The sequence below is a fragment of the Nannobrachium achirus genome (assembly GCF_963921795.1).
Source record: "Nannobrachium achirus genome assembly, chromosome: 1".
NCBI classification, from domain to species: domain Eukaryota; kingdom Metazoa; phylum Chordata; class Actinopteri; order Myctophiformes; family Myctophidae; genus Nannobrachium; species Nannobrachium achirus.
Genome location: NC_137810.1, coordinates 51,478,757 through 51,622,935, shown reverse-complemented (window position 1 = coordinate 51,622,935; position 144,179 = coordinate 51,478,757). Strand labels below are relative to the sequence as shown.

The 144,179-nt window shown below is 43.1% G+C and overlaps 6 protein-coding genes across 9 annotated transcripts in view; 4 read left to right on the top strand and 2 right to left on the bottom strand.

Moving 5' to 3' along the window:
- Window positions 1-1,334: 1,334 nt before the first annotated feature.
- sec22bb (SEC22 homolog B, vesicle trafficking protein b) lies at window positions 1,335-8,164 on the bottom strand. Its single transcript, XM_080723349.1, has 5 exons — window positions 7,989-8,164; window positions 6,280-6,389; window positions 4,939-5,099; window positions 4,570-4,716; window positions 1,335-2,613 (listed from the first exon to the last, which is right to left on the bottom strand). Exons 1-5 carry the CDS (start codon window positions 8,061-8,063, stop codon window positions 2,459-2,461), a joined length of 648 nt encoding a protein of 215 aa, XP_080579475.1. The 5' UTR covers window positions 8,064-8,164; the 3' UTR covers window positions 1,335-2,458.
- Window positions 8,165-41,145: 32,981 nt separating this feature from the next.
- On the top strand, window positions 41,146-42,939 carry LOC308288708 (eukaryotic translation initiation factor 3 subunit B-like; the record flags this gene model as incomplete). Its single annotated transcript, XM_080730178.1, has 1 exon — window positions 41,146-42,939. The coding sequence occupies one exon, from the start codon at window positions 41,146-41,148 to the stop codon at window positions 42,937-42,939; it is 1,794 nt and encodes a 597-aa protein (XP_080586304.1).
- A 1,715-nt stretch (window positions 42,940-44,654) lies between these two features.
- Window positions 44,655-52,365, bottom strand: npl (N-acetylneuraminate pyruvate lyase (dihydrodipicolinate synthase)). Its single transcript, XM_080726116.1, has 12 exons — window positions 52,295-52,365; window positions 51,666-51,735; window positions 51,341-51,414; window positions 50,557-50,644; window positions 49,499-49,556; window positions 48,562-48,637; window positions 47,752-47,844; window positions 47,242-47,387; window positions 46,854-46,900; window positions 46,649-46,733; window positions 46,498-46,537; window positions 44,655-45,965 (listed from the first exon to the last, which is right to left on the bottom strand). Exons 2-12 carry the CDS (start codon window positions 51,731-51,733, stop codon window positions 45,817-45,819), a joined length of 924 nt encoding a protein of 307 aa, XP_080582242.1. The 5' UTR covers window positions 51,734-51,735; window positions 52,295-52,365; the 3' UTR covers window positions 44,655-45,816.
- A 369-nt stretch (window positions 52,366-52,734) lies between these two features.
- On the top strand, window positions 52,735-71,344 carry edem3 (ER degradation enhancer, mannosidase alpha-like 3). Of its 2 annotated transcripts, XM_080736051.1 has the most exons (21): window positions 52,735-54,271; window positions 54,924-54,969; window positions 55,658-55,758; window positions 55,962-56,001; window positions 56,144-56,256; window positions 56,494-56,647; window positions 57,395-57,529; window positions 57,956-58,061; window positions 59,299-59,396; window positions 60,213-60,338; window positions 60,566-60,649; window positions 60,947-61,030; window positions 61,639-61,763; window positions 62,304-62,475; window positions 62,893-63,038; window positions 64,010-64,154; window positions 65,773-65,964; window positions 66,325-66,490; window positions 66,723-66,908; window positions 67,345-67,389; window positions 69,904-71,344. In XM_080736051.1, exons 1-21 carry the CDS (start codon window positions 54,183-54,185, stop codon window positions 70,245-70,247), a joined length of 2,697 nt encoding a protein of 898 aa, XP_080592177.1. In that variant the 5' UTR covers window positions 52,735-54,182; the 3' UTR covers window positions 70,248-71,344. The 2 variants fall into 2 exon arrangements, with proteins under 2 accessions (XP_080592177.1, XP_080592178.1); XM_080736052.1 differs by lacking the exon at window positions 67,345-67,389.
- Window positions 71,345-71,930: 586 nt separating this feature from the next.
- LOC308283745 (uncharacterized protein C1orf21 homolog) lies at window positions 71,931-124,151 on the top strand. Of its 3 annotated transcripts, XM_080724223.1 has the most exons (7): window positions 71,931-72,048; window positions 76,883-76,978; window positions 94,551-94,683; window positions 110,730-110,815; window positions 113,829-113,902; window positions 116,930-116,990; window positions 121,695-124,151. In XM_080724223.1, exons 3-7 carry the CDS (start codon window positions 94,593-94,595, stop codon window positions 121,737-121,739), a joined length of 357 nt encoding a protein of 118 aa, XP_080580349.1. In that variant the 5' UTR covers window positions 71,931-72,048; window positions 76,883-76,978; window positions 94,551-94,592; the 3' UTR covers window positions 121,740-124,151. The 3 variants fall into 3 exon arrangements, with proteins under 3 accessions (XP_080580349.1, XP_080580348.1, XP_080580350.1); XM_080724222.1 differs by lacking the exon at window positions 76,883-76,978 and having other exon boundaries at window positions 71,939-72,048; XM_080724224.1 differs by lacking the exons at window positions 71,931-72,048; window positions 76,883-76,978 and adding an exon at window positions 90,405-90,467.
- A 16,464-nt stretch (window positions 124,152-140,615) lies between these two features.
- The window catches only part of colgalt2b (collagen beta(1-O)galactosyltransferase 2b), a gene marked incomplete at its 3' end in the record, with an annotated part of 54,291 nt that continues 50,727 nt past the window's right edge, over window positions 140,616-144,179 (top strand). Inside the window, exon 1 of the mRNA XM_080748876.1 lies at window positions 140,616-140,667. The remainder of the gene's footprint in view (window positions 140,668-144,179) is intronic.

Below are 144,179 nucleotides of genomic sequence, written 5' to 3'. Positions count from 1 at the left end.
GGCAGCTTTCCTCATGTTATGCCATAAAAGTATTTAGCAATACAGTAGAGGAAACTATGCGCTAATAAGGTGTTGAGGTTGGATAATTATTTTCTTTTTTTCGTTCAGTTTCCACGTCTTCCTCTTAAAATAAGCCAAATGCGCTCAAGCCAGACCCTGAATTTGTGCCCAGAATAAACACTGGTATGTCTATTTGTCTAAAGTCCAACAGAAGTAGGATTATGACCATGTGTAATGTATGTGTACAGTCACTGAAACACTTAACTGTATGAAGTAAGGATCAAGAGCGTTTATCCAAAGTAGTTTACAGAACTTATACTGTGTGAGGCATACTGCAAAGTTGGCTTAAGTCAAGGGTTCCCAAACATTTCAAGCAGCGACCCCCCGAAGTAATCATATTTGAACTGGGGACCCCCCACCCTGACAAGCACTTGGAATTGTAGGCTTTACATTTTACTGCCGGTAGTTTTGAAAATTTTCCCCACATAAATATTGTGAAAATAGCTTAACTACAAGATCACAAGTGAGCTTGTAGTTGGGCTATTTTCACAATGTTTGCCTATTTCTTACGTAACATTTGACAATTTGGCCATTTAGGTATGAAATAGTCATACAAGTCATTAAATTGTAACTTTATAAATGTGCAGAGTAGACCCTCTATACACTTATACTGTATGTTGGTTTGTTTACCGTTGAGTGAGAAAACAATGTTGCACATTAAAACCCCACCCCAAAAATGACTTTTTTCCTATCGATTACTCCACCCATGGAGACTTGAATTCATGCATGTTTTTGTTGCATTCCTAAGCCAATAGTTTGAGGAGACCCTGGGGGCTCTATTTTGATTGTTTTAAGTACCAGCTCTTATGCCTTAACTTAAAGGCCTGTCCATACTCTCTCCGACCACTGAACTTTTCATCGGAAAGGTCTGGTTCAACTACAAAATGACATCACTCGCATCTTCTAAAAAGCATTACCCCGAATTAGAGTTCGGAAAACTGCACGTCGGAAAGTCGGAAGTCGGAACTCTCCAACGAAATATTCGGTGGTCGGAGACAGTATGGACAGGCCTTTAAACTAAGGCATAAGAGTTGGTACTTATGACAATCAAAATACAGCCCTTTGTCTCTCCATAGGGAACCACTGCTGGTCATCAAATTATTGTCTGAACTAATCCCTTTAAGCTAATCATCTGGAGACCCCCCAAAATAATTTGGTGACCCCCCAGTTTGGGAACAACTGGTTTAAGCCACAGCGGGAAGTGAACATTGAGCGCCGCTAGCATCCAGTTAGAATCAAGGCCAACGGACAGAAAACAAAACGTCATTGTGCAAATCAATTTATTCATAGATAGCAGAGAGTACAGATATAATTGCAGCTTGTCTTCCACAGATAACCGAGGTCAGGTTAACTATAGCAATATCTGTGAATCTCATTCTCAGCCTTAACCAGTTAACGACATCGAGTCTCCACATAAATCAACTTTTTTTTTACAAAATAAAAGTAAAGGAGCACATTCAACATCAACTGGTGTGCATACGTTAACATGTATTCTGGTCCACTCATTCAAGGAGTAGGTAATACAGGGAGTAAACAGCCATATTCTATGGTCACGACCATCCCAGAAATAATAATAATAATAAAATAATCATTTCAGGAGCTCAGGGCTAAATACCCCTCTCAAGGTTTCTACCGAGATATTTGAAAGCCATATACTAGCCATATACTTCACAAATCAGCTTGCTTATGCTGGGGTCACTACATGATTCAGTTGGATGTCACACACTTTCCTGCTTTTCTTATTCAAACATTTAAATGTTTGAATCAAACATTTAAATGTTTGAATAAACAAGCTGGCACAAGCTGGCATGACGTCATAAATGTAGTGTTAATAAACGTCAAAGCCTTTTTGATGTCCATAAGGTAAATAAAATTATGTTCTAACTTCTCTGTATTGCTATACAGTTACAGTATATGATTAAATCAGCAGAAGTAAAGCGGTTTTTTAAAAATGGTGATGCACACACACTCTTTTTCTTCACATGTGCTTCCATTCAAACAAAGCAAGCAAACCACCCACACAAACACACTCCCTCTCTCTCTCTCTCTCTCTCTCTCACACACACACACACACACACACACGTACGTACGTACGTACGTACGTACGTACGTACGCACACGTCTCCTCTCACCCCAACTCTGTGGTAAATACTACAGAACTACTGTGTGATTAATAGTTAAACTGGATTCCACCGAACACCCTTGATCATCATTAGATGACATAAACTACAGAGAGACGCAAACAAAATGGGCGGTAGAGTACTGTATGTGTCTGAACTCAAGTCTTTTTGTTAAGAGCTGCTTTTAGCCGAAGGTGAGGTGAGGAACTATTTCTTTTAAAAGGAGCCTGCGGACTTTGTGTACTTATTTTTTTCCTTGCTCTTCCCGTGTTCCTCTCTCAGAGCCACCAGAAGCGCACGTAGACAATAAGCATAATGAAGAAGACGCCGCCAGCTGCCAGCTTGGCATAGGTGGAGCGGGTGTTCAGGTACTTGGCATCGCTCCGGTACTTCTTAGACAGACTGGACAGGTTGCTGGCCTTGGAGTCCAACGCTGAAAGATAAGACAGAGAGAGTCAGGGAGGGGGGTAGGGGTGTCGCACTAAATTCTGGGCCCCGGGCGGATACAAGGATTCACTGTGGGCCCCCCATGAACTGGGAACGCATTATTACTCATTATTTTGTGCTTAAACTATTGAAAAAAGCAGATATACAAGCTCGCACTGCGAGCTTGTAGATCTGCTATTTTTGAAAAATTAGTGAACATTTGAATCTTTGAATATTTCAAATCCTTCTGTTTTTTTTTTTTTTTTTTACTATGTTTCTATGTCAGTGGTGCTGGTGTCGCCCTTTCTTCTTTGACGATGGGTTCCCAGATTGGTGGTGCTCAAACCTTTTCATGTGAAGGACCCCCAAAATGATATGTATTTGGCCACGGACCCCCAAATATTTAGGTCCAGGGACCCCTCAGGAGCAAAGTTTTAGTTACAAATGTTCGCTTAAAAAAATACATATTACATTCAAAGATTTGCACACATTTTCACGATTTTTCAAAAAATAGCAGCTCTACAAGCTTGCAGTGTGAGCTTGTACGTCTGCTATTTTTCAATAGTATAAAATAATTAAGGCCCCTCCACCTTGGGCCCTAGTAACTCAGTCCCACTCCCCCCCCCCACATTGTGACGCCCCTGGAGGGGGGTGAAAGTGAGGATGGGGGTACTAAGATTACATTACACAGTGAGTGAAACAGGGCACAGTACATCCTCCTTCTGTCTTGTCACAGAGAGAAAGATTGACAATCTGAAACAGAGATGGGCCCTCTGCCTTTCATTATTCAGTGAGAGACATGCACACAGCTCATGTGCTTGACCTCCATGTCAAGCGCTTCCAAGCAGCTTTGAGGCTGCAATCCGGAACTGTTGTTAATTAATAAAACGGTCAATCTGTATGGTAGAGAATATTAATACATGAAAAGCCAAAAAAGAAAGGCACGCAGTCTTAAAATATGTTTCGGTCACACTGACCTTCATCAGGTATCCTTTTTTGTCTTTTCATGTGCTCAGTCTACTCCTACGCATGTTAATACAAAATAAATAGTACGCAGGGTTCATCGCCAAGCCGGCTTGTGGTGGACATTTTTGTCATGGACATACAAATATTACCAGAAAGCAAGCCTTAAATGTATACTAATAGTGCTGTGGTGTGGTCCTCAAAGTGGGTTGAGGGACCGTCGGGGTTGCTTGAAGGTGGTCCGAATGTACCATTACAGGTCCGTAACACACATTCAGTAATTGAGTCTTATATCAAAATAAGAACATAGCCACGGACACCATTTGTCCGTGTACGGACATATTGATGACCCCTACTAGTACATCTGCAGTGGTTGCAGGTGGTCTCCCTACTCTTCCACGAGAACTTTAGACCAAGGGTCTTCAACAGGGGTCCTCAGAGTTACTACTGGGGGTCCTCCAAATCTTTGTGTGATAGAAACCTTTTTATCCTTTTTTAACCTCTTGAACCCTAGCGTCCATTCTCAGAGAACTTTAGCCAAAAATAGCTGATCTACAAGCTCACAACGCCTCGCGCTGCGAGGCGTTGTGAGCTTGTAGATTAGCTATTTTCGGCTGATCTGAGGTTTGGTATTGAGGGGAAATAGAGCAGACAGGAATCCAAAATACACTGATGATTGTGCTGTCAAACTATCTACGGTGTGGGTCCCTGCTTCATCTCTCTCTCAACTAAGGGGTCCTTGGCCTGAAAACGTTGAAGACCCCTGCTTTAGACCCTGCCATTGGGTAGGACGCCTGCTGGTGGACAAGTAGCCCTGCCTGGAACTCACACGTCCAATATCTCCCCTGTCCAAGGGTGCTAATGTTTGTTTGGTCTCCCGTGTGGGAGGACCGGGTTGGGATCCCAGGTGTAACAGTTTCACATAACTCTCTCCCGTCAGGGGATGACATAAAACGTATCGATTGCAGCTTTAACAAGAAACCTGATGAGATCATCTTACCAGATAAGGCCTCGCCTCTCTGCAGCACCTCCTCGATGTTGGCCACCATGATCCTCTGCACATCCTGGAGTTCTGTGTTGATGCTGCCCAGATTCCTTCGTGCTCGACTGTCAATGTACGACTTCTTGGTCTTCTGGATGTACGTGTCTGATATAAGGGAGAGACATGAACAGTAGGCAATGAAAGATAACCGATGGTGGTGTGGAAATATGTGTATGTATACGTATGTGTGACCAATGACAAGTGGCACTTGTTTGCCAGTGTTGATTTAACTCTGATTAAGTGTACAACATGGGGTAAAGCAACTACATTTTACTTTGCACTCTCCTTAACCATGACCCAAACCAACAAGATCAGATCCTCTCTTACCAAATTCAATGAAGGAATAGGGCCGGGACACTGTGGGGACTTTCTTTCCATGCTGCTCATGAAACTCTGCTTGTAGGTCTTCAAGGTAAGCAAAGGCCAGTTTTTTGGGAAAGCCTGCTTCACACAGGACAAGGTAGACCACTCCTTTCTCTATAACGTAGCTGGAAAGAGTGAGAATGTGTGATTAAGATGGCATAAACAGGGTTACAAAGTCTGTGTCATCATGGGTTCATTCATGTAGCAGGAAAGGTAACGCACACACCAAGGGTTGTGGTGAGGTGCTGACCACTGGAATAAAACTCAAAAAGAGTAAAACCGTTTCTGCCTGCTGGCCTTCCTTGAAAACAATATTTTGAGCCATTAGGCTGAAATGCCAATTAATGAAACTTCCTATGGAGCCAGAGTGTGCAACACTTAGTTTATTCCTCTCTTTAATCATGGGCCGACTCAAACTCTTCAAACTGAAAAGAGACAATTGTAGAAGAATTATACATTACATACTATATTGTTATTATGGTTGTTTAAAAGTAAACTTTATATTTTACCATAACATGGTATTTGGTAGCGTGTAAGAGCCAAGATGTCTCCGCTAGGCCTGGCTGATAGCTATTGTTTTTGTTACAGCCTATCGGTTAAGGTTCATCTTGTCCTTGTAGCAGGCTAGCATCTAGTATAAACTATGGTCTGAGCCCTGTGCTCGTTTTGCACAACCTTACCTTACCAGCAATCTGTGTCAGACTGTGACTACTTCTCCCCATGAGATCATGTACATTAAAGCATAACCATCACCACCTATAATATTGTCTTGATTCATATTGCCTCATCAATTACTGACTGATTATAAGGACCACAATGGAAATAAGTCTTACAACTTCGTTGTGTTTATATCCTTGATGTTTCTATGATAAACATGTGTTTTTCTTGTATGACGTTTAATTAAATCAAATCAATCCAGAATTCCACTACACGTCAGACAATTGATCTGTAATGAAGTGCCCAGATATTTTGTTTTATTGCAAAACCAGCACTCACCCTGGCAGATAAAAAACCTGGAAAGTTGAGATCCTAAACTCGGAACTCCTTTTGTTCGACATAATGACAACAGTCTTAGTTAGCATTGTATGGCAAACCCTGTTTGACCCCATAATTAGAGCATAATGCAACGATTGGCTTAATACCAGAACTGCCAAGAGAAAGAATAGCCAGATCATCTGACTGCATGCATAAGATGGTTTTGAAGGGTGTTGCCAATCATACTAGTTTAGCAGCCTCTTGTTGGTCAGATGTATCATCCATGAACATGTTAACTTGTTCACTTTTGGCATGGTAATATGTACTCACTGAAAGGCCATGGCGCCGGCTTCTAAAGTGCAGCGTGTGGGACTCTGCTCGTTGAGTTTCCTGAATAGTTGTTTGGCTTGACTCTGGTACTGCTGGAGGTCCCGCCCTAACTAAACACAAACACCAAAACAGGTTAGAAAGTTTACTTAAACCTCAGACAAGAAAACTCACAGCAGTGTTAGTTAGGGGATGAAAAGCTAACTGTTGGGCATCATCAGCCTGGGGTTTTGTCCCGTTTCCAATTAATCCTAAACATCATGATTACTGACCTACATAAATCATGGTCAGTTACAGTATATGAAATATACAGTATTGAACAGTACTTGTCTTGGTAGGTGGATGGTGCCAATTTCTTGCCCTGCACGATGCGTAGGCAATAAAGGTTAACTTTGACAGTGATTATGAAAAAATGAAGACAGATTCAGCCATGTGTTGACAAGCTTTTGCTTGAAATGTTACTACTGGTGCTATAAAGTTATTCCGGGAGCTATTGGTTTGTGGCTCTTTTTCTTTGCTTATTAGGATATATTTTGTTACAGCACCCTTCTTCACAATTTATCCATTTTGCAGACGCTCTTATTATCCCGAATAAGCATGTAAGAAAACAAGTTCAACTAAAAAGTAAAGATTTTTTCAATCACTAACCAGAAGTAGACTACCGTACTCCCAAAATATCATCAGCAGTTTAAGACATGCAAATAGCGTCTTTCTTAATAACATGCGATACATGGATCTGTGAACAAATATTATAATGTGGGTGTTTTGTTGAAATCCATAAGATTTAAGGCGACTTTCAATATAGAAAGAAACTAAAAGACTAGTAGATATTTCTTCCTAGTAATATAGTGTCCTGCCAATCATCACAGTTGTAATAGCATTCCAAGGATTCTTTACGACTACTTCCTATTTGGGTGGGTGTGTTCTGACTTGTACCCACCCAACCTTTGAGTTAAGCGGGCTGCACACTAAACTTTATACAGACACATGACTGAGTCTAGCGTGAAAAGCATCACTGTATCATCACCGGTACATCACAGAGGCACATGTATGATGTTGAAGCACGCACACGCACGCACACACACACACACACACACACACACACACACACACACACACACACACACACACACACACACACACAGAGCAGAGACAGAACAAACCTTTTCGCTTCCCTTTGCGACAGCAAACAAGAGAGCAAGGGAAACATGTTAGTCCTGTCAGCAAGTCAGCCTCATACATGATGATACCGCAGCACAGACTAAACTCCCAAATCCCACATATTATTAAGCAACACATAACTTAAAAGAGAGAGCTGTACTTAAATTTAAAGCCACCCTTGTTAGTCTCTATGCATGTAACTTGTCACCCAATTCACGTTTTCTATAATGAATGACAGACCAACTCAAGTGTCATTAATGGATTGTCTCTTTAATAGAAAACAAACACACCTAAAGGAGAGAACTCATTTAGGGGAAATTGAGTTGAATCAATTATTTAGCCAGCAATAACTAGAAAGTATGAAATCTCCAAGAGAGGATGTTGCAGAACAACAGAAAGGTATATAGACATCTATTATGTTAACAATCAGATAACAAACACATAATGCCACGTAGTCACTGGTCAGTTTAGAGATTCAGGTCAACATCCAAACTACAACACACGACAGCAAGGGTACAAAAGCCACAAAGAAAGACTGGAAATCAAATAACCTGCTCGTCTTCTTGCATGGAGGCGGCCAGTGGGAGGCCGTCGGCCAACCTGGCGATCATGGTCAGCAACACCATTTTAAAACGATGTTGATGGTGTGTGTCTTCAACAGCAGAAGCAGCAGCTACACGCAGCAGTGTGTAATGTAATGTAATGTTTGACAGGCTGTGTGCAGGATGACAACACACCACAGTCCTGAGTGACGAGGAGCTGAGCTGGCCGGAAACACTAGCGCTCCGTGTGTCACTTCTAAATCGCTTGTGGAAACTCGTGGTCACAACTAAGGTTCCGCGTAATATATTATTATGCAATTTGTTCAGTGTGGGTCAGTGGCGTCAGTTCAGCAAAAGCTAAGGTGTGGCAACATGACAGTCATGTTGCCGTACCTTAGCAACAGGCACAATGAAAAGCACATTTTATTATTTCCCCCTGTAAGGTATGGCAGCTGCCATAGCTTGCCATACCCAACTGACGCCTCTGGTGTGGGTTGCAGGCGTCAGATCTCTAGTACAGTGGTTCTCAAACTTTTGTCAAGTGACTCACCCGCGGAGGGTTCCAATCTTAGATTGATTGATTGATTGATTGATTGATTGATTGGTTGATTGATTGATTGATTGATTGATTGATTGATTGAAGACTTTATTAGAAGTTTGCATATGAAAAGCTACAGTTTCATGACAGTACAGTTCACTGGTACAGGGTCAACTAAAAGGATTGACACCTCAAAAAAGCTTTGGGCTTGTTTAAATTGAGGACATTTATAAATCATATAACATTCAATGACTATGCAGAAAAAAATAAGAAAAACCATCACCAAAATCACTTCAGTTTTTTTTGTGTTTCCCTTCCGTACAGTAGGCTATATAGAACTATTTAGATGCACTTTTTGAGTGGACTAATGGTAGCGCACAAGCTGGCAGCAGGGGGCAGCATTATCCTGGATGAGTGTAAGGTTTGAGAAAGGGACAAGCAATCACTGTGCAAGTGCAAGTATTAAATAGGGCCAAATAAAATAAAATTAATAAAAATTAATCTTAACTTCTTGGATAAAAACATCAAGTTATGATTAAATGTACTACCACAAGTGAGGAGTGCATGTAATGATATGAAGGTTTTAGCGTAATAATCTACAAATTATGCCTGTTATATTTCAGGCAATCTCTGATCTCTGATAACCTCTGAAAACCAATTTCCAGTTTTTGCTCCATTACTCCCCACTGTAATCATGGAGATGCGTATGTATGCATATACAACAAAGAAGACAAGCAGTCAGGCAAAACACTGGACAAGCAGGCAGGTCAGTTCCACTAAGTTATTGGTGTTCAACAGCATGAAGCATGCACGGAAAGTGGATTCACAAAAAACTAGAAGCAGTGCTCTTCCGAGCACAGGTCTCCACCAGGCTGTGCGTCCTGGTGGTGCTACTGTATAATAGGCCAATGTAAAAAGGGTGGCATATGTTCGTCACCTTAGATCTTTCATGGCAATCAGACGCTGCATGCATGATTTGAAGCATTGTGTTCCAGAAATGTGTTTTGCTAAAGTCTACCTGCTGGTGGCGCAACAGCCCAATGTGAAAAAGGTAGCATTTGTTCCTTGACCTAGTGGGAATATGTGTGGCAAATTTCACGGTAATCGCAAGCTGCGTTGATGATTTGAGGCATTTTGTTCAAAAACGGAGCAATCCTGCAAACTTTGGAAGCTAATATTAGCCAATCAGGATGGAATATGAAATATCAGACAGATCGGATTTGATCACATGACTATAGAGATACTGTGTACCGATTTGCGTGATTTTTGGATAAAATCTCAAGGAGAAATATCCAAAAATGAGTTTAACATAAGTCAGCCCAAAGGTGGCGCTATAAAAGGCTGATGTGAAAAATGCAGGGCAAAGGTTTATCCTTAGCCTCTAGGGAGTGCGCTTACAAAGTTTGAAACTGATCGGTGGAGTTATAGGTAAAACCACAAATGGGCCTGTTATAGCGCCACCATGAGGCTGATTTAAAAGAAATTGAGTGGCATTTCTTCCTCGACCTAGTGGGAACGTGTGTGCGCGATTTCATGATAATTGCACTTTGCGTTTGGGATTTGAGGCATTTTGATCAAAACGGCTCAATCCTACAAACTTTGGAAGCCAATCTTAGCCAATCAGGATGGAATATGAAAAATCGGACAGATCCGTGTCGATCACATGACTGTCGAGATACTGCCTACCGATTTGTAGGATTTTTGGACAAAATCTGTAAGAGTAGTGCACAGAAATGTGTTTTGCGAACATCGGCCACTAGGTGGCGCTAGAAAAGGCCCATTTGAAAAATTTAGGGCAGAGGTTCTAGATTGGCATCCAGGGAATGTGTGTGCTCACTTTGGCAGCGACCGGGCAAACGGCGACTGAGATTAGGTCCACACAAACTGCGAGGACACACGCACGGACGGACGCACGGATGCACGGACGGACGGACGGACGGACGGACGGACACACGGACACACGGACGGACGAAAGGGAAAACATACTCTCCCCCATGCCTTCGGCTGGTGGAGACAATAAAAAAAATAAAAAATCGGTTTGTGTGTCTCCATGACCCCTAGAGCTATGTCGGTGGGAGCTTGTAGGCTACTCATGACTGTGGGACATATGAACCGCCTAGATTAATGGGGATAATTGTATTGTATGGTATAACCATAACAAGTGTCTATTCTGATTGAGAAACTAAAAGCCATCTTGACAGCGCAGCAGTGAGCTGGATGCAGTCTTACCTGGTGGGGAGGGAACAGGTGGTGGAGGTTAACCACCCTGCCCCCCCTCCCAGTAAGCTGTGGTGTTCCTCAAGGTAGCATACTGGGGCCTCTGTTGTTCCTAATATACGCGAACGACATGGCATCTGCTTGCGACTGCAACCTGTTCCTGTTCGCGGATGACTCTGCTCTCCTAGTCTCGGGCAAGGACCACTTGCAGGTTGAAAAGACACTTAACTCTGAACTAAGTAAGATCTGCACATGGCTTAACGACAACAAATTATCAATTCACCTGGGAAAAACTGAGTCCATCCTCTTTGGATCAAATCATAACCTCAAAAAAGTTGATAAGTTCACAATCAAAGTGGGTGACAAGGTCATAACACGAAAAAACTAAATCTCCTACTTAGGATGTATCCTTGAAGCTAATCTTTCCAGCGAAAAGATGACTTCTAAAGTAATAAATAAAATCAACCAACGAACTCGTTTCCTACAGAGGATCGCCCCAATGGTCAATTTCAACACACTGAAGACCATAGCTGGTGCAATAATCCAGCCCCTCTTTGACTACGGAGTGCACGTATGGTATCGTGACGCCCCACAAGCCCTAAAAACTAAACTCCAAACTGCCCAAAATAAACTAATTAGGGTCCTGCTTAACCTTCCCTATCAGACTCACCTCACCGCTACTCACCAGTTAAGAGTTGGGTGGCTCAGAGTAGATGACAGAGTACAGCAACTTGCAATGGGCCTGGTGTACAAGATGCACTACACCACTATGATACCCAAGTACCTGTCAAAATACTTTATAAACGTTAAGGATGTCCATAATTACAACACCAGAGGCAGTGCCACAGATCACTTTCAACCCAGAGTCAAAACCAACAAAGGGTCAAACTCGTTCTTCGGCTATACCACCAAAATGTGGAAAGCCTTACCGAAGGCCATAAAGGAGTGTGGATCCCTAGCATCCTTTAAAATTGCCCTGAAAAACCACTTAAAGGCAGCAGCCGTTCACAACTGGTAAAAAAAAAAACAGCTCAGCCCTACCCTCCCCTGCCCCTTCTTTGTATATACTTACTGTTGGTTTAGACTTACTGTTTTCTTTTTTTTGTTCTTTCATTTTATTTTATTTACATATCTACTGCATAGTACTGTGTTCTATTCGTCTGTCATTCAATGTTATATGAGATACTTAAATGGTTTCCTGTGGAAATAAGCTTAGTCTTTTCTAGGATCTCCTTTTAGTAGACCTTGTACCAGTGAACTGTACCGTCATGAAACTGTACCTTTTCCTATGCAAACTTCTAATAAAGTCTTCAATCAATCAATCAATGTCCAAATGGAAAGCAAAGTTTCATGTATTCACTTAATTTCAACAGAAATTTCAATCTGCACTCTAACTCCAGTAGTTAATTTCACAGTTTAAACACATTTTTTTTATTATTTAGCTGTAGACCCTGCCTGAATCCAGCTATGCTTTTTTTCTGAATTTCAATGTAATTTGACCTTGACCTAAATGCATTTTCTTGAATTCTGATGATCTCAATAGTATCAGTATCACCAAATGAACGGGCATCCCTAACTTATTTGGAAAGGACACCTTAAGTGTTTTTCTACTCTGTTTGGTTCCAAAATTAAGTGTTTTTGAGCATTAGACACGCTGGTGGCCATCTTTAATTTGACCTCTCCCGGGCCTCAGGGGTCAAATCTGACTTGCCTCCACATCTGAAAATAAACCTTATGGTATGTACTATGGTAGAAATGTCATGCTTTTCTCAAAAAGTACACAATTGTTGTGCTATGCTGCTCCACTAAAGGAATGCATTTAATTTACGTAATCTCTGGTCGAATCCCCAGACCAATACTTTATTGTCAAATATTAGAGGCAGAAATTGTGAAAATAGCCGATCTACAGGCTCACATTGCAAGGTGTTGTGAGCATGTAGATCGGCTTAAACCATGTTATACAAAATGTAATGCCTCAACTCTTAGTGCTTGTCTAGGGTGGGGGGTCCCCAGTTAAAATATGCACTGCACCTGCATACGCCATAACTGTGAGATGAGAGCCATGCAAATGCTTCACATTCTTCCGTATGAAAAGCATATTATTCCCATAGGCCTATTGTAGGCAACGTATCAATTAATTAATTACTTGGATGCACCTGATTACAATAACTATCTGTATTGATGTGATTACTATGGAGTGCATAGTAACACCACTGTCACAGTCACTATAATCTGTATGTCTACAGCAGAATTGAGCGTAGACATACAGATTAGAGCTTTGGAATCAGGTGCGTCCAAATAATTAATTAATTGACCCACTCACGCACACACTACAAAATCGGGTATTATTTTTGTAACTTTTCTACTGTTTTTTATTCCCATATACAACGGTGTTAGTTTGCAACAATGAGCCTACAGACAGTTTCTAGTTCTCGAATAAATACTTTGGTGTGCCGTCAAAGCAGGATTTATTTTAAAATACATTTTTAATTCGACTTCCCTTCTGACCAGAGGTAGCAAGGTGACCATGTGAAAATCAACATATTTCAACATATTTTATTCCTCAAAGTCAAATACATTATTGTTTTAAAATAGCTCTGTGTGTGTTACGGTATTAGGCCTATAAAAAAAAAGAAAAAAGAAAAGAAAATGTAACTCCTTCCCACCACCAGGGGAGCTGCAGCTCCCTCAGCACCCCACTTCCAGCGCCCCTGCCCGATATACATCATAGCATTTGATTTGGAAGACTATCATAGGCCTACTACTGCTATGCTTTATGGAGAAGAAGGTTTGTAAAATATATAGGATATGCAGCAAAATTGTTCTGGTGGGAGGCGCGCAGATCGCAAATTCTGTCTGTCTGTCTGTCTGTCTGTCTGTCTGTCTGCCCACAGCGTGGCAGCCCGGCCAGTGCGCTGCATCGCGTGTCGTTGCCTAGTTAAAGACACCCGGCTTAACATTTTAAGCCAGGCAAAATGGATAAAAAAGACGGACCCTTGAATATTTAGGCGAAATATGGCTCTTTAAGGGCCGTGAAAAGCCTCTCCTCCACGGCGAAAGTGCCAGGCGAAAGGAGCAAATGTGTTGAGGTGTTTTGTATCGTTCCAATTCTCCATTGCACAAAAAAAAGCATTTTCGCGATGTTTCGCGATTTTTTAACGTGAATCCAATAGATCATCCAAAGAGACCTTCACTTTGTGATCATCTGGAAGTAAAATGAAGTCAAACGGACACACGGTTACGGAGATGCTGATGAATTGAATAGAATCTTGTTTGGCGATTTTTGTGACGTTTCCGCGATAGTTCGCGACGTTTGAGTGGTCAGTTATAGCTGAGTTCTCTCTGTTCACGTCGGTGGTTACATTTTGAAAAAAGACAATACCAAAGTTACAAGCTAATATGTCTGTCTTGTTTATGAAAAATTATACATCCCAGCGAACAAAGGTTCACTCAGTTAGCTAGCTGAGGTCTCTCTGATCACGTGGGTAGTTGATTTTTTTTTTAAAAGACGCAGCAATACCAAAGATACAAGCTAATACGTCTCCCTAACAGCACAGCGATGCATTTGCCACTTCTGTAACAATGTAGGCGCTATGTCCTGTGGGGAGCGTTTGCTCATTGGGAAGATGCATTTGCGATGTCGCTTGCCAATTTAGCTCCTCGCTCGTGCAGCGACGTCGCAAATGCATCTTCCCAATGAGCAAACGTTCCCGACTCTACGTAGCGCCTTCATTGTTACAGAGGGAGAGTAGGCATCGGCGTTATGTCGCTGTGCTGTCTGGGATGTCTTGTTTGTAAACACTGCATGGAGCCTAGCTAGCCAACAAAAAAAAGAAAAAAAAAATGCGGCATCCGAGCGAACAAACATTCACTAAGTTAAGTATGGGAGGTCTCTTTGATCAAGTGGGAGGTTGAAATTTGGAAAAAGAAGCAACGCTCCCAGAGATAAATATGTAGCGATTTCTTAACGTGAATCCAATAGATCACCCAAAGAGACCTTCACTTTGTGATCATCTGGGAAAAAAATTAAGTCAAGCGGACACACGGTTACGGAGATGCAGATGAATTGAACAGAATCTTTTTGACGATTTTTGTGATGTTTCCACATTATTTTGCGGCGTTTGAGTGGTCATTCATCTATGATCTAGCTGAGTTCTCTCTGATCACGTTGGTGGTTAAATTTTGAAAAAAGACGCAGCGATACCAAAGATACAAGCTAATACAGTATGTCTGTCTTGTTTACAAAACATTATACAACTAGGCAGGAAAAAACATCACGGCATCCCAGAGAACAAAGGTTCACTCAGTTAGCTAGCTGAGGTCTCTCTGAAGATACAAGCTAATACGTCTCCCTAACAGCACAGCGATGCATTTGCGACAATCTGTAACAATGTAGGCGCTATGTTGCTTGGGGAGCATTTGTTCATTGGGAAGATGCATTTGCGAAGTCGCTTGCCAGCGACGTCGCAAATGCATCTTCCCAATGAGCAAACGCTCCCGACGCTACGTAGCGCCTTCATTGTTACAGAGGGAGAATAGGCATCGGCGTTATGTCGCTGTGCTGTCTGGGATGTCTTGTTTGTAAACACTGCATGGAGCCTAGCTAGCTGGAAAAAAAAACGCGGCATCCGAGCAAACAAACGTTCACTAAGTTAGGTATGGGAGGCCTCTTTGATCAAGTGGACGTTGAAATTTGAATAAAGAAGCAACACTCCCAGAGATAAATGCGAATATGTAGTGTTTTGTATCGTTCCAATTCTCCATTGCAAAAAAAAAAACGCATTTTCGCGGTGTTTCGCTTTTTTTTTTACGTGAATCCAATATATCACCCAAAGAGACCTTCACTTTGTGATCATCTGGAAAAAAATTAAGTCAAGCGGACACACGGTTACGGAGATGCAGATGAATTGAACAGAATCTTGTTTGGCGATTTTTGTGATGTTTCCGCGATATTTCGCGACGTTTGAGTGGTCATTTATCTAGCTGAGTTCTCTCTGATCATTTTGAAAAAAGACGCGGCGATACCAAAGATACAAGCTAATATGTCTGTCTTGTTTACGAAAAATTATACAACTATGCAGGAAAAAACATCACGGCATCCCAGCGAACAAAGGTTCACTCAGGTTCACTCAGGTTCACTCAGTTAGCTAGCTGAGGTCTCTGATCACGTGGGTAGTTGATTTTTTTTAAAGACGCAGCAATACCAAAGATACAAGCTAATACGTTTCCCTAACAGCACAGCGATGCATTTGCGACCTCTGTAACAATGTAGGCACTATGTCGCGTGGGGAGCGTTTGCTCATTGGGAAGATGCATTTGCGACGTCCCTTGCCAATTTAGCGCCTTGCTCGTGCAGCGACGTTGCAAATGCATCTTCCCAATGAGCAAACGCTCCCGACACTACGTAGCGCCTTCATTGTTACAGAGGGAGAGTAGGCATCGGCGTTATGTCGCTGTGCTGTCTTGTTTGTAAACACTGGAGCGAAAAATTATACAACTACGCAGGAAAAAACATCGCGGCATCCCAGCGAACAAAGGTTCACTCAGTTAGCTAGCTGAGATCTCTCTGATCGTGGGTAGTTGATTTTCTTTCAAAAGACGCAACAATACCAAAGATACAAGCTAAAACGTCTGTCTTGTTGTAAACACTGTAGCCTTGCTACCCCCCCCCCCCCCGCAAAAAAAAGAATTGCGATGTTTCGCGATCTCTTAGCACAAATCCAATAGATCACGCAAATAGACAATGTCTTTGTTATCATCTGGAAAAAAGAATCAACCCAAACGGACACACGGTTACGGAAATACAGATTAATTTAACAATTTATTCTTTGGCGAATTTTGGCGAACGCTTCTGTGATAGCCTAGGTCAGTGTGGTCAAGTGAAAAAAGAAACTGAGTAAAACGGACAAACGGTTCAGAAGTTACAGCCAAAAATCATATTTTTGTTGCAAAGCATTGTGGGAAAAGCTTAAAAACAAACTTAAATGCGTTTTTTCACCCATTTCTAAGCATCTTACGGCAAAACACCAAATACAAAAGTTGTGGGCCATTTCAAGCTCTATCAGCTCGGACCAAAACCTTTTTTTTTTGTAAAAAAAAAAAAGTGAAACCGTAACAGACACTGTTATTTGAATAGTATATAAACTAGCCTCGTAAACCAGGCTTTTATTTTGGCGATCGGAAAAAAATATATAACCCAACACCAAAAAATAGGAATTATATCAGCCTGTGGATGCTATGTCCAAATTTTACAGGAGACACACAAGACAGGTTTAACCCTGTTCAACTTTTTTTTTTTTTTTACAGTTTTTAGGGACCCAAAATACGCTCCTAGTAGCGGGAGCCCTGTCCGTTTTGGGGGGGGTTGTTTAAAAACCTTTTTTTTTTCTTTACATTTTTTAGGGACCCAAAATACGCTTCTAGCAGTAAAAACCTTTTTTTTCTCTTTACATTATTTTTAGGGGCCCAAATACGCTCCTAGCAGCGGGAGCTCTGTCCGTTTTGGGGGGGGGGGGGTTAAAAACTTTTCTTTTTTTTTTTTTCTTTTTTTTAGGGGCCCAAAATACGCTCCTATCAGCGGGAGCCCTGTCCGTTTTTTAATTTGTTTGTCTAAAAACTTGGAAAAAATGAAACTGTTCATAAGTTAAGGGTAAAAAACATTTTTGTTGCAAAGGATTGTGGGAAAAGCTTAAAAACAAGCTTAAGTGCGTTTCTTAACGCATTTTTTTTATTTTTATTTTTTTGAATTCAAACATTTAATATTTTTTTTTTATAATAAACAAACAAGACGGGGCGGGCGGGGTGCAGTAACAGGGTGGGGGTCCAGGCAAACATCTGGTCGGTAAGGGGTGGGACTGGGGTCATACCAAGAGGGATTTAGGGGGACGGTAACGTCCATCTTTTTTGGCCACAATGGGCAGGCGTCCCACTTGCAGCCGTGGTCCGGGTGGGGGTGGGAATGGGACAGCTGGTGCCGCCAGAAACACCAAGTTGTATGTCGGCCGGACGTTCCCATTTGCGCCGATTGGCACGTTTCGCCCGCTCCTCTGCAGGCACAGGGACCCTGTGTCGGTAATTTTTTGAATTAATTCCTATATTTTGGTGTTGGGTTATATACTATTCAAATAGCAGTGTCCGTTACGGTTTCACTTTTCTTTTTTTAAACAAAAAAAAGGGTTTTGGTCCGAGCTGATAGAGCTTGAAATGGCCCACAACTTTTGTATTCTGTGTTATGCCTTAAGATGCTTAGAAATGCGTGAAGAAGATTTTCCCCTTTTCTTTACATTTTTTAGGGACCCAAAATACGCTCCAAGCAGCGGGAGCCTTGTCCGTTTTTTTTTTTTTTGGGGGGGGGGGGGGGGTTGTTTAAAAACCTTTTTTTTTTCTTTACATTTTTTAGGGGCCCAAAATACGCTCCTAGCAGCGGGAGCCCTGTCTGTTTTTTTATTTGTTTGTCTAAAAAGTGAAAAAAGAAACGGTTTATAAGTTAAGGCCAAAAAACATATTTTTGTTGCAAAGGATTGTGGGAAAAGCTTAAAAACAAGCTTAAGTGCGTTTCTTCACACATTTTTTTTTCTTTTTAATTCAAACACATTTAATAAAAAAATTAAATAATAAACAAACAAGACAGGGGCGGGGCGGGGTCCAGTAACAGGGTGGGGGTCCAGGCAAACATCTGGTCGGTGATAATATACACCACAGCTCTGTTAATGTGAGACATTCTTTAATTCAATTTAAGATCATACACAGATTGCATTTTTCCCCTTCTAGAATACATAACATTTTCCCAAATTCTTCTCCAAATTACGGAAAGTGCTTTATCGAGCAAGGGACCCTGTCCCATCAATTTGTACAATGCTCTAAGTTACAGAACTTTTGGGCCCAACTATTTGATTTCTTCGCAAAAGCCTTTGAGAGAGAATTTCCCCCTGCCCCACTGACTGCTCTATTTGGGGTCGTGTCACCTGGATGGGCTCAAAGCAAATATGAACTTCAGGCCATCTCACTCTCCACCCTGCTAGCCAGGAAATTAATATTACAGGCCTGGAAATCCGAAAAACCCCCAACAATTGAGATGTGGTTAAGGGAGCTGGGAGATGTGTTGCATCTTGAGAAAATACGGTTTACTCTGTCAAATAAGGAACCCCTCTTTCTGAAAATCTGGTCGCCCATTTTAAATTTGCTTAACAAGCTACAACGAAGAGCCTAACTTAATGTTGTGCAGCCCCTTGGTAGCTTATGCTTGCTAGAACTACTATTTATCTTTCAGTGTTGGCTTGTGATGATGCTCTACGGCCCCTCTAGTGTACTGCCATCAATGTTTATTTTTGTTTGTCTTTGTCCTTTTTTCTTTTTTTTTATATCATTTTTTCTGTAGTTTGTCTGGTTTGTTGTTTGTTTTGTTGCTTTTATTATCTATCTATAAATGCGAGAAGTCTCTGCGTGCGTGTGTGTGTTTGTAATCCGCGTATCTCGAGAACCGTTCGTCCCACCGGCTTCAGATTCGGCACGCGCGTTCCCCGCCGCGGCACGGAGTGCAGTGCCGGGTCTCGACCCGACCCGACGCGCGGTTTTCCCGAACCGGTGCGAAACGTTCGGAATCTCCTTATGCGGGGTTGATTGTTGACATCAGGCTGTTTCTGAGGAAATCGGCGAAAGCTCTGACTCATTGTGACATCACTTCATAAAAGGCTCTGACATCACGTACGCCACATGAGTCAACAAAAAATATCTGTGAGTGTGTATGTATGTAGGTAATCCGCGTATCTCGAGAACCGTTCGTCCCACGGGCACGCGCGTTCTCCATAGACAGATATCTCCATATATGGGCATAAAATGGACCCAGAACTATAACTGCAGTGATATATGGGCATAAAATGGACCCAGAACTATAACTGCAGTGATCTCCATATATCCATATATGGGCATAAAATGGACGCAGATAGCCAGATATCTCCATATATGGACATAAATGGACAGAGGCAAACAGATGGTCAAAGATCTCCATATATGGGCATAAAATGGACGCAGACAGACAGATACAGATATCTCCATATATGGGCATAAATGGACACAGGCAAACAGATGTTCAAAACGGGTCCTATGACAACAGGTATAATGAGGTTTGCATTAAAGGGGGAACCGGCACTGTGTCTGCAACACAGTTGGAGGCACAGACAGATACTCCATATATGGGCATAAAATGGACGCAGATAGACAGATATCTCCATATATGGGCATAAAATGGACCCAGAACTATAACTGCAGTGATCTCCATATATGGACATAAAATGGACGCCGACAGACAGACAGACAGATACAGATATCTCCATATATGGGCATAAATGGACACAGGCAAACAGATGTTCAAAACGGGTCCTATGACAACAGGTATAATGAGGTTTGCATTAAAGGGGGAACCGGCACTGTGTCTGCAACACAGTTGGAGGCACAGACAGATACTCCATATATGGGCATAAAATGGACGCAGATAGACAGATATCTCCATATATGGGCATAAAATGGACCCAGAACTATAACTGCAGTGATCTCCATATATGGACATAAAATGGACGCCGACAGACAGACAGACAGACAGACAGACAGACAGATTGGAGGCACAGACAGATACTCCATATATGGGCATAAAATGGACGCAGATAGACAGATATCTCCATATATGGGCATAAAATGGACCCAGAACTATAACTGCAGTGATCTCCATATATGGACATAAAATGGACGCCGACAGACAGACAGACAGACAGATACAGATATCTCCATATATGGGCATAAATGGACACAGGCAAACAGATGTTCAAAACGGGTCCTATGACAACAGGTATAATGAGGTTTGCATTAAAGGGGGAACCGGCACTGTGTCTGCAACACAGTTGGAGGCACAGACAGATACTCCATATATGGGCATAAAATGGACGCAGATAGATCCATATATGGACATAAATGGACAGAGGCAAACAGATGGTCAAAGATCTCCATATATGGGCATAAAATGGACGCAGACAGACAGATACAGATATCTCCATATATGGGCATAAATGGACACAGGCAAACAGATGTTCAAAACGGGTCCTATGACAACAGGTATAATGAGGTTTGCATTAAAGGGGGAACCGGCACTGTGTCTGCAACACAGTTGGAGGCACAGACAGATACTCCATATATGGGCATAAAATGGACGCAGATAGACAGATATCTCCATATATGGGCATAAAATGGACCCAGAACTATAACTGCAGTGATCTCCATATATGGACATAAAATGGACGCCGACAGACAGATACAGATATCTCCATATATGGGCATAAATGGACACAGGCAAACAGATGTTCAAAACGGGTCCTATGACAACAGGTATAATGAGGTTTGCATTAAAGGGGGAACCGGCACTGTGTCTGCAACACAGTTGGAGGCACAGACAGATACTCCATATATGGGCATAAAATGGACGCAGATAGACAGATATCTCCATATATGGGCATAAAATGGACCCAGAACTATAACTGCAGTGATCTCCATATATGGACATAAAATGGACGCCGACAGACAGACAGACAGACAGACAGACAGATTGGAGGCACAGACAGATACTCCATATATGGGCATAAAATGGACGCAGATAGACAGATATCTCCATATATGGGCATAAAATGGACCCAGAACTATAACTGCAGTGATCTCCATATATGGACATAAAATGGACGCCGACAGACAGACAGACAGACAGATACAGATATCTCCATATATGGGCATAAATGGACACAGGCAAACAGATGTTCAAAACAGGTCCTATGACAACAGGTATAATGAGGTTTGCATTAAAGGGGGAACCGGCACTGTGTCTGCAACACAGTTGGAGGCACAGACAGATACTCCATATATGGGCATAAAATGGACGCAGATAGACAGATATCTCCATATATGGGCATAAAATGGACCCAGAACTATAACTGCAGTGATCTCCATATATGGACATAAAATGGACGCCGACAGACAGACAGACAGATACAGATATCTCCATATATGGGCATAAATGGACACAGGCAAACAGATGTTCAAAACGGGTCCTATGACAACAGGTATAATGAGGTTTGCATTAAAGGGGGAACCGGCACTGTGTCTGCAACACAGTTGGAGGCACAGACAGATACTCCATATATGGGCATAAAATGGACGCAGATAGACAGATATCTCCATATATGCATGGGCATAAAATGGACCCAGAACTATAACTGCAGTGATCTCCATATATGGACATAAAATGGACGCCGACAGACAGACAGATACAAATATCTCCATATATGGGCATAAATGGACACAGGCAGACAGATGGTCAAAACGGGTCCTATGACCAGGTAAAAAACAGGTATAATGGGGTTTGCATTAAAGGGCGGGGCATTCATTCCCTATTTACATTGTTCCGAGTTGGCCAGGTCGCCGACTAGACGCTGGGCCGCCCGAAGGGCGGCCCAGCTTCTAGTTATTATAATTCTTGTATGGTTGTCTTTGTCTGTTCCTTTTGAAGAAGATGATTGTATTTGTATCTGTACATTTTGTATTTGTATCTGTACATTTTGTAAACATTCTTCTATAATAGATATGCCTGTAATTAAGAAAAAAAAAAACTGAAAATTTGAAATAAACAGATATTAAAAAAAAAAAACATCTGGTCGGTAAGGGGTGGGACTGGGGTCATACCAAGAGGGATTTAGGGGGACGGTACGTAACGTCCATCTTTTTTGGCCACAATGGGCAGGCGTCCCACTTGCAGACGTGGTCCGGGTGGGGGTGGGAATGGGACAGCTGGTGCCGCCAGAAACACCAAGGTGTCCCACTTGCAGACGTGGTCCGGGTGGGGGTGGGAATGGGACAGCTGGTGCCGCCAGAAACACCAAGGTGTATGTCGGCCTTCTGGGCACTGGGACGTTCCCATTTGCGCCGATTGGCACGTTTTCGCCCGCTCCTCTGGAGGCACAGGGACCCTGTGTCGGTCATTTTTTTGTCCGTCGAATGAAACGTTAGAATGTGATCCGGGCAAAATCTTCTTCACGCATTTCTAAGCATCTTATGGCATAACACAGAATACAAAAGTTGTGGGCCATTTCAAGCTCTATCAGCTCGGACCAAAACCTTTTTTTTTGTTTAAAAAAAAAAGAAAAGTGAAACCTAACGGACACTGCTATTTGAATAGTATATAACCCAACACCAAAATATAGGAATTAATTCAGCTTGCGGATGCTATGTCCAAATTTTCCAGGAGACACACAAGACAGGTTTAACCCTGTTAAACTTTTATTTTTATTTTTTTTGCTTTAGATTTTTTTTTAGAGACCTAAAATACACTCCAAGCAGCGGGAGCTTCGCTCCTAGCAGCGGGAGCCCTGTCCGTTTTTTTAATTTGTTTGTCTAAAAACTTGTGAAAAAAGAAACTGTTCATAAGTTAAGGCCAAAAAACATATTTGTTGCAAAGGATTGTGGGAAAAGCTTAAAAACAAGCTTAAGTGCATTTCTTCACACATTTTATTTTTTTATTTATTCAAACATTTAATAAAAAATAAATAAAAATAAACAAACAAGACGGGGGCGGGCGGGGTTCAGTAACAGGGTGGGGGTCCAGGCAAACATCTGGTCGGTAAGGGGTGGGACTGGGGTCATACCAAGAGGGATTTAGGGGGACGGTACGTAACGTCCATCTTTTTTGGCCACAATGGGCAGGCGTCCCACTTGCAGACGTGGTCCGGGTGGGGGTGGGAATGGGACAGCTGGTGCCGCCAGAAACACCAAGGTGTACGTCGGCCTTCTGGGCACTGGGACGTTCCCATTTGCGCCGATTGGCACGTTTCGCCCGCTCCTCTGGAGGCACAGGGACCCTGTATCATTTGTAGACTGAGGTATGTTCTCTGGTTTCCATCCAAGACAAGAGGCAGGGAAGATAGGATGATCTCTAGGAATGTCTCCAGTCACTGCATTGAATTATTGACTTTCAATGTCCATTTTATTTCTACTGTGTCTGAATACGGACAATCGTGACATCATTTGTAGACTGAGGTATGTTCTCTGGTTTCCATCCAAGACAAGAGGCAGGGAAGATAGGATGATCTCTAGGAATGTCTCCAGTCACTGCGTCCGGGACTGGGACTCCTTGCGCTGGGTAGACCATCTGGACATTGTTGTTGACAGTCCGTCCAGTATAGATTCTCTGTGAAGAGGATATAGACAAGTAAGATGCAGAGAAGCAGGAACGCAGATGCAAGATGCAGGAACGTTTCCAATGCCGGGGCTCCAATGTATACCAGCTGTGCAGAGGATAAAAAGAACTTCAGCAACAGAACCGAAATGAGGGATACCAGACATGTTTAGGTAAAATGTAATCAAAATCCCCCTCACCGTCATAACGGCATCCCAAGGACCATCAGACATCCACCAAGGTTTGGGTAGCTGTTGCTCAACGATGTTCAACAGCCAAGACCAGGGTTGATTTTGGTACTGGTTGCGGGCTATTTGTAGGGTATTCCACTGGTCAGGACCATGGTGAAGACAATAGTCCCGGATGTGGAACGTTGTCCCATTCTTTCAAATGTACATTTTATTCCAAATCACATTCATCACATTCCAAATCATACATCTGTCTGTGTGTGGAGACGGATAATTGTGACATCACTATCAGGTGGCAAATATTTTGGTTCCATTTGGGGGGCTACGGGGAAGATCATGTATGGGGTTGCAGGAACGTTTCCAGTCGCGTCCGGGGTTCCAATGTATACAAGCTGTGAAGAGGATAAAAAGAACTTCAGCAACAGAACCGAAATGAGGGATACCAGACATGTTCAGGTGAAATGTAATTAAACTCCCCCTCACCGTCATAACAGCATCCCAAGGACCATCAGACATCCACCAAGGTTTGGGTAGCTGTTGCTCAACGACGTTCAACAGCCAAGACCAGGGTTGATTTTGGCCCAAACCCGGGCTATTTGAAGGGTATTCCACTGGTCAGGACCATGATGAAGACAATAGTCCCGGATGTGGAACGTTGTCCCATTCTGCACAGCCATTTCTGTAGCTCTATAAAAACGAATAGATGAGGAAAATGATAACAGTAACAGATTTACCGTGACTACCAGTATACAGATCCATCTCATAAAACTAGAATATTGTGTAAAAGTTAATTTTCTTCTGTAATATAATTATTATGAACAATCTGACATTTTGTGAGCTTGTAGATCAGCTATTTTAGCTATTTATAATTTTCAAATTTAAATCTGACCAACAACTTAAGTTAATGTGGTTAAGAGAAAGAATAATTGACAAAGAATTGTTGACTTTCAAATGTACCTTTTATTCCAAATCACATCTAGTCTTTAATTGCATCTTTCTGTGTCTCTGGAGGGTTTGGACCTCCAATCCCTGCCTAATGTAGTCCCGCCAGATCTGAGAAATCGGTCACTCCTGCACAACGAGCCTGGGAGACAGAAGACAACATTATGAGACAGAGGATGTTGAGAATTGTCTGTCTGACTGTATGTCCTGTGTCCTGTATACCCTGCTTTACACCCATCAGTAGCATTTTACTGATCACTGGTCCTCATATAACCAACATATGACAGTAAGTTGAGAAAACTGGGCGTATGGTAAAGTCCATGCTATGCATTTATTGTTCATAATTTGACATGAGTGAGCTTACAATCAAATCTCATGTCACTCTGCTGTAAACAAACAGTGAGACATTATTCTGGCCTGTGCACAGGATAAATAATTCAATTTGCTGCTATTGGATGTTCCGGTGCAGCTAGTCAACATGGAAAAAGTTTTGTAAAATATTTCTATTAATGTGATTAAAAGTGTCAGGTTTTCATTCATCTAATTTAAAGTATTGTTGATGGATATAAGTGAGCTTTTTAAAAAAAAATCTCTGCCACTGTTGACCGCCTCAGTGATTCATTTCCAGACTGCATTCTTATGATTTCCTTGAATGCCACTTTTTACTCCATTTGTTTTGAATTGTGATATTAAAGTTATACCATGTAACTTTTTTTATAAAACAAATCTAAAAATTGTGCTGACTGTTAAATCGCTAAGAGGATAAAAGGAACTTCAGTAGGCAAATCTCTTGGTTCCATTTGGGGGAATGCAGGGTAGATATATGGGGTTGCAGGAACGTTTCCAGTCGCCGGGGCTCCAATGTATATGTAAAATTGTTCACTCAAAAAAGGTTGGTGTAGTTGTGATCACCGTGGGGCATCAATAAAAATGCATAGATTGATAACAATGGTTATTTATTTTCACGCACTGTGCAGGGGGTTATTATAAGTTTGAAAGATTTGTGTGTTGTTTTCTGCATATTAAACAGATACAGAATAAACAAGTTAACCTCATGTATCGCAGTAACATAAAAAAAATAACTCACTCAATCAACAAACGCTTATTAGTAAATAGGCCGCTACAGTATATCTGGAACTCAAAATATAATTCACTTAAACATCAACCAACAACAGAACTTACTTCAAAAAGACGTGCACACTGGTAAAGAAAGATTTTGTAGTTTCAGCTGAAATTGCTCAAAAGCTGCTGCTCTCTGTTCAGAAACAACTGAAGGAATGACACTCTGCCAAACATTTCTCTACAACAGGTGAAAAATCACAATCAACAGCAGGTGTGACAATAAGCAATCGAACACTGTGACCTCAGATCAAAGGGACACTAATCAGTCAGAAAATACTCAAACATATAGGGCCTGGGGAATCTTCTTAACAGTATACAAGCTGTGAAGAGGATAAAAAGAACTTCAGCAACAGAACCGAAATGAGGGATACCAGTAGCGCCCCTGCAATCTTCTTTCTCAGACCTACCGCTAGATGGCGCTAATTCGCGGGTTCTTAGATCGCCTCATATAGTTACTAGGGCCCAAGGTGGAGGGGCCTGGAATTATTTTATGCTTTAGCTATTGAAAATAGCAGATATACAAGCTCACAGTGCGGCTGGGAGAAAATGTTGAAATTCTTTCAAAAAATAGCAGATATACAAGCTCGCAGCGCACTGTGAGCTTGTATATCTGTGAATGTAGATAAGGGGGGGTTATTTTTCTGATTGTGTGGGAGGGAGGTTAGGGTGGTCACTGTATTACTGCTACTTTGATATTTCAAATCATGTCTTGATCATCTTCTGGTTACTACAAGGACCCACCTGTTAGACTGAGCCAGGTTCCTATTCACTCTCTGGAACAATGACGTGTAGTCCAGATCCCACTCTGGAACAATGACGTGTAGTCCAGATCCCATGAGTTGAAAGCCAGGCCTGCATTAGACACATACACCACGTACAAAACATTACTTTGTATTCCTTCAACCTTAAGCCTAATTTATACACAGTTGCATGATGGTGTAGCATGGCAAAAAGCTTTTTGTTTAAATTTAGATTTTTTTTCATGGCATACAGCTCATGAAAAAAAAACATCAAAATATTAGAATATTCCATAATTAATGAGATAATTAGCATATTAACTCAAATATGACTTTCAATGTCCATTGTATTTCTACTGTGTCTGAATACGGACAATCGTGACATCATTTGTAGACTGAGGTATGTTTTCTGGTTTCCATCCAAGACAAGAGGCAGGGAAGATAGGATGATCTCTAGGAATGTCTCCAGTCACTGCGTCCGGGGCTCCAATGTATACCAGCTGTGAAGAGGATAAAAAGAACTTCAGCAACAGAACCGAAATGAGGGATACCATTAGTGCCCCACTGCCCCTGCTATCTTCTTTCTCAGAACCGAAATAAACTTGGCTCCTTATTAAAGTATGAATGGACCCTAACACTGCTCTCTACAAGGGAACCGGATTTCCCGGTCACATGATACCCCGTTGAATTTCGGGAATTGGAGTGTTTCTCTTCACAGGCGGGTGCCTCGTACAGTAAACTTCAGCTTACAGTAGCTTACTGTACGTGTCAAACGCGTCGAGGGCACAGGGAGACATCAAAGAGTTTGACGCGTTGGCACATCGTGGACCTCCTATGAGTTAAAATCCTCATGGCAGCCTCTTCCACACTACTTGTGCTTAAGTCGCTCCAATGTGTAAAATTGTTCACTCAAAAAAGGTTCGGTGTAGTTGTGATCACTGTGGGGCATCAATAAAAATGCATAGATTGTCTTTGAGGTTATTTATTTTCACGCACTGTGCAGGGGGTTATAAATTGGAAAGATTTGTGTGTGGTTTTCTGCATATTAAACAGATACAGAATAAACAAGTATCATGTATGCAGTAACATCAAAAATAACACTCACTCAATCAACAAACTCTTATTAGTAAATACATATATCTGGAACTCAAAATATAATTCACTTTAACATCAACAAACAACAGAACTTACTTCAAAAAGACGCACACACTGGTAAAGAAAGATTTGTAGCTGCAGCTCAAATTGCTCAAAAGCTGCTGCTCTCTGTTCAGAAACAACTGAAGGAATGACACTCTGCCAAACATTTCTCTACAACAGGTGAAAAATCACAATCAACAGCAGGTGTGACAATAAGCAATCGAACACTGTGACCTCAGATCAAAGGGACACTAATCAGTCAGAAAATACTCAAACATATAGGGCCTGGGGAATCTTCTTAACAGTATACAAGCTGTGAAGAGGATAAAAAGAACTTCAGCAACAGAACCGAAATGAGGGATACCAGTAGCGCCCCTGCTATCCTCTTTCTCAGACCTACCGCTAGATGGCGCTATTACGCGGGTTCTTAGATCGCCTCATATAGTTACTAGGGCCCAAGGTGGAGGGGCCTGGAATTATTTTATGCTTTAGCTATTGAAAATAGCAGATATACAAGCTCACAGTGCGGCTGGGAGAAAATGTTGACAATTTTTCAAAAATAGCAGATATAGGCCTACAAGCTCGCAGCGCGGTGCCGCGCTGTGAGCTTGTATATCTGTGAATGTAGATAAGGGTTTTTTTTTTTCTGATCGTGTGGGAGGGAGGTTAGGGTGGTCACTACAGTACTGCTACTTTGATATTTCAAATCATGTCTTGATCATCTTCTGGTTACTACAAGGACCCACCTGTTAGACTGAGCCAGGTTCCTATTCACTCAATGGAACTAGAACGTGTAGTCCAGATCCCATGAGTTGAAAGCCAGGCCTGCACCACGTACAAAACATTACTTTGTATACCTTCAACCTTAAAGCCTAATTTATACACAGTTGCATGATGGTGTAGCATGGCAAAAAGCTTTTTGTTTAAATTTTGATTTTTTCATGCATGGCATACAGCTCATGAAAAAAAAAACATCAAAATATTAGAATATTCCATTATCTATCTATAAATGCGACAAATCTCTGTCTGTCTGTCTGTCTGTTTGTTTGTTTGTAATCCGCGTATCTCGAGAACCGTTCGTCCCACCGGCTTCAGATTCGGCACGCGCGTTCCCCGCCGCGGCACGGAGTGCAGTGCCGGGTCTCGACCCGACCCGACGCGCGGTTTTCCCGAACCGGCGCGAAACGTTCGGAATCTCCTTATGCGGAAATCGGCGCAAAATCGGCGTAAGCGCTGACTCATTGTGACATCACTGCAGTGCCGGGCGCAAGCGCTGAGTCATTGTGACATCACTGCAGGCAGATACAGGGGCCTAGCCTCGACCCGACAGATATCTCCGTATATAGGCATAAAAGGGACACAGACAGATATATGGGTGGCCTCGACCCGACAGATATCTCCGTATATAGGCATAAAAGGGACACAGACAGATATATGGGCATAAAAGGGACACAGACTGAGATCTCCATATATGGGCATATCGGAAATCGGCGCAAAATCTGCGTAAGCGCTGACTCATTGTGACATCACTGCAGTGCCGGGCGCAAGCGCTGAGTCATTGTGACATCACTGCAGGCAGATACACTCTAAGAAAGAATTCTGTGACCGAGTATATTTACTCAATAAAATCACTGAATATCATGTATGTGATTGTTTGAGTAGGTCACACCAAACAAAATGAGTAAAAATCCAACTGTTCTTTTTGAGTTAGATGTACATATATTATTTGAGTTAATTTCATGAGAATAAATTAGTATTTGACCAACTGATTTTATTCATGAATTATACTCAATTTGTTTTGGTAATTTTCCTTCATAATATTTGAGTATGGAGTACTTATATGGATCAATTTAAAAAGACCCTTAATTATTATTCATTCCAACTTAATAATCTTTCATCTCTCACAACAACTTAAACAATTGAGTAGATATGACTAAGATTCAAAATTGTACACAAGGGTTCATGGGAAAGTTCTACTGGAACATTCTGTCAACAAACAGCAGCAGCAGCACACATCTTCTTCAACAAGAGACCTGGAGAGTGTTTGCAAATATTGGTAAGTAGATTTACTGTATCTTTGTGCATATAGGCTACACAAATGTATTGGGTATAACTTATGTTCTTTACAAAGGTTTGCAGCTAGTTAAGGTTACAGTGAGGGGAATGTGCAAGCCCTCTAGTCATTGTGACTTTTTGCATTTATTACAAGCTATGCACAGCTGCATACAATGGTGTGTACAATGAAGATAAAATGCACAGGTATAGGCCTACATTATTATCTACATGTCTTCTTTTTTACTCTCTTCCCCTCATCTCTGTCTTCCAGGTTAGTGCAAAGTTCAGGATGATCACCACACTGAATCTTGAGCCAAATTGTATGGCAATGTTGGACTTCTATACCCCCAAACTACTGTCCATGTTCCAGTCCAAGAAGGGCAGTTTGGGCACAAATGAGTATTGTACTTCAGGTATGAAACTTTCATTTACTCTAACTGCTTTAATTATATTTCACCTGGCTAATGACAATAATTACTATATTAATTTATGCTAAACTCATCTTTATCCCCTGCAACTCTCTCTCCTGATTATTCATTTCTAAATGTATGTCTTAATAGCTACTAAGGACAGTCTCCCAGCTTCCGTTGCTAAAACTGGGTTGTGGAAACAATTGTATTGCCAAAGTTTATGTTAGTTATGAAAGTGCAGTCATACTTTTTGTTTATTGTTCAAATAATTATTTTTCTATTCTGCAGAGAGGAATCCCCAATCAACAAACACGAGAGGTCATCATCCGATGTCTCATCGACCATCTGGAAGAAGATAGTGTCAAGATCAAGGACTTTCAAGTTAGTAAAATAAATGTTTTGACGTTTTAATGTCATTGTGGATGAGACCATCACATGCAAAGGAACAGCATAGTGATGTCCAGAGAATGAGGTTGTGACATTGGCTGAATGGCTGTTGCATCCGTTGCATGTCTGGTCCAACTGATTCAAGATTATGCCCAGGGCTGCATGTGTGGAGACAGCTAGGATTGCTCAATGTGTGTCTGTGTGTCTTGTAACATTTAGCCTGAAAGTGAGCTCTAAACAATTATCTTCACAATGTGTGCAGGAAGGAAGCTGCTGGTGCACCTGTCAGAGTAGAAGAGAAGTTGACAGAGGAGGTGATGATGAAGATGAAGATCTACCTGCTGCAGAACCAAGAGGACTCAATGAATGAACCTACTGATGTAGGTATTGTGATTAAGGGCATCACTGCCCTCAACAATCTTGGGGGTCTGCTGCTATCTGTTGGGACTGTTCTATGCCTTTAATCTGAGATACCCCAAGAACCTCAGATATGGTCTTGAGATGTTCCAAAAAGTACTAGTTGAGTTGGATCCTGGACACCTTTCAGCCAAAGTTCAGAGACTGAAAAAATGTCTGCTTGCCCCGACTACTGTTCAGCAAGATGCTCTCAGAAAGTGGGTATAACCTACTGAAAGTGGATTTATTGTCAAAACAGCATTTTTGCAATGGTATTTGTTGCTGATAGTAATAGTTAATGTAAAGTGTTTGTTTCTGGTGCATTCGAGTCATAATGCAAACAGGTCAGTTTAGCATATAGACATTACACGTGTGCATAGTCAATATGTTTAAATGTTGAGCTACTGTAAATGCTTATTTATTATTTCATATTCCAAGTTGTGATTTTCTTTCATGCCAAATGGCCTCTGACTGTCTTCTTTAATGTATTTTGTGGTTATGACTTACTGTTCATTTGATGGGCTCATTGTTCTTATGGTGCATAATGTTTGACAGACTGCTTACTTACAGTATGCACAGTTCAATTAGAGGTACTTATATACAGTATTGTGAACACACACTGCTCTTTAGTAAACAGAACATTTTAAAAGTGTCAGGGATACCCCTTTCCTGATCATTATCTTTAAACATATTGTTTTTGCAGGCATTGTTGCATGTAATTTACATACTAAAGTGTGTTGAATGTTCATACTTGATGTGGTGTTACACTGGTCAAAATTAATTGATTAAAAAACATAATTATCTGCATAATTATTTCATGTGTATTCATTTGACATCATGTACTCCTGGAGTAAAAGGTAAAGTAAATGAAAGGGGTAAATGGTACTATATGAATTAAATTAATACAAGTAAATGAATAGAGTAAATGTGACATATTTGTTTTGTTAAATCATACTCTAATATTCAATTAGATCTACTTAATATTTCAATGTATTTACTTGTAGTCTTTTGTGGCATTGACTGCATAATTTAATTATATCTACTCAATTTATTTAGGTCATTGTACTCAATTTTAGTTGTTAATAAGTACGTAAAAGTTTTGGTTACTTTTACTCAAATTAATTGAGTATCATCTACCTGATTTCATAACAGTAATATTTACTCAATATTTTTGAGTGTAAAAATGTTTCACCAATAAAATTGAGTAGAGCCTAGTTTTTGTTTTTAGAGTGTACAGGGGCCTAGCCTCGACCCGACAGATATCTCCGTATATAGGCATAAAAGGGACACAGACAGATATATGGGCATAAAAGGGACACAGACTGAGATCTCCATATATGGGCATATGGGCAGATACAGAGATCTCCATATATGGGCAATACAGGGGCCTTGCCTCGACCCGACAGATATCTCCGTATATGGGCATAAAAGGGACACAGACAGATATCTCCATTTTTCGGCGCAAAATCGGCGTGAGCGCTGACTCATTGTGACATCACCGCAGTGCCGGGCGCAAGCGCTGAGTCATTGTGACATCACTGCAGGCAGATACAGGGGCCTAGCCTCGACCCGACAGATATCTCCGTATATAGGCATAAAAGGGACACAGACAGATATATGGGCATAAAAGGGACACAGACTGAGATCTCCATATATGGGCATATGGGCAGATACAGAGATCTCCATATATGGGCAATACAGGGGCCTTGCCTCGACCCGACAGATATCTCCGTATATGGGCATAAAAGGGACACAGACAGATATCTCCATATATGGACATAAATGGACAGAGGCAAACAGATGGTCAAAGATCTCCATATATGGGCATAAAATGGACGCAGACAGACAGATACAGATATCTCCATATATGGGCATAAATGGACACAGGCAAACAGATGTTCAAAACGGGTCCTATGACAACAGGTATAATGAGGTTTGCATTAAAGGGGGAACCGGCACTGTGTCTGCAACACAGTTGGAGGCACAGACAGATACTCCATATATGGGCATAAAATGGACGCAGATAGACAGATATCTCCATATATGGGCATAAAATGGACCCAGAACTATAACTGCAGTGATCTCCACATATGGACATAAAATGGACACCGACAGACAGACAGACAGATACAGATATCTCCATATATGGGCATAAATGGACACAGGCAGACAGATGGTCAAAACGGATCCTATGAAAACAGGTATAATGGGGTTTGCATTAAAGGGCGGGGCATTCATTCCCTATTTACATTGTTCCGAGTTGGCCAGGTCGCCGACTAGACGCTGGGCCGCCCGAAGGGCGGCCCAGCTTCTAGTATTAATTAATGAGATAATTAGCATATTGACTCAAATATGCTAATTATCTCTTGATTTAAAAAAGGTTTGCTGACCCCTGATTTAGATATTTACATCACACAATCATTTCACATTCATTTCACATTTGTCTTGTTCATAACACCATCAAAATGGCATCAAGAATCAAAATACAATAATCATCCTACCTTCATTCTAATTCCCATTACATTCAAAAACACCATACTACATGGCACAATAGGATTCATGTAGCCTACATCAACAGTAGCAGTACTTCTGAACATATTGACATACTAGCTGATCTATATAAATATATTAAAACCCTCGCCATGGAGACCACCACACACACACACACACACACACACACACACACACACACACACACACACACACACACACACACACACACACCTACATAGCCATCAAAAACATAATCAGAACATTAATATTGGACCCTTCAGAATTTCTTTTCACAATCATTAATTCACAATCATATTTAACTAACGTTAACTGAATTAACATAAGTTTATTACACACCTTTCTAAAATCTCAGTGCATGTTTTTTTTTAAATATTACTTTTACATTTGTTAGCCACAGCACCTTCCTGTGGGGGGGACCACACACACACACACACACACACACACACACACACACACACACACACACACACACACACACACACAATGTTTTGAATGAGAAATGGATGATTGCCAGTCCAAACACAGTAAAGTCAGTCAAAACTTTATTTAAAGTTCTCCTCAACCCTAAACCCTGTTGAAGACCCTTGGGGTAACATGTTAATGATGTACCAACGATTTCATAAAATGTATTATGAAAATAGTGCAGCCCTTGGACACTGGACTGTAGTGTGGAAGACAGAAGGAGCCGAAGAAAGTAGGGGTCACCAGCACTTTCGCCTATAACATATTCGCCTACACGCATTTGGTCCTTTCGCCTGGCATTTTCGCCTTGGAGGAGAGTCTTTTCACCCAAGATTCTGAGCCATTTCGCCTACCCTCAATTCTGCCGTCAGACTGTCCATGTGTTTGCAAATTATCTCTTTGTCATTTAAATATTATAGTGACTGTGACAGTGGTGTCAAGTGAATCTAACAGTTTACTTGACATTTATTATTTACATCACATTTTATTCCTAAAAAATGGCAAAATAGTTTTTTATGCCTGTTGACAGGCAAGGTTGATTCTATAGGCTATTTAGGTGTAGCATATATCTTATAGCCTATCCTATATAGGCTAATAGCCTACATATATATTTTGTATAGCCTAATGTTAAAACAATATAGGCCTACAATACTGTTAATTTTACAATACTGTTCAATACTGCACCAAAGAATCTATAGCCTAGTATCGGGACATGGATTAATTAATTATTTGGGCGCACCTGATTCCAATAGCTCTGTATTTATGTGATTACTATGGAGTGCATAGGATAGCTGTGTGTAGGTTTGACATGTAACACCACTGTCACAGTCACTATAATATTTAAATGACAAAGAGATAATATGAAAACATGGACAGTCTGACAGCAGAATTGAGGGTAGGCGAAATGGCTCAGACAGGTAGGTGAAAAGACTCTCCTCCACGGCAAAAGTGCCCCGCGAAAAGACCTGGCGAAAATGTTATAGGCGATTATGCCTGAGGACATATACCTAATCACTAACCCAAACCCACCAGTCAACCAATCAGTAAGCCCCACTGCTCACTCGTCCAGGTTCAACCAATCAGTAAGCCCCAGCGATCACTCGCCCAGGTTCAGTGGGACGAATGCTTGGCTTTCTCCCTTTCCAGTGGGGTTGGACGTTCCATTCTGAAATGGACCGTCCATGGCCGTTGCCGTGGGACCCTCGCTGCCACTTACAGATGTCACCATTAAGAATGTCCCTGATGTGCTGAACGATGAGGTTGAAGGCCACCATGTTGTCAACTCCTCTTGGAATAATAACATCTGCATTCTTCTTGGTGGGTAAACAGAACTCCTCAAAGGCAGGTTTGACAAAGGTGGTGTACTGAGTGAGAATCTGCTCCAGGTCACAACCTCTGGTCATATCTCGTAGAACTGAGACAGCCTAACATCAGAGTACAGTACTTTTAAGTCGTCAATTAACTTGTTGTATCCTGTCTGGTTCTAGTATCTACCTTGTGACAACATACATTTCTCCAGGTTCCGCGCCAGGCTTGCAAAGAACTCCCTCTGGTCCAGGGTTCGATCACTGGGCCGTCCTGAACGTAGGGGGACACCTAGGACACCCAATCCAATGCAGTGATTCAATGTGGATCGTCATCCACTCTCAACCATTTGTTTACCTATTTGTTTGCCTTGCTTTGCTTCTGTGAAAGCCCAACTGAATGTGAACTCCCATTTCTGAAGCGGTGAAAGCCGCTTCCAATGAGTGGCTTTGTGTGTCCCACGCCCATATATGGTCATTTCAGTCCAGAATGAACAACGTTTTTTCAAAAACAAAATGTGTGTCCCATGTCCATATATGGTCATTTCAGTCCAGAATGAACAGGCTTTTTCAAAAAACAAAATGTGTGTCACCTCATGTCCATATATGGTCATTTCAGTCCAGAATGAACAGGTTTTATCTGTCCCGTACGTCCAGAATATCAGTCCAGAATGAATAGGCTTTTTCAAAAAGCAAAATGTGTGTCCCATGTCCATATATGGCCATTTCAGTTCAGAATGAACAGGTTTTATCTGTCCTGTACGTCCAGAATATGTGTGTAGTGTCCCTCCCGGTCTGATGATTGGATACTTTGAGGATTGGTCAAGCTTCACATGATAATTCGGCCCTCAGGTTTTATCTGTCCTGTACATGCAATAGTCCTCACCTACTGCATCCACAACTAATGCTACTATGAAAACCTTATTCAAATAACAATTCAGGATAGAGGTTTTATCTGTCCTGTACATGCAGAATATTATCAACAAAGCAAGTATTACATGCCCCCAGCGGAGTACCCGGGCACGACGTACCCCGACTTCTGCTCGGGGACGGGCTACGTGTTCTCCGGAGACGTGGCAGCGGAGGTCTCCAGAGTTTCCCCGAACGTTCCCTTCCTGCGCTTGGAGGACGTGTACGTGGCGGTCTGCCTGGAGAGGCTGGGGATCAAACCCACGCCGCCGCCCGCGACTCCCTGTTCAACCCCTGGGGGTTGCCCTACTCCAGCTGCGCGTACAGCAACATGGTCACAGTCCACAAGGTCCATCCCAGTGGGCTGCTGGAGTACTGGCACAAAATGCAGAGCGACAAGCACGCCACTTGCACGGCCGACGCCTAGGACAATGGCCGCCCCCGCTTCACTATGGTTTAGATCAGTGGTTCTCAAACTATTAGACCCAACCAAAACAGACATTAGAAGTTTGTACCTAGGACCCAAACTAGTGAAAAATAGCAGATCTACAAGCTCGCAACGCGGCACAAAGTGACGCGGTTTGTGTAGATTGGCTATTGTTACTAATAATAATTTCTGGCCCCTCTGATTATTTTGAGATGCTACTGAGTGCTCACAAGACAAGATGACAACGCACAATCAATAGAGGTAAAAAAAACTGGATAAATGCGACTGTTTGGTGATATTTTGGTTTTAAACCCAATGCTTCAACACATCGACAAGACGTTGTATTATCTAAGCCTGTTAATATTACAGTATGCAATGTGCTTGTATTCTTTTTATCTTTTTTTGAGTGGTGGTAAACCGCTCCATAGAGTGGCTGTGCGTGTGTCCGTAGCCTTTTTCCTCAGCGTTTTGCCATAGCAAAGCATGTGTGTGTGTGTAGCATAGCCTGTACATCCTTGACTCAAATCCTAGTCTGAAGACGTTATGCAAGCACAACCACCGCTCACTTCACATTGGGTGTGATTTTTTATTCAGTGCACAAAAATACCCCGGGTGGAAAAAAAAGAACACTTTCTTTGTACCTGCGCGTGAAAAAGATTCCAATCACACGCCATGGTACCGCATTCAACAACCAAATCACCACTGGTAACCGCAATCTGGTTATGGCCTGTTGAATATATACGTACCGGTAGCTTGTTTTCACCAAAAATGCAATCTGGGAAAATAAATCAGAGTTAAATGTATTTTTCTAAATCTGATTACATTATATTACAGCAGACAGACGGGCTGGATGTTTGCCAGACCCATGAAATGGGTAGGCCTACATAAGCAAATGTCGGTCTGTCCCTTTTCTATATAAAGGGTATATATGATGATGACATGATGATGACATGCCTACAAAAGGCATGATGTCATAAATGATGATGACAGACAGGGGGTCTGGCACAACCAGGTTGACCTGGTCTAGTTTTCAGATGGTGTCATTTCCGGTCGTGTTCTTCTTCTAGAGTCCTGTAATCGCTCGCGGTTTATGGTAGAGCGTCCTCTATCGGAAATCACTGATAACACGGACATGACATATATTTACGACAATGGTGGTAAATGTGTAAAAAAAAAAGTGTGTTCCTACTGGGACTGTGACAACATGAACTTTTGTTATTGCACTGAACATGAACTTTGACTTATTATCCCAGCCCTAATTCCCACCTGATGTCATGTGGGAGTGCCGTCTGCTCCAGACCATACTGAATAACTGCTAGTTTGCATAATGTCTTCAGGCTAGGACTTAAGTCTAGAATGTTCACGTCATCTTGCGGCTTATACAAGTACAATGACAGATCGCTCACATAAATAGATTTGAATGGTATAAAGATGATAGAATCTTCCACCCTGCAACAGCACATCATGTGAATCCTTGAACGAAGGCCTTTCCCCTCAGGTTGAACCTTCTTCCAGGAGAAGGTCTCTGGATTGTATTTCCACAGATCATGCAAGCTATTATTAACATAATTTATATTAAAGCCACCAAATATGTACAGTTCTCCATTGTAGGCAAAGGCTGAGTGACCGCAGCGTTCTTTTGGAAGAGGCTGTGCAGAAGGTGTGCTCAGCCAGCAGTTGGTCTCTGTGTCAAACACTCTGATAGTATGGTAGTAGACATTCATACCCCTGTAGCCACCGAATACAAACATCTTTGTCCCGATGATGGTGGCAGAGTGGCCTGATGTAGCAAGACCTGGAGTTCCAGTGGTGTTGATGAAAGACCAGACCATTGTGGTTGTGTCCAACTTGTACATGTCATTATAGTACATTTTAGCCCCATAATGGCATCCTCCATGGATGTACATGACCTTCCCCAAGACACAGGCCGAGTGATTCATCCTCTCCTCTGGAACAGTTCCAGAAACCTGGGGCTTGAACCATCTGTGGTTGTCAACATCAAATCCATAAAGAATATTGAAGCACTTGCCTGTATCATCATATCCGCCCCAGATGTAGATGGTATATTCTATCAGCACAGCTGTGTGGCCATAACGTCTGGAGGGAACCTCAAGGTTACATTCTCTTCCAGTTGCCACTGTGGACAACATCCTCCAGCACAAAGACACAGTGTTAAAGATGTTCACCTCAAATGGATCTCTCTCGTGCCATCCGAATGAATACATCTTTTGACCTACTGCAACAAGGACGTTTACAGCTATGGCTGTTCCTGATTCCAGATGCTTGACCCATCGCAACATTTCACAAAAAAGCAAAGTAATCCAAGTCGTCCTCTGTCAAAGAGTGGAGATATGTTGCATGATGGACCACTTATATGCTAGTAGTGAACTGGCGTTAACGTGAAGCTTGGCCAATCTGTGACACTGATGGTTTAGTACAGCCAATCAGGGAAGCAGGTGCCTGTTGATCTTCCTACATTGGCAAATGGATCTCCATATTAGCAACCCCGTCCATGCAGGCTCTGTAATCCCCTGTACCACACAACACTGTCTTCCAATGGTCACTAAATACATTATCTATTTAAGCTAGTCTACTATAATTAGAATAAAAATGCTATTTGTGTCTATCTGTCCTTCAGTCTGGCCCTGGGGTAACTCAGAAAGTGTTTTGCATTTAATGTCAGGATTATATCCACTTATTTTAGGAAAGGTTGTGAACAAATAGAAGTTGTTAAAGGGGGCCTGTCACCTAAAGGGTCACTGTCACTTTAAGAATCATCTTAAAAACAAGTTAATATTTTTATGATGTCATTGTGGGGATGTGCATAAGCCAATCAAATTAATTGTCTGTATAGCCTGACTGTATGACTACTTACTGTACTGGTCAGCTGTTGTTGGGCAGATTACACTACTGTTTCAGGACCCACACTGGAGAGAGACCACATGAACTACTGTATCATACTATTATAATTTCGGGGTTGTGACAGCGGACCTTTAAATTGCGACCGAAGGTCGCAGTTTAGTATGTGAAACGGTACTGACTGACTCTGTCCGCCTGGACGTTTACACTTATGTGTGTAGTGTCCCTCCCGGTTTACACTTCTTTTTTTTTTAAGCGGTGAAAGCCACTTCCAAGGTGTGGCTTTGTTTGTCCCATGTCTGTCCCATGTCTGTCCCGTGCATGCAGAATTGAGGATTGGTCAAGCTTCACATGACAATTTGGCCCTCCAGACAAAATCATTCAGAATTCAGAATTCATGAAAATATAGAACTAAAGCATATACTGTAGAAAGTATAGATCTATTCTAGAAGATAGAATGTATAGATCTAGAACACAGATTTCATAGCTCTAGAACACATAGAATAAGAATTCACCGCTTCACTTCGAACCGAGGTTCGATTTTTTTAAGTGAGAGAGCAGTACCAAATAAGACAATCTGACATATCTCTTTCTGTATATCTGATTATTTCTGTCTCAAGATTATTCTCAGTATTCTCAGCTCAACTTCACTTTTTCCTTTCCTCCCCAATTAAGTCATGCTCATTCCAAATTCCCCACAATAGTCTGTCACTGCTGAGCGCTACTGGTTGGTCCTGGAGTGGGTAGAGAGAACCACTGCCCTCCTGCAATACACGTCATGTTGCTATAGCCGCTTTGTTTCATTGACATCGTTAGCCTTCTCAGGTCCACCATGCTGAACAGGCACCCCGACAAACCTGCAGTGAGAGATTGCCATCCCTGCCCCGGTTGCCATTGAAAACACGGTCAATTGTGTTCATTGGAGCACCAGGCCCAAGCCGGATGCACCGTGGAGGATTCAAACCCTAGTCTCCACGGTGGTGGGCAGGAAATGTATCCTTGCACCACCTGGTGACCTGCACATCCTGATTAGATATTTCCTTTAGTTCAGGGCTCACACGACATATGACATTCGGACGTCACGTGTGATTGGCTGGGAGCTCATACCCATATATGGGTATGACATTCTGACGTCAAATGTGATTGGCTGGGACCTCATACCCATATATGGGTATGACATTCTGACATCACGTGTGATTGGCTGAGAGGTGTAACCTAGGCCACGCCTCGTGGACAGACTAGGTACTTAAACTCTGCACTTCTGCACAGAATCTCACATTATGCCACAACAGCTACCCACGAGTCACTATACTTCCTAAAGAGACATAATTACCCCGAAAACCGTTTTGATATATATGCAAGACACGATGGATGAGTGCGAGGAAGAGGAGAAACCTTCCTTCAGTGACCCAGAGGACTTTGTGGATGACGTCAAAGATGACGAACTTCTGAGTGATCTGCAGGACAAGCCCCTGGAAGCTGATGTTATAGACTGTTGTTGTGTGGTGGTGGACAACGTTCCCCGGGTGGGCCCGGACCGACTGGACAAGCTAAAGAGGACCATTCACATGTTTTTCTCCAAGTTCGGTGACATCACCACCGAGTACTATCCTGAGCCGGATAGCGTGACTAAAGGCTACGTCTTCATGGAGTACGCTACTCCCGCACAGGCCAGGGAGGCCGTGAAGCGCGCAGATGGCCACAGACTGGATGGACAGCACACGTTCAGGGTCACCATGTTTACTGATTTTGACAAGTGCATGAACATGAGTAATGATAGGGAACCTCCTGAGGAGCAGCCCTTCAAAGACATTGGTAACCTGCAACACTGGCTTTTGGATCCAGACAGTTGCGATCAGTACAGTGTGACCTACGAGTCATCAGAAGGACTGAAGACGGCCATCTTCTCATGCAACGCCACAGAGCCAGTTGAGGAGAGGACAACGTGGACAGAGTCTTGCCTGTGCTGGTCTCCTAAAGGCACCTACCTGGCGACATTTCACCAGCGTGGCATTGTTTTGTGGGGTGGTGAGAAGTTCAAGAGGATTCAGAGGTTCAACCACGTGGGCGTCTGCCACACCGACTTCTCCCCCTGTGAGAGGTACATGGTGACCTGCAGTCCACCGATGGACAATAAAGAGGGCTCACAGGCCAGCGTCATCATCTGGGATATTAAAACTGGTCAGAAGAAGAGAGATTTTCACTGCGAGAGCTCTGCACACTGGCCCATCTTCAAATGGAGCTACGATGGGACGTTTTTTGCCAGGATGGCACAGGATACATTGAGCATCTATAAGACTCCATCTATGTGCCTGCTTCCATCTATGAGCCTGCTCCATCTATGTGCCTGCATTGGAATCAAGGACTTCTCGTGGTCTCCTGGTGACAACATCATCGCGTTCTGGGTACCAGAGGACAAAGACTTCCCGGCCAAAGTGACCCTGGTGCAGATCCCCTCAGGTCAGGAGATTTCAAGTCGCAATTTGTTCTGCGTAGTCGACTGCAAACTGCACTGGCAGAACAACGGAGACTACCTCTGTGTGAAAGTTGACAGGACCCCCAAGGGAACGAAGGGCGTGGTCACCAACTTTGAGATCTTCAGAATGAGGGAAAAAGCGATCCCGTTTGATGTGGTAGAAATGAAGGATAGCGTTGTGACGTTTGCGTTGGAGCCCAATGGTAGCAGGTTTGCCGTTGTCCACGGAGAGTCTCCCAGTCGATACAAAGTATCCATTTACCACATAAAAAAGAACGACAAGATCGAGCTCATGAAAATGTTTGAGAATCAGCAGGTCAACCGTATCTTCTGGAGCCCTCGGGGACAGTTCCTGGTGCTGGCAGGGCTCGGGACTCAGAACAGTATCAGCGGGCACCTGGCCTTCCTAGACACATCGGACTGCACTATGATGCACATGGATGAGCACTACAACGTGTCCAACGTGGAGTGGGATCCCACGGGCCGCTATGTCATCACCTCTGTGTCCGTCTGGAGCCACATCAAGGTGGACAACGCCTACTGGCTGTGGACGTTTCAAGGCCGACTGCTCCAGAAGAACAACAAAGAGCGCTTGCATCAGCTGCTCTGGAGACCGCGGCCCGCCACCCTGCGAGGAAGAGATTTGTTCTGTTTCAAAGACCCCCCAGTTTGATATGCATTAGGCCACGGACCCCATTTGACAATCTACAGTACACTGTAAAATGATTGTCAAACTGTTACTGTTACTTTTAACTCAAAGTGTGAATGAAACCATTTGTACACCCTTGGAGTTACAGACCCATTAAGGGTCTCCATTTGGTTCCAAACTAGCAATTATTTTGCTGAGACCATGGAAACCCTTTAAGGACCCCATGGAGGTCTGGAACCACACTTTGAGAACCACTGTTATTTGTGCCCCACTGTCCCCACAACTTCGGTAATCCAATCACAACCGAGCGGGCCAGACCTAATCTGCAGAGAGTGGCAGATTTCTGGTTTCCAGGCTACACAGACAGATGGGTACAATGGGTATACCATATATGGGCACAAAAGGGACACGGCCCTCACAGTGAGTGTGAGGGCCCTGTAGCAGCCCTGAATTCCAAACCACAACTAGTTGCAACTCCTTGCAACTGCCATTGGGGATAATGTTTGCAAGTAGTTGCATATTGCAAAGAGTTGTATTGATGTGGACTCATGTCACACTCCATTTTATGCTCATATATGGAGATCCCTGATGTCATCAATATATGCCCACATATGGAGATTTAATGCCCATATATGGAGATCGTCTTCCTATGTTAAAATTGCCTTAAGGGATGACTGTCTGGCGGCTAGATCATCTCGTCACGTTCCTATCACAGCCATAACCATATAAGGAATTCTCAATGCAGCTAAGCCCAAATATGGAGTGTGTTGTCTGACCTCAATCAGCGACTTATGGCCATAAAAGGAATGACAGATACTGGTATGAGCACCACTGTCTCCATATTTGGGCATAAAAGGGACACATATATTACATCTTGAATGAATGTAATAATAATGATGATCTCAAACTGTGGAATATTACACATTTTCAGAAGACAACATTACATAAGAGCAGTGGTTAGCGCTTTGCCTCACAGCTAGAAGGTCCTGGGTTCGATTCCCGCCGGGGGACGCTGTTGGTGCTGGGGGCGTGTTTCTCCCTCCGCATCATCAGTGCCCACACCCTAGGTGGGGTCGGCGATAGGGCCTTTCTGTGTGGAATTTGCATGTTCTCCCAGTGTCTCCTAGGGTTGATACCCTCACAAAAACATGCAGTAATCCTGGTCTCAATAATGCCTCCCCCTGGCCAGCCGGGGCGCTTGATGGAGGGGAAAGGAACTGGTTGGAATAACGTGTTCCTTCCATCCCGGGGAAATCCCCCGTCAGGTGAAAAGAAACAACTTGGACTACTCATGCATTGAAGGAAGCATGAGGTCAGTCCGTTGTCTCCCCAGGCGTGGCAGAGGGAGAACAGAGCCCAGGATTACATAGGCAATTGGCAATGGGTGAAAATGTGCAAAATCGTGGGGTAAAAAAAAGAATATTATGTATTATATTTCTATTCAATAGTTACAACCACCACCACTACTACTATTACTACTAATAACAGAGAACACAGTGGTCATTGAGTAGACACCACAAATAAAGTCACTGGAAAGGACAAAGATCCACTGTAAAGCTTATCCACCAACACATACATACACTCGCACGCACAAAATCATCATCTTTGTACAAACCATTTCTCATTGTGATTTTAAAGTGTTTGATGGGTATACATATTGAAAAGAAACCACTTCTCTTTCTCAAATTAATTTATTTCAGTGTTTACAAAGATTTATCAAAATGTATTTCCCTTTTTCTGCAATACAAAATGTTTTGTCATAATAAAAAAGAAATTCATCTCATACAGTACAAGATAATGTCATGATAATACTATGGACATTTTCCCTGGTTATTTGGTTAATTACAGTTAGCAAAAGTATACTGTAGGAAAGAAATGTTAGCAACTTTATGGCCTAAAAATACTCAAGTATGATCATACTCTTACACAGCCTAAGCCAGAAGTTAGAAACAAACATACAACAACATACAGTAGGTTTATACATTTAGCTATTTTCAATGGAATGTCAATGCAGTACTTCAAAAAGTCACATTACAGTAATGCTGAAAAAGTACTTTCTTTCCACCCATTTCACTTTCAATAGTTGCTACACATTATTTGGATATTTGTTGAAGGCCTACCAACTGCAACAAGCTAAGACTAAATGGCACGTCAGAGGCCTTGTACCTCGAATTATTTGCACAGTACATGTTAAATGCAAATCAACCGTTTAGTGTGACAGATACGGCTGTGTTCAAGTCAAAGCAGGTGTACCCAGCTGAGAGAGGAGTGCTTAAAGGGATTCATTCAAATGTGAAGTATGTTTAACCACCTAAGCCCTAGCGTCCCGAATTCTTCTAGAAATTATGCAAATCTCCCAAAATAAATCACCCAGAACTGCCAATGCGACCGATATGCAATTATATGGGCATATAATGATGACCTTAGGGATCTCTGTATATGGGCATTAAAGGGACACAGACAGACAGACAAGCAGATTGACAGACGGGTATAATGGGTCATTTGACAATTGGTACAACACGTAACTGGGTGGGCTAGCATTCGTAACTTGAATCACTCCCGACTTGCATCATTCCCAAGTATAGGGAAGTCTGTTTTCGCTAAAACAGTTGACCTACAAGCTTTTTCAAATTTGCATTTGCCAAATAGATTTGGTGTAGACAAGAGGGGAAAAAAGGACCAGACCAAGTAGAGACCCAAGATGGGACAAAGTATATGGTTTATGTGGTTAAACTAGATATAAACTAGATATTAATCCGAAAATAGTTTTCACACTACTGTTAACAAATACACCACAACTGTTACTGAGATATCTGGAGTGTTAACAACATGTCATGACTTTACTGGCCAGTGGCCACAACCATCAACAGGAGACCACGGTATCATAACGAAGACAAGATATCAGTGTTTTCCTGTAAAAAGGCTGTGGTATTTCTGTGCGATGGCGAGAGCAGTAGAGTGAGGACGAGGCAGCAGGGGGAGGCGAGGAGGGCCCAGACACAATCCTGACACTTCACTCATCAGCTGCTTGTTGACACCTACATCAAATCCTATGAGCAACACACACATTGATAATACTTGGGTTTAGGTTGAGCAAAAGGTTAAATAAAATGAATGGTCAAAACTGCAGTGGCCTAGTACCTGGTAGCCTTGTTCACAAATGTATCCATTATATGTACAGAATATGCTTTTGTTTAAAAAAAAATGTTTTACATGTTTTTACATGAGTATATTGTTGCTGTCAGGTAGAAATCTCTTATCTTCATATTCTAACTTGTATATATTTTTAAATTAACGCCCTATTTGATCATACTACAGCGTCACACAAAAGCAGCAAAAGGACCAGATCCATAAGCGCCACGTTTTGAGCTTGTTGATCTGCTATTTGAATCCTGAAAAGTGACAATTTTAGATATGAGGTTTCCACACGACAGAGACGACATACTGTATGTCTGTAGATGAGACAATATCTGTACAGGACATGTTTGTTACAATAATGTACAGAGAAAATTAGGCTAGACACTTTTGATCAGGATTTATTTTGGTAGGAAACATCAGGACACTGATAGTTGAAACCCTCACCTTGGTCCTTGGCATAGCAGATAAGCTCTTGTACTTTGAACTGTAATGGGAAAATAGATAATTGGACAACAGCAAACAAACCAGTGGCCGCTTACCCAGGTAACATAAAACCTACTGTAAATACAGCACAGAACCTGGACATGCGCAGTACCTGTATTGCCCTGGCTTGGGAGAGGTCACCTTTCTCAAATGCTGATATAAGCTGGTTAACTGCCTCACCAATATAGTTGTATGTGCTGAGGGCAGAGAGATGCATTAATAACAAGTCAAACAACAACACGTGCATTTGACTGAAAGTATAGGAATACTAGGATGGTACAATGCAGAACAGTATGTGAAGAAGGCAGCACACCAACCTGCCAACTGCTCCATTGGCTCCAAAAGGCAGAGCTCCTAACAATTGCTGTGATGATCAACCCCCCCAAAAAAAGAAAAAAGGAAAAGGTTTTCAGGACGGATATACAGTATATCGTTGCTATCGGGCAGAAACCTCTTATCGTATTTTAACTTTTTTGTGTTTTTTCATAAAATGAATTGAATCCTGAAAAACATCAGTTTTGGACATAATGAGGTTTCCACCCGACATATGCACAAGATAAATGTAAAAGTGAAAGATCAATCACATCTTCAGAGTATGTGGCGGAGAGACTGCTTAGAGAGAGAATACACAGCAAGTCATTTTACTGTATAGAAAAACTGTCTGAAAAAGATAAAATAGCCAATGAGAAAAATAAAAATACTGACCTCATCCACGCCATAGAGGAGTGACCAGTGGGGTTGACTGGAGCTGACACATAGGCCAAAGTCCACCAAGTCAGTTGAACTGAACTTTACCCCCATAAAGGATGGGATTAGTTTCTCAATGCCCGCCAACACATCTTTGGCTTGTACTGGAGAGAGAGAGGAAAAGTGACCATGTAATGCTATTCACAATGCGGAATACATCCAATACTACTAATCCCTTTAAATATCTCCATATATAGATATACTGTATAAACCTGTGATTCTCAACCTGTGGACAGTGAGGATATTGCAAGTGGGCCCCAAGTACCTGACAAAACATTAAAACTTTAATGATAATATAATATTAATATATTTAAAGAAAAGTCATGCAAACAAATGAAATGGATTTTTTTATTTAAAACCTTGATTTTGTTTTCACTGTGATACAGATTTCGACCTTTGGAGCTTTCAAAGTGCCCCTGAGCCAGTAAAAGGTTGAGAAACACTTGATCCAAAAGCGACAGTACTCACAGGTTACGCCAGTGACCGCTGGAATGTGATAATAGTAAAAAGGCAGTGACGGGGCAGATGAAGCCACTTCCTGGAGGAACCTCCTCAGAGCATCTGAAAGTTTGAGTGGAATGAAAAGATAAAATGACCTTGAGGAGTTTAAGAAGAAAGCAGGGTTCCACAGCACCTCTATAGCCAGGTCCAGGCTGGGCTGGTGCATCTCAGGAGCAGGACACATATCGTTGCTGTCAGGCTTAGAAACCTCTTATCTACAGTACATATCTTAACGTATTTGTGTTTTTTCGTAAATTAAAGCCCTACTTGATCAAACTTGGACAAACGTTTCCACCCGACAGAGACGATATAGCAAAAGCGAATCAAGGCACTGGAAGTTTGGAACAGCTCGGACAGTTGGAGCCTTTCCTTTATTAACAGGGTGTAAGAAAGAAAGCTCCAGTGCCTTTATTCTTTTTTTGACCTCAAGGAAATTGTCCACTTCCATTTGACTTTTTGTGAGTGCAAAATATTACAATCAGTTCATGATATATTAACCCTTTCAACCTGGCAGCCCTATTTTGGGCATGTCATTATAGGCCACACAACCTTTTAAAAATAGCGAAATAAGTAGATCTATAGGCTCACACAAACAATGCGTTATGAGCTTGTAGATTGTCCATTTTCACTGTTTTTGCACAACATCGTCGGACAACCAAGTATAAAATTGTGCTGTATTCTACATGATATAAAGTTGTAATGTAGAACACCGTACATGTCATCAGCATTGATACATCTGATTGTACACAGACATGGCTTCTTTTAATCATCACATACCTGCAGTACTGGGTTTAAAGAAGGATGGGGCAATGACTGCTATGCCATCGGCCTCAACCTCTACTGCATGGCGAGCCTGGAAGGATCACAGGGAACGAACAGTCAATCACAAATGCCATTAGGCAATATACACATGGGCATATTGTTTAACCACTTTAACCCCTCTAGACTTAGAAACTGGACCTGAGTTAGGCAAGTACTTGGACAGCTCTTTTCCATCTGCATTCCTACACTAAATCTCTTCGCCAAAAATAGCCAATCTACAAGCTCACTGTAGATCGTCTGTTTTTGGTTAATGTTACCCCAAGAATATGGATGCTGGGGTTCAAGTAGCCTGCCATTGCCAAAACGATCACGTGGGATCACTTCAAATGTTCAGTATCACAATATCGTGGGGATTGATTGATTGAATACTTTATTAGTCAGAAATGTAAACAGCACGCAGCATTAATTAAAGTTAAAAGGATAACACAAAAAAAGTCCTGGGGACTCAACATAGAATACAAAATGAACACAATAATACATGTCACCAACAAAATGAATTTACAAAAGAGATGGGAAATTTACATTTACTTCACCTTGTGATCTCCTGATAGATAAATTTTCAGGCCAATTTTTGAAATAAACCAGTGTTACACATCCTTTGGATGGTGTCAGAGCATTACACATTCTGGTGGCAGAGTAGTTGAATGAGAACTTTCCCATGTTTCTTCTAAATTTGGGTGGTACCAGATCATGGTTGTTCCATCAAGTGTTAATGGCTGTATATCTTAAATACCAATGCCAGTGATATTTGCTTAACCCCGTCTTCTACCTTGAGCCATCGCAAACTAGGAACGTTTGACCTGAAGTAGCCTCGGAAACCCAGATTTATCAGTCTGGCAATCATGCCAGGTTCACGACACGTGGTTAAAGCATAATAGAGGAAGCGACTTACCAATTCTTGGGATTCTTTTAGACTCAGGCAGCCTACGTGCACAACCACCTGGTCCATTCTGTAGAGACATACATACACGTAAAATTATTTAAATGATTTCGCAGCACTTTCTACTTGCATCTGCTGGCGTGGAATTCTGGATCAATCAGTAATCGATGAGGCCATTACGAGTCAAGACAATATTCTAGGAGGTGATGGTTATGCTTTACAGTATGTACATGATGTCATGGGGAGAAGTACAATAACACTCATGTCAGTCGTACGGTAGTTCTGCCAAGAGCACAGCAAGGCAGAGATCATAGTAGGGGTGTAACGATACAGTTTAACAACGATACGATACGCATCACGATACAATACATGGACAATATTGGTTCATTCATTGCGATACAATACGATTCGATTCAATGATTTAAAATCGATAGAGTAAATATTTAGCAAAGGAATTTAATATGTGTGAAATGTGTCAATAGTGCATGTTTTTAAGGGAAAATATATTATTATGGATATAAATAAGTAACCACTGTGATTCTCTAGCAAATACAAGGTTACTACTATATCTTTACACCCCTAGATCATTATAGTGTGGCTGCTTCAAGGATAACTGAACCAAAACAAGATAGACTGTAACATAAACAATAGCTATCAGGCCTAGTGGAGACATCTAGGCTCTACAAACTGCCAAATATCACTGTATTGTAGAAGTATTATCAATAATGGTAAAATATAAAGGTTATATATACAACATTTTGTTATTGCTGCTACAATGTATGAGGAACCAGACCCACACAATCGTAATCTTGTAGAAGATGTAACAATAAAGAAACCTTGGAACATGTGCGTGTGTGCGCGCGCACACACACACACACACACACACACACACACACACACACACACACACACACACACACACACACACACACACACACACACACACACACACACACACACACACACATACACACACACACACACACCACTTGCAAGTTATTTTCCCCTTAGCTGCTCACACAGGCATATCTCTGTGCAACCGGTGCAACCTCCACAACAGGATCACTTACTTGCCCTTGGCTTTTTGACACCATTCCTGTGCCAGTGTCTTCCTCTCCTCCACACTGAGAGACATGCCTTCTCCAGTGGTGCCATTCACTTTGGAGAAGAAAGAAAGCATCTATCTAGTCATGAACATTTTAATCATATTGACTAGGGCTGCACTTTATGGACAAAATCTCATATCTCGGTATTCATGCCAAATATCTCGATACGATATACAATATTACCGTATAAATTTCATTTTTCATATTTTAAGTGAAAAATAAACATTATTCCAAAAACAGTATAATAATAAGTCAATATTGCCCAGGGCCCATCATTGTTGCTGGTACCCAATTGGAACGGTCAAGTGCAACCGCAGGGATATGTGGGACATTGTCTTGAGCTTGACGAAAGTAAAGCACACAAAGAAGAATCATCACAAGCCTATGATCACCAGTAAGACTCCCTAATCGGGAGATAAGCAACCGCATCCTCATGGTGGTGCTAGAACAGGGGCATGTGAGAAATCAGAGGCGGAGGTTGTGGTTTGCCATCCAAGGAGTGTGTGTGCGCAAAGTTTGGCATTGATAGGGCCAACGGTGGCAGAGATATGACTAGGGCAAAAGTGTGACATGACGGACAGACAGACAGACTGACTGACTGCCGGAGTGCCGGTGGAGCTTTTCATAGTAACTGCGAACTGACGGTCGCAATAATATTTCATAAGAAGCATGTGGGTCACATTAAAGGTTTAGGTTAGAGTGACTGTGGGCAGTTAGAAGTATGGAAAATGGAATTCTGTAAACTTACCAAATATACTCTTTACACCTTGCTTCTCAACCAAGTAGTCAATGTAAGGTTCAATCTCTGATAGGTTTATTTCACTGGGGGGTTTTTAGGCAGATGAGAGACAACAAAGACATTAATTAATTAATTAATTTGAATCATTAATCAATGTATTATTGCTATGAATGTGTGTACTATCCTGTCAAAAGGTATTAATGTATATTATGCATATGCATAGCATTCTGTGTACTCTTATACCAGTATTACCAGATCATTTACCATTTACCTTCAGGCACTGGGGCAGTGGAGGACAGAGAAGACATAATAACAGTTTTTAATAATGACTCACCCTTGTGGAGTGAGTGGGGTAAAGGTGGCTGCAACAAGCCCTGTCAGGCTTTTACCAGTAGTAGCCATGGCTGTGGGAAAGTGAAAGTCAGAGATATTGATAGATTGAGAGATATTGATAGATTGAGAGATATTGATAGATTGAGAGAGAGAGAGAGAGAGAGAGAGAGAGAGAGAGAGAGAGAGAGAGAGAGAGAGAGAGAGAGAGAGAGAGAGACAGACACACACACACACAGACAGACAGACAGACAGACAGACAGACAGACAGACAGACAGACAGACAGACAGAGATTTTGAATGTATTGCCATGATTCCTGATTCTGTCAAGATTTTGAATTTTGACCACCATCAAGTTCTACATTTAGTTTTATTTCAGTCTTGTAAAACAATTACACAATATTGATGCTACAGTTCATAAAAAGCACTGTCCAATGTATCTACATCAAAGACTTTTAGAATTAAAGCTTTTTTGTTATTACACTGAAGCTACCACTCTATGACTAATTGAGTACCCAGCCTAATTGCCAACTATTATCTGTAACATAAACCTCAGCCTCTATACTTTTTCTATAGACTACAGAAAATCATAAAGATATTTGTTACTGTGTTGAAAAGGTAACTCTACTCTACCTGTAGTAGAATGTGCGAAGAAAGGAAAGCACCAGCAGCATCAGTCTGTCTGGCGACAGGGGACAGACAGTAATTTTGCCTTCAAGTGGCTTGTTGACACTGTGCTGAATCTGATCATATGACACGAACACCATGTCAAGTGACTTCGCAATGCCTTATGGGAAATGTAGTGAACGACGGAAGATTAGAGCAGATAAACGTCCCCTTCGCCAACATAAATTGGAAAGACGAACGCTTGTGAAGATCCATGCGCATAATAGAATCTGATAGACCTCGTTTATGCTGGACCATGAACTCAACAACGCTTTAGAACGGGTTAATTCTTTCGCGCGAGGAACTACAAACTGAAGGGACGGACAGGACATGAGGGAGGGACTTTGAGCAGACGTTCCGGATTGACGTACACGACGCCAGCATCCGCTCTGATGCCCGAGGTGAAGTAGTAGCATTGTAGCTTCGAAATGCTCCCTGAGCCAGTCAGACAAGGTTGACGACATCTGACACCACACCACAACGGCTATTAAAGCCAGAGCGGCACTGGGTGACGGCAACAATGGACCCGGAGGATCATCGCGACGTCCTGATAATACTCCCCGCTCAGAAGAATGTCTGTGTTGCCACCGGTTCGAGTCGTGGCTACTACTACTAGTACGGACTGGCTAATTGGCTAAAGCCCCTTTTCTAACAAGTGCTGCTACCTACGCCTGGCTGACTGACGAGAGACGAGGAGCTGTCAAAACGAGGAAATCTTTTTCAAGCAGCCCTCCTGCTGTGGTGTTTGTGTGTGTGTGGGTCACCTAACTGCTCGAACAGAGACCCCCAGGATCGTGTTATAAACAGGAATTAATTAAACCCCATGGCTGGACTGTGATTTGACTTGAATTGTTGAGTAGATGAGCTTGTTTACGGACAACTTATTTATCCGCCGTTATCTTACTTATCCGGTTTCTACTGAACCCAACAAGCCAGCAATCAATATGTGTCTGAATATTGGCAGACTATAGAACCAAGAAGGGTGTTTGTTTTTAGTGCGTGACATTATGTGACAAGTCGGACATAGGCTCGTTGTTGTAAGTTTCTTCTTTGGGTGGTTGTGGCAGGTGTGGTGTGGGGCTTTTGCCTTGATAAGAACTGGTGTTTGCCGAGTGCCAACGTGTCACACACGGCTAGATTACAGCACAGGTCCGGCTGACAGGTTGGAAAATAAACAGGTGTGACAGGTGAACTGGGACAACATGGCCCTGTGCGCATGCGTGTTGTGGCGTGGCACATGCACATCTCTAGGGGTATGGTGCTACTGACTGAGTAGACTCAGTGGTCACTGGTCGAAAGTATTATAACATTCCTGCAAACTGAAAGAAGTGGACAGTTGAACCCAGGTGCATTATCTCATTCTACTGGGTACAGTCTCTCTCTCCCTGTCTGTCACATAATTACCACAAATCCCCTTTGGATTTGCTGTCTTATCATTTTGTGGAGGCTGGCTGACTGGCTGAGCAAATGAGTCACACATGAAGTCTTAAGTGTCAAACTATACCCTGAAGAAGGATGTAAACGGAGCAGTTTCATTTTGTTGTTCTTTTGTGGCCTCCGGCAACAATGCAGAGTAACTGGGCCAGTCTAGAGAAGGAACTGGGTCGTGGTCTTGCACCTGTGTCTTTAGGCAAAACCTCTCAAAAGATATCTACAACACCATGATCTCTATAATCTAAGCACCATATGAGGTAGTGTAGACAGATGTCTGTTGGGTTGTTATTCAATTTGGTAGTGTTGTTGGGTGTGTGTTAGTGAAGTGGGGATGTCTAGTCGTTGGCTCGTCGACTGACTGTGAGCCAGACTGTTGTTTTGCGCACCACATCACTGGGATCTCGCCAACCTGGCTGCAACAATGGCACGTATACTGTGGCTGTTGCTGCTGCTGGGTCTGACATGGGACCAGGGACGGGCCATGGACAGGGAGGAGAGGCACAGGTTGAGGTGAGTGGAGAAAACGGCACAGGACACTTCATGTATGGCATTGGCAGGGGTCTTCAACAGTGTCCGGGACCCCTATGAGGTCCTCAGAGTTACTACAGGGGGGCCGCCAAATCTTTGTGTGATAGGATCATGTTTTTTATTTTAACCATTTGAACCCTAGTATCCCTATTCTGAGTGGAACATTAGCCAAAAATAGCAGTTCTACAAGCCTACAACGCCTCGCGCTGCGAGGCGTTGTAAGCTTGTAGATCGGCTACTTTTGGCAAAGAGGTTTGTAGAGGGAAAAGAGCAGACTAAGTATTTGACATTCAAGTGGTTAAATGTCTCCAACATGATGACAGTCCCATACCTTTTCGGATTAATTTGCATTTTGATGACAAAACTGCACTGTATTTGTTTTTAAAATGTTTTAACCGAAATAAACTTAACTAACAGTGCTGTCAAACAAGTCTAAGAAATCTATTAACATTTTTAATCTGAAACACAATTCTATACAATATGTAGTGGGGCTTCATCTCTCTCTCAGCTAAGGGATCCCTGGCCTGAAAACGTTGAAGACCCCTGATGTATGGCAGTCTCTTGACTTGGCCAAAGAAAGATGATTTACTCTTGGTGACACTGATCTTGTTCCTCTGTTCTATCACCCCAAAAGGGACCAAGTGGTTGAGATGTTCGATCATGCTTATCAGAATTATATGGTAAGTGCAACCCCAGCTCCTTCAGTGGCAGCAGGAAGTTCTTCTAGCTGAAGGAATTTAATAAATGAGTCATTGTACCGCTCTCTACATAATTGCTGCCTTCATAATTGAATTAGTTTCAGCTACAGCGAGCAACACGTTTTAGGTCACTATGTCTATTTTTGAAATGCCTCTTGCACTTTACATCCCTGCTGTGTTGGCGGGCCCTTCCAGCATGCCCGCAAAGTAAAATACTGAGTGCTCATTTAACTCACGGGGACCCTTCCCGGTCCGTTTTTACACTCATAATTTTAAGTAATCACTCCGTAGGAATGTGTACAGTGTAAGTGTAAGCTAAGATATATTGAGACTGTTATTGCTATTTTTCTTGTGATGCATTAAAATGAATCGTGGTGTTGATTTAAAAACTTAAAATGCAATCTTTTGGAGCATGTTTGTTTATCTCTCTGTCTGCTTTAATGTTGGTTTAACTGAGGTCCACTTCATTGACTATTGAGTCCCCCAGGGGTCTATACTTACTAGTCCGCTCCTTTTTCCCTCTACGTGACCTGGCTGTTGTGAGCTTGTAGATATGCTATTTTCAGTGAAGAGATTTGCAACTTGCAACATGCTTTGTAGAGGTAGATCAGCTATTTTCTCGGTGGGATAAGCATAGCGTGACAAATCTTTGTATGTGTTTGTTGCCCAGGACCATGCATACCCAGCAGATGAGCTTATGCCTCTAACATGCAGAGGAAGAGTGCGTGGGCTTGAACCCAGTCGAGGAGATGTGGACGATGCACTGGGCAAGTGAGTGACTACCAAAGTAGTATCAAGTCAGATTCATTCTATACCCAATTTCTGCTCATAATATAACAACACTTTTTGGAGGTGGCCATCAGGTTCTCCCCTTCTATGTGGAGAAAGATGGCTTTGCACATGATAAGTAGCCAAAGTTAAAGGGCAATAACAGGCTTTGTAAAAGAGTGATTGATTCTCTTTCTGTGTTTTAGGTTCTCTCTCACACTCATAGACACGCTGGATACTCTAGTGGTGAGTGCTGAGTCTAACTGCTGTTTATGTTTGTTTGCTTTACACACTCATATTATAGTTATAGTACAGCTAGTGGAGGTGAATTCAACGTTTCCTGAAAACATTAATTCAATATTTTCACAATATTGTTTGCCCCTTGCAGGTTTTGAACAAAACGACAGAGTTTGAAGCTGCCGTGAGGAGAGTCCTGTCAGATGTGAGGCTGGACAATGACATTGTGGTGTCAGTCTTTGAAACCAACATCCGGGTGCTGGGGTGAGAATGAGAAATGTTTACCTGCACACTAAAGATGGCGAAGAAAATCTGAGGTTTTCTCATGAACTCTGGTTTCTGCTAGTGAACAGATGTTCCCTTAGTTGTCAACCAAATAAATAGAACAATGACGAGGGAAGTGACTGTGATCACTCATGCAATGAAATTCATCGGCTGTGAAATCTCGCTGGTGTCCCACTAGCTTAAGCAGCTGTTCAATGTTTGTGTGTGTGCACTCAGAGGGCTGCTGGGAGGACACTCCATGGCCGTGATGCTCAAGGAGGGAGGTCAGCACATGCTGTGGTACCAGGATGAGCTCCTGCACATGGCCAAAGATCTGGGCTTCCGGCTGCTGCCTGCCTTCAACACCAGCAGTGGCCTGCCTTACCCCAGGGTGAGAAGGCACCAAACACATCCACACACTACAGTATATCGTTGCTGTTGCTGAAACCTCCTATCTCCATATTTTAACTTTTTGAGTTTTATTTGATAAATAAATGAACGCCCTATTTTGATCATACAAGCGTGACACAAAAAGTATCAAAAGTAGCAGATCGACAAGCTCGAAACGTGACGCTTTGCAACGCGCTTTGAGCTTGTAGATCTGCTAGTTTCTAGACTTCTGAATTTGAATCCTCCTGAAAAGTAACAGTATTGGACGTGTGAAGTTTCCACCTGACAGAGATGATACGTGTCTATGCATCTTGTTCGTATACGTTCTAAAGGATTTATTACTGACTGTGCTTCTGATAAGTGAGAGTTTACGTTTGTAGATCGCAATGCACACATGGTCTAATGTTGAACCAGGATATACAGAGAGAAACACGTATGCAGCCGGCACGCAGTCAGTGTCACACATGACATTAGCACTATGCAATCAGAAAACAACGTACAGCCGCTAAAGACATTTGACAATGCAAATTTGACAAAAAGGAGGGCCACTGCGAAGGCAAATGTTGCAACTTCACCTTCTAATCATGACCGCATAATTCTATTTTCTGCACCAGTGCTCTGGAACACAGTTGTCACAGTTTGCAGAGGCAGACCTTTTCATGGTTTACTGGTTTTAATTCATACATCCGTTACAAACACTGTCGATTCTGAGAGTACATTCAAATCTGGTTATTGTTCTTCTCAATAGGTGAATTTGAGACATGGTGTCAGGGGTCCGGAAACCAGGACAGGCACTGAAACTGACACCTGTACTGCTTGTGCTGGGACCCTCATTTTGGAGTTTGCGGCTTTAAGTCGTTTTACTGGGGACCCCGTGTTTGAGGTAAAATAACAGTTTTTATCCTGAGACAAGGCATTTGATACGGAAATAAGGGAATTAAATGTACAGTAAGTCTATGCCCATAATTCTTCTGAAATATTCCTGTGCAATGTTTATTTAAAGTTTTTGCATTTCTCATGGGTACATAAAATGAGGGTTGAACTGCAATGGTCGTTGAAAGCTATAAACCTGGCATTTTCATTGGCTATGGCCCTGGTACTTTAAAACAGAGTGAAAGCTGTGAAACCAACTTTATTCTTCACTCTCTGTTAAAGGACTGTCAAATTTCTCCTGTTGGCACAACTTGGCAGCAGCAAACTGCAGCATTAGTGCCTCCTGGCTAGCGGGTGGGGGAGAGATTATGGTGTCTTACTCTACGTATTGATCAGTTGATTGATGATGGACCCACACAAACTCGTACATCCACAGACCCACGCCCGCAGAGCCTTGGACTTCCTGTGGGAGAAGAGACAGAGGAACAGCAACCTGGTCGGGACCACCATCAACATCCACTCTGGAGAGTGGGTCCGCAGGGGTGAGGGGCAACAGGGAGAGGGAGAGGGAGAGAGAGGGTGGAGTGGAGTTCTAAAAGGGATGACAATGTTTTGTTTTTCTTTAGCCGATTAACCCATTTAGGCCTACAATTATTGAATATTAACTATTGAAAAATAGCAGATATACAAGCTCGCTTGTAGATCTGCTATTTTTGAAAAATTGTGAAAATGTGTGCAAATTTTTCAGTATATATTTTTCAAAGCAGACTTTTGTAACTCAAATCTCTGCTTCTGGGGGGTCCCTGGAACAACATATTTTGAGATAAGGGTCTGCGGCCGAAAAAATGAGATTTTGGGGGTCCTTGACATGAAAAAGTTTGAGAACAGCTGATTTAGAGGAAGGATTTAGAAGTCGGGTCAAAGATCGGGTCAAAGATATTCAAAGACTTTCACACATTTTCACGATTTTTCAAAAATAGCAGATCTACAAGCTTGCAGCGTGAGCTTGTATATCTGCTATTTTTCAATAGTTAAAGTATAAACTAATGGTTAAAGTGGTTCAAATCTAACGCGACTCGGGCGCGTTCCAGATATTTGAGAGTTAAGACCTGAGGCTGATTCTACTAAATGTCTTCTGAAAGAATATAAATATATTCAAAGATTTGCACAAATGTGCACAATTCTTCAATGATTCGTGCCGTGCTATGAGCATGTACAGTATATTATCTGCTATTTTTGAATAGCCAGCCAATGAGCTATAGTATAGTGGTTCCCAAACCTTTTAGCTCCAGACCCAAAAGAGAAATTAGACGTTTGCCCGGGACCCAAATGAATGAAATGAGCAGATCTACAAGATTTGAAGATTTGGCTATTTTCACTACTTCTTAATTAATATTATTATTTATTTATGGAATTTCGTATATCTGCTTTTTGTTTCAAAATATGTAAAATTATTAAAAAGAAATGGTATTAAAATATATATATACCGGTAGATATATATTTTTTATGTAGGAAAGAAAATTGGATTGGAGTTGTGACCCATAAAAATTCGTCCGTGACCCACATATGGGTACATCATGGAAGAAAAGCATGCATGTTGGGTGCAATTATATAAAGGGATGACAATGTCTTTTCTTTAGAGACAAGCGTATATGAAAAGGGATGACAATGTCTTTTCTTTAGAGACGAGCGTATATGGGGCAACTGAGGCAGGATTAGTCAAAGTGTTGGTGTTTGGTTTGTCACGCTGCAAGGTGTTCTGTGTTTATGTCTCTCCAGACAGTGGAGTGGGAGCAGGAATCGACTCGTATTATGAATACCTGCTGAAGGCCTACGTGCTCCTTGGAGATGACCTGTTTCTGCAGCGCTTTAACATTGTGAGACAACGCACGCACGCACGCACGCACGCACGCACGCACACACACACACACACACACACACACCCCATACATACGGTACACAGGGTAACCAGATCCTCTCTGTCTGGATAATAGGATTCTGTTATGATACAGGACAGGACTATTCTAGACAGGACGACTATTCTATTGAGTTAGCAGTGAACATTCCTGGCTTAACCCTTTTGCTTACAGTTTTGATATTTTACTTTGTGATTTTGTTTGATCAGACCAGACCGAGACTTTGATCTCAAACCTTTTGTTTTACATTCACAAGATCAGAGTTACTCCACTGACCTGACACCTCTGGCTTATAATGTCACCTTTTGTTCTGCTCTGTGCACTTTGTCTGTTTGTAGGTCACCAAGCATCGTTCTTTCTCTTTTTTCTTTTTTAAATCATTTATTGCCACTTTGGCCTGTGGACCAAAAAGTAGATATCCTGCCCTGTTGACTACACATTAAAATGTGTTTATCCCCTCATGTCGTGAATCGTAAATGTATCAATTTGTACAAATGTACACTTGTACAGAGTTATACAAACACTCACAGTGTATGCATTGATTGATTGAAGACTTTATTAGACGTTTGCATAGGAAAAGGTACAGTTTCATAACTGTACCGTTCACTCGTACAAGGTCAACTAAAAAGAAATCCAAGAAAGCCTTTCGGCTTATTTACATAGGAAACTTTTTTTTTAAACTCTTATAACATTGAATGACAGATAGAACACAGTACTATGCAGAGCAACAACAAAAAAAGTCGTAAAACATCCATTCACTTTGTGCATTCCTTCCAGCACTATGCATCTATAATGAAGTACATAAGCCAGCCCCCTCTACTGCTAGATGTCCATATCCACAAACCTCTGCTTCCTGCTCGCACCTGGATGGACTCTCTACTAGCCTTCTTCCCAGGGCTTCAGGTCAGACGCGCGCACGCACTCACAAGCACAAAAACATAACTTGACACCTTGATGGATAATGGCACTCTCTGCTAGAGCTTACGTCTTAACCACATGATTACATCATCCTGGTTTTGAAACATCTCAAGCGGTGTCGCATGTCTCTATACTTTCTTTCCCTGTATCTCCTCTTCGCAATAATGCGGAAATAATCTTTTAAAAATCTTTCCATAAATGACACAATGCAGGTGTTGAAAGGAGATATCCGGCCCGCCATTGAAACCCATGAGATGTTGTACCAAGTTACAAAGAAGCACAACTTCCTCCCTGAGGTAATCTGTCTCTCTCTTTCTCTTAATACTCATTTGCCATCTGTTTTATTCTACCTCAGGCTTTAACGTTGCCACACTGAATGAGCTGCTTCACTGAAATATTTGGTGGTGGGGGGGGGGGGGGGGGGGGGGTGAAACAAATAACTCCATATGGCTGATGTCGGCAACAAAAACAGTGGTGGAAGTTAGCTTTCATTTTATGCCTTGTGGGCTACGTTACAGCGTTGCCTCTGTGTTCTGACTGTACCACTTGCAATGGAATCTTGATCCCCTCTTTTCCCTACCTCCCATCCTCAGGCCTTCACAACTGATTTCAGGGTACACTGGGCTCAGCATCCCCTGAGGCCTGAGTTTGCAGAGAGCACCTATTTCCTTTATAAGGTAATTTATCAAGGACGTTCGGTGTGACACAATGCAGAGGTTCCAACGCTGCAGTATACTTTATTAATCCAAATACAGTATGTCCACAGTCGACTACAATATTGATATTTAAAAAGTGCCATAGTTTGCACAGCCTTTCATGAATCACATGTATGTCTTTATTACAAAGGTCTACGCTAAAATATAGTTGGACGTTTACGAAGAGCTTTGTGAACGACGCCCAAGGTTACTGACATTTGAGCAGAATCTCCATTTAGACCGTAGCTGACTTTGTGGGGTGCCATATTTTTCTCTGTTGCACCAATTAAAAACAACTGACTCAGTATCTGCTATTAAGCAGGAGCAAGCACTCCAAACTGTAGATTACTAATTGCTATTCCATTAAAATTTCATGAAATAGATTTTTGCTATAAGCGTGGAGGTACTGTATACTGTTTCATTGAGGAAGGATGATGATAACTAAAGCACGAACACGAGATTACATCGCTGTGTAGACTAATTGTTATTTTGGCTAACTGAGAGGACACCTAGCAAAGCTAGCTTTCCGTATGTCGTGTTTTGCCTATGATGATGGTGATGATGCATCCTGTCGGTCTTTCTCACACAAGGCCACAGGAGACCCTTACTACCTGGAAGTGGGGCGCACAGTTCTGGACAACCTCAACCGATTCGCCCGCGTCCCTTGTGGTTTCGCTGCCATGAAGGATGTGCGCACCGGGAGCCACGAGGATCGGTGAGAACACGGTGACCTCATGAGTGTCATGAGTGACCTATGACTTAAATTATATATTTTCAACTGAGAAAACTGTTGATGTGGTCATGATGAAGTATTTATATTGGCCTTGGAACAGATGATACTGCTCAAAGACTTCTGCAACTGCAAACATCACTGTACACACTTATAGTTTACGTTAACTTCAGGTGTAATTATAAAAGCAAGACATGAGGAAAGGTGGAAGGACCATTTGCAAAAAGTATTTATGATTAACATTTCAGCCTCCTAGCTCTTCCTCAGACTTCTGAGGAAGAAGTCGAAGGAAGAGCCTGGTGGCTATGAATTCTGAAAATGGGATGTTTGGTATGCAGAATGCAGATTTTATTTAGTTACATGACATTTTGATCCAGCACCCAACCCACGCATGCCCCCAGGTACGGGACACTTTTTCTCAAGGTGTAAAAAGACATGAAGTTATAATTGAATTAAATATAAAATATATAATGTAGCCTAGCATTATTGGCTGTCCATAATGACTGACTGCCCCTCTCTTCTCAGCATGGACTCCTTCTTCTTGGCTGAGATGTTTAAATACTTGTTCCTGCTGTTTGCTGATCCCGAAGACCTCCCATTTGATGTGGAGGACTACATCTTCACCACAGAGGCTCACCTCTTACCCCTGTCTCTCTCCATGGCACCTCACACTCCACTTGTCCCCAATAATACAACGGTGAGCTACACACAAACATACATATCCACAGGCACACACGCACGCACGCACGCACGCACGCACGCACGCACACACACACACACACACACACACACACACACACACACACACACACACACACACACACACACACACACACACACACACAAATGTAACATCTTTATTTGTGTTCACAATAATTTGTGGCCAATTATCACTGAACAGAATTTAGCCAGTGCCCTAGCTCTTGAGTTGGGCATTCCTGCAATCTGCAGGCCTCTAACAAGGCCTTGAGATGCTGGTACACAAACACACGCGCACAGACGCACTCACACTCACTCACGCACGCACGCACACATACTGGATTAGTGTCAGTTTGACAAATGTATTCCAAAACACATTTCTAATGAAGGTGTTAACATTTTATGGTGCTTTCAGTCAGAGGAGGAGATGGATGACTCTAACTTTGATTGGACCTGCCCTAACACCCGCCTCCTGTTCCCTGACCCCGCCTTCCCCCGTAACCTGCGAGAGCCAATCCGTAGCGCAGTTGACAAAAGCTGCCCCCGCCCTGCTTCTTACCGGTATGTCCAGAAACCTTTCTTCTCGTTGCTAATGCTGACACAAACGTTTTCTTTTTTTAAAGGCATGACATTTTACTTGATTCAGTTTTTAGTCATTCTGGGGAGGTTCTATGAGAAAGAAAAGAGAGACATTGGAAGGAACTCTCAGTGGTTTATTTGTGGTCTGGGTATTTCTGAAAATGTGTAGTCCAAACAGGCCTCTGATTTCCTCCCTGAGAGTGACGCAAGCGTCGGGTTTCTCTGCCACAAGGGAGAGATTAGAACACTTTTGTTTTTGTCAGGTCCGCCATGTCTGGTCAATGAACTCTTCTTTTTATTTGTATTTATACAAATAGATGTCTTAGTTACACCAGCATTGTTGTAACCCCAGCACCACTGTTAAGCAGTTAGTTTATGTTTAATGATGAAACGAATAAATGTGATGGTGAAACAAAGGACTATCAGAAGTGGGTAGCTCTGGTTTTGTGTCAAACTAGACTGGGATTAATTTGCTATGCAGATTGCAGATCTGGGTCTAGAGCTGATATGGAAACAGTCTCTGTGTTTGCATGTACTGGTTGTGTGTGTGGAAATTACCGGATCTAGTAGCTGTGCCTTATACCGGATCTGAGCACTGTATAGTAAATAGAAACCAGGCTTTCCACAGTTGCTCTGAAAAGCCTGTAGACACAATGCTAGTGGCAAAGGCTTTATTCCGCTGGTGATCCTTTTGGCACAAAATAATTTCAATGAAAGCACAGTGAAACATTTCCTACATTGTGGGGTCCAAAATGTGTTGGATAGAGCTATTCACCACTGTGTGACCAAAGGGCATCAGAGCCTAGAGGCTATCGGCGCTCCCAAAAAAGTTGTCTTTGATTTAATTTCACAGTTCACATTTATCTCTGTGTTGTTGTTTCTTTCCTTTTTTTCTGAATGTTACTTTTCAACTTTCTGTCCATCCCTCTCTCTCTGCCCTTCCCTGCCTCCAGTGAGCCCGGTATGGGCCGTCCTCCCCTGAGGGCACAGGATTTCATGGCAAACAACCCTGAACATCTGGAGCTGCTGAGAAGGATGGGAGTCAGCCTCATCCACCTGAAGGACGGCAGAGTGCAGCTGGTACAGCATGCCACACAGGTAAGCAAGTGGAAGGAGGAGACAACACTTTCTAGATTTAGTTTATCTGTGTACTACACAAAGGTAATTCATTTAAATGCAAGACCAAACATTTACACATTTATTTGACAGAATATTTATATGTCTTAACTCATTTAGTGCCACCCCTTTCACCACTAGAGGGCGCCCAGTGGCCATAGAAAATCCCATAGAGATATGCTGGTATATGCAGAAGCCCTGCAGCCATGACTTGCCTGAACACTTTCCTTTGTGCATGTACAGGAAGAGGATGAAGTTAGCTTGAAGTTAGCTATTGGCTACCAAGCATTTTAGAAGCCTTATTTTCGTCAACTTAGCCATGATTAAACCTTGCACACCTCATGCATGGGAAGAAAACAGAGAAGAATGAGCTCTAAAAAATCCAATGCAATCCTGGATTGCATTGGAGTGGATTTGTGCAGTTTGTTCACAGCTTTCAAACAAAAAAATCCGATTGGAAATCCGTTCAGGCATTCTTGAGATAATCGCCATTATGTTTTACATGTTATGTAAACAAACATGGCTGCCCTGTATGTTAGATGGGGTTGTATGGGGGTGGAACATGCAAAATCGCGATTGAAATCATGTTCACTAGATTTGATGGGGTCCAAAAAAAAAAATTCAAAAAAAAGAATTTCAATTTTTTTTTTTTTTTTTTTATATCCCGAACTAGTTCGGGATAGGCACTCTGGGATGCGATAATATATCCCGAACTAATTCGGGATAGGCACTCAATGAGTTAACTCTTTGAGTGCCACCCCTTTCACCACTAGAGGGCGCCCAGTGACCAGAGAATAATAGAGATATGCTGGTAATGCATGCCCAAGCCCTGGAGCCATGACTTGCCTGAACACTTTCCTTTGTGCATGTACAGGAAGAGGATGAAGTTAGCTTGAAGTTAGCTATTGGCTACCAAGCATTTTAGAAGCCTTATTTTCGTCAACTTAGCCATGATTAAACCTTGCACACCTCATGCATGGGAAAAAAACAGAGAAGAATGAGCTCTAAAAAATCCAATGCAATCCTGGATTGCATTGGAGTGGATTTGTGCAGTTTGTTCACAGCTTTCAAACAAAAAAATCCGATTGGAAATCCGTTCAGGCATTCTTGAGATAATCGCCATTATGTTTTACATGTAATGTAAACAAAAATGGCTGCCCTGTATGTTAGATGGGGTTGTATGGGGGTGGAACATGCAAAATCGCGATTGAAATCATGTTCACCAGATTTGATGGGGTCCAAAAAAAAAAAAAAAAAATTCAAAAAAAAAAATTTCAATTTTTTTTTTTTTTTTTTTTAAAGCCGAACTTGTTCGGGATCGGCACTCTACGATACGCTAATAAAGCCGAACTAGTTCGGGATTGGCACTCAATGAGTTAAGATATATATAAACATTTCACTCACTCACTCACTCACTCACTCACTCACATACATACTCTTTTGGCTCTTGTTTGATATAGTAAAAGGTAGGTCCTCATACGGACAGCGGTCAGTTATTGGAGCGGCTGGCACCACTCAAAAAAGAAATCCCTGTCCTGACTATTGCTTTTTACCCTTTCCACCTCTCTCTTCTTCCCTCTGTGGGGTGCACCTCCTCCAGGCGGTGAGTGCGGTAGCTGCAGAGGACGGCATGCGTTTCATGCAGGAGATGATGGAGCTCTCCAGCCAGCAGCAGAAGGAGCAGCTCCCACCCAGAGCCATTCAGATCGTCTCACACCCCTACTTTGGCAGGGTGGTACTGACCGCCGGCCCCGCACAGTTTGGCATAGACCTGTCCAAAAGCACCACGGGGGTGAGTGGATTTTCCAGCTTTAGAGGCTGCCAAATTCTCAAACGAGTACCTAATTATGTCTGCATGTTTGTTTTTCCCTACGCGGGTCGGTCACTGACATTACCTTCAGGCATTTTCTTCTTTTGAGTGAGAACCTACTTACTTCCCTCCAGTGTTTTAACTTTATTCAGAAAGAGGCATGGATGAGACTTAGGAAATCCCAAATCCCTTTTGGGATTTGTTCTGTGGCCAGCAGGACGAGCAAGAGGGATTAGCCTGCAAAACCACCCAGTATATGATGAGGGAATTTGAGCCGTTGTTGCTCCATTCATTTTTAGACCGTGTTTGAATCGCTCTTCTCCACTTTCCTCCTGTGTGCAGGTACGAGGCTTTGTGACAGTGGCCGAGCCCTATAGCGGCTGCACTGAGCTGGCCAACGCTGAGTACGTCCAGGGCCGCATCGCCCTGCTTCAGAGGGGCCAGTGCATGTTCGCTGAGAAGGCCCGACACATCCAGAAAGCTGGCGCCATCGGAGGCATCGTCATCGGTGAGGGCAAGCAACTAATCACACGAGACACAGGATATCAACTCAGTGACTAGATTAGGCCCGGATAATTGAATTACCTTTAAGACGGCCGGTCGTCACGCTTCCTGCACGTTGCACATGATGACTGAATAAATACAGTAGAACTTGTATAAGCTGATTATGAATGATCGACCGCGAGACTGTGTCCACCACTCTGATCTCAAGTCCTTTCTCTTCTCATCGCCCCTCGCAGACGACAACGAGGGCAGCAGCAGCGACACGGCCCCCCTGTTTCAGATGGCTGGGGACGGACGCAACACGGAAGATGTGACCCTGCCCCTCCTCTTCCTCTTCCACAAGGAGGGCAACATCCTGCTGGAGGCTCTGAAGGACTACAAAGAGGCGGAGGTGTTGCTGACCGACAGGGCCAGGGACAGAGGTGGGGACAGCATCTGTCTGTGGTCAATTTCTACTTTAGATTAGAACCTTATTTGTAACCACACCTTTTTCAAGCATGGAATGTGGCTTCACAAAACGTCACTAGATGTGCTTTTTACGGTTGTTTCATATTTTCCTTGTTTGTATCGCTCTCATAATCATCACAGTTTTAATAAGGAAACTTTGACGTACAGGAATAGAGAGTGATTATGACTCATACTGGTGGGCGCTCATGTAGCTGTACTGGAGGAGGGTGGTGGAAAGTATTGTGCCTGAACCCCCTCCCCTCCCCTCCCCTCCCCTCCCCTCCCCTCCCCTCCCCTCAAATCCCATCTCCCATCTCCCTCTGTTCCCTGTGGTGGACTGTAACGGTTCCTCTCCTCTCTTTTTCTATTATTTCTTTTTCTGTACTCCTCCCCCCCTCTTGGGATGAGCAGCAGCCATATTCAAAGATAAACCTCTCCCAGGGACCGTGGTCGCCAGTGAGTATCATCTACTTTCTCTCCCTCCATATCTCTCTGCAATGTTGGTTTCTCCCCCTTTTTTTGTCATGCTTTTCCCCTCCACTCTATTTATCATCCCCTCTTGACAATAATAATGCCCTAATTCTCTGCCACTCTGCCCATAGTACTGACTGTCTGATGTCTCTCTCACTCCACTCCTTAAAGGGGTAGGGGTGTGTGTGTGGAGAAGCTTCTTTTGTTGCTCTCCCCATTCATGGTGTGTGTGTGTGTGTGTGTGTGTGTGTGTGTGTGTGTGTGTGTGTGTGTGTGTGTGTGTGTGTGTGTGTGTGTGTGTGTGTGTGTGTGTGTGTGTGTGTGTGTGTGTGTGTGTGTGTGTGTGTGTGTGTGTGTGTGTGTGTGTGTCTCTGTCTGTCTGTCTGTCTGTCTGTCTGTCTGTCTGTCTGTCTGTCTGTCTGTCTGTGTGTGTGTCTCATGAAGCATTGAATTCATGGAGATTCTTTCAGTTTTTGTCAAATTCCTATGCCAATAATTTGATGACCGGCGGTCTCTCTGGTAGGAGTCTACTACCTCCTAGAAGAAGTAATTAACTTTGTTTTTTTTTACAACAAGGGTTCATATTTTAGATAGTTATTAGAGAAAAGAAAAGGTGAGTTTTAAAATGTTTTCATTTACTTCTTTCTATCGTTTTAATGATTTGAACGGGGCATGCATGCAAGTTGTCTAAATATACATTATCTGGCATCGGCACCTGCCGCAGAACTGCAGCGGCAGGCACCGCCGCACGACCGGCAGTTCGACCAGCAGTCGTGCTGTATCGCCGACGATAGGACCGGCGGCCGCTGCACGGACTGGCAGTTTGACCGGCCGCACGGACGACTGCCGGTCGAATTGCCGGTCGTGCGGCGGTGCCTGGCGCGGCAGTTCCGTGGCAGGTGCCGGTGCCAGAGAATGTATTCGACCTTTATGCTATTCTGTCTTTGATTCTGTCTAATAAAATAATATTAGTTCTAATTACCAACACAGGATGTCTTATTATGGCTTTATTCTGCCTTATTCTGTCTTATTAGTGTACTGTAAATTAGGGTGGGACCATGTGTATTTTTAGACACAATAAGCCCATTCCCAAGATGTACTGCAATCTTTCATGGGCAGATGTGACTTATGGGGGCTGGTGTAAATACTAAATAGTAACAAAGAAATTGCCGGTTTATTGTGTCTAAAAATGCATACTTAGCCACTTGCCCTCACCCACTGAAATCAAAATCGCTAAAACAATAGAAAGCAGTATAAAATAAAATATGAACCCTTGTTGTAAAAAAAAATCAAAGTTGTCCTTTAAGGCTTTATGAAGGGAATTACTGAGATCTATTTCACATTTACCACCCAGAGCTGAATAGTTACATAAGGTGCTGTGAGAAGGTTACTTTTCCAGCGGTTGCGGTGGATGAAGGGCAATGTCTATTCTAGCCCATCCAGACCGTTAACAATCTCATCCTCAGTACTACTACTTCTTTTGTGGTACCATTTTCTCTCTGTTCAGATTGGTTGAGCAGGAGCGCTTTATTCAGTGGGAAACATGACTCACCCTCGGCATTGTACTGTTACAGCTGACAGCATCTTGATGAAAACTCCTCTATTTCTGACTGGGGATGACTGCCTACAGACATTTGTATAGATTACCAACTGAGAGGGTGGACAGATGTGTGTGTGTGTGTGTGTGTGTGTGTGTGTGTGTGTGTGTGTGTGTGTGTGTGCGTGTGCGTGTGCGTATGCGTGTGCATGTCCAAAAATGACGTTAGAATATTCCTTCTCAACAAAACCGTTTGAATATTTGTTTTACTGCGTTTTATAATCACAAGAGGGTAAACCAATATGAGAGTCATCACTATTTGTATGGGTATATTTATTCAAACATAGACATGTCTTTTAAAATATTAACATGTCTACATATGACAATCTAAACAAATAATGTCATACTGTGTGCCGTAAAACTTCATTTAAAGGCCACAGACCACACACACACTCTCTATGTCTGTCTGCGACTCTGCGTCTATCTGTGCCATGGTTGGTGTGCTTTCTCAGAGTGAGATCAAATGAATGACTCATAATTTATATTACTTGATATCCTCATTTTTAATAAGGCTAGATCATATTCTTACTGGTTTAAATAAAAGTTATTCATTTAAATTTCAGAGACATATAACACTCAAAGTGTGTTGTGATCAAAATGGAACAATTATCTTTTCCTTGACATGAAATGGGAAATGATAATCAAACCATGTGAAGTTACTAACCCAAGATCCAAATGATTTCCAAACATTTTTCAGTGCAGATCACTTTCTCTGCTGCTGAGTTGGGCAATGAGCTCTCTGTTATCATTACCACACACGTTTCAGCTTGACCTACATTTTCAATTTGAATCAATTAAAGTGTCACTCGTGTTCGTGCATTCACAAGGCTGCTGTGCAAGGTTTGAATTTGGAATTTGCGACCGCTCTCTGGATCTTAAACGTCTCGTCTCTCTCTCCTCAGGTGTGGACGTGCACAAAGAAGAGGACTGCGTAACTGAAGACACCACTCCCGCCTCATCCACAGCTATTGACCAATCCCAAATGAGCACAGTGGAACTGGACGAGGCGGCCCCCGAGGACGCTAGCCCCTGTGAGGAGGAAGTCAGTCCTCTGGGCGAGGAAATCAGTCCGTCAGAGGTGGAAGTGAGGCCAACGGAGACCGAGCCCGGCGCAGAGAAAGACTCTGATAAGAGGGAGGAGCCTGAAGGCAACATGGAATCGAGCAGCCAATCGGTTGATGAGCTGCTATCTGATTGGCGGGAGGACTTGGAGGCGTTTCAACAGATGGAGAAGGATGAACTCTGACGGATGTCTGACAACTCTGCTCCTCTCCCCGATACCCCCCACCCCCAGGAGTGAGTCATGATGATCCCACTGTGGAAATGACTCAGGGCAGATGTCTCCAGCCTATAATCAAACAAAAATGAACTGATAGGACACTTTTATGAGTGAGGAAATAGTTTTTGATCAAAGCATGAGCGATGGCTGTGCCTCTCATCCTCTTCTGGTGGTGTCAAGGCAGCACAGATATCATCTTGGAACTGTGAAGGACTCCTCTTTGCCCCTCTTTGAGACCAAGGTTTCAGCTCCACTTTGTGACTGAATTTCTGTTTGATCTTTCATTTTGATTCAGATTCATAACATACCCTAGAAACTCTAATCTGGACCAGTCTGCATCATAACATATCTCTCTCTTTTTTTCCAAAGTCTGGTCTTCTTTTCAGTGTCTTCCGCTGACCATTTCTCATTGTTTATTTTCTTTGAAAATGGGAGATCATTTTGAATGCTGGTTGAAAAATTATTTGCTGATTTTATTAATTATCTGACTGTTGGGTAGACTATTTTTTTTTTATTGAACTGTGATAAGGCTCGTTGGTGGATGGAATGTTTACGGTTATCTTTAATCACATGTATGGCTTAAATTAATGTGAGTGACTGTGAGTGTGTTGATGGATGGGCAACGAGTGCTATCGGTGTTGGTCTCATGCTCCAACCACCACCAGGATCTCATATCAAGAGTGCATCAAGCCAGCGATCCAGGAAGACATATGAAGTCAAAATCATGTGCTATTGTAAATATGTACTTGTCAAATAATGTTGCCCATATAGTCAGAAATAATATAGAGCTGCTTTGCTCAGGTTCTGGTCAGTTTGAATGATCAGATCTCCCCCAATACCAGTGAGACACCCACCACCACATGGTTGAGCTGAGCATATGGTAGTATGGTACTCCCCTATGCTCTACCTGACTTTAAAACGGACCGTACCAGCAGAGGCCTCCAGGGGGAGGACTGACTTGAGTTTGATCTATGCTGCAAACTGCTGACCAACTGGAAGGGGAAAAGAAGCAAAACATAAGCCAATAAGATAACAGTGAAATTTAATAAAAAATAATAATGAAATTGTTTTTGTCTGCCTTTGAATTTGCCTGTTAGCCATTGAGGCTCTCTTGTAATTAGAGGTAGGCCTGGCCCTACTGTAGTGAATAGCAGTGGTGTTTTTTTTTTATAATGACATGGTGATGGTGATACGAATTAGTTTTGCTCGGTAGTCACTCATAATGTATAGTATGAGAAAAATATATTGGATAGTTGAGCTGACAAGGCATGAAAACTGAAAGTTATTTTGAAATGGGTCACATTTTGGTGCCACAGCACCCAAACCGAAAGAAACCGGGCATTTATTTTGGTTTAAATTGTGACAAGCAGAAACTATAGCAGCCAATAACATTAGTGCCGCCGCGGTGAGGCGCTGTTCTTCAGCAAAAATGCCTGCATTGCTGAAATGTATTGGAGAAATATGCTAAAAAAAATATAACAATCCGTCGTACGGCGGTGTCTCGCGTAAAATAAAACTCAAATCTACAAGCCCGCAGCGCGTCACAACCGCGGTGAGTTGTGAGCTTGTAGATTCGCATTTTCTTCTTTTCTTTTTTTTCCGGCTAGTGTGGCATCCTGGTCGAAATGACGCAAGGAGCCGCTGCCTCAGTTTACGTCCACTTCCAGTGGTGTTCTTTATACTAGCAGCACACGCAGCTCCGTCGGTCCGTCCTCAAAGCTCCAGCAGAGCAATTCTCCAGTGGACCGAACGGAACCGGTTCATCAAAGTAAGTAACGAGCGTACAACACAGCGCCGATACGGTCGTAAAAAGAGCACGCGTGCACGTACAATGTAATTGTTTCTGTAGGTTTCTTTTGTTGTTGTTTCCTGAGTGTGTGTGTGGCTTGTGTGTGCTGCCTGCTGCTGTGATTACAACCCCGGCGCCTTTCCTTTCCTTTCCCCCTGGCTTTCCCTCTTCCTGGCTTGCATTTTCTTGGGGGTTATCGCTTTATTTTGTCGATGCATGTTTTTACTAGTGGATTTAGTGCAAAATGCCTAGGCTGGACAGCAGCAGCGGTATAATACAGTCTTTTGGACGAAACACTAGATGAATATATTGATGATGCGTTTCGCTTTGGTTGTGTTGTTGACTCGAGCGATTGTGTCGCTTCTGGGAGCCGTTGGACTCGTTGCATTTTGATTTTCTTTTTTAGACATCCTGGTTGGTTGGTTGGCCCCTTGTGTGGCTGCCTGGCTGGCTGCCCCAAAGCCCCAGTCTGTCACCAGTCTCTACCTAATGCAGAGGTTCTCTCAAACCTTTTCGTGTCTATAGGACCCCCTAAATGAATGTGTATTTGGCCACGGAGTCACGGACCCCCATTTGAAAATACTTTGTGCCAAGGACACCCATACAAGATCTGTGGTGTTATAAATGTCAAAAATACTTTGAAAATGTTCAAAGAATGAAAATAGCTATGTTTATAGGGTACTGGGGGTCCCAGTTAGTAGTCCCCACTTTTAGAGAACCCTGCATTAGACCACAGACCACCATAACTCTGAGAGTGTACAAATGGGACCAAATGGACCTGTAAGGGTCCTTTTTGGTTCGGACCCCACTTTGAGAACTACGACCACCGACCTAATGCACACACAGAAAAACCTTTGGAGCAACAAGCTCGTTGGATTGAAGGGAAGACAGCCCTGGCTTGTTATGCGGGGAGGAGGGCTACTACGGGGCCGTTAATCGTTTTGGAATATGAAAGAATGTGTGTGCATACACGTAGAGAGACCCTGTGTAGCGTGTGTATGCTTCTCTCTGCCCTGCTCTCTCTCTCCCGTCCTGCCCCAGTGGGGAACAATGCCCCCAGTGTCCTCACGGTTAGCGCAGCTGGACACAGCTGTGTTTAGCCCCGTTGCCACCACGGCAGAGGTCCGCTGCCCTGGCCCTCCTCATCTACACTGTTTGTTCAGCATCATGTTTTAGCAACTGCACTTTTTTTTAGTAGTAGTGTTTCACACAGTGAAATCCTCAAAGTTAAATGATGGCCTCGATGTTAAATGGAGCCTTACGGGGGTCCATTTTTGTACACTTGTGTGTTATCTAGCCTACTTTAGTAGTGGTGGGATTTTATTCTATCCCCTTGATATGACAAGTCAAAAGAGACCTGAGTGACCCACTAGGCATTTATGCTAAACGGCTAATAAAGCTACCCAACACAGTTGATGGGGTTCCACTTCCAGGGGTCTCGTTTTGTCTGACATATTCTCAATATTATTTATTAGTTGCAGTACATTCACCCACCATGAACTGTGTCAGATCATTAGATTAGGTTTGGCGGTTGTATAACGCTCTGCTGCTATGTAGGTTGACTTGTCCAACTTTACACAGTGCATAACACCCTGCCATCAGTGTTATATGGGCTAAGAAGATGCACCAGAAATGCTGTGATTGGGTGGCTGTGTTGCAAGTACCCCTCCCTCCTTTTATTTACTATCATTTATTTGTCTGGGTTGGTCTATCCACCTATACCTTTCTCTACCTCCATCACTACCTTTCTCTACCTCCATCACTGTGTGTGTGTGTGTGTGTGTGTGTGTGTGTGTGTGTGTGTGTGTGTGTGTGTGTGTGTGTGTGTGTGTGTGTGTGTGTGTGTGTGTGTGTGTGTGTGTGTGTGTGTGTGTGTGTGTGTGTGTGTGACTGACTCATGTGCATGATTCATTGGTCGCATATGGCTTTGGTTCCGATGGCTACTGGCTAGCAGTAGAGACGGCAGCCAGTCCACTGCACAGCTAGCTGACTGAAATACACATTTCTCTCTGTCTGTCTAATAAATAATCGGTGTCTTCTTCTATCTGAATCATCTCTCTCCACTGCTTCTCTTTCCAATTTCCACCTATCTCTCTGTGTAAATGTATCTATGCTATGTACAGTATTTGTCTGGGAGGCAGTGGGATCTATTATTAGTCATACCGGCTCTCATCTTCCTGTGTGCTCTCTCCACTCATCATCTGGCGATGCACACATCAATGGCCTGTTCACCTTGTGTCCGTGAAGGGCTGATTGGGCTGGCTTTTGAAGGCAATTCAGGTGATTGTTTGGGTCTGTTTGAGTCATGATGCAACATCAGTGACATCTACCTGTGAGGAGTAGGAGGAGGAGGGTATCCATGGTTACAGGGATGTCTTCCCTGGGTGTGTTGAGTGGAGGGGCTTACCATGCCCATTCCCATGACTGTGTCATATTGTGTTAGGGGTGTGTTTGGACTGGTCTCTCTGCATGGCAGCAGTGCTGTGCAGAGCGGTGTTGGGTGTCATTGGAGGTTTTCTAGCCTATATTGCAGAGCAGAAAGTACAAGGCCAGCACAACATGATCCCTGTTAGGTTCTGCTCGTCGGTCTGTCAGTCGTCTTGACTGATTGGCTGCCTGTCTGTCTGTCTGTCTGCCATCGCACAGAATAAACAAAGCTCAGGCACAGTCACAGTGTGCCTGTGCTTTAACTCAGAACCACAATACTGACACTCTGCATCGGAGTGATGTCTTCATCTCTGGTGTTGTTCACTGTCGGGTCTGTCTGAGTCACAACGCTGGGCTGCTGCAGCCTTCGTCGGGAAATGGTGGAAGTGACCTCTTTTTGGAGTGTCTTTCTGTGGGTCCCCTTTTGAGTCAGCAGGGATGGAGGACTTTTTGCACATGACGATGTTTGTCTGTCAGTCACACGGAGCAGTATCTCGCAGTGGTGTTTACAATGCAGATTGTGTTCAGAGTCCAGTGTGGGCAGGACATCAGGAGGACATGGCTCAGGATTCCTATCTCTCTCTCTGCCTCTCTCTCTCTCTCTCTTTATCTCTCATATCTCGTTCTATTTCCCCCCTCTCTCTTTAAATCAAGTTCTCTATATCTGTCTAGCTGTTTATCCACCACTTTTGTCTGTTCCTTACCTCTCTTGCATTCTCTGTGTGAAATGCAGCGAGGATTTCTCAAAACTGTCATCACTCAGCTCAGCAGACAGAGCATAATCTGTCTCTGATCTCAGCAGTGAGTCAATCAGACATAGGCCATACTGTATGTATATTAGTCTGACTGCTTGACAGCTGTATAAACGTGGCACTTAATATTAACATTCATGAGCTTTCAGTAACTGAACAAACAAACATTTATCTTGACTTGGGCTCACAATGCAGAACAAAACAATGCAACAATAAGTAGTATAATGGTATACCGTAGTATAAGAAAATTAATTCTGATTGGTCAATCTCTGAATTCAGTGGTGTGTTGTCTGTTGTGTCTTCATCATGACCGAGGCTCTATAACAGACCGCTCTCCAATCAAAGGTTCAGAGCACCTGGCTGTGCTGCTTGAATTTGATGCTGTATCCAACACAACAGCCATGTAAACAAACACACAATGTCATTTACAATCAACGTTGCTCTCAAGAATGTTTTTGAAAACATTTGAAGCGAGAAATAGATGATGCAGTAACCGAAAATTGATTCTATTTGATCAACACTAACTTGTTTTCCGAGGCGACCGTGTGGCGCTGGGCAAACGGCCTGCGCAACACCTATGGAACACTTTCATTACCGTAAGCAAGGAAAGACTTTGTTGTGTTGTTACTTTTGGGTCAATGTAATAATTTACTTATGAAGTAGCCGTATAATAAGCAGGATAATTGACCAGTCGTGTCTGTGCCTAATCATCCTGTGGGGATTTATTTAACGATAATGACCGCTGACCTGTCCGTCAATTATCCCTTGCATAGGAAATAGTTATTTATCGTAAACAGGTCACACACACAGTGCCTGTTTACGTCGCATATGCAATATAATTGATTATATGATTTAGAAGACGTGGTGATACATTAAAAGGCCCCTGTCTCAAGAGGCTATGCTTAAGAAACCATTAATTTCTGGGGTATTATTATCAGGGACTATTGACCGTTTCCGTGAACTGAACAGCTTGATTACTCACGGCTGTGGGTAGGAAGGCCTATGCCTCTGTGCAGTGTAATGGGTAAAATTAGTAAAAGCTCCCACTCTGTATCTGTGTGAATGATATTGAGAGTATTGCACCTCCAGTCATGTTGATACTGTGCACTAATTTCCAGCTGGTTTGTAAGAGGCGAAGCAAGGCTAGAATAGGCACAATATTTCAAATGAATTCTGTTCACTCCAAAGCTCTCTGAAACAGTTCCTGCTGGAGCACAGACTCATTAGGGAATCCAATGAACACGCACACACACACACACACACACCCACACACACACACACACACACACACACACACACACACACACACACACACACACAGAGACATTAACGCAGCACACTCCCCAATTACTCCCGGATTGATATTTATTTTCTTCAGCAGAGGTAATTTCTAATAAATATTCATAGTGCCATTCTTCTATTATGCTACTTGTGGATTCATTTTGTTAGCAGCAGCAAGCACAAGAGAGGAGACAAATAGCCTTGAGCTCGCGTCGCTGTTGTTTTGGTGAAGGTCAGTCGTGTTCTGCTGCTCCTGGCGTGTCCACACATGCAACTGTTGGTCAGATAAAGAACAGACACACAACGTAGCAGCACTGTGTACCATATAAACCATGTCCTACTCTTACTCGTAGGTCCAGAACCAGGTCTGTGGGATGCTGCTCTTTTTCCATTGTGACGGAGTTCAAACCAGGGAAGCGAAGCAGCATTTTAGTATGGCATATTGTCTGGTGAGTCCAACCAACGTTTTCCCCCTGCCATCTCAGACTAATTTTGCACATCGTTTTATACAATGAGACTGTATAGACCAGTGGGTTTCAAACTTTTTCATGTCTTGGACCATTATTTATTCAGCATTTGAGCCATGGACCACCATTTGATGAGATTTAGCCTCTCAGACCCAAAACCTTGAATATTTTGTTATCGTTGGATAAGATTTTGTCCACAATTCCATGGTTTTGTCTACAAAATGGTTTCATTTTACTCTCTCAAGAGTTAAAGATCTATATGGGTCCGTTTGGTTACCAACTCTCCATTTAGCTGGGGACCACCTGGAACCTCCTCAACTCCCCGGACCACTGGTATAGACCATATTCACATGGCGGCCATGTTGGCATTTTGCATTGAAGGAACGGGGTGGCATTTAATTTACTTAAAGGGATATTCCACTTTCAACAGAAACAGCTTATGGGCTTTTCTCCACACACACACCCATTGTAACTTCAAACGTCATTTTAACCATGATAGATTCATTAAAAACACCCATTGTTTTTTCTGGTGACTCATAATACCCTCCTAATACGTGAGCAGGCCAATAACCTTTTTCTTTTATTTTTAATAATTCTTTGAGAAAATGGAAACAATTAAATACAATAAAAATGTATTAAAAATAAATTAAAAATGTTATCGAAAAAAGAAAACGGCCTGCTCACGTATAAGGAGGGTAGTATGAGTCACCAGAAAAAAATAATGGGTGTTTTTAATGAATCTATCATGGTTAAAAAAAAAAGAAAGTTCCCCCTCTTCTGTGTTGCCTAGAACTGGAGGATTGATTTGAAGTTTGAAGTTACAATGGGTGTGTGTGGGGAGAGGCCCTGGGCCTGGAGGGCCTGGTAGCATTTACATCAAATATCTAAATATTGAATCAAGCAAATTAAAAACTTTTCAGGGTGTTCATAAAAGCCCGATTAGACGATAAAATTACCAAAAGCTTTTTTTAAAGTGAAATATCCCTTTAATAGCAAAGTGGTCGCTGTGTGAATATGGTCAGGTCTATAGGCTAGTGCAGTGGACTTGGGTCACCCCTGTAAATAACCTACTCATCCAGGGCACCCATGAATTACATTGTTAGTTTATAGCACAGTACAGTTTAACTCAGGTCTGTTTTGCTATACTGTAAAGTATAGAGCCGAGGTCTAAATGGTTAAACTGAAGTGACATAAATAAATTCCAAATATCAACAAAGTATTCTGAGGCACCCCTGGACTTGCGTCAAGGCACCCTAGGGTGCCACAGCACCCAAGCTCCGTGCTAGTGTGTCACCAGTCACATTCAACATTCGGCTGCATTTAAATGGTAAATGGTGCATTTATATAGCGCTTTTATCCAAGGCGCTTTACATAGATTGTGCATTACATTCACCCATTCACGCACACATTCATACACCGGTGGCGGAGGAAACCAAGCAACCTACTCACCGGGAGCAATTAGGGGTTCAGAGTCTTGCTCAAGGACTCTTCGACATTAACTCAGGGGAGCCCGGATTCGAACTGGGAACCTTTCGGGAACCCTTTGTGCTCTAATAACGGTTTCTCTACCCCTGAGCTATGCCCCCCATTTAGCATTTTGCAGGTGGTTATTTTGTGTAGACTTCCCTCTAAGTCACTTGTAATATTGCAGTATGTTAGTAATAACCCGGTTAGTGGATATGCTGCCCATTAGCAGAAAACAGGTATCCGTGTTACGTCTCCATTCTGTTGATCCAGTTCTTTGAACCGTCTCCCACCTCAGGCTCTGATATGCTATTGTTTCTGTCACGGCTGGAAACAATGGATTAAAACAAGCTGGGGGTGGAATAGCATGACCATAGAAAAGTAGCACGTACTTATGACGTTTTGTTATTTTGGAGTTATTTTTGGCATAGGTTTATCTGAAAATAAATGTTTTTTTTTAAACCATTACATTAGGGATTAAACATGTTCGTCCTTCAAATATGTTTGTTGACTTCTTAGTCAACAAACATATTTGAAGGATGGAGGTTTTTGTTAAAACAATAAATTAACCATGATAGCTATTTACAGACTCTTATCGGTGAAAACACACAAGAAGCCCAATTCTACTGTGTAATAATTCACTACGTTTACAATTTGATAGGCAAACTCATTAAAACATCAGTGTATTAGATTAGGAAGCATTAGAATGTGCCAGAGGCCACCAAATTTAGCCAAAACATTCTCATCCTATTTTCCAGCCAAGCATAGCTGCAGCCATCAATTTGATTATACTTTGTTTACATCTGGGCCAGTGCTGGTCTGGGGGTGACATGCTATGAAATGACAGTTTAAGGTATGTCAGGCTATCTACCAAAATGCAGTATTTCACTGTTTTAATCCCCCCCTGCGCTATGTTTTAATTAAACATGGAAGTAAGGCCCATTTAACATTGTAAAATGTACATGAAAATATTTAATGCAAGGGCACTCCTTACGACTTAATCACAGTTTATACAAGGTTCCATAATGTGTAGTTTAGGTCAGGTTGTTACTTTTTATTCAGTAAATGACCTTTGGGAGAGAGAGGTTTAGGGCTGCAACTATTTTTTTATTAGCAATTATTCTATGGATTACTTTTTCAATTAGTCGGATAATCAGGCGGTTGTGCCCAGTTGTCCAAAGTGCCATCTCTCAGATGACACGCTAGTTGCGGGGATGCAGAAGAACTCCTTAGCTACATCGGCTAGGAGTGGATGCTGCAGATTGGTTGGAATTCCACCAATCCAGGGGAACAGCATCTGTATCGGATGGGTGGCGTTGTCATCATGTACAGGTTAATGTCAGCCCCCAGCTTCTGCTCTGGTGGTGAGTTAGCTGGCATGAATCCACTTTCAGTGACTGTCATCCCTTGTGGCGGGTTAGGATTTGCTCCAGGGTTCTACATAAAGCTTTCTTGCAGGCTCTATTCTCACTGCTTGCAGGTCTTACTGTTGCTGCTTCCAGAACAGAAGCATCTCCTGGCATTGCTGCGCACCAGGAGGTACAAGCTTTGGCCCTCTTTGTGTATTCAGCATTGGCAGAGAAATGACTCTTTAATCTTGGATCGAGGAAAAAAACGGATATCCATGATTCTCCTTGTCTTTTCTGATATCAAGTAATTCCCAGCTTAATTTGTTTGATTTGATCTGAATCTTCTAATCTTCACCAGAAGGATGTTGTTGGTTATAAGCTGGGTTTCAGAGCCATGTTTGACCCATTTCTCTGAGTCGAGGGCATTTGTGAATTTGTGAACAGGGAGTGGAGCTGGCTGTATCTTGTTGGCATGAGATGACATGAGAGCTCCTGTCCGCAGATGGAATAGCACAGACAGCCTGCTGTTGCTTCAGGTATCAGAAGGAGGAGGAGCTCCACCTGTTTACCACATTGTGTATCAGGAAAAAAGCCTACAGGTGTCTGCAAGGCTCTGACCGCTGCTGTCTGTGTCCTCGATGTGACCAGGGCTTTAGAAACGGCCAAGTTGAGGAGGTTATGCTCAAAGCAGCTTAACCGCACCCAAGGGTGTCTGGGCCCCTTTCAATTTTCCTTCTGTATGTTATGTTCCAAGCCTCGAGAATATTCTCTATCATCTCTGAAGTATGGGCGTGTGGTCTTCAGGAAAATACATAGTTTCTTTATTTCTTTTTTATATATTTTTGGGCCTTTTTGCCTTTTATTGATGGTGTAAGTGGAGACAGACCGGAAACGAGGAGAGAGAGAGACGGGGAATGACATACAGAAAAGTTTGTCGGGAACGGGACTCAAACCTGTGATGCGCTGCCAGGCTGCATTAGGAGCCTAGGTACCCGGACCGCTAGGCCGGCCCGGGCCAAACACAAATTGTTTCAAAGCAGACATCAGCTGCCAATCAGAGGAGAGAAAGTGGACTGTTAAAACTAATGTACGGTTCACCGCCACACCACTGCTGCTCGTCCAGAGGGCTGTGGTGGCGAGGGATGGGACGATACGTGATATTATCGTTCATCATGATAAAAAACACTCACGATAATCGTATCGTGGAGATTTGATTTATCGTGATATCGTCCTCTCTCATGCACTGGGATCAATTCAGCTTTTATTTGCTGAGCTGCATATCTGGCACCACTTATAATAATTGGTAAAAGGTACTTATAATATACGTACTTGATACAGTCTTTTTTTTTCACTCTATCAAATGTCTTTGCCAAAAAACTGCCAATCTACAAGCTCACAACGCGTCGCTATGCGACGCGCTGTGAGCTTGTAGATTGGCAATTTTTGTTGTGATCGCGATAATATCGTAAATCGCGATTATTTTTGTCACAATAATCGTGATATGAAATTTTCATATCGTCCCATCCCTAGTGGTGGCTGAAAACCACACCCTGTCTGACACCTCCTTGTCCACTGTTGCTCAAACACTATACTGCACATTTGGGAAACCTCTTTGCTGTAAAAAGTGGATTCAGTTAACAAATCAATCACTTTAGATGGCACGTTGGGTCAGCTTTCTGACCAATTAGAACAGAATCATGTCTTCGGCTTTATACAATATGCCACGGCATGATTCAGTTCCTCTGCCTGCTTCGATAATGGACCCATATTTCACACCCTCTGGCAAAGGACACTTTGACTTTGTTCCTGACTTGAGGAAGAGCTACTTGCTTCCCATCCTAATGGAAAAACCTCACCCGTGTGAACAGAGCAGTGCAGTCTGCGCAACAGCCCTCTGGGTGGTTGCAGCAGGTGGTTGCTACCTTTAAACGCATTGCAAGTAGTGTACAATTTTGAGGCACTTTTACTTTACTGGAGTATTTCCAATTTTCTAAACTTTTTTACTACTACTCCACTACTTCTCAGAGACACATATTATACTTGTCATTACTCCAATATAATTATTTGAAAACTTAGAGTTATACCATGTAACTTTTTTTATAAAACAAATCTTAAAATTGTCCTAACTGTTAAATCGCTAAAGTTTTAGAACACCCACTCCGTTATTTTCAGCTTCTAAAGCCTTCTCTTTATATGTTTTCTATGATCCTGACCGGGCCCCGGTTTTCGCGGAAAAATTACGTCATCAAAACACTACCGGCCAATCACAGCGAGGGTTATACACTGCCGGCCAATCACAGCGCATCTTGAAGTGGGGTCGCTATCACAATAGGGCGGCCATATTTGTAGGCGCCCGTGTGTCTCTATACTCGGGTGAAGGAGTCCGTTTCTCCGGAATGCCTGAACGCACAGGAACCAGGGACCCCTCTAAAGATAGATCTCAGCGAGGTGGAGGCAGACGCGGGGGTGTGAGTCCCGGTCCGCGGCGAAAAACGGCCGAAAGACGCGGACCCGACCGCGCTTTGCTATAGAGCTACTGACCACTAGTTGAGCAACTTACACAGTATAGCTTTAAGTTACTAGTTACTTTGTAGATTTTCATTATTAACCTATTACAAAACATGCATAACCTACCACTTCATCCCTATACTTTGGCTATTTGAAAATATACAATCTACAAGCTCAAAAGAGTTTTTATACATTTTGCACACTTGTGAAATGGTTACTTTTAGTACTTTTACTTTTGTTATTTTAAATACATTTTGAAGCCAATACTTTTGTACTTTTACTCAAGAAAAGGGGGCGGGGTGTGTGTGTGTGTGTGTGTGTGTGTGTGTGTGTGTGTGTGTGTGTGTGTGTGTGTGTGTGTGTGTGTGTGTGTGTGTGTGTGTGTGTGTGTGTGTGTGTGTGTGTGTGTGTGTGTGTGTGTGTGTGTGTGTGTGTGTGTGTGTGTGTGTGTGTGTGTGTGTGTGTGTGTGTGTGTTCAACAGTGCCACTTGGTCACACAGTGCTATCGCAGAGTGCGAGTATGCTACAAACAGACAGACATAAAGTAACTACAGACTCAAACCTCGGAGCGATGCATTCACCGCTAAATTCAATATTGCGTGCAATGTGAAGTGTGATTTCCCCCCTTGCTGTCATTAGTGGAGCTGTGGATAAGTAACCCTGTACTGTAGTTCCTTGCATAATTGCTTATGCGCATTGCACAATATAAATGTATGCAGTTGTTGGGCACGGTATTACAGGGAAAAGCTTTCAGTTTAGTGTGGTTGCTTGAAAACGTAGGTAGGTACTGTAGGTCTATGGCCGGGGCCACACATTTAAAGCACATGCTTTATGCTTTACCTGGGGGGAGGCGGGTGGTAAAGTAGCGTCCAATTCATTCCCTATGGAAGACACATGTTTTGAAGAGACAAGCTTGATCCAAGCTTTTCTTAAGACTGTCCTTAAGCCACATAGTCTTCAAAACATCCATACGAAACTTACATAGGGAATGAATTGGATGCCACTTTACCCCCCGCCTTCCCCTAGGTAAAGCATAAAGCACGTGCTTTAAACGTGTGTCAGAGGCCTAAACCTTAACTCGGCACAACTTTACATCATCTCTAATGCTGCCCCTCACAAGATGTTGGGTGGTGCAAGAACATTGGGCAAGGTTAAATGTCAATTACGCTCCTCAAATGATCTATGAGGCTAGATTACTAACCGCACTCTGTAGTGTACTCACTCACCCCTTTCTCCTTCTTCTCGTCTGTGTTATTTTTGTCGCTCCCTCTGTCTCTCCATCTTTCTCTTTCTAAGCCACAGAGGAGACAGGAAATGGCCAGAGCCATGGAGACATCTCAATTTCAAGTCAGCTGGTTTTATGAGCCTTAACCACTTAAGCTGTACATTCACTGTACGACAAATAGTGAAAATAGATGATCTATAAGCTCCCAAAGCATCCAGTTGTGACATGCCGTGAGCTTGGAGATCTGCTACTTTCTGAAAATGTTTTAAATAATTGTGAGAAATTGGGGAAATTCTCCCAAAGTAGGGATGCCAGGGTTGATGTGGTAAAGTAAAAACATGTTCGCTCTTGCCAAAAGTTGCACGTAGTTGGGAGGCAACAAGCCATCCAGATAAGAACATTCTCTCACTGCTTCAACCAGCACATGCTTTAGCAATGTGCTTTAGCTGTGTGTGTGTGTGTTGCCACTTGACGTGTGTGTGTCTCATTGTCAGTCACAAGGCCATGCCCTGGATCCCCCAGACCTGAACAGTGGAGCTGTTATATCGGCACCACCCTCCCCTCTCTCTCTCTCTCTCTCTCTCTCTCTCTCTCTCTCTCTCTCTCTCTCTCTCTCTCTCTCAGGGGCGTCACACAGGGGGGAAGTGAGACTGAGTTAATAGGGCCCAAGGTGGAGGGGCCTTAATTGTTTTATGCTTTAGCTGTTGAAAAATAGCAGATATACAAGCTCGCAGCGCGGCACTGAGTGCCATGCTACGAGCTTATAGATCTGGTATTTTTGAAAAATAGTGACATTTTTTTAAGCGAACATTTGTAACTCAAATTTTGCTTCTGGGAGGGGGGGGGGGGGGGGGGTCCCTGGAACTAAATATTTTGAGATGGGGGGTCCGTGGCCAAATACATATCATTTTGGGGGTGCTTAACATGAAAACGTTTGAGCACCACTGACATAGAAACACAGGTTTTTCAAAGAATTTTTCACAATTTTTCAGCGCGGCACCGCTTGTATATCTGCCATTTTTCAATAGTTAAAGCACAAAATAATGTGTTCCCACTTCTCAGTCTAAATGAAGAACATTCATGGGGGCCCGCAGTGAATCCTTGTACCCAGGGCCCAGAATTTGGTGCGACACCCCTGCCTCTCTCTCTCTCTCTCTCTCTCTCTCTCTTCCTCTTTCCCCATCCCCTCCCCAGCTCCCCTCCCTCCATGACCACTTCTCACACTCATTACAGTGGCAAGAGAGAGCAAGGCGCTGCTCACTGCTCTCCTCAATTGCAAACGGGGAGCGAGAATAATGGAGACGCACGCGGGGGACCATGCAAGCACACCTTGCTTGCTGAGTGTCTTGTTGTCTGCCACATGCATTTCGAGGTTGTGTCTGTGTATGTGTTGTGGCCACCACATGCATTTTGTGTTGGTGTGCGCAGCACACGTGCATTGTGTTCTGTGCAGTGCATGCATGCATGCATGCGTGTTTGTTGGCAGAGCTTTGCGTGTGTGCGAGTGTTTGTTGTTGGCAGAGCTTTCCAGGCTTGTCAGGCTTGATGGAGTGCTTAAACTGGGACAAGTGGAGAGGAAAGGTGCAGCATTTTGCTGCCTGGCTAGTGTAAATATTATGACGCGTTGGCTCAGGAGTCGCACTGGACCTCTGTCCTGTCAACGAGAGCAAGACAGACACACAGCAGCACAGTAAAAATCCTCAGTGTTAATTTAACTCAGAAAGAGAGTTCAAATGGACTTACGGCTCTTGTTTGATTCCATATGTACATCCATTTCCATATCCAGTTCTGATTCTCAGCCAGTGAGCTCAAGTGTACTGTTAGATTATGTTCTGACGGTGAAGGAGATAAATGTCAAAAGAAACAGGGGAAAAAACGGTATAATTGTTGCAAATCCAACCCGTGAATTTAAGATATGCATGGCTTATTACGCTAATGAAGATTGTATAAGAGCATCAGGAAAATGCCGAAAAAAGTCAAAGCAAAACCAAACCATTAAGGTTGGATTTATGATCCCACGCATCTTCTTGTTAATAATGTCTATCAGTCTTTGCCATTCAGAGGATTTTGTATGTTATTTTGCAATCAATCATTCTTGGCATAATGTGAAGTGTGACATTTGTGACATTTGTGAAGTGTCGTGGAGCATGGAGAAGTGGTTCACAGCTCTGAGCCTGGGGACCTAGACTACTGCCAGTTTCTATTATTCTAGGAGTCTAGGTGTAATTAACTGCCTGGAACCTTTGTAATTAATTACTCTCAATTCCATTCACAGCATGCAGAAAATCCGTCTAGCTTTCACCTCAAGTCAAAATGGATCTCTGACTTGAAAGCTCAAACAAAATGGCAATGTTGTTGAGCCCCAAGGAGCAGCTTAGGAACAACCTGCATACATGGCTTTATGCACAACTATAACAGCAATGAGTCCGTGCTCCCTGCTCGGTGTTACCGAGACAGAAATCGATGGATTTTCATGTTTTTAATTTACTGACTGTTTATTAAACATTTGTCTATTATGCACGAGCAAATGAAACCTGGTTAAAACCATGGTTAAAAATAATTTGTATTGACTTGAGGGGGGGTTGTAGAACACCATAAACCATTCGAACGTGCAGGTGCTTGATAGGCAAATGACAGCTATTCTTACTTGGACACAAACCCCTTGCATAGAGCACTGCTCTATCACGCCCAGTTGGGTAAAGGGCTGTCCATAGTCTCCATACTAGTATCTCTGTGAGTTAGGACTTTCCGACGTGCAGATTTCCAAACTCTAAATCGGTGTAATGCTTTTCAGATGTCGTGAGTGACGTCATTTTGTAGTTGAACCGGACCTTTCCGTCAAAGTTTGGTTTCGGACAAAGTATGGATAGGCCTTTAGTTGCTTTTCCACTGTATGGTATTGGCTAAACTCTACTGAATCTCTTTTAGTGTTCCACTGTTCCATTGGGCACTGGTACTGTGTTTGGTATCATCTCTGCCGAGGTTCCAACTCAAGTGAGCTATACAACAATATATGTCAGCTGTACAATTACAATGCTACCACATTACTTGCCCTTCTGAAATGTTTTAATTTCAAGGACCACCATATAACACCATATATAATGAGATGGTACAAATGGACCCGTGGGACCGTTAAGGAATCGGTCCGTTAAGAGGGAATCGCTAAGGAACCGGAATCGTAAAAATCCTAAAGAAACAAGGGAGTTGAGCCGGTACCATGCAGTGGACATGTACAGTACAGAACAGTTCTGCACACAGCACATGGAACAGAACACCTTGTATTGACATTGTACTGCATACAACATAATTTATGGGAGTTGTGAATTATGCATTGCGAAACCGAAAGGTAACGCATTCAATCAATCTCAACAAAAGAAACCCATTTTTGTCATCAACAGCTGCTGGCAGAATCCTGGCACAGCGTATGCCACAATGAAAGACTGCACCGCTGCCTGCGTATTACCAGTCTCAATGAAAATGCCTGGTTTAAATTGGTCACGTTAGTCTACAATTAGGTATTATATGAGTCATCTATCTAATGACGGAACACTAGTCATTGGTTGGTCACTGGTCAGTATCGATGACTAGCCTGGAAGGCCCAGTTTGACTGCAGGCATTGGATAGTGTTGAAGTCAGTTGTTCCCTCCTCCTTTCCCATGCCTTCGCTTCTCTTTCTCTTCCCAGGCTGCCAGCCGTTGTTTACACCCTGGCACGTCCATCAGGTTTAGAGAGAGGGAAGTAATCAAGAGAACATGGAAGGGAATAAGTACACACAGAATAACAACACTAGCTTGTAACAGTCCCTGGCTGCCAGACCTTCTCACTACTAGCACTTCCCTCTTTTCCCCCAGTCTAATAGAGTCAATCCCCTTCTTCGATCCCTCTCTCTCTCTCTCTCACTCAGCCAGTTTTTCAGGCTCTACTCCCTACACTCACTCACACTGCCTCTGGCGAAGCACAATGTTTGAGAAAGCTTCACACACAAGCTGTGTGTGTGTGTGAGTGAGTGTGTGTGTTCTCCATGTCTGTGGTTTGTATGAGACCTGTTACTTCACTCACACACACGCACACTACTGTGCTTGTGCGCATGTGTGTTTACGCAAGCAAATGCCCTGTGTGTGTGGACGACGTCCACACAAATCTCCCCCCACAGTCCTTTTGAGTTTCTCCTTCGACAAACGTACTTTTAGAGGGAGCCTGTTCACACAACTGAGACTGGGTCATGTCCCATCTCCAGGTATGCAAGCCCAGGCACGTCTGTGCTTTTCCCAAACCGATGCTCGTTCCCAGAGCTTTGTCCATTTAGCCTGTGTTTTAGGGGTGTCTTTTGGCCTTAAAATACAAATGATGTTGACTTACTGGACTCAAGGGGTGAAGATGTAAAAAGCGGTAAAACATTTTCCTCTTGCCATATTGCTTTCTTCAGTAAGCGTGGTTTAAGTTCGACTTGAGATGCCGCGAAACTATCTGGCTGACTTGACATTTATGTCCCTAAAGGAAGCTACAATACTATTTCACTTCGGAGGTCACATGTGAGGCATCGTCTGGAGCTGATTGCACAGACGTGTTGGAACGATTGCATGCTAGTTGGTAAATGGTGCCTTTATATGTCTCCTTTTAGACAAAGTGCTTTGTGCATTACATTCAACCATTCACACACATTCACACGCCAATAGGAAAGGCAACCATGCAAGGCACCAACCTGCACCTTGGGAGCAGTTAAGGGTTAAGCGTCTTGCTCAAGGACACTAAGCCAGGAGAAGCCAGGGATCGATCCTGGGAACCTTCTGATTCCCAAGCGGTCACTCTACATTCTGAGCCAGAACAAAGATGATGTTGTGTGACTGTGTGTGTGTGTCTTGAGTATATTTGTGTGCCTGTGTAGACTAGAGAAGGGGAGGCTCTCTCCATTCCGACATGTCGCCACTCCGAAAATTGACTACTTATTGTCGGAGTGGCGACACTCCCATAGGGGTTAAGTTTAGGGTTAGGGTTAGAGATAGGGTTAGTGTCGGAATGGAGACATGTCGGAAAGGAGACATGTCGGAGTGGCGGGATGTAACCGTAGAGAAGATGGAGGGGCAAGGCCGGTACTTGGTATCAGGGTCTTAGATGACTTGCCAGAGTGAGTGCCCCATTGACACACTTCCACATCTGTTGCAGCAAGCCAACAGCCTGCGGCGGGGCCAATGATAGAGCTGCATTGTCCTGCTGCCCTGCGGGTCAGCACAACAACACCACCAAGTTCCTTATTCACTGCCCCCGTTCATCCGCATTGTAGTGCAGTTAGTTTGACCAAAAAAAGCTGCCTACTGTTTAGGTGTAGCCTAAATGTAATGCATAACCTAAGTATAGCAGCTGTCTTGGCCTACCGTTTCACATAGGCTAGCATTTTCTCTCTGCACAACAATGGCTGTAAGACTGGCTGGACCGATATGTATTGCCCCTTTACTTTAGTATTGCTGCTGTAGTGTGGTATAAACACAAACACACAGATCAGAGGAGAGGAGAGGAGACAGAGCTCTGTAAATACATCAAGGGCACCTAGACTTTTATCAGGCTTTATTCTATCATTACCAATGAAAATACTGTATATTCACATTGCTAATCAAAAAAATCTACATTTTGACTGTATTGCTCTGATTTCCTTAACTAGGCTAATGCCCATTTCCATAGGTGTTGCTAGTGCATTACGTATGGGGAAGCTTCAATTCCCAGGACTTTTATAAAACAACATTTTTGCACGTTAAGGTCTATGGAATAAGAGGTCTCATCTGCCCATGAAATGTATCAATGAGCCCGATTGGACCGTAAGCCTGAACATATTACAGATATCACTGAGGTGTGAGAATAAGTCCAATATGTCTATTCATTCTTCTCAGCTCAGACATCTTCTCATCAGGTTCATTTTCCTTTACCAGGCAGTCAGACATAATGTTACTGTTCAATAAGAGGATCTGTCACTCATTACTGTATGTGTGCATGCTTATTTACAGCTGGTGCTGCTTTAGAGGCATTCAGATCTTTTATAGCCTCTTAACACACAAGTCATTTAAAATTCATAGTGAATGGAACATTTTAATGAGTAATGACCGCTTAGGTTTAGTTGGTTAGTTCTTTCCAAGACTTTGACTTTGTTGCATGTCGATTTTTCATGGCATGGCATGGCCTACGTGTCGTGCTGAAGGAGTGTATTGAGAAGTAAAGCAGAATTGTCGCTTAATCCACATCTGGACCATCTGGTATAAATCATATTAGGTGCTGCTCGTAAACAAATAACCTTGTGTGATTTTCAACTATCTTCCAAAAAGCACTGTGTACAGCAAAAGCTGTTGCCTGGTCCATTGCTTTGGTGTGTGAGAGGGATAGAAATTCTGCTGCTGTTGCCTTTTATCTCTCCCTTTTGTCTGATTCACCTCTTTTCTTTTAATCATTCTTTCACTCCGCCTTTCACCGTTCTCTCTCTGTTTAGTTTCTGTTTCTTTGGCTCTCTCTGTGTGTGTGTGTGTGTGTGTGTGTGTGTGTGTGTGTGTGTGTGTGTGTGTGTGTGTGTGTGTGTGTGTGTGTGTGTGTGTGTGTGTGTGTGTGTGTGTGTGTGTGTGTGTGTGTGTGTGTGTGTGTGTGTGTGTGTGTACAGCACAGTGGAAGAACAATACGTAATGCTGTGTTGTCCACGCTAGGATACGATAAATAGAATTCTTCACTGTCTATCTTCATGTCGAAGACATGCCTTGGACAGAATACGCACTCTCCTTCATTGCACATGCACGTGTAAGAACTAGCACGTTGTGTGTGTGTGTGTGTGTGTGTGTGTGAGCCATAATTGAGTTGTTCCAGAGCTGTAATACTAGTGAGTGGTGTTCCTGACTGCCTGGAACTGACTGATAAGCTGCACTCTGGACCAGACCTCACATTTGAGCCACAGGTGACGCTGTGCATGAGCGCACGCACGCACACATGCACACACAAGCTGCGCATAAACAAATGTGATGATCCTGCCAGCTGCTTCTAAATGCTGGCAAGGTGTGTGTGTGTGTGTGTGTGTGTGTGTGTGTGTGTGTGTGTGTGTGTGTGTGTGTGTGTGTGTGTGTGTGTGTGTGTGTGTGTGTGTGTGTGTGTGTGTGTGTGTGTGTGTGTGTGTGTGTGTGTGTGTGTGTGTGTGTGTGTGTGTGTGTGTGTGTGTGTGTGTGTGTGTTATGGATGGGACGATAAGTGATATTATCGTTTATCGTGATAAACCCTGGCAAATTTTCTGTCAAATGTTCCAGCCCCAGGATAATGGATTTCGATTAACGCAATGATATCGTAAATCGTGATTTCTTTTGTCACAATAATCGTGATATGACATTTTCATATCGTCCCATCCCTTGTGTGTGTGTGTGTGTGTCTCACTCTGACAGACCTCATGTGTGTAAGCAAAGCACCGCTCGGAGATTAATGTTATTTAACCTAATAAGGAGGTTAAAGTCAGGACGAGAATTCATGCGTGAGTTCAGTTCAGTCAGTCATCCTAGCAAACGTACAGCATACACACACATTAACTATGCAAACCATAACACCGACACACATTAACAAGCCCACTGTAAATCATACACGTCGTCCATCCATGCATGCAAATTGCGCACAGACGTACACAGTACACACACACACACACACACACACACACACACACACACACACACACACACACACACACACACACACACACACAGAGTCTGCAACCGTTTCGTCTGTGCACACACCTGGTGCTTTGTGCGAAGGTTAAACGAGGTGGAGTCTCGTGCAGTATAGTCTAAACACAGAGGTGCAGCCCAAGCCTCTTGTCAGCTTCAAACGCTCTGAGGAGAATTTAAGGAAAGTGGGAGGAGGAGACTAGGTAACAGAGGAGGCCGGCAGTCTTTTGAAGCCCCAGACATGTCTCTCTGTATTCCTCTTTCTATCTTTCTGTCCCTTTGGCCTCTCTCTCTCTCTCTCTCTCTCTCTCGCTCTCGCTCTCGCTCTCTCTTCAGTAGTTAGCTCCTTTTCTCCTCAAATCACCTTGTGTTTCTTCCTGTCTTCCTTCCCTCGCGTTTTTATCGTCCTCGAATCCACAATGCCTTATGATTATTATGATGTGACAAGACTATGTTTAAAGGTAACAACAACACACATCATTTTCTGTGTGTATAACATATGTTGGTTCTCAAACCTTTGTTTAAACCAATAAACCAAATGTTTATTTATTTGGCTGCAGACCCCTATCTGAAAAGGTTTTGTACCCCAGAAGAGAAGATTACAATTATTCAAAAATGTCTATATTTTCCAAACATTTTCAAAAATAGCAGAAGTACAAGCTTATAGATCTGCTATTTTTGAATAGCCAACATATAAATGGATAAAGTGGTTAAAATGATTAAAACTACTTTTGCTGGGGACCTGGAACCTCCTCAAGGCCCGGCCCTGGGGGTTCCTGGATCCCACTTTGAAAACCACAGGTCTATATAATAGTCTATATAATACTGTGTGTGTGTGTGTGTGTGTGCGTGTGCGTGTGCGTGTGTCTTTATGTAAGCGGGCAGTTGGTGGGACTCTTAAGTTGTCAGTGAAGCCATATGTATGCCCTGTGTGAGTGACACAGAGACTATGTATAGTATGTGCGTGTGATTGAGTGACAGTGAAGCACCAGTGTTTCTAAGAGATGTCGACAGCACTGTGTCAGCCAGGCTGGCTCAGGGTGAGACTGTGTTGTTGGTCTTGCAGTGTTGTTCTTCACACGGCAATGCTGACAGCATTTGGACTGAAGGGAAGAGGGTGGGCTGGGCAGTAGAGATGGGACGATAGGAAAATGTCATATCACAATTATTGTGACAAAATAAATCAAGATATTGCAATAATCAAAATCCATTATCCTGGGGTGGAACATTTGCCAAAAAATATCAGATCTACAAGCTCACAACGTGTCGCAACACGTTGTGAGCTTGTAGATCGGCAAGAGTGAAAAAAAGACGTATATTATAAGTACCTGTTACCAATTATAGAGGGTGATAAGATAAGAATTATGATACATAATTCTATGTTTGTGTATGAGGCTCATATGACCATATAATATATATTGAACTGAACTTACAGTATTAGAAGACCACATTTTGGTCGCATACTGTAGGTTCAGGCTAAACTGATTACAGGTCATAGTAACTTTGGTTGCCCTGACTACGAAATCATGATATACTGTATGTCACTAGTGGTGGAAAATTACCAACACTACGTGTCCCTTTCTTCCTGTTACTTCCTTGTTATGATCTGGGAACCAATCAATAAGTCCCACGATCTTATACTGTCATAACTGTACTCTTTATATACATGTTAAACTTCCATTTTGGGAGAGAGAGATTTAGAAAGCTGCCACTAGGATGGTAGCTCACTGTTTGTCTCCTCTGTCTGCTCTCTTAAAATACAGCAATCTAAGATATAGTCCTTTGGTCTCTTTGTCTTATTTTAATTATGGATTTATAGATCCATACTTGTTTAACATTAATATGAATTTACATTTCAGAGGGTTTAAGTGGTACCGGATATGCAGCTTGGCAAATAAAAGGTGAATTGATCCCAGTGCATGACGGAGGACAATATCACGATAAATTAAATCTCCACGATACAATTATCGTGAGTGTTTTCTATCACGATAAACGATAATATCGCTTATCGTCCCATCCCTACTGGGCAGCCGGGTGGGCAAACGCGGCAAAAGACGCAATCCGGCCTTTGCCACCAGCCAGGGCCTCCCTGGACTATTATGGGATGACCTGACTGAGTAGATCAGGCTAGCAAGATCAGTGTTCTGTCTTTTAAATCACTTCTTAAAACGCACTTTTATCGACTTGCTTTTACTAACAGACTACAGTCTGTTTTTGTATTCTCATCTTTTTATGTTTCTTGCACACGTTTTGTCCTTGTTTTGCCCTTTTATTGTTTCTCACAGACACAATGTTTCCTTTTTTGTTTTTTATCTTTGAAGCTGTGTGAAGTCTCTTTGTGACTCTGTCTACAAGCTCACAACAGCTTGTACCATAGATGGGCTATTTTTCCACTATCATTCAAAATGTGTCAAGTAAGTTGAATCCAAAAATCCAGAAACCAGGTAGAAAGTGCTCCTCCTATACAAATAAAGTATTTTATAATGTATCGCTTTTGTGTGAGACGCTGTTGTATGATCAAGTAGGGCATACAGAAAAACACAAAATGTCAAATATGGAGACTAGAGAGCCGGGTTTCTGCACGACAGAGGCGATATAAGGGGCTGCGGCATTGGCTCAGGGGTAGAGAAACCGTCATTAGAACACGGTGGGTTCCCGAAGGGTTCCCAGTTCGAATCCGTGCTCCTCCAGGGTTAGTGTGGAAGAGTCCTTGAGCAAGACTCTGAACCCCTAGTTGCTCCCGGTGAGCAGGTTGGTGCCTTGCATGGTTTCCTCCGCCATCGGTGTGTGAATGTGTGTGTCAATGGGTGAATGTAATGCACAATCTCTGTAAAGCACCTTGGATAGAGGCGCTATATAAATGCACCATTTACCATTTTATATAATACCGTCTGTCTCCAATAGGGCTGTCACGATATGACATTTTACATGATGATTAATTGTCACTCAAATAATTGGCGATTAACGATTTAATTGTGTTTTTGTCATTGAAAATTACATTTCTGTTTGGCTTTTAGGCTTTTAAGTTGCACATGGCAGATATGACACAAAACCTAAATACACGAAGAAATGACTGACATATTTGACAACGTACTACTTAAAAAATAACATTGATAGTGGAAATAGCCGATCTACAAGCTCACAACTTGTGAGCTTGTAGATCTGCTATTTCCACTATTTCGGACATTTTTCAACATTCACGATTATGACAAAATAATTGCGATAATGTCAAATAATCACGATTAGACGATTATGTAATAATTGTGACAGCCCTACACTTGCTGTTGTGGTCATCAAAAACCTCATCTCTCTCTCTCTCTCTCTCTCTCCACCAGGTGAGAGTGCGATGCTGAGGAGAGGTTCCAGAGAGTGAGGCCATGGGCTGTACCTCAGCCAAGCAGGTGTCTGCCGTGCCCAACGATGAAGAGGGACGCGGTAAGGCCTACAGCAACGGGGACCTCTTCACCGGTCAGTTAGCATCCGTCAGGCACATACCCGCTGTAACACCCTGTCCCCGTCCCACACACACATCTCAACTGCTTCTGTGGAGTCCCAGTGGCCCATCTCTCTATCTATCTGTCTATCTTCTCAGTATGTTTATGTTTTATTGCTGGACATAACTTTTTGGCAGAGCGTTAAGTTCTCCATTTCAGGTGTTTATTATCAATAGCGCTGTTTTTACGGCTGGCCATCAACGCTGACCCTGGGTCTACCCCGGGACAACGGGGCCGGCCGCACCCAGCCCAGCAGTGCGAGATGCTGCTGCTGCTGCGTGTCCTTTAGTGTCCCCTGTTATGGCCTCAGTGGTGCATGGAACTGCAGAGAGTGTAACGAGAGAAAGGGAATACGAGGGCAAGTAGGATGATGTTGTACGCAGTAAAAATCCTCAGTGTTCATTTAACCCATTTAGGCCTAGGATTATTGACTGCTTTAACTATTGAAAAATAGCAGATATACAAGCTCACAGCGCGGCACCGAGTGCCGCGCTGTGAGCTTGTAGATCTGCTATTTTTGAAAAATCATGATTTCTTTTGCAAGTCTTTGAATATATCTACTTAAAAGCGAACATTTGTAACTCAAATATTTACTTCTGGGTGGTCCCTGGAACAACATATTTTGAGATGGGGGTCCGTGGCCAAATACCTGTAATTTTGGGGGTCCTTGACATGAAAAGGTTTGAGAACAGCATGATTTAGGGGAAGGATTTAGAAGTCGGGTCAAAGATATTCAAAGACTTGCACTCATTTTCACTATTTTTCAAAAATAGCAGATCTACAAGCTCGCAGCGCGGCACTCGGTGCCGCGCTGTGAGCTTGTATATCTGCTATTTTTCTAAAGTTAAAGCATAAAATAATGGTTAAAGTGGTTAAAATTTAACGCAACTCGGGCGCGTTCCAGGTATTTGAGATTTAACTCCGTTGGCCCTCCTGACACACTGAAAGCTCCACAGTGGCTCTCGCACGTCAAGTCAGGCGACTTCACATTGAAAGGTGGGCGAATATAGTCCGTTTTCAAACATTTTTCATAAAGGGCAGATGTACAGGCTTGCAGCGCGGCACAGAGTGATGCGCTGTGAGCTTGTGCATCTGTTATTTCTAAATATTTGGATGTACCCACAATTATTAAATCATTCGAATCCACTCCGCACTGACCCAAATGAAATGACTGGTATACAAAAAATATACGTACCTCTGTCGTTCACTCGAACCATCTATTATTTTTCTGGATATGTGCAGATGGACTTTTCCTTCTTCTTTTCCTTTGGGCTGTTCCCTTCAGGGGCTGCCACAGCGAATCATCTGCCCCCATCTCACCCCGTCCTCTGCCTCCTCTTCTTTCACACCAGCTAACTTCATGTCCTCTTTCACTACATCCATAAATCTCCTCTTTGGCCTTCCTCTAGGTCTCCTGTCTGGAAGTTCCAACCTCGGCATCCTTCTACCGATATACTTATGTTTCTTAAAAGAGAATTTAGAACGGGTCAAACCTTTACACACCGCAATACAAGTTTGAGTTTGTCTACGCCTTGCAGTATTACACCTCGTGTTGTTTCCCGCGTGTCGACTCTCCAAAATAGAACCGTGCTCTGAAAGACACTGTAGATGTGTCTGTCAACAGGCACCCACTTGATACCTCCAGTGTGGCTAGAGCCACCGTGAACAATAGGTGCGTCTGATGATGATGCAAGTGGTCTGACACTTTCAGTGTTTCGGGGCCTTGAGATTTGTACAAATGTAACCAAATTGACCCGTAAGAGATCATTTGTACATCCTCAGTTACGAACAGATACCTTTATCAACTGAGAATTTGACTGTGTGCAGAGCGAAAGAGAATAAGTGAGTCGGCATAATGTTGAGAATGTGGATCTAGTTAGCGGCATCAGTTATAGCTGTCCGTATAGCTTTGATGTGCCGTCGCAGAGTGGAACTAAATAACACAGAGAGAGAGAGAGAGAGAGAGAGAGGGAGAGAGAGATGATGATGGGTGGATGAGGGATTAACAGAGATTAAGAATTAGGAGCAACACTCACTCTATTACAGGCACACATACAGAGCCGGAGGGATGAGCTGGAGGTTCTGACTCGGTCAATATGTCATGTTTGTCTTGTCATCCCTCTCTCCCTCCCTCTGACTTTTCCTGCCCTTTTGTGACTCTCGTGCTCTCTCGTGTAGCCTGTCTTTCCTTTGCTCCCTCTTTTTAATATGTTCCCTCGTTGGTGTTGCCTTTTTCCCCTCTGTTCTCTTCTCACTACTTATTTGGTTTCTCGCCACTTTTCTTTACTTCAGGGGTCTTCAGCAGGGGGTCCGGGACCCCTAGGGGGTCCTCAGAGTTACTTTAGGGGGTCCTCCAAATCTTTGTGTGAATCTTTTTTATATTAACCACTTGAACCCTAGCGTCCATATTCTGAGAACTTTAGCCAAAAATAGCAGATCTACAAGCTCACAACGCCTCACGCAGCGAGGGGTTGTGAGCTTGTAGATCGGCTATTTTTTGCAAAGAGCTTTGGAAGGGAAAAAGAGCAGACTAAGTACAGTAAAAGGTCAAGTTTATTAAATATTGACTGTTCAAGTGGTTAAATATCTGAAACGCACATTAACATGAATCCAAAATATACAGATGATTGCGCTGTCAAACAATGAAACTATGGAAGGTTGTGGGGGTCCCTGCTTCATCTCTCTCTCAACTAAGGGGTCCTTGTCCTGAGAACGTTGAAAGACCCCTGCTATACTTACTTAAAGCCTATATACTTATAGTCCCCTGGGATCCCCCCCCCCGGGGTCTGTCCTTTGCCCCCTAATGTTCTCCCTCTACACACAAAAAAATATTTGTCACTGTCAATAGACCATCCACAAGGCAAGCTCACAAGTGGCGAGCTTATTTCGGCATGATGCACCAGAAAAGGGATGGTGGGGAATAGATGAAAGAATGGTAGGATTAGGAAGAGAGAGGAATGTGTTCCTTGAGAGAGGAAAAGAAATGAGGATGATGTGTACTGAGGTCTCTCTCTCTCTCTCTCTCTCTCTCTCTCTCTCTCTCTCTCTCTCTCTCTCTCTCTCTCTCTCAGTGGCGTCAGTTCAGAAAAAGCTAAGGTATGGCAACATGACTGGTGTCTTGCACGCGTGCGAAGTTGCCATACCTTAGCAACAGGCATGATACATTTATTTTAAGAAGTACATTCTATTTTTTTCCCCTGTTTCTACAGTTTCTTGGGCTGGATATGGCAGCCTGGAATGGTTGTTCAAGTGCAGCTAAACTTGTTAGTAAACGTGCCACAATTAACAATAATTAATTGCACCTGTGCAGCTGACTTGAGGAACCTGGGAATATACCATTTTGTCAAAATGGGGAGAATACCTTGTTAAAGTGACCATTTTGTAACATTTTGCATTTGTAGTTATTTTATTGTAATTTAACAACATAATAACCAGCACAGATAGACAAAGAGACATTCATGGATTTATATTTAAAAGTAACTTTTATTTTCCCCCCTGGACCCAGGGTATGGCAGCTGCATACCCCTGCCATACCCAATTGACGCCCCTGCGCGCGCGCTCTCTCTCTCTCTCTCTCTCTCTCTCTCTCTCTCTCTCTCTCTCTAAATGTACATGTCCTCTTCCTGTTCCCTGCTCAAGGCTGTGCACCCCCCCTCTTGTTGTGTATCTCCCCCTCCCCTCCCTCCCTTCCCTTCCGGTCTCTCTCTCCAAATCCCAGTGTTCTCTCTCTCTCTCGCTCTCTCTCCCTCCACTCGCTCTCTTCCTCTTGTCTCTGGGCACAACATTAGGTCATGGCCTTGTGTCCTTCCTGCACCCCCCCACCCCCCCTCTCTCTCTCTTTTCCCCCCCTCCCTCTCTCGCTCATTCTCTCTCTGTCTCCATGTTTAGGCCTATCTGTTAGTATCGTACGGTATGTGTGTATACAGTGTGTGTGTGTGTGTGTGTGTGTGTGTGTGTGTGTGTGTGTGTGTGTGTGTGTGTGTGTGTGTGTGTGTGTGTGTGTGTGTGTGTGTGTGTGTGTGTGTGTGTGTGTGTGTGTGTGTGTGTGTGTGTTATGCAGAGCATGTGCATACAGTATGTTTTGCTTGGTTTTATTTCCCGTATTTGTTGTGTTCACCTGCCTATACAGATGGAAATGAGCCAGCAGATGGACACGTCCTCTGGTACAAAGCATCTTTTCTCTTTGCTTGAGATGAATCTATTTTGTTTTGTACACAGTCGCTGTACAAAACAAAAGTGTGAAAAGTGTGTTTGTCAAGCAAACACAGAACGTGAAAGCTGAGCTCCTGGATATAGACGTTATTAATTACTGTGTGTATGCTATGTGTCTAATATAATGCACTTAACCCACTTATTACCTACAACCCTTGATGCTTTTTGGAGCTGTGTGGAACACAAGCTCCCTATACGTGGCCGTGTGTGTAGGTATGTGGGTGGGTATGTGGGTATGTGGGTCTGTGGGTCTGTATGTAGCCTGTATGTAGTAACCCTGGGTGACCAGAGAGGTGCTGTTGAGTCTAGCCTGCCCTGAGCATCAACTGCAATACACACACACACACACACACACACACACACACACACACACACACACGCACACGCACACGCACACGCACACACACACACAGCTCCACTTCGAACAGAGGTTCGATTTTAAATATACTTACAGTATCTGCCTGTTATGGTCATTCAGGGCTTTCTCCTCATGTTTCTGGAATATATTATTGTTTGTGGCAAAATTAAGTTATACAGTAGTTATGCGCCAATACTTTCATGATGCTATGCACACTACAATAAATGAATTGTTGAATAGAACCACATTGGAAACAAGTCCTCGGGAGAAAGAAAAGTCTCAGGTCTTAGCTCAATTGTTTTACTCTGTACTTTGTTACTTTTACGTGTAACTCTGTACTTCCGTGCTGTTTACATTTTTGACCAATAAAGTATTCAATCAACCAATCAATCAACAATCAATTGTCTCCATGCAGCGTCTTCATAATTCATTTCGGTTTAATTCGCCATCTGCCTATGCAGTTTACTATCCTAACCATCACATCTTGTCTGTGTTTGGAAGGGTAACGCCTGACACGGTGGTTCCCCTGACACATCACTGTGATGTCAGATACTCAGAGCAGGGATCTCCATATTTGGGCATAAAAGGGATTGTGTTAGGGATCTCCATATAGGGGCATAAAAGGGATTGTATCCCAGATGATGCCCTGTTAGGAGAACCACACTAACAGAATCCATATATGGCCAAGACAGATGGATGGCGCGACCTCGCCATGATCTGCCTATGCTTTTCGCCCATAGGCGTTTTACTGGTAGAAGTATTATTGTATTTTGATGGTGTTTACCCTGGTATACTGCAATACCTTGACACCGCCCATTACATATGGGTGTGTGCCACACGCACACACAACTGCACATACTCAGGAGGACTGTTGACCTTGTATCCGCCTTCTGATAGACCCGGTGACATCTACATGCGTGTGCGTGCGTGCATGTGCGCGTGCGTGAATGTCATGTACAGCAAGGTCTTGTGGCCAGAGCTGCCTGCAGTGATGTCAGAGAGAATGATGGACAATGGGAAGGACAGACAGACAGGCCAGCTAGAACCGTGAGAGAGGATTTGTGTTTAATGTGTTATTACCTTCAGCATTATAGTAGAATTGTACCTCTGTACTTTTTGCAAACTGTTAATAAAGTATTCAGTCAAATCAATGGGGTAAAACTGGGCGGGATAAAGACCAGAAAGATTCACAGAACCAATGCAAAGACAGGGTGGGCCTTCATATTTGGACGGTATCAGGAGTGGGCTTCAAAGCAGTGTGCGTAGGTTTCTTAGCATTGGTTTTCTCTGCCGTCCTCCTCCTAGCCAATCAATTGGATGAATTTACATTTCCCCAGACATATCAGTAGGCGTGTAGAGCTCTGATCATCTGTCAACACAAGGCTACTATTGAACTGGATAGTGTCGATTAGAGCTCGCTCAAGCTACGACCCCCAAAATAACACCCGTCTATCAGACAGACAGACAGACTGTAAAGCCGAGCGTACAGTCTGTTTATGTTTAAGTCTGTGGTTTTTCAAATTGGGTCTGTCCGGGGACCCCCAGGGGTCCTTGGAGGGGTTCCAGGGGATCCCCAGGAAAATGTGTTAACGTGGCTATTTAAAAATAGCAGATGTGCAAGCTCTTGTACATCTGCTATCTTTGAACATTTTTGAAAAGAAAAAAAAAACTTCTTAACACAAATCTTCTCTTCTGGGGCAAAACCTTTGGCATAAAACCATTTCAGATGGTGGTCCGCGGCCAAATGTATATGGATTTTGTGGCTCCTTGACACAAAAGACTTTGAGATCCACTGATTAAAATGATGACCTGTTCCATCCACCCCGGTTTGCCAACTCTGCTCTGGTCGATCGCACTGTCCTGCTTTGTTAAGTGATTTCCACACTCAAGTTGTTGTAAAGCCTCGTAAGGACACTGAGGGAACCAAAACAAGCGCTCCTCCCTAGCTCAGCCGCAGTGGAAATTGCTTTTCTGCTGTTCATGTATGCAGTCCACCACACTCACTCACACACACACACACACACACACACACACACACACACACACACACACACACACACACACACACACACACACACACACACACACACACACACACACACACATTAGCTGGCTCAGTTTTACCTGTGTATTTCTTGTTGAACAGCAGTGGAAACTAGAAAGGCGCAGTGTGTTCTCTACCCCTCTCACACACACACATCTGCCCCCCCCCTTGTATATCAGACAGACTGCTTAACTCGTCTCGTGTGTGTGTGCACGCGTGTGCGTGCGTTTGCCTACGTGTTGTGTTATTGTATTGTGTGAGTAGAGAGCTGTACTACTAGACTGCCTTCAGTGTGTGTGTGTGTGTGTGTGTGTGTGTGTGTGTGTGTGTGTGTGTGTGTGTGTGTGTGTGTGTGTGTGTGTGTGTGTGTGTGTGTGTGTGTGTGTGTGTGTGTGTGTGTGTGTGTGTGTGTGTGTGTGTGTGTGTGTGTGTGTGTGTGTGTGCGTGCGCGTGTTACAAATCTGTATGCTTGAGCTTACGTGTGTGCTGCTCGTGTGTGTGTTGTGTGTCCCAGTGGTTGTGGCTGCCTGCTACTGTATGTCAGACTCCAGCTACTAAAAAACCTCCCCACCTCTACTCTACCCCTCCACACACACGCGCGCCCCACCCCCCGTAGTCGCTCTCGCACAATGCCCGGAAAGGCCGAACTCCCTTTCAAAAACACTGGAGTCCGTAAAGAGAAAAATAGCAACACTTCCACAACAGCATGTTTTTGATGTCTATGGTAATAATAATCAACGCGGTAGTGAAAGTGTGGAAACTGTGTGTGTGTGGGTGTATTGTGTCTAATAAGCACGCTGGGGTCACATGTCGTACACACACCGGTTGTGTGTCAGTTTCACTGTTTATCTTTCAGCCGACCCCAGTTCTTTTCTGTTTTGCAGTTTTTTGTGTGCGTGTGTGCACATAATAGTGTCATGTAATCCGTAATTCCCATGTGACCCGGGGTTCGCTGTTGGTTTCCCAACACCTCTGGTGCGTGACGTAAGCCAGGGGAAGACGGCCCGCTGTGTGAATAATGGTCCATGGTATATGTCAACACACTGTTTATAGGTCAGATGAGGGTTAGGCCGTTTGCCGTCCTGTTTTGAGTGTGTTTTGTGTCCTAAGCATAAGTTCTACACAAACATCAGATGTTGTGTTGTTGTGACGTATAGCTGCTGATTTCAGAGTGTTATCCCCTCAGTGACAGATGTCACTGTTTGTGTGTGTGTGTGTGTGTGTGTGTGTGTGTGTGTGTGTGTGTGCGTGTGCGTGCGTGCGTGCGTGCGTGTGAGAGAATGTCATGGCCATTGAGAGCTGTCGTCTCTGTCAGGTGGAAACCTCATAATGTCCAAAACCAGGGATGTCCCGATCAAGTTTTTTTGCTCCCATTCCGATCCCGATTTGATTTTGAGTATCTGCCGATACCGATTTTTCCCGATCCGATCTTTTGGCAATGCATTAAGGAAAAAGACGAGAAAAAGCACATTCAAGTTGTCCCTTTAGGTTTTATTTATTTAAATGACACCATTCATTCAGTCCAACATTGATATAGCTTTTCTTTCTTTTGGTGTGACTGAGTAACTGAGCTTGTGGATCCATTACTTTTGATGCTTTTGTATGACGCTGTAATATGATCAAGTCGGGCGTTCATTTATGGAAAAACACAAAGTTAGAATATGGAGATAAGAGGTTTCTGCCCGACTCTGTGTGTGTGTGTGTGTGTGTGTGTGTGTGTGTGTGTGTGTGTGTGTGTGTGTGTGTGTGTGTGTGTGTGTGTGTGTGTGTGTGTGTGTGTGTGTGTGTGTGTGTGTGTGTGTGTGTGTGTGTGTGTGTGTGTGTGTGTGTGTGTAAATGTCATGGACAGTGAGGGCTTATGGCCAGAGCAGGGATGTCAGAGAGAGTGATGGACGACAGACAGGCTAGCTGGAGCTGTGAGAAAGGATACATTCTGGATATAAAGACTCTTGACAGGCTGAAGCCGCCATTTGACACGCATATCACTGGCGCGTGTCAAGTGGTTCACTCTGGGTGGGAGAATTGGAAGCGTCAAATCTCTATAAACTCTGCACCACAATTAGTAATCATTGTTTCTTTATCTCAACGACCCAAATGAAACGAGGGATGTACCGTCATAAACTAGGAACCAGATCCAAACATTGAGGAGACCAGGAAACCGTTCCTTGACATTTGGAACCGTTTTCCGTAAACCGGTTTATCACACTGTCTGAGCTGGTTATGTGCACTTCACGTCTGCTATACAATTACAATACCAGTGGTTCTCAAACTGTTGAATTTCAACGACCACCATATAACTCTGAGAGTCACAGACCCGTAAGGGTTTATTTGGAACCCCCTATTGGAATCGTGAAAGGTAACCGTTAAAGAATCGCACCGTTAAGAGGGAATCTTTAAGGAACCAGAATCGTTATCCTAACCACACACACGCACGGTCGCACGCGCTCAGACCTCTGCCTGTTGCGTACATGCGTCATTCCATGCACTGTCTGCTCTTCCATTCACTTAATTCACTCTCTTCTATTTCTCTCTGACCGGCAAAGCAGCTCTTGAACGTCACTGGCTAAATATGTGCAAATGAAGACGGATCTAGTGTGGTTTCACAGGCAAACTGCGATTAGTATCTGTGCAGATCTTCATCTATTTAATAAAGGATGGACTTGTATTTCTCAAGAGAGAATTTAGACTTTTACGCAACTGCAATACAGGTTAAATTGATGCAATATACCCCGACAGAGAGGATACCATGGCCCCATGGCGCTCCTCGCACGTAGCGTTTATTGACACGCGCGCCGGCGTGTTATTAGCACAAATAGTTTCGCTCCAACAAACGTAAACATGGACTTCTCATGGTTGTGGTAAAGATTCAATGTCAGGTCATGAATGACCAGGTTGTGTAGCCAGCAGGATCAAATGACTCCAAGAGCTAAACAATGCATATCGTTGCTGTCGGGTAAACGTGTTTTGAGCATGTTGATCTGCTACTTTTGCTATATATTAATCCTCCTTTTATGTTTTTATCCTGGAAGGTTTTGGACATACTGTATGACAGTGGTTCAGAAATTTTTATCTCGAGACCCAAAAGAGAGACGATTGGGACGTTTGGGCCTGGGACCCCAAACCGCAGCAGATCTACAAACTCACAACCTGTCGCTTCGCGCCGCGTTTTGAGCTTGTAGATCAGCTATTTTCACTACTTCTGAAACATTTGTTCTCTGATTTATGGAATTTCTTAGATTTTTCTTTCATTTCTTCATGATATTATTGAAAAATCTATTAATTTAGTTTTTTAATTAATTAAAATGTTAGCTTTTTTGGGAATGTTTTTTGAAAATGTTTTGAAATAATAATTCAAAACAAAATGTAGGAAACCAAAACTTAAGGGACCCAGTGTTTGGGGAAACGCAGACAGAAACCTTGACAGAGGCGATATAGAGCGCACAACCCAAAGCCCTGCATTATAGTTTGTGTTTTGTGCACATCCCAGTGTAAGGACTTGTATGAAGATAAGGTTGAAAATGGATGATGTGGTCCTTTAAAGTAGGTATACAAACACAGAAAATGAGCTGAAATAGGAGTAGACAAACACACGCACGCACGCACGCACACACACACACACACACACACACACACACACACACACACACACAGTAGCTGTCAGCACCTAAAGGTCGGCACAGTGCTCTAGTCTCTAATCAGAGATGTGAAAGATGTCCACATCACAAAATCACTGCTTCTCAAAATAGAACTCCCCTTTCATCTCTCTCTCTCTCTCTCTCTCTCTCTGTCCGTCTGTCTCTCGCTCACTCTCCCCCTCTCCCTCCCTTTGTCTCGTGCAGAACTTGCTGAGCAGTGGTGACGAAATTGCCACTGTCATTTCACAGATGACTGTCTCTCACACACACGCACACACAGATAATGTAAACACTCAAAAAAGCATGACCATATTGGACAAGACCGTGATCTGATGAGGAGTGCTGATTTGTTTAAGCAGTGGCAGCTTTGATCTACTGTATATGTGTGTGTGCATGTGCACTGTAAAGACACACTTATTTATGCGACCTGCAAAACGGGAACAGAGACGTTGGAATCATAAATCAGCCATTCAGGGCTCCGCTCGCTCAAATTACAAACACCACAGGCTGCATTCGCAGATTGTGGCTTTGGATTTATTTACGTGGCCAGCGACGGTAGCTAAATTTACCCATCCCTGCTCTTTGAAAGTCCTGACGTCATCCTGAATACATAGGTTTACATTCACGTGGATTTGCCTAACTTAATGTCATCTCTATCGGGTGGAAACCTCATATGTCCAAAACGGTTAACTTTTCAGGATTAAAATTAAAACCTAAAAATAACTGAAAGTTAGAAATATGGAGATAAGAGGTTTCTGCCCGACTGGAGAGGGAAGGAAATGGCTCTTAATTCTGTTTCCTGCTCGAGGACCATCTGCCCTTCATGTTTACAGTGCAGGGCTTAGTTTCATGTGTCTGTGCAGTGTTATAGAGGTGCTGTGTGTGTGTGTGTGTGTGTGTGTGTGTGTGTGTGTGTGTGTGTGTGTGTGTGTGTGTGTGTGTGTGTGTGTGTGTGTGTGTGTGTGTGTGTGTGTGTGTGTGTGTGTGTGTGTGTGTGTGTGCGGGTGTGTGTGTGCGGGTGCGTGCGCGCACACACACTCTCACTGTTAGTACAGCTTCTTTCACTTCTTCTGTCTTCTACATGTACGTATCTGTGGCTATAACGGCACCACAATGGTTGGCCTTCATTTTGTGCGTGCGGGGTGTGTGTGTGTGTCTGCATGTTCAGACAGGAGCCACTTTGCACTGGCTTGTTTACATTCCCTATTAAAGCAGCCGAAAAATATGTAGTCTCTTTCTGTCCTTCTCTGTTCTCTCTCTCTCTCTACTCTCTCTCTCTCTCTCTCTCTCTCTCTCTCTCTCTCTCTCTCTCTCTCTCTCTCTCTGTCTCATAGCCAACCCAGTTAAAATGACCCAATTAATGAGGCTAGAATACCAATGCTGATTGAATGGGTCTGGCTGGTGACAAATGGTCCGTGCTCTTTCACTTTTCACGATGACACAATCGTACTGTAGACATGGTCGACACATTCCTCGCAGATAAAGAATTACACACAGTGTATGTATGTACGCATACAGTCAGTGAGTCAATCAGCTGGTCGATTAGTCAGGTCGCCCGGCCGTTCTCTCTCCCACTCACTCAATTCACACGCACGCACGCACGCACGCACACACACACATGCACACACACACACACACACACACACATGCACTCACGCAAACACACACACATGCAGCAGTATTTGTGATGAATAATGCTGCCCATGTCTGTCAGACTGCATTTTGAGCCTCCTCAGAAAGACTGAGGCAAACAGAGGAGAGTAATGACGCGAGACCGATAAAGATGGAGCGTGATGACTAAAGTCTGATTTATACTCTGTTGGGTGCCGTGCTAGTGTCGTGCTCCGTAAACAGCAGATCTACAAGCTCCACAAAGAGTCACGTTCACGTTTGTGACACGTTGTGGAGCTTGTAGATCTGCTATTTACTGCAGGCGATGCCAGTGTGTGCAACCAAGTCTAAATCAGGCTTTAAGCCCCCTGCTGGGTAGAAGGTGAGACAGACAGTGTGGGGGCAGGTGCCCCCCCTATCCTCTCCCCTCCCCCCTCTCTCTCTCTCTCTCTCTCTCTCTCTCTGATAAGAGCGAGGGCAAAATACACAGCGCCAAGCTGATAAGGCATAGCTGGGGTGTTTGTCCGTGTGTCTCCACGTTTTGTGTTACATGTGTGTGTTTTATATCAGCGTCTCCACTGTGGTTTTATCAGTGAAAGATTGAACTGATCACCCAGTCAGCAGAAAATGGCCGGTCACCTGTCCTGTCATGCAGTGTTCGCTACTGTTCAAGTGTGCACGTTTTGGGTGGAGTGCACGTTTGCTCAGGCTAGTGTTTGAGCAGTACAGCGTTGGCTCTGATATGGTGGTGTGTGCTGTGCTGTGCTGTGCTGTGCAGCGCTGGGTGGGGTGAGATGCAGGCTTGTGGTGTTGCTGGTGCTACTTTCATTGCTGCCACAGAAGCTTGTTATAAACTGCCTGCGCTGTCTCGTGTATAGCTCAGAACCTTCTCTCCTCTCCTATCATCCTCGTACACTGTGAATTCACACCAGCAGCGGCAGTGATTTTCCTCTCAGTGTTCTGCCACTAAATGTGTGTGCATGATGTACTGTAAAGACACAGTGGCTTTCTTTTCCTGCGATCTGCGAAAACGGGAACAGAGATGTTGGAATCATAAATCAGCCGTCCAGGGCTCAGCTCGCTCAAATTACAAACACCACAGGCTACATTTGCAGATTGTGGCTTTGGATTTATTTACGTGGCCAGCGATGGTAGCTAAATTTACCCATCCCTGCTCTTTGAAAGTCCTGATGTCATACTGAATAGGTTTTCATTGGAGGATGGATCGCACACAGTGGCAAGAGTTGTTTTTTCTTTCTTTATTATTTACATGGGTGAGAAACAAACGTTTCGGCTATCAGCCTTCTTCAGTGTATCTGGCTGATAGCCGAAACGTTTGTTTCTCACCCATGTAAATAATAAAGAAAGAAAAAACAACTCTTGCCACTGTGTGCGATCCATCCTCCAATGAATACATGTTGATCTAAAGGGACACCGCACCAGTCGAGTCAGAGCGCGGTGGTAATCAAAACGTTTATTCATTGATACTGAATAGGTTTACATTTACCGGTATGTGGATTTGCCTAACTCAGTGGTCTTCAATGTTTTCAGGCCAAGGACCCCTTATTTGAGAGATTGATGAAGCAGGGACCCCCACAACCTGTTCATAGATTCCATATAGTTTCATCGTTTGACAGCACAATCATCAGTATATTTTGGATTCATGTCAATTTGTGTTTTCAGATGTTTAACCACTTGAGAGTTGAGACATCATTACCTAATAAACTTGACCCTTTACTCTGTACTACTTAGTCTGCTCTTTTTCCCCTCTACACCAAACCTCTTTGCCGAAAATAGCCGATCTACAAGCTTGTAGATCTGCTATTTTTGGCTTAAGTTCTCCAAATATGGACACTAGGGTTCAAGCAGTTCATATAAAAAAAGGGGGAAAAAAGTTTATATCACACAGAGATTTGGAGGACCCCCTGTAGTAACTCTGGGGACCCCCTAGGGGTCCCGGACCCCATGTTGAAGACTCCTGGCCTAATTGTCGGGTGGAAACCTCATATGTCCAAAACTGTTACCTTTATGGATTCAAATTCAAAAGTATGATTTTATGCCGCTTTGTAGCGCAGCGAACAGGAAAAGTTGAGAATGTTTTGCTCCGCTTTTTGGCCTGCTCTGCCTCCTGACGCAACGGGGTTGCTCCTCCTCGCCAAAGACTATATGCATGGAACCTCGCAGCTTTCCCTGAACACAGTTCAGTTGAATACTGCTGGTTGTACTGTTAAGTAACTTGAAGAATAACCATAAAAACGAAAACGAAAAAGAATCGTGATAAGATCGTGGTTTGTGATACTGCTTAAAAAAGTCGCCCACCTCTACTCGGCAGCATTATGCTCTGCCCTCTTAAGCCAGATTTTTACTTTAGTTACGTGCGGGTGTCATGCATAGTAAATGGTAGATCTGCAAGCTCACAGCGCGTCACACGCTTGCTTGTATATCTGCTATTTACTGAAGGCTTTATGCTCCCCTCTCCTTGTCTCTCATTCACTCTTCCCCTCGCCTCTCTTGTGCTCTCCTCTCATTTGACATCTTTTCTCACATTTCATGTGCACAATTTTACCCATCATGCATTGCACTCTCTCTCTCTCTGTCTCAAGTTCATATCCTATCACTGGCACTCCATTACTTTTATTACCCGTGTGCCTTACTTGCCATCTTCCCAAATACAACATCACAGTTGGGGGGTGAATGAAATTATGAAATAATTGATACATTTTGTTATTTCATTCTTGACCATGCTTATTGATATATTATGTAAGAATGTCTAATGTGTGCACTGGCAGTATTTTTATTATTGTTTATTTAATATATTTTTTAACTGCTTGGGTTCAGATAACCTGTAATAAACATGCACCCAGTTATCTAATTTCACCATCATTTTATGGGCTAAATGACTGATTATGGATTATGGAAATGGCTGCACGCTAATAGCAGCTCTAATCACAACGAGGCATGGGTTGTACTTTATCCGACTGGATCGGTTTGATATCGTCTGTCGGGTGAAAACCCCATACAGATGATCTTCAGGATTCAAATTCAAAAGCAGCACAATTACAAGCTCAAAACGTAAGGCTTCTTCTGTGCTGAGTTTGGAGCTTGTGGATCTGCTACTTGTGAAGCTCTTGTGTGATGCTGTGGTTTATGATCAAGAATGATCTGACACAACGTTAGAATATGGAGATAAGAGGTTTCTGTCTGACAGCAACGATATCGGTGGTGGAAAAAGTACTTGAAAATAGCTGATCTACAAGCTCACAATGCGTCGTGACACGGCACGTTGTGAGCTTGTAGATCGTCTATTTTCAAATAGCCTGTGTGTATAAAATGGGGCTAAAGTGGTTCAAGTAGGTTTTATATTGTAATCTATATCTGTAAAGTAACTAGTAATAACTAAGGTTTTTAACTAAGGTATTGGTGTATAGTACAATATACCAAACTTTATGCACAACATTCTCTTTGCTCTTTTGCCTTTTGCACTCTTTCTTTCCTAAGATGTGTTGTGTTTTTTTGTTGTTCTGCTGTTTTTTTAATATACATATATATCACTGCATTGTCTGAAGGAAGCCGAACAAAAATAAGTGTTATGCCTCATTCACACTACAGATATATAGTTGAACGTTTTGCTTGGTAATTCAATGTAATCTCAATGGAAACCAGCTTTAAAGGCTGGGCATGTCGGCTGTCCTTGGAATCCAGCAAAAAAAAAAAAAAGAATCCAGAAAAACGTTCAACTATATATCTGTAGTGTGAATGAGGCATTACTCTTATGTACCTGTACAAAAGATATAACAATAAAGTACAACCTTGAACCTTGAACTAAGGTTTTCAAATAAATGTAGTGGAGTAAATGTACAATATTTGGATCCAAGATATTGCAGAGTAGAAGTAAAAGTAATGGAAATTAGAAATACTCGAGTACAAGTACAAATACCTCAAAAGTACAGTACTTTAAATAAATGTACTTAGTTACTTTACACACTGAACGATATGTTCTAATCATGCTACGGCGGCGCTGACACAACAACATGGATGGAACAGTCGGGTCTGTGTCAGATAGCCGTGATAAACGCAAGGCCAAGGTTTATTACCTCCTCCTTGTCTGACAGCCTGTCCTTTTAATCAAGCTCTCTCTGTGTCCAAACCCCTCCCCACAGACGAGTACAAGATGAAGGGAGTGGAGGAGGTGAAGTACATGAGAGGAGAGGAGGACCGGGTCAACGCTCGCAACCAGGAGAACCTGGTGAGAACACACGCACGCACGCACGCACGCACGCACGCACACACGCACACACACACTAGGGATGGGACGATATGAACATTTCATATCACGATTATTGTGACAAAAGAAATTGCGATTTACGATATCGCGATAATCAAAAAAATGGGGCAATGTAGATCGGCTATTTTTGGGTAAATGTAGATCGGCTATTTTTTGGCAAAGACATTTTATTAGAGAGTGAAAAAAAGACTGTATCAAGTAAGTATATTATAAGTACCTTTTTACCAATTATAGAGGGTTTAAGTGGTACCGGATATGCAGCTCGGCAAATAAAAGGTGAATTGATCCCAGTGCATGACAGGATGATATCAAGACAAATTAAATCTCCACGATACGATTACCGTGCGTGTTTTTTATCACGATAAACGATAATATCGCTTATCGTCCCATCCCTAACACACACACACACACACACACACACACACACACACACACACAGCCGTGGACAGTCTCCGTCACCAACACACAAACACATTCCTCTTGCTGACAGTTCATCAGCCCTAACAAACAGACCCATGTTTGTTTTAAATACATGTGTCCACACACACACACACACACACACACACACACACACACACACACACACACACACACAGTATCCTCCACCCGCCCACCGCCTGTATGTGCACCCCCACACACGTACACACAAAGAGAGAGGGAGGTTTCTCACCAGCAAGGTGGAGACAGCACGTTAGCTTCTCTTGTTTAGCCCTCTCCGCTTGACTGCTCCCCCACATTAACATAACATGCTGCTAAATAGATGGATAGACCCTTACTTTTAACCCCATGGGAAACTATGCATACATCGTAGCAGCACCACAGTGGCATGAACCACAGGACAGATACAGGTACGTTTAGAGAGAGATATCATAACTATGATTAAAACGAAGAACACAAAATGTAGGATACCAAAAAAAGTAGACGTCCAAGTCTGACATAGCCATCTGCACTTACTGTACACATAATGTACAAACTATTAATTGCGACCAAAGGTCGCAGTTTAGTGTGAGAAACGGCACATCATGTCTGTCCATGTACGCTTTTTTACAGTGGGTTTTACTATGGGTTTTCCGCTCTGACATCACGCTCTGACATCACTGTGATGTCAGGGGAACCACACTAACAGAATCTCTTTATGCCCATATATGGAGATCCCTGATGTCATCAATATTAAGCCCATATCTAACAGGACTTCATATGGGAATATGGGAATGCCCATATATGGAGGAAGACAGTGTGGCTGGTTCTACAGAAAGGGATCTCCAATATGGACATGAAAGGGATTGTATGTACAGTATGATGTCAGATGTCATAGACGTCGTAGAACTTTCACATAACGAATAACTGAGTAAGCATGTTTGGGATCTCACAGCATATCTCCATATACAGTAACAGTACATGGATGGATCTCCATATATGGGTACCAGGGGTCTCCATATTATGTGTAACTGGTCCGATATACATCACTGGCCAGATGGCGCGACCTCGCCCTTTGGTGTGACGTAGCTTGTCGCCCTTAGGCGTCTTACTAGTAAATATCATATAGTATAACGAGGATCCTGGCAATCTGATATTGAAGAAAACGACTTGCATAATGACTTGGCAAGCCTAGCCGCATTAATGAACCGTATTTAATTTATATTCAGGACTAGTAAGTATATCCCTGAAGTCCTTAGCCTAGGGGGCTCCCTATTTTGGGCATGCTCATTATAGGCAAAAGAAAATGTATGAAAATAACATTCAAAGATATTCAGCGATATAGCTTGTAGATTGGTTTAGTTCTGAACGTTTGTCAAGCCCCTCCTGGCCTCCCCAGACCCCAGCCAGCTGGCCCTGGACCTCGGCCAGTACAGAACCAGGCTGTCCCTTAACCCTTCCAACAGAACTCTGTCACTACCACACAGCAAGCAATGAGAGCTGCCTCCAGAACAGTGCCTCACAAACATCTTAGCTCTAAACGACAAAAGAGAAATTTGATATCCTCCCGTGACCAAAACCAGTTAAATAAGACGATCTACAACGTGTTGTGAGCTTGTAGATCTGCTGTAGATTTTCACTACTTCTTAAAACAAGTATTTTTTCCCCTCTAATTAATGGATTATTATTATTATTTCAAATTGAATTATTCAGAAAATCTTTTGAATTAATAATTAAAATCAAAATGTAGGAAACATAAACGTGTGTTTACGTGCGACCCATCGAAATTCGGCCCGCGACCCACATATGGTTCCCCTCCCACTGTTTTTAGGGAAACGTTTGCTCTAGAATCACCAGTTGTGTAAACGGTTCTTCTGGCCCCAGAAAGAGCCCAGGCCAGCTGAGAGACCACAGCCAGTAGCCGTGGTTTAGAGCAGCATTTGTACCTCCACCACTTGTCATTATCTCTAGGTGTTTCCCTGCCTTCAAGGCAGGAATTTGCTGATCCTTCATGAGACAACCCGAAAGGCAGTGATGCTTGGCTGATAGTAGGTTGCAGGAAGGTGGTGCAGTTTTCTTTTTGCTGCTGTTTTCGGGTCAGTTTACAGACCAAAATTAGTATCAGAGTCACAGTGGGGCATTTCAGGAGGCACCAAAAACCTGGACTGGAGCTTTCAGCATTGGTGAAAGTTGTTTAGTGTGTATGTGTGTTTGTTAGCAGAGCCATTCATTCCATATAAGGCTTTCTATTGTGCCAGAGAGGTTAAGACTTATAGGACTTTAGCTGTCAGTGTGGGGGGACATTTTGCTGATATGGGCTGTTTGCTTTTTAGCTGCTCTGTCATTTTGACAGCTAATGATGTGTGTGTGTGTGTGTGTGTGTGTGTGTGTGTGTGTGTGTGTGTGTGTGTGTGTGTGTGTGTGTGTGTGTGTGTGTGTGTGTGTGTGTGTGTGTGTGTGTGTGTGTGTGTGTGTGTGTGTGTGTGTGTGTGTGTGTGTGTGTGTGTGTGTGCGTGCGTGCGTGCGTGCGTGCGCGCGCGTGCGTCTGTGTGTGTAGGAGAAAAGCGGCGTACAGTACAGGGGCAAACAGCACAAAGAGGTCTCTGGAGCCAACGTCAACAACAAGACTAAGTAAGTTGGCATTGACAACCACATGTACAATACATGCATGTGTGATATGTTATTATGAACCGTCTATGATATGTTCACAGTATGCTTTATGAAGTAAAGACATCACACAGGCCTTGACATTTGCAGAACCATGACTAATATTTTGAAATGATGAAATGTATTTGTGTGTGTGTGTGTGTGTGTGTGTGTGTGTGTGTGTGTGTGTGTGTGTGTGTGTGTGTGTGTGTGTGTGTGTGTGTGTGTGTGTGTGTGTGTGTGTGTGTGTGTGTGTGTGTGTGTGTGTGTGTGTGTGTGTCTCCACTTGAATTACTATATTGTGAGGGCCAAAAGTATATAGAATTTCAGACAGACACGTGAGGACAGTTTTCCTGGTTCTTCCAAAAGATTAAGGTTGGGGTGGAGGTTAGTTTCAGGGGTTAGGGTCAGAGTTATGCCTCACTTGTACTTAGTTGCAGGTCTGTGCCACGTGCCGTAAATAGCTGATCTACTAGCTCATGCTGATTGACAATTTTTTGGCTTTCTGCACAGATGTGCCCCATAATCTTTACAAAAATGGAATTAATCAAGTCGGCGTGGTATATAGCAGGGGTTTTCAAATTGTTACTCTGTAAATAACCTTTTCATCCACAGCACCCCTGAATTACTCTGTTATTTTTTAGAATCTTACATCATATTGGAGAAATATCCGTTTCCATCAGAACTGACTGAAAATAACGTTATACTTGACGTTTAACCACTTGAATGCCTATTCTGGGGGAAAGGTTCACCAAAAATAGCAGATCTACAAGCTCACAATGCGTGTTGTGAGCTCGTAGATCTGCTATTTTTGGTGAAGAGTGTTGTCGTAGATAGAAAAAGAACTCATCAAGTACAGTGCAAATCAGGTCTGTTTTACTAACATAGTGAAGTGATGAATTCCAAATATTATCAGATTATCTCGCGGCAACCCTGGACTGGCATCACGGCCCCCCAGGGTGCCCTGTCACCCACTTTGAAAACCCCAGTAGGGCTGGGTGCAATAACCGCAATACCGCCATACCGCAGTTGTGTAATGCATACTGCAGTGTCAAGTTCGCGATAGCCGCGATTTAAAAAAACATATTAAATGTGTTTAAATACGTTTCACTTTGTGTGTATTAGTACAGATCTGTAATAGTACGGATGGAGATCCGTGCTCATACACATAAAGTAACTGACGCTATGGACAGAACGACCCATACAAGGAGATAAGCACGTGTGTAGGGCTGTCACGATATGACATTTTACATGACGATTAATTGTCACTCAAATAATTGGCGATTAACATTTAATTGTGTTTTTGTCGTTGATAATTACATTTCTGTTTGGCTTTTAGGCTTTGAAGTTGTACATGGTAGATATGACACATAATCTAAATATACAAAGAAATTACTGACATTTGACAACTTACTACTTAAAAAATAACTTTGATAGTGGAAATAGCCGATCTACAAGCTCACAACGCGTCGCGATGCGACGCGTTGTGAGCTTGTAGATCTGCTATTTCCACTATTTCGGTCATTTTTCAACATTCACAATTATGACGATTATGACAAAATAATTGCGATAATGTCAAATAATAACGATCAGACGATTATGTAATAATTGTGACAGCCCTACACGTGTGTCGTGTTTGCACCGCTCACTTCGCACAGGTGCAATTTCTTATTTTCATTCAAAACAACTGTTTTGGGGAGATACCGCCATGCTGTCGGTAAACTTGTGACTTATTACCGAAAAAATCCATACCGCCCCAGCACTATAATTTTTATGTGCTCACAAGTGTAGTAATAAAAAACGTGCGTGTTTATCACACAGGTAGTTTGGTACAGAAACAGCAGCTAAGTTTACCGCTGCAGCTTGGGGTTTATCTGTTTGCAGAGTGATAAAAAACCCAAGGAATGAAGTGAAACTGCAATAAAACACACTGCCATTGTTGTAACACAGCCCACTGAACCACCTCCTCCTACTCCTCAGTGTAGGTGTGTTATATATTATATGCGTGGGCCGCTCTGTACACTCTCAGAGTTAAAACTAGTTAACGCTGAAGGATTTTATTGTGATAGATTTGGGTCAGAGTACCATGTTAATGCTCTCTAAATGATTACTTGACCACATGAACCCTAGCGTCCCTACTGTGTGTGTGTGTGTGTGTGTGTGTGTGTGTGTGTGTGTGTGTGTGTGTGTGTGTGTGTGTGTGTGTGTGTGTGTGTGTGTGTGTGTGTGTGTGTGTGTGTGTGTGTGTGTGTGTGGGGGGGGGGGGGGGGGGGGGTCCTTAGTCCAGAGCCCTGGGGGACCCCCCCGGTCAACTAAGTATATCGTCACTGTCGGGCAGAAACCTCGCATCTCCAAGTTTCACATTTGTACGTTTTTTTCACCAAGTAAAGCCCTGCTTCATCATACAAGGCCGTCGCACAAAAGTAGTGAAAACAGCAGATCTCCAAGCACACAACGCCTCGCACCGCGTAGTTCATTTTTAAAATGATAAATACAAAACGAATGGTCTTGGACATACAAGGTTTCCACCCGACAACGACGATATTGTGAAACCTTGAATGTCCAAAACTGTGACTTTTCAGGATTCAAATTCTAAATTGGCAAAAGTATCAGATTTTAATTTAAGTAAGGCTTTTTAATTTACGGAAGAAAAAAAGAACTAAAAGTAAAAATATGGAGATACAAGGTTTCTGCCCGAACAGCGTTGCTTTAAGCGGTTAAATTCCTCCACAGCTTCTTGACCCTAAGGTTTTTTTTTCACACGGTAGCAAGCAAGGATTGTGTAAATGCATTTCGCCGAGTGTGCGTGTGTGTGTGTGTGTGTGTGTGTGTGTGTGTGTGCGCGCGCGTGTGTCACGTGTGTGTGTGCGCGTGGAGAGGGGGGTTGTAATGGAAAATTCTTGTGATGTATTTGTTGACTCCCTTCTCCGTCCCCTCCAACTTCCTCTCTCCATTTCTTTCTTTCTTTCCCTCTTTCTTTCTGTTCTTTTTTTCTCCCCCTCTTCTCTGCAGTATTCACACGTCGGAGAGTCAGCAGGAGTTTTTCAGAATGCTGGATGAGAAGATTGAGAAGGTGGGGATCTAGGCGCGCGTGTGTGTGTTCGTGTGTGTGTGCTTGCACATGTGAATGTGCATAGCATACATATTCAGGGAAAGCTGTCGCAATAACTGCCGCTTTTAACTTTGATACAGGCCTACTTTGTCTTAATAGTACTTAGATAGACATCAATAAAATGTAAAAATAACTTAGTTAGAACTTAGTGGGACTATGGGAAGATAGTCTTTTGGTTTCCCAGTGGTGTGTTGATAAAACACACACAAACAAAAGTTCAGTCCCATTCATTAAACATCATTTTGGATACTATATATTCTGCCTTGCATTTTACTGTAGTGGTTAGTGTTGTGTTTCGCGTGCATGCTTATGCGCCAGGCAAGGCCTACACTTATGTAGGCCACACATGTAAAGGAAGGCACAGAAGCGAGACAGGATTACTGCTAAGGAGAGCAATGTAAACGTTGTCATCGTCTCATGTCGGTGTTCCCTTATAAACTCTTGACATGTTCATCATGAATCACATTCACGCAGGGACGTGCTGGGCCTGATTCAGCCCGGGAAAAAGAGTTGTAGAGGCCCTCATTGCACGCTATAGAGAGAGATCTCTCTCTAGCGCTGCTGCTACTCAAAGATTTGCCATTTCAGATCATGACAAGTGACAAGCCAGTGGGCCAATTACATGAGTTATAATTCGTCGTCGTCGGGTGGAAACCTCGTATGTCTAAAACCGTTTGTTTTGTATTTATCATTTAAAAAATTAATTAAACTAGTGAAAACAGCCGATCTACAAGCTGTAGATCTGCTGTTTTCACTACTTTTGTGCGGCGGCCTTGTATGAAGCAGGGCTTTGCTTTGCGAAAAAATTTACACATTTGAAACTTGGAGATACGAGGTTTCTGCCCGACAGTGACGATTTACTTTGTTGGCCGCCCAGCCACCAAAATGGAACTAAGGCTAACATTTTATTTTGAATTTTTTCCTAATGGCCGGCCTGGACCGACCGGGAATGAACTGGCCGTTTGGGAGTTGTCCCGCTTTTCCCAATGGCCAGCACGTCCCGTTAATATGACATCTTCAGTCCATATTCACTTCATGTTTTCCGCACGAAGGAAATCATATCAGGCACCAAAACAAATGCAGCATGCAGAGCAATGATGGCAATTCAGTGAGTTTAATGAGCAAAATGTCCCGAAGCCCCTTTCACATTATGGCGGCACAAATGCTGGCATGCCATGTTGGGCATAAGGAAAATAAATACGTGCTGTGGGAGTGTGCGGTCATACATGATGCTGCAACCATACATTAAAATAGTGTCATCTAATTCTGGCACCAAAATATCTTTTTGTAAATCTTTGTAATGCTCCATGGTACTGCGTAACAATGTCCTCTGTTTGGCTGTGAGTTTGTCTGTCTGTCTGACTGTACCACTTTGGCACTTTGGCACCGGGACATTGTAAATGGAAAACAATGGGACCTTGCAGGGTCAGGAGGACCGCAAAGGTTGAACATGATGAGTGTTGGGACACTGCTTCGTCACCTGATGTTCATTTAACACTTTATAAAGGAAGGTTGGCCTAAATATAGGCACTTTAACACAGGTGGAAGCAATGCAAGCTGCACTAGTCTGTTAACCGACTTAACACGACCCGCAGGCAAAGAATTCTTTAACCACGGCAGCCCTAGCTGAACATTTATAGCAGGGGTCTTCAACAGGGGTTCCGGGACCCCTAGGGGGTCCTCAGAGTTACTACAGGGGGGCCTTCAAATCCTTGTGTGGTAGAAACTTTTTTTCTCCTTTTTTATATTAACCACTTGAACTTTAGCCAAAAATAGCAGGTAGCTGCGAGGCGTTGTGAGCTTGTAGATCGTCTATTTTCGGCAAAGAGGTTTGGTGTAGAGGGGGAAAAATGGGCACACTGGTCAACTTTATTAAGTATTGACGGTTCAAGTGGTTAAATATCTGAAAACCCAAATTGACATGAATCCAAAATACACTGATGATTGTGTTGTCAAACAATGAAACTATATGGAATCTATGAAAAGGTTGTGGGGGTCCTTGCTTTGTCTCTCTCTCAACTAAGGGGTCCTTGGCCTGAAAACGTTGATTTATAGAAAACGGCTGGGTTCTTGCATTGGTACTGACAGGACACAGTGCAGAAACAACTAGCCCTCACCCACACTCACATCAAGTCTTAAACTGTGCTGTGCATCTTGCCAGGCCGAAGTGATGACAACTGCCTTGAATGATTCCTGTCCACTGACGACGGCTCTTGACCCTTAGCTACGTTAGGGAGGCTGTCTGCGCAGGATGTAACTTTAAAAGCAGAGCTATAATCCATTAGAAATCCTGCCATTCATCACCCCTACTAAAACAAAAGTCTGCGAGGATTAGTTGAGACAAATAAAGAGATTGATAAACTATTGTGATGAGGCTGACTGTGAATTAGAAGTGCAACAGTTATTCGAACTAATAGATAATTAAAAAACATAATTGATTTTTGTTAATTTAATAATATAATCTAGCCGTAACTTGAGCATCAGAGCATGTCATTATAGGCGAAACAAATTACATACATCTGTATGTAGTATGTATGTATTTGTGTCTGCAGTGACTTAATATAACTGTATCGTTTTAACACCGCAATGTAAAGCCATGAAACTCACTGTATATTACATCTGGGGCAGCAGTGGCTCAGGGGTAGAGGAAGGTTCCCAGTTCAAACCTGGGCTCCCCCAGAGTTACTGTCAAAGTGTCCTTGAGCAAGACGCTGAACCCCTAATTGCTCCCGATGAGCAGGTTGGTGCCTTGTATGGTTTCCTCCGCCATCGGTGTACAGTATGAATGTGTGTGTAAATGTAATGCACAGTCTCTGTTAGGTGCCTTGGATAAAGGCGCCATATAAATGCACCGTTTACCATTTTTATCTGAACTGTAGCTAAACTCTGCACACCTCTCTAAATGTACTGTAAATGTATCACTGCATTGCTCGACTGCTACTTTTCATGCGAGCCATGTAATCAGGGATCGCTTGACTACTGTCATGGTGGAGGTAGCCTATTTTTAAGAGAGAGAGAGAGAGGGAGAATATTGTAGCCTTGTGAAAGGAAGCAGACCTTTGAATAGATTCCCTTCGGGCCCAGGGGATGGTATATAGACAGACTGCAACAGGAAACGGTTGACTGTGCTCTGCATCTTAATATAGGATAGATGACAGGGCTGCCCTCCTATCAGCCTCACCCCCTCCGTCTCATCCCTGCCCCCTGAATCATGTCTCTGCTGATGTTATCCAGACCAGGGTCAAACCGCAGTCGCGTATGATTCTTATGGGTTTGATGTAGACGTGCCGGCAGCGCCAGTCGGTTGAGGTTTTGAGCGTTAGGGCAGGGGTCTTCAACGTTTTCACTTCAGGCCAAGGACCCCTTAGCTGAGAGAGAGATGAAGCAGGGACCCCTTAGCTGAGAGAGAGATGAAGCAGGGACCCCTTAGCTGAGAGAGAGATGAAGCAGGGACCCCTTAGCTGAGAGAGAGATGAAGCAGGGACCCCCACTACATATTGTATAAAATTGTGTTGCAGATTACACATTTTCATAGATTTCTTAAGACGGCTTATAGACGCGTTTGACAGCACTGTCTGTCATCATGTTGGAGTAGGCTAATGTGTATTTTCAGATATTTAACCACTTGAACCGTCAAATACTTTAGTCTGCTCTTCTTTTCCCCCTACAAAACTCTGAAAAAAATAGCCGATCTAGGCATTGTAAGCTTGTAGATCTGCTATTTTTGACTAATGTTTCACTCAGAATAGGGTGCTAGGGTTCACATGGTTAATGTAAAAAACATGATCCTATCACACAAAGATTTGGCGGCCCCCCTGTAGTAACTCCGAGGACCCCCTAGGAGTCCCAGACCCCGTGTTGAAGACCCCTGTGTTAGGGGGTTAGGGCAGTTTGATTCGCAGGGCTAAAATCCATTTCTCTGCTTTTGATACCCGTCCCCTCTGGTAATTAATTTGTATCTCCTGTGGGGACACGTTTGATCTCTGATTCTGTACAGACTGAACCATTAAGACCTGAGCGAGGCATGATTCTTTAAAGGACAACTTTAGTTTTTTACAAGGGTTCATATTTTAGATTTATATTAAAGAATATAAAAGATGAGTGTTAAAAAATTTTAATTTACTTCTTTCTATTGTTTTAGAGATTCTTATTTCAGTGGTTGGGGGCATGCGTACAAGTGGCTAAATATGTAATTTTACACAGAATAAGCCCATTCCCAAGATACAACGCAACCTTTCATGGTTGGATGTGACTTATGGGGGCTAGAAGTGTTACTGTAAATAGCAATAAAGAAACTGCTGGCTTATTGTGTCTAAAAATACATATTTAGCCACTTGTACGCATGCTCCCATGCATACGCATGCCACACATTTTAGCGCGGTAAACGCGATAAAACGATAGAAAGAAGCAAATGAAAACATTTCAACACTCACTTTTTCTTTTCTCTAATTACAATCTAAAATATGAAACCTTGTTGTAATTTTTTTTCTTCTAAAATAGCATATGCACAAGCTCACAGTGTGGCACCAAGTGTGTCATTAGGGCCGAACCTCTACTAGACTAAAAGAGAGTGATAAAAAAAAAAAATACATTTGTGGTTTGCTAATACTTAGGTCTCTCTTTTATCACTAATTTCTCCTTTTCTGTTTGTGTGTCTCTCTTAAGGGGCGGGACTACGCGGATGAGGAGGTAGAAGAAGATGGAACATAGCAAGCACAGAGGCTTCACCCACAGAGAGCCTCACGTGTGTGTGAATGAGTGTGTGTGTGTGTGTGAATGTGAGAGTGTGTGTGTGTGAGTGAGTGTGTGTCACTGATACAGGCCACATTTGGGGACAAGATGTCGGGCTTGAAACCAGTTGATTGGAGTTGGACCACCAAATTGGGGACAAAACTGTTGTTGTACACGATTAGATTTTACTGACGTTTCATAAGGTTGGGGTTATGGGTTAGGGATATGGAAGGAATGTGAAGTCGATGCATTGTCCCCAAATGTTTGCAAAACGTGTGTGCGTGCGTGCGTGTATGTGTTAGAGAAAGAAGCAGCCAGCGGAACCAGTGTTTGAGTGGCGGGGTGCATCATGTATGTAACACTGTATGTGTGTTTTTGAACATATGACAAAGAAAGTATTTTGAGAAAGCAAGCGAAGGAGTGAGTATACTGTATGAGAGAGACAGAGAGAGATACAAATGGAAATAAAGAACACTATGGCCTGACATGTACTTAGTTGCATGCCGGTGTCGTGCATCAAAAACTACAGATCAACAAGCTCATCGCGACGCGCCGTGAGCTTGTTGATCGGCTATTTTCGATGGCATGACACGGCGCGCAAACGAGTGTGACTCGGGCATGTCCTCAGAGACTACGTCTTCTCCTCTTTTGACGCCTCGTCCCTTTTGGCCCCCTGAATGGACAGATGGGTGGTGGAGGGGAGATGAAAGGACAGACAGAAGAGGAGTGGGACAGTTGGGAGTGATAAGGATGGGGGAGCGTGCGGAGTGGACGGCCGCCCGTGACGTGGACTTAATTATGGACTTAAGGGCCTGCCGCCTTCCCCCTGAACTCTGTGGAAAGCTCCTTCCATTCAATCTCTCCGTCCGTCCACGCATCTTCCGCCTTGTCTTCTTTGTCCCTATCCGTCTCGCGGTGCCACGGTCCCTCCCTGACGCCAAGCCGTGTACCTAGCTACCCCCTCCTCACACACAAAACTGACAAAGAAAAAACAACATGTATGGTGGTGGCTCCGCAGGGATGTACGTGAATATGCTGCAATCCCCACTTCTCCCTTCCCAAGGCCCCCGGAGGACTGATGGAGACCTTGAGTTGTGGAATAAAGGAACTGGGACGGGGGAAACAATCATGTGGATATGGGGGTCGTTTCGGTGGTACTCGCCTAACCCCGCCACCAGAAGCCACCCAGGCTGCTTGGGACCGTGTTTTGGCCTGCCGACGGGACAGGCTCAGCCTTGGGCCACAAGGCAACAAGAGAACAAGAGGGATGAGGGATGGGGGAGCGAAAGAAAGGGAGTGAAAAGAAATTCCTGATATTTTAATAAGCGAAAGATTGAAAGATTGAAAGTGAGGAGTTGAAACGGCTGATTTAGAAGCTCTGAAACTCCTGCCTTTTTTTCCTCCTTTTTAAGTCAAGGACCTTTTTTCTTTTTCTTTTTTGTTTTGCTTATATTCCCCCCATTCCCCCCCACACGCAGTCATCAGTCCGGTTGATTCACTGTTGGTCATTGTTGTTAATCTGTTGTTTCAGATTGTTATTTTTTTGTTTTGTCTTCCCCCTCCCCTAGTGCATCATGATCATAACCATCACCGTCACGCCTGTATTAGGTCAGAGCCTCTGTGTCTCAGCTCCATCCGTCCTCTCCAATTCATGCTCCGTCGTCGCTCGCAGAGAACGAACGAGAATAGCCGACCTACAAGCTCACAACGTGTTGTGTTCGCGACGCGTTGTGAGCTTACAGGTGGGCTATTCTCAGCGCACAGCGAAGTATGAAATCAGGGCTTTTTAGCCACAACAAAACCCTCTGGCTGTAAGAATCTAAGCCACATACAGCTTTATTCGCACAGTGGGCCTACTCGCCATGTCACAACCTCATCACAGCAAGGTACACAGGAAAATTCCTTGTAACTGTCGAGAGTCTACACACCTTAGGCATTTGTAGACTCTTTGAGTTACAATTAAATTAATTGCATTGTGTTACTGTATAACGTACACACACAGGTTTTGTGTATCCCTTAACATTTCATCAGTAGCCAGTTAGAGGTATTGTGCCGTGTGTCTTTTTTTTTTCTTGTTCTGTTGCAGCATTTCACGTTCCTGTGTGTCGTTCAGGAGCTCAGCTTCTCTTCAGGCTCAGCAGTATTGAAGCTTACTGGCACAGAGAGTGAAGTCACCCCTTCTCTCTCTGCGCGCGCACACCACACGCACACACAAACACACACACACACACACACACACACACGGGCACGGTAAACTGGGCTGAGCTTATAAAGGGGGATAGACAGAGGTGTGGTTGCCGTGGAGACACAGACCTGATCACATTTATGTTCTCGTCGTCATTACTGGATTACTTCCTGTCTGCAAATTATTTTGAATCTCTTTCTTTGTTTTTCTATTAAAAATATAAAAAAAAACACAAGCTCTTGAGGCGTGTAGGCATCTTTAAGTAATTGTGCGTGCGTGCGTGTATGTGTGTTGTGGGCGTGTGCTGTGTGCGTGTGCATGCCCTCCTGCCAGTAGCAGTAAGTGTGCTGTCATACTGACATCAGCAGTGTGAAGAAGCAGTGTTTTCCTCTGGTCATGCTGCCTGCCTGGAGTCATGGAGCTGCCTGCTGCTGCACATTTCTGCCACCTGGTGGTGGGGCATCATCACTGCATGCTATGCTAGGAGGGCAAGTGTGTGTGTTTATAATACTGTCTGTACATAGTCTCTGGCGGGTGGAAACCTCATATGTCCAAAACCGTTTAAATTCAAAAACGGCAAATGTAGCAGTTTGACAGAACTTCACACCACGTTTTCGAGCTTGTGGATCCACTACTTTTGGTGCTTTTGCATTAATTTACAAAGATAGAATATAATACGTTAGAATATGGTGATAAGAGGTTTCTGCCCGACTGCAACAATATACTGTACTGTACTGTACTGTACTGTGTGTGTGTCTGTGTTTCTTATTTATTCATTTAATTTAGAAGTCATTTCTGCCCCATTTTGTCGATATTCCTGTTAATTCCAATGAATGCCAGTTAAGTCGGATGCACCAAGGTGGAGTCGGACCAACAACCTCCATGGTGGTGGGCAAGGACTACCACTGAGCCACCCGAGAGCAACCGTCACAGGTGTGTGACGGACAGGCAACAGAGCATGGGTCCTGCAACTTTTGTTGAGTTTACGTATGTTCCAAGCAGCAAGCAACCAGTGGCGTCAGTTCAGCAAAAGCTAGGTATGGCAAAGATGGGAGTCCTCATGGAAAAGAGGCATTACATTTTGTATAACACGGTTCTATTGTGAAAATAGCGGCGTTGTGAGCATGTAGATCGGCTATTTTCACGATGTCTGAAAAAAATATAGTTTTGTCAGTTTTTTACACAGGTTTCTACGTTTTTTGAGCTGGATATGGCAGCCTGGAACAGTTGTTCACAATTTAACAACAAAAAATGCGTTGCACCTGTGCAGCTGACCTTCGGAACCTGGGAATATACCATTCTTTTTTTTCTTTTTTTGATTTGTTTTTGGGCTTTTTATGCCTTTATTTGGTAGGATAGTAGACTGACAGGAAATGGGGAGAGAGATGGGGAATGACATGTGGCAAAGGTCGTCCGGATCGGGAATCGAACCGGCGACGCCAGCAGGCATCATAGCCTAGTATGTGGTACAGTATGCGCCTTGACCACCAGGCGCCCCAAGGGAATATACCATTCTATCAAGATGGGGAGAATAAAAGCGTGGAGAATATAATTATAATACCTTGTTAAAGTGACCATTGTTACATTTTGCATTTGTAGTTATTTTAATGTAATTTAACGTAACCAGCACAGACAAAGAGACATTCATGGATTTATATTTAAAAGTAACTTTTATTCTCCCCACTGGACCCAGGGTATGGCAGCTGCATACCCCTGCCATACCCAATTGACACCCCTGCAAGCAACACGGCCCCCATGGAAAGATGCCACGTCTGTCCCTTAAGGATAAGGTGCAATAAGCTGCCCGTTACGCAGTGAGTGGCAGGCTCACAGCATTGTTTGGTGTCAGCGCTGGTACTTGTGGGTTCAAATCTACCGTGGTGCATCCGGCTTTGTCGGGCATCGGTACGAACAAAATTGGTCCGTGTTCGAGGGAGGGAAGCCAGGCAGGGAGGGCGATGCTGGTCATTATACGTATTCCTACGTGCTGGGGCAACACTTGTCAGTGGGGAGTGTTGGGCAGGAGGAGAAGGACGAAGGCCCTTAGGGCCTACGTTCTCCCGGTTGGGGCTCCTCGATCACTGGCAGCTGAGGGTGCCATATCGTCGGTCCGACGTCTCATTTTTCCGATGTCCCATTAATCCGACGCAGATGAATGCTAACCTGGTGAAAAAAAAAAAGAGTTATTACCAACCAAAGCATATTGGGGATTTTGGCAATTTTTGTGGGCTGGCGCAACCTACACATTTAGCTGTGTTGCTCATTCCGCGATTGCATGCTCCTTACAAGTTTATACATAGTTGTAAAGGTGGCTAATCAACGATAAAAATGATATAAAACACAATACCAATTGGTATAATCGAAGGGGAGAAATCTACTGAAGTGAGGTTTCCGAAATTGTTGTGGGCAGTTTATATATATACTGTATACAGTATTCAGTGAACTGCCTTTTAAAACTATGTCCAAAACTTACTTTTCAGGGTTCAAATTCAGAAATGGCAAAAGTAGCAGATCTCAAAACGTGGAGTGATGCTCTTTGAGCTTGTGGATCTGCTACTTTACATACTTGAGTGTGATGCTGTGATAAAGTACGGTGTTAATTTATAAAAAAACACAAAGTTAGAATATGGAGACGATACCTCTTCTATCTCAGGTTAGTGCCTTGACCATGAACCTGTTGGATAACTGCCTCGTCTGCCTGTGACGTGTCAGCCCTTCACTTAGCTCTTGGTTTCCAACTCGTCGTATACAACTAGAAAAGCAGTTCCTGCAGAAACTGCGTGGGCTCGTTGAAAACACGCACAAGCACAAAGTATATTATATGTACGCATCCCTCCTCAGGCGGACTTTCGATTCAGCTCAAGCCCACAAAGTAATATAAATGATAAGACAATTAATTTCCAAAAAAAGTGGCAGAATAAAGAATAAATATAAATACTAGTGTGTTCTCGCTGGAGTGAGCCCACAATTATTATACAAAAAAATTACCTATTAAAAACGATGATCTAGCTTTGTAAATGGTGCATTTATATAGCGCTTTTTGAAGCGGTGAAAGCCGCTTCCAAGGAGTGGCTTTGTGTGTATCGTGCGTCCAGACTTGAGGATTGGTCAAGCTTCACATCACATGACATGATAATTTGGCCCTCCAGATAAAATCATTCATTCAGAATTCATAAAAATATAGAACTAAAGCACATACAAAGTAGAATGTATAGATCTAGAACACAGATTTCATAGCTCTAGAACACAGAATAAAAATTCACCGCTTCACTTCGAACCGAGGTTTGCTTTTTATCCAAAGCGCAAGGCACCAACCTGCACATCGGGAGCAATTAGGGTTGGAGTGCTTTCTCAAGGACACTTCGAGCCTGGGATCAAACTGGGAACCTCGCGGTTGCCATCTGGCCGCTCTACTCTACCCTTGAGCCACTGCGACCCCCAGAAATTCAAATAGAAACCTTCACTTTCAAAACCTTCACTTACACAATAATTCAGAAGCCATTCATCTGTGCCATTAGCATATCCCAGTGAGCAATAGGCTATTTATTAGACGTCTGTCTAAAATTGGTCTAACAGTGAAGACGTCTAATATAAGGGCCGAATCATACTCCACTTTTAGAGCAAAATGTATTTTGGTTTTCCTCTGTCCAAAGTACAAAATGACTTCATTCAGAGGTTCGGGGGGGCGGGTACCCTCATTAATTCGGCTGTTCGGTGCCACCGAGATTTTGTGACCCCCCCCCCGAACCGAACCGAAATACATTCGTCTCAAAAAGTGGAGTATGCATCGGCCCTAAGCTTAGACTAGACGTTGATTAGACGTTATTTCAGAGGCTATATATAGACGTCTAATTCATGTATGGCCTATGCTTAGACGTCTAAAAATCTTTTACTGTTAGACCAATTTTAGACTAGCGTTTAGACGTATATTATAATAGCCCAAAAAATATCAGAGGGATATTGAGCAATGAATCTTGCATAACGCCCCCCCCCCCCCCCCCCCATTTATGGCATGTTGTAATCCCCCCCCTCAAAGTTGAAATGAAAGTGCTGAATGAATCAATAGCTGTACCCCTGAGAGGTCTCCGTGGCCTGGCTGAGAGCCTAATGTGCTTCATGTGGGAGAGAGGAGAGGATGGCCATAATGGCGGGTGGGTGTCTGTGTTCAAGCTGATTACCATGTTTGTGAAGGCAACATTCAGTAGCCGCGTGGTTAATAGCTGTCTCTTCCAGTCACAGAGGCTACGTAAGGTTACGATCATCAGCCACTACTATGTACATCAACAGTGGAGAGAACGAGTCCCCTGTGGGCCAAAAGCTCACGGCCAGGCTCCCACACACTCACAAGTGTGTCTGTGCGTGCGTGCGCGTGTGTGTGTGTGGGAGCGGGGTTGGCGAGAAGCAGTGATGGTAGAAGCACTCACTTTTTGAGCCGTGGAGCCGCTCCTCCGATTGGGTATGTCCGTATGTGTCTGGCTGGCTATGTCCGTATCATGGCAATACCTCTGCTGACCACACACACGCACGTTAAAAGAGGGGCGCTGTTGAGCAGGCCAGGCACACTCACACTCTCGCTTGCACACACACGCAGCCTCCACGATCAGTTCACACGGGTGTGATTTTAGTTTTTTTATCAATACCACAATGTAGAAATTCTCTGTTTCATCAAGTAAACGCTTGTTGTCAAAGGGAAACTAGGTAACTTTTAAGCCTATTTTGTATTAATTGTCGCGACCATAGGTCGCAGTTTACTATGAAAACCGGCACATCCTGTCCACCAGTCAGTCCGTTCGTTCGTCCGTAACGCCTCAATGTCTATAGCTGTTCTTCTATAGCTGTTCTGTTCTTCAAAGGCCGAAGTGGTTAATGTAGTCCTATGTTTTGAAATAACAAATCTACAAAGTGACTACAGTTTTCAAATAATTGTAGTGGGGTAAGAAGTACAATATTTGCCTCTGAGATGTAGTGGAGCAGAATAAGAAGAACATGTGTTGAGTACATGTATTTAGTAGTTTAGTTAGTTTTAGTTTACACCACTGGCTAGAAGGTGATAGTAGTAGTAGAGAGAGGGAGAGGAGAGGAGAGAGACGGATGTTGCCTGTTAACCTCAGACAGGAATATGGGCGATACAATGTTCTTTCCACTATGAGGTAAGCACCAATAAAGAGCCCACTCTTCCCTTGCGTGCGTGCGTGCGTGTGCGTGTGTGTGTGTGTGTGTGTGTGTGTGTGTGTGTGTGTGTGTGTGTGTGTGTGTGTGTGTGTGTGTGTGTGTGTGTGTGTGTGTGTGTGTGTGTGTGTGTGTGTGTGTGTGTGTGTGTGTGTGTGTGTGTGTGTGTGTGTGTGTGTGTGTGTGTGTGTGTGTGTGTGTGTGTGTTGTCGTGGTATGAAAGAGAGTGTAAGAGCTCATTATGGGTACAGCATGTTCCTGGCTGCTAGAGGACTAGGTCTAATAAGTCTTGAACCCCCCAGCTGAATAGAGGGATCCAATAGGCTACCACACCTCCAGTCCTGGAGGGATCCAATAGGCCAGGGGTTCTCAACTTTTTCAGGCCGCGACCCCCAAAATAATCATATTTTAACCCTGATGAGTACTAAGAGTTGAGGCATTACATTTTGGATAACACAATTTCTGCCTCTAATATTTAACAATTTGGCCAGTGTTTAATGTGTAATTTTAGAGTTATTAAAAAGTCCTTAAATTGAGACTTTAGAAATGTCATATACCCTCTATACACTTTATGTTGGTTTGTTTACTGTTGAGTGAGAAAACAATGTTGCACATTAAGTTAATCATCTGGGGAACCACTGCAATAGGCTACCACACCTCCAGTCCTGGAGGGATCCAATAGGCTACACCACACCTCCAGTCCCAACTCTGTGAAACATAATTATGTGGTGTGACTTCCAGTTGTGCATCATGTGCACAGGTGAGAAATGCAATGAGCACAGTGTATGTCTAAAAACATATTCTGTGTATGTAACTGTAACTGTATATCGTCTCAGTCTTCGGTGGAGACAGTTATTGATGTGTATTTCCATTTTATTTGGAAGATTTTGGCCCTGGGGTTAAAAGGGCAGAATATTGTCTTTGTCGGAGGGAAACCTCATATGTCCAAAGGTTTTTCTTTTCAGGATTTAAATTCAAAAGCATCAAAAGTAGCAGATCTTCTACTGCTGTGGATCTGCGGTGCCATGGCATTGGTCCGAAATGTCATTGTTCCTACATCCCATCAGTCAGAATCTGGTGAATGTTAACCTAGTGAAAATACTATGCCTAAACCTTAACCTAACCCTAACCTCAGTAAAACTATGCCTAAACCTAACCCTAAGCAAGGGTCTAGGACAGGTCTTAGGACTAATGAGATGTTGGAGTAGGACTTGTGGGCAGTCCCCGGATCTGCTACTTTTGATGCTTTTGTGTGACGCTGTATTATGATCAAGTATAGGGCACTAATTTATGAAAGAACACACAGTTAAATCATGGAGATGAGAGGTTTCTGTTGAACACCAACGATAGACTATGCAAAACAAAGAGAATCTGTGTGTGTGCGTGCGCGTGCGTGCACTTGCGTGCATGATCCATTCATGCATGTGAACTGAGCGGAGTGCCAGAGACGCCCCAGAGAGGCCATGGATCCCTGCCTGGAAGCCCAGCGGGAGGCTCAGTGTGTCTCAAGTCCATCCAGCAGCTCCTGGCTGCCTCTGGCCCACTCCACTCTAGCCTGATCCCTCTGGTTGCTCTGAACATGTTCATTTAGCACTATGCCAGCATCCAGTCTCCCTCTCTCTCTCACACGGTCAACTGAGGTTAGGCATCTTTCATGTGTTTTTTTTTTTTTTACTTTTATTTCGCTTTGACGTTTTGATTTCAATTTCAGTAGCTTTTTAATGAATCCTGCTATATTCATTTAAAATTGGCTAGTGGGTGGGCAGACCACATATGTCACTATGACTCAGAAAGAACCTTGTAACTAAAGGCAGGCCAGCTGCCCATCACTATGATTCACCCCGTCACCCCGTCAAAAGATATTGCTTTATAAAAACTCTAATTGCATTTTCCCCGACAAATTGCAACACATATTATTTCATATCCACCCAACTCTGGGCTTATGTATGAAATAAATATTTTTTTGTAAAGCCTCATTATTATTTCAGTTTAGTTTTTTGTTATTTTGTTAGCTTTAATCGACTATAGCAACCTTGCACCCTGTTTATCAATACCCTACTTATTACAACCTCCTGTCACTGTACCAACAGTAACATCTTCTCCTCTTTTTCGTCCCTATCTCTTGCCTCCCCCCATTCAGTCTTCTTCCATTTGTATGTAAAGCCCTATCAAGCCATACACTGGATTAGCCATGCAGAAACGTCCCTCACATGAAGAAGGCCAAGGCTTTAGGAAGAAGGTAGAATTTAGAGATTCATTTGCATTCATGCTGCACACATCCACAAGAACTGACCTACTTAAAGCCCAATACACCAACACTATTTGTTGTATCATATGGTGTGTACTGTATATATATATATATATATATATATATATATATATATATATATATATATATACATACATACAGTATATATATAGATATTTAAATATATATCGGGTTAGGGTGGAAACCTTGTATGTCCAAAACCGTTTGTTTTTCAGTGCTTTACTTTGCAAAAAAGATTACACATTTGAAACTTGGAGATACAACGTTTCTGCCCGTGACGATATATTAAATTTGATCCGGGTACAATGCACAGCCATATACCTTAGCTCTATCTACCGCATGTTACATCATAGACACAGTTTGACTGTTCTTGTAATCCTCATGGTTATGTATATCAGGAAATGGTGAGGTTTTTCACTCAAACCTGCAGAGTGAATCCTCGGTTCCATTGAATTGGCAGAATGGGGAATGGGGATAGGAATGGATTAGATTCCATAAAACATGGTACTTTACACTTCACAGTTATTATAATAAAATCATTATACTATGTTATCTTAAACTTACTTGGCTATTACTTCACTTTCAAAAAAGCGTTTGGTCATTTTATGGTCTACTCAGGCTTTTGTGACCACCCGGGACAGTTTTTAAGTTGCTTGATTCAGTATTTAGATATTTGATATTCATTTTATCAGACACGCCTCCTATACAAACCCAGTGTAACTTCATTTTTAGTCCACTTGCCAGAATCTGAACCCTGGCATATTGAGTACACCAAGGTTTTATGTTAGAAATGTTGAGTATGGGTCCCCAGCATGTAGAAACTGCCGGATGCTAACTTGCATATGTTGAGCAATTTTAATAACTTGCATAATTCTATTTATTTAGCATAATCCGCCATAATAATGGATAATATGTCAAAAACTGATTGGCCGATTTGAACAATATTGGAGTGGTTTTGGGGGTTATTAAGGATGCTGAATCCATTTCTGACATTTTCTAAATTCAAAACGGCCGTTTTAAACCGGAAATGGCCATATACCAACTGGAAAATCAACAAAAAAGTATCAAAATCACCCCACTTTAAGTTGGTATAAGGCCATTTCCGGTTTAAAACGGCCATTTTGAATTTAGAAAATGGATTCAGCATCCTCAATAACCCCCAAAACCACTCTAATATTGTTCAAATCGGCCAATCAGTTTTTGACATATTATCCATTATTATGGGGGATTATGCTAAATAAATCGAATTATGCAAATTATGAAAATTGCTCAACATATGCAAGTTAGCATCCGGCAGTTTCTACATGCTGGGGACCCATACTCAACAATAATAAAACATTGGTGTACTCAATATGTCCGGGTTCACAATGGGGCTCTATGGGCTGGCAAGTAGACTATTTAACCATGATAGATTCAATGAAAACACCCGCCCTTGATTCTGGTGACTCATACTTCCCTCCGGCTACGTGAGCAAGCTGTGTTCTTTCATTTACTTTTTTTTAAATGTATTTTTAATAATTATTTTGGATTCGGAAAATGAAATAATTAATATTAAAAGTGAAAATGAAAAAACGACCTGCATCCGGAGGGATATATGAGTCACCAGTACCAAGGGCAGGTGTTTTTGATGAATCTAACATGGTTAAAATAGAGTTTGAAGTTTTATAGGGAGGGGTCGTGTCTGATAAAAATCAATATCAAATATCTAAATACTGAATCAAGCAACTTAAAAACTGTGTGAAAAAGAAATTAAAGTCATTCTACTATCCAGATGCATACTGGTCATGTGGGCACTAGGGAAATGAGGGCACCTCGATGTAAAATTGGCTATTTTGTCCAAAATGTTAAAATATTTGAAAAAGAAAGTATACATGATGTGAACATGCATGGTACATAATTATCTTTCGACTTCTTGTTTGTTCCCCAAAATGTCAAATTTTGTTGCAATTGTAGAAATATTAGACCTTAATTGTCAATTATTTAAAGGAGGACTTCACCACTTTTCAACCTATCTTCATATAATTGGTCCTCACTAAAAAATAGTTTTGTTTTTCTTTTCTCAGAGGAGGGCTGTGGGCAGGTCAGAAACCCATCGTCTTGTGACATCATCGTTTGGGAATCCAAGCTAATAGAAACTGCAGGCTTTCTATTCCTGAAAAGTTGCAATGCTCTTTTAGTGCTAAAACCGAACAATTTCGTTTCTTTTTTTCAATCCAATACAATTTTTTTTTTTGCTATTTTACTTACCCTGAGCTGCTTGTAGAGACGTGGGTGGTCCTGGCTCGTCCATCACTTTCCAACGAGCCATTCTACAAGTTCCGACGATTTATTCCATTGAAAATGGTTTAGAATAAAGTTTAGAGCCCCCCCCAAAAAACTCTATTTTTGCGCGACGTATCCGAGGTACCAAAACCGAACAATTCCGGTTTCTTTAATAAAATGAATTAAATAATCGGAGGCCTCGACGAAGCCTGACTCAATTTTTTCATCCAGGCCGCCGACTGCGAGCTCTTTCCACCGGTCCGTAATCGGGTAACGCCGCTGCATCGCGCCGCCTAATCCAATACATTGTCACATCTTTAGAGACCTTTTTCTTTGAACTGTGTTCCTAGGGCAGCGAAAAAGTTTTTTTTTTTCGGCTAAATAGCCTTAGATCGGGCTTCAAAAAAAGAAAGAAAAAAAAGCCGATAGCCAACTGTATTTTTTTCAAAATTATTGATAATTTTTTTTTGGGGGGGGGGGGGGGAAATGATGATGTCACAAGACGATGGATTCTGAACTTCCCACAGCTCTCCCAGGAGACTTGGACCGAGTAGAAAAAAATTGCGCTATTTTATTATGAACATTAGTGGACATTAGGACCTATTATATGAAGATAGGTCGAAAAGTGGTGAAGTCCTCCTTTAAGCATGTAATGATCATGTATACTTTATTTTACTTAAGACCATTTTTCAAATATTTTATTTCTTTCACATTCTGGACAAAATGGCCAATTTGACATGGTGCCCAGATGTCCCTAGTGCCAAACTGACCTGGCTGTTACCATCCAAAAGTGGATTCTGTTTTATAGCCGTAGAGAGTCACAGTTTGGAGTGATGGCTCTGGCAGCACTGAGTGGATGAGTGGATGACACGGCTGTGCTCTGTCTATAAGTGAGATGAGTCTGTTGGTGACAGACACGCCATTCATGTGTCACACTGAAACCTCTCTGTACCCTCTGACCCCTCTGAGTGCTTTCCCTACACCATCTGGGCCTGAGAGCCCTATTAAGAGGAAAGCACACTGTGTGTGTGTGTGTGTGTGTGTGTGTGTGTGTGTGTGTGTGTGTGTGCGCGTGTGCGTGTGTGTGCGTGTGTGTGTGTGTGTGCGCGCGCGCGTGTGTGCGTGCGCTTGGCTGCTTGCATGTGTGTAACAGAGAGAGAGGGACATACAGTAGGAGTGTGCTATTGTAGGAATGGATATAACAAGAGCACCATCTGCTGGTTATGGGGCTCCATGCCATGTACACACACACACACACACACACACACACACACACACACACACACACACTGATGACAAACTGCTCCCCTCCCCTGTTGCTTCATTTGGCTGTGTGCAACATTTTCACTCTCACCAGCAGAGGTAAGGCTTCTATGTTGGCAGACAAGCTGGAAGGCAAAGGCAGGAGGTTCTTAAATACACCTACATACAGGCTCACTAAAGTCAGCAGCACTATGCTGGAGATCACTTGCATCCACTGAGTTGAACAGAATGCGTCACCACTGAACACGGCTGCATACAGATTCCATATTTGAACAGTGATTATATAGCCTTAAACTCTACTCTGGGATAATGTTCCAACAATGGGGGGGTTGTGTTTTCAAGACTGTATGTCTGTATGAGACGAGTGGCTGCAGTCTGCAGCAATACCCGTCTCTGTTTTAGGCCTATAGGCTTAGCTGCTGTACTGTATGTAATAATTTATGGCCCAAATTACCATGAGGTTCTCAACCTCGTCGGGATATAAAAAGCAGCAATGCCACTTCATGTTCTCCATTCACAGTGAGGCTTCAGAGAAGTTCAGACACAACAAAATCCTATGAGTTTCTTTAACTCTGGAGGTGGAAATTTGTAGCCTGGTAAACCATGAATTTTGCGTGAATTCACATTATCATGTGTCTGCTGCAGACAGGGTCTGGCTCCCAGCTCTGTGTGGGCGTTTGGCAGAAACCAAAAAGTGGAAGAGCCAATCGGCGTCTGTCAATCAAAGAGCCCTGAATGATGTGATAATGTGGATTACCACCAGACAAGGACATTTGACCCTTATGGGGCATTTTCACTGTATCAGAGTTAGACTAGAAATACTGTTCCTACGAAACAGTGTGGGCTCTCATGGAACACCATGTATGGGCACAAAGATCTACCCTTTGGCTGCTCCTCATTGGCTAAGGGCCCTGCATTTGTACTGTCGGTAATTCTTTTGAGGAGAATAACCTTGGTCTATAAAGTTTTGGTACAACATACTGATATAGCATTCTGGTCTCGAGCCCATGTGTTGTTATTTATATCACGTCGCACTTGTTGGTGGTGATGTCACCAACAACGCTGCTCCTCATTGGCTAAGGGCCCTGCCTTTGTATTGTCGGTCATTTCTTTTGAGGAGAATAAACTTGACCTATAAAGTTTTGGTATAACATACTGGTCTCGCCTTTCAGCGAGCTCACAATTAACACTCATGCTTTTAGCTTGCACACAAAACTATTCCAATACCCTGTATTGATAGAAAATATAGCCTCTAAGGATATCTGGACTGCATCCATCCATCCATCCATATTATGCTGGATTCTGCCATGCAGGAAGGATCTACCCTGCTATTTCAGCCAGTCCTCTTAGTCCACATAGTTTGAAACATCACAAGCTTGGCAGTTCTTGGAATGTGCACTTATCCAAAGAAAACACGAAAGAAATGATACTGTTCGGGTCCAGAAGTCTTAGTGCGGTTCTTCATTTGACTAAGTTCTAGAAAGACAAATGGCGGCATTGTAAAATATGCAACCACAATTACAAAGCAGATGCCTTTGCATGAGAAGGAAAAGGGGAGTGTGCACCAGACCAGTTCAATGATGAAAACATAATGTAAAGTGACTGGGGAGGAGTTATGATGGTTTACAACATTCCACGTTGAAACACAACTCAAAGCTGGACGGTGTAAAAGTAATTCATCTTCGGTGGAGCCAGTTATTGATGTGGATTTTCATTTAATTTGGAAGATGTTGGTGCTGAGGTAAAAAAAGAATGGCAGAATATAATCAAACAGTGATTGTCTGGCCAAAATGGCAACCATGTGAATAAGACTGATAGGCTATGTGTGTCTGTCTGTGCTCTTCTTGAGAGATGTTCTGGACTGGCTTACTTCCAGTTCACTCACCTGGCTTCACTGGCTTTAGGAAAGCACTAGATGGAGCTGAGGCATAACTAGGACCGGTTCACCACACATCTCATTTCTGCTGTCTCTCTGGGTGTCTGTCTGTCTGTCACACCCCTCTTTCTCACTCTCTCTCTTCCTCTTCATCCTTGCCTACACACACACACACACACACACACACACACACACACACACACACACCCACACACACACACACACACACACACACACACACACACACACACACACACACACACACACACACGGCTAAAGAAGAGAGGAACGCGACACACTGGGGAACTGGCAAAGTACACTCATTATCCCAACGCAGAGAGAAAACATTACCAGGTGGCAGAGATCCTGCTTGGCTAAAACAAACAGAGCTCAGCCGAGACAAGCTGGCTTTACCGTTCTGTCTGTCTGTGTGTGAGTCTGAAGGACAACGCACTATAATTAGAAAAGGTTATTTAGGGGTTATTATAATCACATAAGAACCACTGTGCCGCTGTCATAATATCATAATATAACATTTGAGTGTTTCTTAATTTCCACTCTTAAGTTCAATCAACAACGACCAAATGGTAGTTATGAGGTAATATGGAATCTCAGAAGTGTACTGGTCTTGATCACTGGTTTTTGTTAGGAACCTATTTTCTTGGTGCCATGCAGGTTAGGTATGTGTTCTTTGGTGCCAGGCTGGTTCACCAGCCTGGCACTATGTGTTCTTTGGTGCCAGGCTGGTATGTTGGTATTTGTATTTAATTCCTTTGTGCCAGGGCACTTGGTTGTGTTTCGTGTCTTTTTTTTTCTTCTCCTCCTTAAAGGGGAAGACCACCCATTTTCAATATTGAACTATGTCATTAAATATACCTTAGAGGAGTTGTGTGGAAATAAAAAAATAGTTCCCCCTATTCTGTGTTGCCTAGAACTGGAGGATTGATTTTGGGGTTTGTATTGCAAATTACAACTTGATGACATCACACATTGTACTTTACAATACAAACCCCAAAATCAATCCTCCAGTTCTAGGCAACACAGAAGAGGGGGAACTTTTTTTCTATTTCCACACAACTCCTCTAAGGTATATTAATGACATAGTTCAATATTGAAAATGGGTGGTCTTCCCCTTTAAGACGGTTAGAATGATGCATTTGATGCCATGGTATTAAGGATATGTTTTGGGTGTCTCTGTATGGAGCTGAACGCTGATGTCAGAGTTGACTGGCTGATCATCATCCAAGGATCTGTCAAGAAGAGCAAGGGCAATGAAGAGGAAATGGAAAATACAGAGGAATAGACAGAATAATAAACTGAGATGGGGGCACTCAATGGAGAGTAGCTCTGCCAGGAGGCACGCCCAAAAATTGTAAAACTTCAAATACATCAAACTGCATCTCTCTCCCTATCTCTGTGTCCAGTGTGCGTGCATGCATGCATCATAGATGTAGCCTCGTAAACCAGACACTTCCTGCCGAGTCAAGTTTACTAGGCTATCATAGATGCACAATGTATGTTGGTGTTAATCAGATGTGGGCTTTAACTAAACAGTGTCTGAGTCTCCCTCCAATGCGCATGCACATGCAGAGTGCCAACCCATTCTCACCCCCTTTGCTTCACCCTCCCGACGCCGTGTCTTTCGAAGTTTTGGGAGTGACTATTGCGTCTAGGGTGCGACGGAGACGGAGAGTTTTTAGACGAGACAGAGTCTTAGTACGCATGCGCCGACATGTGTTTACTGGAAGATTTTTCACTGACGGCCGTCATGGGGAATCGAACCCCGGTCTCTGGATTTGTATCTCCATGCTCTACCGATTGAGCTAACGAGAGTGACTGGGAAGTACCTTTTTTTTTGTGCTTTTATCTTTGACAAAACGTGAAATGATAACGTAGTCCCTTCTTTGAGCCACATTCGGAGGCGGAAGCAGTCCCCTGGTCAAGATTTACTATTCTGTCCATAACGGCACGTAATTCGGTAACGCGGCTGAGTCGGCTCATGCGGCGTTCCCACCGCTCGCCGCGGCAACTCGGCTCGCTATCGCTCGCCTCGGTGGCGACTCACGGGGGTCATCGCCGCCTGAGACGGCGCCGCTCCGTCGTTTATAGTGGCGTGAACGGTAGCGACGGGTGGCTGGTAAACCAAGAAGCCTTCAGAGCGGTATCGAATCCCGCATCAGGAACTACTTTTTTTTCTTTCTTCTTAGACCACCCAATGCGTCTGTCCCTTGAGACATTAGGCAATCCGTCCGCGTCTATGGTGAGAAGCATTCGGTATTTAAGATCGCGTCAGTTGTATGACGCAATAGGGGTGAGAACCTGTTGAGAGTGCGTGCATGGTCTCTGTGTGTCTCTCTCTCTGTGTGTGTAAGAGACATATACATAAATAAATCATCTATTTTCGGTGCGTGATGTGCACTCAACTAAGTATATTCAAGATTCAGCCAATACTGGAGTGGAGATGCAATTATTTCAACATAGAATGCTGCATTCAAGTTCAGGAGAGTTTGGAAAGAGCAGTTCCCCTCAATGCTATGTTCGTCATGGAAAGAGGGGCATTTACAATTCTTTCAAACTAGTAATTCATGGTCTGGAGAGGGCACTTTTACAGACGAGTAAAAGGGCAGGGGCTCGAGCCCACTTTGATGTCTATGTGAGCACGTGGCTGGAATACAAGCTCAAACGCGTCGCTTTTGGATGTGCAACTTTTGATGCTCTTGTGTGACGCTGTAGTAGTACTATGATCAAGTAGGAAGTAATTTACAAACACAAAAAGTTAAAATATGGAGATAAGAGGTGTCTGCCTGACCTGCAAGGGTCAATTTGGTTACATAAGAGTTAAATCAACCTGAGGATTGTGTTGTAGTGTGTACTTATAGACCAAGGGGTCTGGGTACTGCAGGCAGGCACACCACCACAAGCCACTAGAAGGCAGTGATTTCAAAACATGCTGCTAACCTCACCTCAGACTTTGATTGACAGACAGTGACTTCAAACCAAAGTGTGTTTACTTTGCGGCACTATCAAAGAGTTGCATAGTGGTTGATTTCATCTTGATTTGTTGAGATAGTTTAATTAGGAAAAGATATTTACATTTTCTGCTACTTGGAAGGGGCTTTTTTTGTTGTTCCCTGCCTACATAGGGAAGAAAAAAAAGACTCGTTTCTTTATGAAATCAACTCTAAAGTCTTGCTAATTGGCCATGGTCATGGACCACAACACACTAAATATGGGACAAACATCTCATCAACACATAATGGCAGAAGTTTTGGGATGCAAATGACTCCACACACACACACACACACACACACACACACACACACACACACACACACACACGCACGCACACACACACACACACACACACACACACACACACACACACACTGCTGTAGAAGGAGAAAACGAACATAATTGCCGTTAAGAAACAACAGCAAGAGAGGGGAGGGAGGGATTGAAGAACCAGTTAAATCCATCTCCCCCTGTAGCCACACGCCCCCCGAGCCCCCCTTCCTCTGTGTTACCTCCGTCTCTCTCCCCCTCCCACCGCCGATCGCTCTCTCTCTCATATTCAGTCGCGGCGGAGCCCGGATCCAGCCAGGTCGGGATAACGGTGTTATCATCTGGGAATGATGCCGGCGGTTGGGACCGTGGGAGTTGGTCTGCTGCTCTGGGCACTGGTGGTCGCCCTGGTGCCCGACGGTGCCGCGTCGGAGATGCTCACTCTGGTGCAGCGGCAGGATCCGCCGGTCAAGCCCGAGTCTCCTCTGCTCAAGCCAAAGGTTATGATCGCCATTCTGGCCAGGAACGCTGCGCACAGCCTGCCTCACTACCTGGGCTGCATCGACAGGCTGGATTACCCGAAGGAGCGCATCGCCATTTGGTGAGGGAGAGACGTGCAGCTTCACTTTTCTATAAACTAAACTCACCTAACTTTTCTTTGTGTACTTTTTGCACAACTTTTGTTAGACTTGGCAAGGAATCACAGTACATTCTGTGCGTACAGTGGCTTCTACACGTTTTTGCTGACGGGTTTGAAACTAAAGTAGGGGGTTGTTGTCTAATTAAAAACAGCGTGTGTCCACGTTAATAACAACACAGACCTGTTGCTGTTCTTTACGATGCAGCTCTACTTGACTCCGCGTGTCTGCCGCTCCTCCAAATTGCACACTAGGCGAAGATGAAAGGCTCGTTGAGCAACTTTAATCACGGTTCCGTCTCTCTGATTCAGCAGAATGCTACGGACACGGCGGGGCTGAAGCCAGGGCTTGTTGTGGAGCTGCTGGTGGTGTTTGTTGGGCAGCCTTGTGTGTCTATCTGTCTAATATTCTGGTTAGATAAGATGGTGTTACTGTTTAATCAAAGAGCTGTGCAGGTGAAGCAGGATGAAAGAACACATTGAACTGGTCTGACAACCAGACAAGGGGCGGGTAACCTCTGGGAAGCAGTGGCGTCAGTTCAGCAAAAGCTAAGGTATGGCAACATGACTGGTGTCTTGCACGCGCGCCCTCGAGCGCGTGCAAGACACCTGTCATGTTGCCATACCTTAGCAAAAGGCTCAATGAAAAGTACATTTTATTATTTCCCCATGTAGCCAAGCTGCCATAGCTTGCCATACCCAATTGACGCCTCTGCTGGGAAGTCATGCGTAAAGCGTTCGTGCGTGCGTGCATGCGCAAGAGTGAGACCTAGAGAGCGTGTTGGAAGAAGAGACTGGGTGAGATAAATGTAAGGGTTACAGTTTAGAGCAGGGGTCAGCAACTTTTTTGAAATGAAGTGCCATGTTTTTATTTACTAGATGCCATGGTCAGTGTGCCTTGACATATTTTGATTGGCAGGACATTGTTATAACGATTATTAGACTCAGGCACCAGAGCAATAACCCACCTACTGTATCTCCTTGACTCCCTCCCCAGTCAGAGTTCATAATGAATGTAGAATGAGGTGCAGGATGTAATCTGCTCTAAATTAGGTTAATTCATTTAATTGACCGGGTTTAAAAAAAGATTTGATTTTAAAATAAAAACCTCTCTCTCACACTTCTGCCAGTGTGCCAGTGACCACCCTCCCCTGTGCCAATGTTGGCACCCGTGCCTATAAGGTTGCCTACCCCTGGTGTAGAGAGATGTTTTATCTACCGTATATCCGGAAAGGAGATCTGCTAGGGACAGATAGCGCATATAGACTAAATAACCAGCTTGCAGACATAAGGAGAATGTAGACCAGTCTTCTTCACGTGCCTGTACAGTCATGTCACAGACTCACACTACTTTCTGTCAGTCTGTCAGACAGATTGTGGTACCCTCCCAGCCTCCCTGGTCGACATTCTTTAGTTTTTCCCCCTCTTTCTTTGTTGAAAGCCTGGATTTTCTTTACAGATGAGTCTGTTTCTAATCGAGAGACCCTGCCAACATTCACAATAGAAAGTCTACAGGAGGTGGGGTTGGGGGAGCTACTTTTTGGGGTAAAATTCCAAATCACAGAGCTAGCAGCATGTTTGTTTAGGGGTGGTTTACCAAAACAAAGGCAAGGCCACTTTATTTGTACAGCACATTTCAACAACAGGGCAATTCAAAGTGCTTTGCGCAAGACACCATAAGCATTAAAGTGCAAAAGAAACTCATTACAAAATGACACTTGAATACAATTAAAGTTATTATAGTTATTAAAGAGATTAAACATTTAAATAAAAATGCAAGTTTTAGAAAGAACTATTGTAGCAGACACCTGCAGTTTTCTGGGAGGTTGTTCCAGATATGTGCTGCATAACAACTGACCGCTGCATATCTCCATGTTTAGATTTGGACAGAAAGCAGACCTGGCCCAGGTGTGTGTGTGTGTGTGTGTGTGTGTGTGTGTGTGTGTGTGTGTGTGTGTGTGTGTGTGTGTGTGTGTGTGTGTGTGTGTGTGTGTGTGTGTGTGTGTGTGTGTGTGTGTGTGTGTGTGTGTGTGTGTGTGTGCGCGTGCGTGCGTGCGTGCGGCTCTGCCATAGAGACTTGATGCTGATGGATTGTGTCTCTCAGGCAGGTGGTCTCTCTCATGGTCTCTTCCCCTGTGTTTACTATCAGTCACTTCTGTCTCACCACTAATTCCATCAACCCTTTTGTTTATTTAAACAGGTGTTCATACGGATACATACCTCTATTACAAGACAGTGAGGCTGGGTGTGTCTGTGTGCGTGCGTCTGTGTGTGTGTGTGCATCTGTGTGCATGCGTCTGTGCGCGTGCACTGCGCACCAAACGCACACACACAAACAATATTCATACTCTGTGCGTCCAAACTCTGAGTCCAAACGAAAGCCATTAACAGTGTCTATGGATGTGTCTTTAAACCATAATACGGTTAGTTTTTATTTCACCACCGCTTACTCTGTGGCATTTTCATGACACGCTCATAGACCATGAAGTAGCATGAAGTGAAGTCTATTGATGTTACGCAGTACAGCGGTCAGTAACCAGTGCATGTTGTTTTCCCTTTTACACATGTGTATGTCCTGATACTAGGTAATACAAGGGAGAAATAGTGACATTAGTAGCCTATATACTGTTAGAAAGAAGTTGGAACGCGTGTGTAAGGAAAAGTTATTAAAGGATGGTATTTTGACACAGAGATCAGGTATTTGAAATGAAATTGAACATCCCCAGGAAACCTTTAACACCCCAGATTCTTTATAGTCTATATGCTGTATATATATTACGCCACAGGTTTTTGTGCTTATTTCTGTTAAATAAAGGGATTTGTTTTACTTTATTATGTTCAAGTGATTATCATTACCGCACAAACATTCTAAGCCTTCAATACCTTATGTCTCTCTCATGTGAACGCAGGTCTCATACCATGGCATCCTCCTTCCAGCTGGTTTTGTTAGAAAGCACTAGTACGCGCTGATACTCACGAGGCTACAGCCAGGATGAGAACAGAACAAAAAGTCAGGAGGGGAACAAATGCGGTTCAGAGCTCATCCAGTTTAGTGGAGAATTCCGAATGCGGCGTAAACAAAGAGCAAAGATAACTTCAGAGCCTCGCATTGTCTATAGGGAAGCTTCTATAGCTCTCGCTGTGTGCATACCCACGTTTTGTGTGTGTGTGTGTGTGCGCGCGCACGAGCACACATGTGAGTGTGTGGACATGATGTTCCACACAATAGTTCCGCCCTCAGGCTCCTGGCTTGGGCTGAACTGCGCTGCGCTGAGAAGTTTTTTCCCCCTTCCATACTCACTTTAAACTCAGTGACTGACTGTCAGCAAGCCAGAGGAGACCATATAGAGCAGAGAAATAAGGGAAAATGTTGATCATATTATGTAGAGTTTAAGAGTAGGCCTACAATAAAGGACTAAGAAGGAGATAACAATGAACTAGCCAATCGCCGAGCAATTGTTCCCTTAAAGGGATAT

What these genes read in the sequence shown, in the direction of transcription:
- LOC308283745 (XM_080724223.1), top strand. Translation starts at nt 94,593, where the DNA reads ATGGGCTGTACCTCAGCCAAGCAGGTGTCTGCCGTGCCCAACGATGAA. An exon ending in CAACGGGGACCTCTTCACCG is followed by an intron (nt 94,684 to 110,729) that starts GTCAGTTAGCAT and finishes CCCTCCCCACAG; the next exon opens with ACGAGTACAAGATGAAGGGA. An exon ending in AACGTCAACAACAAGACTAA is followed by an intron (nt 113,903 to 116,929) that starts GTAAGTTGGCAT and finishes TCTTCTCTGCAG; the next exon opens with TATTCACACGTCGGAGAGTC.
- sec22bb (XM_080723349.1), bottom strand. Translation starts at nt 8,063, where the DNA reads ATGGTGTTGCTGACCATGATCGCCAGGTTGGCCGACGGCCTCCCACTG. An exon ending in CTATTCCTTCATTGAATTTG is followed by an intron (nt 4,717 to 4,938) that starts GTAAGAGAGGAT and finishes CCCTTATATCAG; the next exon opens with ACACGTACATCCAGAAGACC. An exon ending in GAGAGGCGAGGCCTTATCTG is followed by an intron (nt 2,614 to 4,569) that starts GTAAGATGATCT and finishes CTTATCTTTCAG; the next exon opens with CGTTGGACTCCAAGGCCAGC.
- edem3 (XM_080736051.1), top strand. Translation starts at nt 54,183, where the DNA reads ATGGCACGTATACTGTGGCTGTTGCTGCTGCTGGGTCTGACATGGGAC. An exon ending in CTGGGGACCCCGTGTTTGAG is followed by an intron (nt 57,530 to 57,955) that starts GTAAAATAACAG and finishes GTACATCCACAG; the next exon opens with ACCCACGCCCGCAGAGCCTT. An exon ending in ACCGGGAGCCACGAGGATCG is followed by an intron (nt 61,764 to 62,303) that starts GTGAGAACACGG and finishes CTCTCTTCTCAG; the next exon opens with CATGGACTCCTTCTTCTTGG.
- npl (XM_080726116.1), bottom strand. Translation starts at nt 51,733, where the DNA reads ATGGCTACTACTGGTAAAAGCCTGACAGGGCTTGTTGCAGCCACCTTT. An exon ending in TAAAAGAATCCCAAGAATTG is followed by an intron (nt 48,638 to 49,498) that starts GTAAGTCGCTTC and finishes TGATCCTTCCAG; the next exon opens with GCTCGCCATGCAGTAGAGGT. An exon ending in CTGCTATGCCAAGGACCAAG is followed by an intron (nt 45,966 to 46,497) that starts GTGAGGGTTTCA and finishes TGTTGCTCATAG; the next exon opens with GATTTGATGTAGGTGTCAAC.